This window comes from Mesoplodon bidens, assembly GCF_964165515.1.
Source record: "Mesoplodon bidens genome assembly, chromosome: 11".
NCBI classification, from domain to species: domain Eukaryota; kingdom Metazoa; phylum Chordata; class Mammalia; order Artiodactyla; family Ziphiidae; genus Mesoplodon; species Mesoplodon bidens.
This window is the reverse complement of record NC_138167.1, coordinates 58,804,689-58,948,867: the sequence shown is the minus strand read 5'-3', so window position 1 is coordinate 58,948,867 and position 144,179 is coordinate 58,804,689.

The window sequence follows — 144,179 nt, the reverse complement described above, 5'->3', positions numbered from 1 at the left end:
CTGTTTCAGCACCTCCTCAAAGGGCATGTTGCTGCCTGTCACAGGGTTACACGGCTCTGAGACCTTCCCACAGAGGAAGGTCATACATATGCACACACGCACGCACACACACACACACGCACACAAAGGCTATGTGCGGTTTGGGGGACACTTCTGGTGCCTCTTCTGGTCTCGGCCATCCCCATCCCACCCAGCTCTGTTTGTCTGTTTCTGCGCTTCCCACTCTGCTCCTCTGTCTGTGTGTCTGTCTGTCCCCTCACTCCAGGGCCACGCTTATTGCGGTGGAGGCTTCATGTTTCCTTTCATGCCACCAGAGCTAGCCAACCCTCCTTCCCAGGTGCTTCTGCTTGTATATTCCCATATGATGTTTAAACATCCCTGGCTAATCCCTGAGAAAGCAACCCATTAGTATTCTTTGTGTGTGTGATTGTACTGAATTTATAAAGGAACTTTGTGATACTAAATTTATTTCCATTTGCGCAGATTTACTTTGTTTTTTCCATGAATGTCTTAAAGTTGTTCTCACACAGGTCTCGCATATTTCCTGTTACATTTAATGATGGGCATTTCATCTCTTTTGCCTCCTTATAAATGAGCCTCGGCCACCACTCTGCCCCCAGCTGGCTGCTGGGCTTTATCACGCCATCTATCCCACTGGGCTTCAAGACTAGGTTTCTTCAAGAGGTTCCTCCCTCCCGTATCCTCCTGGTGTCTGGCTGCAGCCCCTCTTAACAGGGGAAATGCTTCTGGACGTGGTCCAGGACTTTGATACAGCAGACTCGCACCCCCCTGCTCCTGGCTTCATGCTCTGTGAGCTGAGGTCACAGAACTGCGCTCTCCACACGCGCTTTCTGCCTGCCACCTGGTACCCACGTGGGGCTCATGGTGCATCAGGCTTGACATGGGTCCAGTGAGGGGGGACCAGCCAAGAAGCACAGTCACTGAGGTGCTGCAGGAGGCTGGTGTCCTGTGGTCAGCGTTGGCACCAGCGTCACCCACCACTGGAAAGACAAGGGGAGAGGGGCTGGTGCCCTGAGGGCTGAAGGAGCCTTGGCGGCTCCCCACGGTGATGTCCCAGGGCCCCCGGCACATGTGTGACCCTTCTCAAGCAAACTCCTCGCACCTCCAGACCAGGGGGCCTCCGTCTTCACCCTCTGATGACAAAGGTTCCGCCTAGGAGCAGCTGCAGACACACAGGCTTCTGCTTCTCCCTCCCCTGTCACAGCCAGTGCTCCCCTGGCCCCTGAGTAGCCCAAGAGGTGGGTCTGGTTTTCCCAGGGGAGGTGAGTGGTTGCCAAGGTCACACGGCCTCTGCTGCAGGTGCCCAGTGACTGGGGCCTGGTGCCTTGGCTCTGTCTCCAGGGACCGAGCCCCCTAGGGGACAGGGGTCTTGATGGTCAGCGAGGGGAAGGCCGCTGCCTGCCACCCCCCTGGGTGGAGGAGGGTGTGCCATGGGCGGATTTGAATCCCTGTCTGATTCCCCTCAGGTGGTGATAGGGTGACTGGGAGAAAGTGGTTATTATTTCACTGAACCGGTGGTGTGATGTGTGTGATTCACCCGCTTCCTCGCTGGTACATCCTGTCGTATATTCTCAACAGTTTGCATCCTTCTCAGAAGTCAACACAACCACAGAATCCAATTCCAGCCCATTTCCCTTGCAGCCCTCCCCTCGGCAGCCCCCTCCTTCCTGGGGGACTGATGGTTCTGGGGGTCCCATCTGTCACCACCCCATATTTGTTCCTGCCAGGTGGTGGCTGCACTTTTCCATTCCTTTGGGGCTTTGGAGAGGCCTGAGCGTTTGGCTCCCTTTCCACTGGATCCTGCTCTGAGCCGTCTTCCCTCCCCTCCAGCCCCCATTCTTCCCCTGTCCCCGCTGTCCCAGCCACCCAGCTCACCCGCCATTTCTGAAGGTGCCCGGAGCAGAGCCCTGGGGAACATCCGTCCACTCCCCAAGGGCACATCACTCAGGTCACTTCCGCTGGAAGGTCAGGTCTGAGCAGGGGTGGGGGAAAGGGCTGGACAGGCTGGGAGCAGATCACGGGTGTCCTAACAGCTGGGGCTGCTCCTTCCTTCTCTTTCACCAGCAAAGCCTCTCTGGGGGATGTCACCTCCCTGGTGGTAGAGACACTAAATAGTGCAATGTCTCATTTGAAGCCATCTGGTTTGGGCAATGCAAACTCTCTGGGGCAAATTCTTAGGCTTTGAGATGTGTTTCCCTCTGCTCTCCTCATGAGGTGATGACTGGGTGTTTGGGGACACCCCACGGTACAATGTGACTTGTGTGGGCTTGTGGCTTCTGGCCACTGAACTCCAAAGGACTGGCCTGGTGCGTGTCCTGCTGGCTGTTTGGCAGGTAGTGGCATCGGTGGACCCTCTCTCACCCACCATCCATGTCACTGTCCTCGCTGACCCCTGTCCCCAGCCCTGGATTCTGGCCTGCACCCTCCCAAGGAGGACAGTACCTGGGCTCTCATAAGACTGGGGGCTTATAAACAACAGAAACTTATTTCCCACAGCTCTGGAGGCTGGAAACCCCAGATCAAGGTGCCAGAATGGTGGGTTTCTGGGAAGAACCCACCTCCTGGTTCACAGCCAGCGTCTTCCCGCTGTGTCCTCAGGTGGTGGGCAGGGAGAGAGCTCTCTGGGTCTCTGTAATAAGGACGCTAATCCCTTCCACGGGGGCCCCACTCTCCTGACCTCATCACCTTCCAATAGCATAGCACTGGGGTTAGGATTTCAACATATACATTTGGGAGGAACCCAAGCATTCAGACCACAGCTCGGCAGTCGACCAAATGTGAATGAATGAACAAAGGCAAGAGTGGAAAAGGGGGTGGGTTCTGAAGGGACAAACTCAAATCCCATAGAGACTGAACCTCCGTCCCTCCCTGGAGGCTGCGAGGGGGCGGCTGCCGAGTGTCCCTGCAGAGGGGGGCCTGGCATACGCACACCCAGATTCACCTGTCCAGGTCTCAGTGGCTCCGGGCCAGTTCTTGCCCCTCCAGGATGAGACAGGAGCACTTGCCCTCCACGAGCCACCTTCCCGCTGAGCTGCAGTGCCACTGAATCAGGGCACTTAGCGCTGCAGGTGACACCAGCCCTACAGATGCTGCTCTCGGCCTCCAGGCCTTTCACTCCCCTGAACAGAGCCCAGAATCCCTGCCAGCTATACTGCTTCTGTGCACACCAGTTAATTATGCAAAATTAAGGGTTTTTTTCCTTAAATAAAAGTAGATAATCTCTAAATCCATTTTCTCTACACTTTCTGCATCCTGTCTGTGCAGGAAAGGCTCTAAAAGAAAACGTCTTCTGAATGCTGCCCCGAGCTGAGCTTTCTCCGCCCCCGACCCCAGGAAGGTGGTCCCTCCACAGAGCTGTCACCAGGGCTGGGGTGGCCCTGCCTGACACAGCCTGGTCCCGCTGCAGGGATGCTCTGAGTCACATGCCTCCATCTCCAGTGGGGCTTCCACAGGGGAGCCCCATCCAGGGTTGAAGGAACTGGGAGTTTAAAGCTGCTTTTAAGACGTGAAGGATGTGAAATTGTAGATTAGAACTACACAAAGTATCAGCATTGGCAGTGACGGTGCTCGAGGGTCTGACTGATCCTTGGTGGTTTTCTCCCTGCTCACACGTGCTGGTTCTCATCAAACAGTGGTGATGACAGCTGCAGACACGAGTCGCGGGGGCAGCCTTGCCTGCTCTCCCAGGAGGCGGAGGTGAGCCCCCGCCTTACCCCACCGGCAGGTAAGGAAGCTGCTGCCTGGTCCTGGGCCCCGTGTCCTCACCTGCCACCTGGCCCAGGCCCCAAGTCACTGCTGGCTCACATTTAAAATAGGACTTAGGAGTCACTCCTGGGGACACTCAGGGGTTTGTCTAGAAACAATTTGGGGGCGGATCGTGGTGCATGTAAGGACGGGGACTGAGGGTGGCCTGGCTCAGTGGTGCCTGCCTGGGTCACTGTGCTCCCGGACAGCAGTCACAGTGGTTGGCTGTTGGGCCCAAGCTCATATGGTGGCCCGTCCGCATTTCCCCACAAATGGTCCTAGGTTCTTGGGAATCCTGTTCTCGGGGCGGGCGGATTTTAGCTGAGACAATAGAATTAAAGAGAAGGTGTGATAGCTAACTAGACCTGGTTGTTGCATTTCTGCAATAAAGTGTGAGTGACACACAACAAACACACAGTAAACACAATAGACACAAGCTTGACGCATCAGAACGTCTGCCTTTTGGAAAAAAACGGAAGTGCTGGGGAAAGCACCCTGTTCTTATGGTGCTGAGGGACCCCTGAGCATCCGAGGGCCCAGGCTGGGGCTCAGCCCTCCGCCAGTAGGGGCCTGCATCTGCTGTCCCGAGGGCATCTTGGGCCTGCAGGGCAGGCTCTGGGCGCGACGGGGTTTTGCTGGGGGCAGGCACCACCCCACCGGTACCTGAAAGAGGAGGAAAGGACAGCAGAGGATGCAAGGGCCCAGGCAGGCAGGCCTCCCCACCCCTGCTGTGTCTTCAGGGCTGGGCGGTCATCTTGTGGGACCCACAGAGGGGCTGCCCCGGGGCTCGGGCCAACAGGACTGGCCCCTCCTAGCTCTGAGTGTGGATCAGTCCATGCTTTTCTAAAATGCAGAGAACCCAACCCCCTGCCTTCTCTTCTACCACGGGCCCTCAGCAGCTCGTGCTGTCTTCAGTCCGGCCCGGCTATAGCATCCTCCAGCCCAGAGGCCCCTAGCTGTCTGTTCTGCTCAGGTCTGTGCAGTGGCACCTGCGGGCGGCCCTTGGGCAGAGCAGGTGCAGCCCAAGGGGGCCCCCGAGCCTTGGCTGCTGCGGAGAAGGGCACCCCAGGGATGCTTCCTGCCCCGTGGCCATCACACCAGGATGGGCAGGCTCCAGGAGGGACCAGCAGTTTCCCCGCGGGCTGAGAGTTGCCCAGGGCATTTAGCTGTCCACCGTGCACCGTCTTCCTGCCCTCTTGTGGGAGGGTCTTGTGGCCTGGCATCCCTGGGCCGGCACGAGTGAGCATTTCCAGGAGATCCTGACTCAGAAAGCCCGTGGCAGGGCCCAGAACTGCATTTGAAGCCAGCACAGCAGGTGCTGTAGGCCCCAGCATTTAGCAGACGTCCACCTGCAGACTCGGAGCCCCAGGGTGCCTGGGAGGACTCAGCCATCAGAGGCCAGAGGTGCCCAAGAACCCACGGAGCCCCTCACTTGCTCACTCATTTGGCATGTCGTCCTGGCACCTCTCTGCCGAGCTGGGCAGCCCCCTCCTGGGCTCCCAGGGTCCAGCGGGGCAGACACAAGTGACTCCAGAGGGGAGCAGGCAGGGAAGCCTGGGGTTCCCACCCTCCCCTAACCCTGTCCACCTCCCACCCTCATTTTGGGGCCACCATCTCAGGGAGCTGCTCAGTGAGGAGATGCCTCTGGAGGGCCCCCTCCCATGACTGTTTCTGATTTGGGGCTGTGAAATAGCCCTGGGAGGAGGCCCCCAGGTGGGAGAGTCCGCCCCTCCCTGGGAGCCTCGTCTGATTAGAGCAGGTCCCTGATGGACTGGGTCCTGGTCTCGTGACTAAACGTCTCTGGGCATGGGGTCGGGGGACTTCTGGACTCACAACGCTTAGTGTCCCCCGATCCCTGAGGGTCACTTGGGCTGGACGCCAGGAGTGGTCCTGGTCTGCATCCCTGGGGACTTAGCATAGAGGGGTGGGAACTCGCTTCCCTGGCCCTCGACCCCTCGTGTCCCTATGGGCAAAGCAGCAATCAGCTGGGCTTTCTCCAGTAGGAATGAGAAAGCAGGGCCCCTGCCCACTGCGGGCCTTCGTTCTAGTGGAGGGCAGGGATGGGAAACTGGAAATTCAGGTTCCAGGGAACAGGGGCCTGGAGCAGACCTGCCTCTGGGTGGGGACAGAGGAGGCCCCTCTCACTCAGCACCCCTCCTCCAGGCCAGGTCTGCCTCTCACGGTCTCCCCCATGTCACTGCGGAAGCCACAGCCTCTGCCAGCCTCGGCCAGCCTGCTGGGTGCCAACTCCTAAGGAATTCACAGCAGCCCCAGGAAAACCGGCCTCTACCCAGGATGGGGCTTGAGACCCTGGGGCCAGAACTTCTGCAAACAGGCTAGTGGAGCACAGATTCTGTCTCTTCCGCCTAAACCCGAGTCCCCCACAGAAGGACGGGTCCCCTGCCCTGAGGAGGCGGGACGCGAAGAGGGCCACCAGGACCGTCGAGCCACACCGGCCCTCGCAGGGTGGGAGGCTGACCCTCTGGCCCCGCACAGCTCATGAGCATCTGAAACGCCCACAGTGAGATATGCGGGAGGTGAAACACACACCAGACTTCAGACCGAGTATGAAAAAAGTGAGCTGTCCCAACGCTTTCCCCTCCTGATGACATGTTGAAATGATAAAGTGTACACTATATTAGCTTAAAATGATATCAGTAAAGTCTGTTTCACCTGTTTCTGTTTTAATTTTGCTTAACTTGGCGCCTAGAACATTGAGAATCACAGGAGTGTCTGAACGTGTGGCCCTCACTACAGCTCTGGGGGATAGGGCGGCTCTGAGGGGCCCATGGGGGGTGCAGCAGGGCTTGGGGGATACGGGAGATCCCCCACTCCCTCCCTTCCTCCAGAGCTGGGGGCCAGGCACACACCTGGGCACACTCACTGGGGCAACAGACCATCAGACAGAGATACAGAGGAAGTGACCTTGTGGGAATTCTGGGGGGAGGCTGTCCTCCACACCCACAAGCAGTGTCAGGGTTTGGATTTGAAGGACGACTGGGCAGGTGGATATCAGGGGACATCCAGGGAGGGTCCCCAGTAGGAACAAGAGAAAAGCAAAACAAAGTCGAGGCAAAGCATGGAGACGCAGGGTTGCCAAGGTGGGACCGAGTGGGGAGCATCCCCTTAGAATCGGGGACCCTCACCTGCTGTCGGCCAAATCCATGCCCGCCGACCCTCCCCTTACAAGTTTCTGCTGAGCCTGGCTTCCCCCTGCAGGGAAAGCCTCTTCCTGTTGGTGCTGGTATGCATGGAGGTGGCCTCTCTCCTGTAACAGACTTTTGCATAAAGTCTCCCCCCATTCACGTCCGGATTTGTTCTTTTTTTTTAAATTTAATTAATTATTCTTTTTTTTGAATTTTATTTTATTTTATTTTTATACAGCAGGGTCTTATTAGTTATCTGTTTCACACATATTAGTGTGTATATGTCAATCCCAATCTCCCACTCTCTCTCCATCCACGGGGAGGAGAGATGGGGCTGAGGGATGCAGGGTGGGAGTGGCCTGGGGGGCTCCCGCCCCAGGGGAGGGGGAACAGGAGTGGGTATGAAGCCCCAGGGGCCTCGTTAGCAAACGAGGTGATCTCACAGCCTTCCGGCCCGCCGGCTATTTGTATGTTTATTATTATTTTATCAAGCTTTATAACGAGATAATTGACGAATAAAACTGCAATAGATTTAGCGCCTGCAAAGTGATGCTCTGATGTACCTGCACGTTGTCGTGAAGGGACCCCCACGATCGAGTTCATGACCCTCTCGTGGTTGCTCCTGTGTGTGTGGGGAGAACATTTAAGATCCATGCTGTCAGCAGCTGTCAAGTCTGTGCACAGAAATGTGAACCATCGTCCCCAGGCTGCACTAGGGCCCAGAACTCGCCCTATAACTGGGAGCTGGTGCCCTGACCCCTCCCAGACGCCCTGCCCCCCACCCCTGCTGACCGAGGCTCCTCTCTGCTCCTCTGAGTCGGCAGGTAGTTTTTCTCAGTGCAGCGGGGACGAGGGGGACGGGGCGGCAGCTGGGCTGTGGGCCCTTGACCCGCCCCTGGGCGCAAGCCTTCCTGGGGGGCGATCAGCCGGTGCTGCCCATCCCCCTGTCTCAGGGACACAGGCTCCCTCGGCCTGGTGGCGGCGGGGCGGGAGTCGGGACTGGCCCTGAGCCTCTGTGCTCCTGGACTCGCCCTCCCCGTCTCCGAGTCACTAGGGGAGGGAGTTTAACAGAGTATTCATTTACTGAAAAGCAGTGGCTGATAAATATTAAATTGCAGTTTTTCACAAATATACCAATTTTCTCCCAGAAAGCGGAATCAGTGTGCAGAGCCGTGCGTGACAGAATGTCACTCCGCTGATTGAATTTCCTGATGACTCAAATATTCCCAGTTTCGAAATTTAGTCAGAAGATGGAGAGGTTACCATGACTACAGCTCTTCCCCTGAGGTCGGGGTGGGAGGAGCTGGCCCTGGGAGACCCCGAGGGGTTCAGCTGTGTGCCTCCCGGTGGACAGGCCGGGCAGGGGCCACACTGCGTCCAGGTTCACCCTTCCTGGCCCGTCCTCCATATGGACGCCGGGTGGCCACTCCCCGCCAGTCTCCAGCCACACTGCCCATCCTGGACACGACCCGGGAGGGAGAGGTCGTTTCAGTGACCCCAGGCCTGTGGACCAGCTGTCCTGCAGCCTCGGTGTCCTGAGCCTTCCTTGACGTTTGTGACCCCCACTCACCTCTCCATACAAAGTGTGTCTGATTCCCCAAGAGGTGTTTGCAAGTTGCTGAAGCAGAAGTAGCCCCTTCCTTCCCTCAAAGCCAGGGCACATTGAACAAAGCTCCCTTTACCAAGGGTCTCCTTCCCCCTCCCCCTCTCCCCCTCTCCCCCTTCCCCTCCCTCTCTCCCCCCTCTCCCTCCCCCTACTATCCCTAAGCATCTGCGGGCCTTGCTGCTCCAGGCCTGTGGCTCGCATGCCTGGTTTCCCACCCACCAACTGCCAGAGCTGGATTACACGCTGTCCAGGCGCCCAGGGCCTACCCATGCGTGGAGGCTGCCCTCCCAGGAAGGACGAGTCCAGGGCACAGGCTCGGCCCCTCCCCTGTCCTGTCTCCTAGGGTCGTTCCTCAGTCTTCTAACCTACGTCTTCAAACCGACCCCTCTGGTGCCTCGTGCCTCCAAGCCATTGAGCCGACGTGTGTCTCTTCCACCTTCAAGACCAAACCTACAAACGAGCACCTTCCTCTATGTACACCCCGTCCGCACACCAGCCCCTCCGCTTTCCATACGGCCGAGCCCCTTGCTGTCTCTGTCTCTCCCACCCCAACACCAGCCCAGTTGCTCCTGGGACCTGCTGGGCCACCATCGCCCGTCACTCTCATCTCCAGCCCCCGTGACGCTGGCTTCTCACATGCCTACCGGGGCCAGGCAGCCCCCTCCCCAGTGCCCCCAACCAGGCTGGGCGCCGGGAAGGGCAGGACACACAGTGAGCACATGGGTCAGAAACTGTAGAGCAGAGGCAGGTAGAAATGGTGGGTTGGGTCAAAATAGCGCGTTTGATGCGTAAGGATGTGTATCTGTTCTGTGAATCCTCATAGCTCTGCTCTCGGCCAAGGTGAGCCTGTCTCTGCAAGGATTTTGCTCATCCGTGTTTATGGAGCACCTGCAGCATCCCATCCCCCCATGTCCTGGGGCCGGGCACCCTCAGCAACCCTGCAGCCTTGCCTGCCTGGCCTCCTGGGCTGGGTTCTCATCCACTGTTACTAAGGCCTGAGACGTGCTGTGAGCTGCCACCAGGCCACAGGGAGAGCGCAGTTATTATCGTGCCACGGGGACATCTTCCTTCCCTCCATGCCCTGGTCCATCTGTCATCCAGATGGCTCTGTGGAGAACACCGCAGTGAAATGCAGCTCATCTGGGGAACACAGTCTCTGGGCACATTAATACACTCTGAGGGTGTGTGTGGTCACTGTACCCCAGATGCGCCCGTCTGAGACCCGGGGACATGGCAGGGTGCTCAGGGCTGACCTCTGCTCCCAACCGGTCAAGCGCTGTCTAACCGGAGGGGTGGCAGGGGGACGGCAGGGGGACGGCAGGGGGACGGCGTGGCTCTCCGTGGGCCACCCGTGCTCCTTGCACTAGTCCTTCACCTGGGCTTGTTGCCCCGGGGAGAGTCCGAGACAAGCGCGGAGGCGGCGGAAGACCTGGGGTCAGAGGACCACAGTCTTTCAATCTGGACCCCCATGTCTGCTTTCCAGGAGGGAGCTCATGGGATGAAAGGGCCCCTCCGTTTCTACCTGGGAATCGGCACGGCCCCTGTGCAAACCCCACCCTGGGGTGGCTGAGCCTCGGTCTCATCTGAAGTTTCACCTGGAGGGCCGACCTGGTTCCAAACTCCCTGCCAGCTCTAGGCCTGGGGCTCCCTCTGGCCCTGGACACCCAGCAGAAGCCCCTGTCCTGTTGTGACCTTAGCTCGGGGGTGACGTCCACATCTTCTTCTGGTTCCTTAGGTGAGAAGAGGTCCTGGGGTCCCTTCCACCCTCCAGGGCAGGTTACAGGTGGGTGTGGGTATTGGGAGGTGGGGCTCACTGGGGGCGCAGCCAACCATAAAGACCCTGATCAACCACCAGTCCCCGGAAGGACGTGGGTGCCTGCATCCAAACCTCCCCAAAGTCCGTGGGAGGGAGGATGCAGCCCATGCTCCCGGGGAGGGGTCGCGGAGGGGGCAGCCCAGGCCAGCGCTGAGAAGGAGGGCCGGGGCCGGGACCTGGATGTGCCTCGTGCCCGTGGGGGCCCCGTAAGAGGCGGCTCACACTTTCTGGGAGGGCAGTGGTGATAGACGTGGACAGCAGCACCACCAGGCAGGAGGGGCCCCCGTGCTGGGGGGAGGGTGGCCAAGGGGCCCCAGGCGGGGAGCCTGGGGGCCGCTCGGGCGGGGACAGCAGGGTCTGTAGGAGGCACAGGGCAGAGCTGGGGCAGGAGGCTCCGTGTGACGGGGGCCCTGGGCGTGACGTGCCGGAGGGCTGACAGGGGATGTGGACCGGGTGGGGGGAACGTGGACGGGGGGAGAATTACAGGCAGACGAGCAAAGAGAAGGGACTCTAATGTGCAGGTCCTGAAGCTGGGCAGAAGCCGAACCAGGCGGGGGTGGAGAGACCCAGATGCCCCGCCCTGCGCCCAAAGGCAGCCCTGTGCCCACCTGGCCTCACCGGCTCCCTGGTCCCCAGGGCTCGGCCCCAAGCAGCCGCGGCCAGCAGGGTTTTCTGTGCAATCTGGCCCGTTTGTTCTGGCAAGCAGCGCCCACCCCAGGGTCGGGCCAGCTAACCCATTAAGCCCCTTCTAACTGACTCACTGGGCTAGAGGGAGTGCCCACAGGTGCAGCACCAGAGGCTCTGACCCCACCACACGCTCTGGAGCCGGTCCCGGGAAGGCGCTTGGGCATCCACTTCTTCCCAGGGAGTTTTGCGCACAGGCCGCGGAGGAAGGCTGGATCGCGTTAGCGGCAGAGCTGAGCGAGCAGGCAGCCACGCCAGGTACTAGTTCACGGCCAGGAGGGCACACTGGCCTCCCTGGGCCCCAGGGCCATCGTGCTGCGAGTCTGTGCTGCCCAGGGAGGCCCGAGGCACGGGTGAGGGCACGTCCCCGCCAGCCGGCTGAAGAGTTGAGTTCTGTGCCCAGTGCAGCAAGGTGACCCTGAGCGGCCTCTCCAGGAAGGTGCCCAGGACTTCAGGAGGGCTACAGGGCGCTGGCCTTCACAAGTATCGGGCAGCAAAGAACATGGGGACCCCAAAGAAAGGAAGAGGGACGAATAGTTAGGGGTCTGAGAAAGCGACTGGGATGTGGCAGGGGGAAGCCATTGAGAGACACAGAGAGAGAAGCAGGGAGGGAGGGGAAGAGACAGAGAGGGAGACAGAGACAGAGACAGAGAGAGACATAGAAGGGAGAACAGCAGCCCGTGGTGGAGCCAGAGGAGAAGGCGGAAGGCAGCTCCTGGGTCGGTGGCTAAACAGGCGTGTGGGTGGAAGGGTGTTAACTGTGACGGGAAAGACAGAAGCAGAGCAGGTTAGGGGCAGAGGTGGAGAGAGAATCTATAGACACGGGACGCTGGAGGTGCGGGTGACACTTCCAAAGCGGACACCCGTGCCGGATGCTGGGCTCGGGGAGAGAGGTGGGCTGGGTGAAAAGCCACAGGAGACAGTGAGTGGGGGCAGGGATGCGGGACCCCGCTGTGTGAGTCAGGGGGAGGGGGCCCAAGAGCCCCAGGGCGAGGGGAGCAGGGCAGAGGGGCCCCCTGGTCTTGGGGGGTGTCCAGCGAGACCCGCGGCAGGCCGCCTGGTCCCCACACTCGCTCCCAGTCTCCTCGTAGGCCCAGCCTCCGGCGCACGCTGGAGGGAGGGGGCTACTCTTCCCTTGGGGTCTCTTGCTCCCAGAAGGAGAAAGGGAGGAGGAGAGGACGATTCTGAGGCCCCGCTGCCACGCATCTACTGCCACGTCCCCGCCTCCTCTCATTTCACACTCAAGCATCCCAAGGGGTCCCGCGGGGGTGATGGGAGTGGCGGAAGGAGGTGACGGCCATGTCTCCTCGACTGGGGTAGAAGGGCCCTGTGCCGGCCTAAGGGGGGCACGTGGGCATGAAGTCAGCCGTCGGAGTCAGCTGTGGCCACAGGGCCTGCTCAGCTGGTGGGCAGTGAGCGTAGGGCAACGGGGTAGGGACGTCTGGCTCACCAAAGGGGTTTCTTTGAGTTGAAGATGAAACATCAGCCGGGCCCAGGACAGCTGTGTCTGCCTTGGGCTGACCACGGGCACCAGGGCCAACGTGGCCTGTGTTCTTGGCTCTCGTGGCCATGGCTGTGACTGTTTTGTTTTCTCACTGATGCCTCCCCACCCCAGCCTTGTTCATTGGATTAACCTTGAGAATGGACAGTGGTGACAGCCTGAAAAGAGCAGATATTGACCCCAATCTCAGGCGAGGGGCTGATTTACCTCCTGGCAGGGGGAGGCCCACCCGACCTTGCTTCCCAGTGAATCAATGGAAACCTCTCCGTCAATAGATCTTAATGTTCTTCCAGCAGAAATCAATGTCTCCTTGCCATTGTTATGGCGGCCGGGACACCGGAGGGAGAGGGAATCAAGGGCCTCCGTGGTGTGGGCTTCCCCTCAAAGCTTCACAGGCCCCTGAGAGAGATGACCGAAGACCCCTCAGGTGGACCTGGCAGTCCCTGACCACTCATGGCCCCCCAGACCCCCCACCTCCCTTCCCTTGGGGGACAGCACCAGGAGAGACCCCACCCTGCATCACCCAAGCCAGGCAGCGCCCTCCTGCCAGTCGGGCAGGTGTCCTGTGGCTTCTTTGAAACACAGAGAGGAGAGGAGCTCAGGAATTAGACAAAGTGCGCAAGGTGCGTGGGGAGGAAAGCAGGATGTGGTCTCCCCCCCGGGACTCGTGCCCGGCTGGGCCCACAGACAGCAAAGGGGAGATGGCAGGGTCAGATCATTTGAGGCCTCAGCAGTCTTGCTGGGGAGGTTGGACTTGATCCCATGGTGAGGTGGAGCCCGCCAGGGGCTGCATGGGGTGTGAGACGAGCACATCTTTATGAAAGACCCGTGTGGTGAGGGGAGACTCTGCCAGGCCAGGACTGGGGGGACACACTAGGGGGAAGTTGCAGGGGTTCAGGTGAGATGAGGCCACGGAGGGAGGGAGATGGACACCCATCCTGTTCCAGGGCAGCAGGCCGGCACGTGGGCCACTGACCTGACCAGGGAAGGGAGGTCGTGGGAAGGTCGGCACGGTGCTGGGCACGCAATTGGGCTCTTGGTAGGGCCGTTCCCTGAAATGCAGAGCAGATCACGGCTGCCAGGGGGAAGGGGGGCTGTGGACGCTCGGGGCCTGTAGAGTGTGAGACGCGGAAGGGGCTGTGACCGCCCCTCCAGGTGACTGTATGTGGAGATGGGGCTGCAGGGAAGCAGCTCAGGTAGGAGAAGGTCCTAAGGATGGGGCTGCATCCAACAGGACGCGGGGGAGCCTTTATAAGGAGAGATGCCAGAGCCCTCTCCCTGCGAGGTGAGGACACAGAGGGAAGGCTCTCCCGGAAACTGGCCATTGGGCACCCTGACCTCGGACCCCCAGCCTCCAGGACTATTACAGAATGAGTGTCTGTTGGGTCAGCCGCCAGCCTGTGGCAGCCGGAAGTGACCCAGACAGACACTGTGTGGGGGGGTGGCCACCGATGTGCACACGGGACCCCAGCCCCGGGGCCATTACAGCAGAGGGCGTGTGTGGGCGGGATGGTCCCGCTGACGGCAGGACACCCCCCTGGAAAGGGAAGCAGGCAGGATGGCCTCCTGAGCCACAGCTCAGCCTGGCGTCTCTGAGTCCGCCCCGTGCTTTCTCCCCTAGGAGCCTGTGTTGACCCTCAGGGATGGGTCTGGTTTGTGCCAAGACCCTCATGGCATTGGGCGAGGCTTCAGCAGCTCCACGTGGGCATGGCAGGCCCCGACAGCCTGGTCCTGAGACCCCCGGGGCCCCGTGGTTCTCCCCATCACTACCCTGCAGCCCCCGGCTTCTGTCCCCCAATCTGAGCCTCCCCTGATCCTATCCTGGACCCTCTGCAGCGGGAGGAGGGAGCCTCATGGAAAGACCGAAGCCCCCTTCTCGCGGCAGTGACCATAGCCCCGTCAGCCTCTGCAAGTGACTTAGAAACCGCGCTGGGTATATTAGGCAGGCACTTCTGACTGGGCTAAGTTCTATAAAATTACAGGGTTTTAATACCATAACACCCAAATTATAGGCTTGGTGGCCACTGAGCGTATGCACTCCCATGGCAGAGCCCACGGAAGGCACAGAGCCATCTGGCCGTGACCTCCTTGTAGCCAGCGTCGCTGGGCTGGCGTCTTCCCATCCCCCTCCCCCCCGTGGCCGGTCCCAACCCCACACCAGCCCCGCCACAGCTTCCCCTCCGCTGATGCCCACCTGGGAGGGGTCCCTTCCAGCTCAGACCCTCAGAAGGAAAAGGCTGTTCTGGCTGAATTGGGGCAAAATTTCTCTCCTTGGACACCGCTGGCGGTAGAGACGGGCGAGGCGCAGATTCGACCCAGAAGCAGAAAGGGGGCAGCAGGTGCACTTTGTGCTGGGGTGGCAGGGATGGGCAGGGGCGTGGTGCCGGCCCAGGGCACTCAGCCTCCTCGGAGCCTTGCAGAGTGTGCCCCCCTGGAGCTCCGGCCCAGATGGGAACCGTGGGCCCAGCATGGCCGGGTGGGCTTTGTGGGCTTGGGGAGGAAGAGGGCATGAGGCCCAGGCTCACCACTGGGCGTGGCGGGCATCTGTCTGGTGGCCCTGCAGGCGCTGGACAGACCCGAGTCCCGGAGCGCGTCATCTGTAGGGACCGTGACAGTCACAGAGGCTGCCGTGATCAGGGGGCCATCCATCTCCATATAACAACAGTTACCTGTGTGATTGCCATGATCATTGTAAGTTCGTGATTTATGGAGGTTATAATGATTATTTTTGTAATAGTAAGTTAGGGGATTTTTTGGCAATGGATCAATTTGAAAGAAATTGAAATACAGTTTTTAAGTGGGTGACTTGGCTGAAGGAAGAAACGCAGCACGTGTGCGCAGGTGTGTGTGAACGGGACCCCCCATCCAAAGCCTTGACCAAGAGCCTATGAGTAACTGTGGACACGAGACTCTGTATGGCACCAGGTGCGTTTGTCACCAGGGGATGCATGGAACCAGGGAACCATGGGGAGAACAAAGCCAAACAATGAAATGTTGATATAATTATATTAAAATATAGCCACTGCATTAGAAAAAGGGGCACACAAAGGCATGGTATGAGTTTTTAAAATCCTCAGCACCCCCAAAAGAAAAGAAACAGATTCCAATGTGTCTCCTAATCCTTTCCCACCCTGCCCCAGCCAGCAGACGTAGTCCTGGGAAAAAGAGTGTCCGTGGCATCCCAAGAATGGAGAGAAGCAGCCAAGAAGTGCAGAGACTTCTGGAGAAAAGTTAAGACAAAAACTATTGAGAATAGAACTGCTTACCCATCAGTGTAGGATCCCAGTGGAGGCAGAAGGGCCACTGAGGACTCACTATTCTCCAAGTGTAGGTGCTGAACTAAAGGAGGGACTTCCTTACAGAGACAGAATAAATACCAAGTTGCTGGAGGAGTGAGACCTGGGAGTTTAGTTAGAAATCTCGTAGAAGGAAGGCTGCATCTAGGACTCCCATAGATGAGTAGGTTCCCATCTGAGGACCACCCTCCACCTGCCCCTGGTCTACTCATGTGGGACAAAGAAATATCAACACAAACCCACAGGGACCCAGTGGCCCATCTCCCAGAAGGAAAAACAAACAGGCTTCAGGTAAGCTGGGGTCAAGGAAAGTCATCCCACACTATATGAGAACAAAATTGTCAGAGAGACCTGCCCTTTCAGGAAGACCAAGATGTGAAAGAAATGGTCTGGCAACTGCACAAATTTATCGGCAAAGAGGAAGAAGGAGGAGAAAGAGAAAGAAGTTGGCAACATGAGAAAAGAAATAAAATAGAAACACTTATAAAAACCAACTGGAAGAAAGAATAACGTGCACAAGGAAACTTTCTGTGAATTAGTTAAAGGCTTAATTAGGTAGAACAGTTTCCACAGGACAAGAGCTCGAGATGAGATGATTAAAAAATTATAAAACAATAATGAAGATTTCCGAGCTCCAGAGAAAAATTGAGGCAGAAGTGCCACAATTACCGAACCAGAATATTCATTAGAACCACAATGAATATTAGAGATTTGAATGAAAATTAAGCTGTTGACACAGGAAGTCATTGAGCTCTATTTGGAGAGAATGAAAAGGCACAGGTCGGGGATTAAGAGACTGGGGAGAAGATAACCATTCCTGGAACAGACAAAGGCAATCCGAAATAACTGATATGACAAAAATGCCTTTGAAGATGTAACAGAAGAAAAATCTTCCCCTGAAGTGCAGGACTGGCTCATCCATCAGAAATGAACACAGGCTACAGTGTGTTGACCCAGAATGACTGACAGCAGGACGCACCCTGGTGGCCTCATTGCCCCTCGGGGATGAGAGAGAACATTCAGGCATCTCGGGGGAAGAACATTAGCTCCAAGGAGAGGGCGAGGCTGCTCTGTCCTTCTCAAGGCACCTTCCAGGCAAAGGGCAGTGCATGCACGTCCACAAGATCTTGGCAGGAAAAGTAAAACTTCCCTAAACTGTAAAGCTTATGGCAGATGTTCTAAAATACACATTGGCCCCTGCATCCTGCTTGAAAGAGCTGCTTTGTGCTGAAATCTCACCAGTAAGAGGTGGTAGCTGAAGACCCCATAAGGGATGGATGAGCTGAGAGATTGCAGCTCAGGCTCTGGGGTCTCACCCTCTGCAGGGCTGGGCATGTCCCTGGGCCCCTCATGTGCTCCCAAGAGTCTCGTGAGGGTCAGGACAGGGTGCACACATGTTGGGTGTATTTAGGTCGTGGCAACATCGCAAGACATGAGAGGGACACGGGTGGGGGTCGGTGGGAAACAGGACGCCATCAGTTTAAAGCCAGGTTTCTTTACATCTGAAGGCAAATAGATGAAAAAAATTTTTGTGTACTCAAGAGGAATGAAATCCTACATGACCAAAAGTTCAGGAAATTATGAGCCGCTCTGGGGGAAGCATTTGTTTGCACGATCCAGCCAATTGCCTGTTGGGCCACAAGCAAATGACAAGAACAAGTCAATGGAGGAAGACTTGGTAAAAAGGCCAGTTGTATTGGTTGTGCACTGATTAAAACACGTTTGTGTAGAGTGAAGAGGAAACAACCTTGGCAATGACGGACCTTAAAAAAGTAATGCAAGTAAAAGTAATATAACTACATAAACCAGGGGAGGTGCTGGGAGTGAGGGGAAGGGGTGTGTGTGTGCTGATTTCCTCATCATTCATGGCAGATCAGTTCAGCAGGGAGCATCTGAAACCCAGATACACACTCACACACTCACGCACACTCAGATAAAAAATCTCTCAAGTCTGTCATTGTTTCATGTATTTTTTTTCTGAAAAAGATCTTTAGAAACTAACATTTCTGTGGTTAGTTCCATAGATCAGCAATTCCCTCTGTTTTCACTTCGAATTATTTTTTCATGTTAAATATAATTAAAATTAAATTACCTAATTAAAAAAATATGTACAGAACAACTCCCCCCCTTCCTCCCTCCTGTTTGTCTCCCACCCAACTGCCTCTATCTGCCTGGGGGACGTTTCCCTCATGTGAAGACAGGCTCTTTCCAGTTGATGAGATTTGGGGGAATATTTTGCTCTCCATATTAAAATATTTTTTTCAAGGCATGTACATCATTTTCACAAAAATAAACAAAGCTCGACCACACAGACTTCCCTGGTGGCGCGTGCAGTGGTTAAGAATCCGCCTGCCAATGCAGGGGACACGGGTTCAAACCCTGGTCCGGGAAGATCCCACATGCCGCAGAGCAACTAAGCCCGTGAGCCACAACTACTGAGCCTGTGCTCTAGAGCCCGCGAGTCACAACTACTGAGCCTGTGTGCCACAACTACCGAAGCCCGCGTGCCTAGAGCCCGTGCTCTGCAACAAGAGAAGCCACCGCAATGAGAAGCCCGCTCACTGAAACCAAGAGTAGCCCCCGCTCGCTGCAACTAGAGAAAGCCCACATGCAGCAACAAAGACCCAATGCAGCCAAAAACAAAACAAAACAAAACAAAACAAAGCTCGACCCCAGAGAACAAACAGATGGTTTTTCATAGCTTCATGGACGCCCCAAACTTGGCCTAGTCTACGTCCCAAGACAAACAGGGCTGCAGGGTGGGACATGGTCCCTGGATGCTGCCCAAGGCCCAGCTTCCTGGAGAAACGGCTGGTACAGGCGAGCAAGTCTGGAGATTCTGGAAGGAGGGGATGGTGAGCAGAAGGGCCTGTCTTCTCTCTCCATCAGTTGCCCTGCCAGGTTCTTGGCAGCAGTCTGGCCATGGACCACTCAGAGCCGAGACCCCGGGACAGGAGTCTTCGCTGCTCCTGGAGGGGAGACGGGCGCCAGCGGGTCCAGGCACTTCTCTGCACAGGGGACCCCAGGGCTCTCTGGAAGCAGCAGGAATGCTCCCGGGCTTGGCCAAGGGTGGTGTGATGGCCTGTTCTGGCCCACAGAATCCCGAAGAGACTGCCTCGGGGGTTAAGGCAGAGGCACCCGAGGCCAGGCTGGCTGCACTGTGGATTTTGTGAAAGTCCATGAGTGATCTGAGCCATGATGGGCTGCACTGCCCCTGGCTGAAGCCTCCCTGACGGCCCTGGGGGACCCTGGGGGATGGAGGCATCAGTAGGGCCTGCAGCTCCTCCAGCTCTGGGGTTCCCTGACTTTGGACTGTCTTTCCTGAAAGTAACTGTCTGGCCCGTGTTTCTGTGTGTGTGTGAGTGTGTGCACGTGTCTGTCTACACTCTTGTGTTTGTGTGTATTTGACACTGGGGTGTGTGTATCTGGGGTTTATTGAAACTGGCTTTTACTGAGTCACGCTAACTGATCGTTCTCTCTCTCTCTCCACACACACCTGCTCCAGGCTCAGCTTTACCTCTGTCTGACTTGTCAATCTACCATTTACCAATCAAGGCTAGAAAGGCCTCGATGACCAGCCAGCCGGCTATGAGGTGGTGACTTTGCTGGCTGTGTTTCTTCCTGCAGGAACTGATGGTTGTGTGATGTTGATTGGATCTGGTATGATTTCCTCTTGTGTCTGTGTCCTGTCCTCTAAGGATGGGGGCATGGGGTCTGCACTCCTCTCCCCCCAGCACTGAGACCACAGCCTTCTCGCCCACGTGCATAAGGGGTGGTTGGACCCCTCCTCATGGGACAAGACCAGCATCAGGGCAGGGACGTGCTGGAGCATGGTGGATGGGAAGAGGGAACAGTTCTAACACCTCCAGAGGAAGACACTGCCACCTGCTTTACAAATGGCTCCAACAATATTAAGATTAGAATCATGAAAAAAACAAAGTTATAAATCACGAAATAAGATAATAAAACGCAATCAATATTGAAATAGTGGCAGTAAATGGGCACTTTTGATGCAGTCTGTGTTTTAAGATACAGGGGGAAAATGCCCTCATAAAATTCTAATAAATCACTTTGGCTTCATCACTAGAATATAAGTGAAATTTATAGTGTCGTCTGTGAGGCATCCTTGGTTCCTCATCTCCGACAGTTCAGGAAAAAATGGCATTCTTTCAAGCTTGTTTAATTAATTTATTTTAAAATTAATAGTTTATTAATTTTCTATTTTTAAACATTTCCTTAAAGCATTAATCTCCTTTCTCTATTTCTTTTCTCCTAACTTCAGTGGTGATTTTTTGTCTCTATTTTCTTTCATGGGCTCAGATAAAGTCTTTTTTCTGGAAGGATCTGCAGATGGCCCTCTCCCCCTTTGCCAAGGTCATTCCTGGCGTCAGGACTGGAAGGCCTGGCCACTCTATCTGTCTGTCTCTCTGCACCCGGGCTTGTGGGCACCCCGTGGCTGAGTCCTCCCAGCCTTTTGAGGGAGATGCTGCTAGGAGGCCATTTTATAGACAGTAAGAGGGGGTCCCAAGACAAGAGCTTCCTTAGTGATTGGAGCCAGCCCCAAACCCAGCAGGTCCAACTTCACAACTGGAGCCACCAGGAGTTTCTACGTTACCAGGCACCAAGTGTCCACTTTACAGAGATGGACACAGGAACTCAGACACCCACCACGGCTATTTTCTAGAAGCCACTGGAGAAATAACTGTCATGCAAAGGTCATCAGAACACGACCTGGACTCTCACTGCAGCTAAATTAAACCCAAACTGTGAGCCTGGCATGGTCCAGCCCCACTGCCTCCCCGGCTGAAGGGTCTGGGCGACAATGAAGGGACACTTCCTGCTCCCTGAGCCCCGCAGTGTTCTCCCACTCATCCCAGGCCACTTGGCTTGTTCTGGCCAACAGGCTATGAGGGGTAGAGGATGAGGTCCTTTCTGGGCCAGAGCGTTTCAGAGCTGCTTTGCAGAGAAGCGATGGGGAGACCTTGTCTCAGGCTGGGAATGCGGGGCCCAGGTGTGCAGGCAGGAACCTGGGAGGACTGAGCCTGTGAAAGTGTGGGAGGCGGCACCTGGACCCCTAACCTGTGGCTCAGCAGGGGCAGGCCATGGCGGCAGTCACAGACAATGCCAGGGTCTCTGCAGGGCAAGTGTCCTCTAGCTCCTTCCATCCTGCTGTGGAATCGAACCCATGAGCTTTGATACCGGTGTCACGAGGTTAAAGCACAAAGCTTCTGCGTCACGGTCGAGCAGACAGCTGTCCTGGAGACACTCGTGTGGGCAAGAAATCCCTCTGATGACAGACAGACTCAGAGCTGACTCCAGCGAGGGAGGCCCTCCCCTAGATGGGGCACCTGTGACCTGTGGCTGCCCAATAGGATGTGGCCAAGTGCTGAACCTTGTGTGATGAGGGATTGGCTGGCTCCTGGGGGAGTTTCCCAGGTGATGGGTGGGAGTGTCTTTGTCACTTGTGAGCCTCGTGGATGACACCTGGTTTCAGTGAACAAGGTACTGATGGAGTCCCCGGGACATTGTCAGGATGGGGGCTGGTCACCAGGGAGACCATCCAGGCAATGAGAAGATTGGAGCTTTAACTCAACCTCCAGGGAGGGGAGGGGAAGGGAGATGGGGTTCAGGGTCAGGCATCTGAGTGAGGGTGGTCTCGCTGGGGTCTGCAGACTGGTGGTAGCTCTGGTTGTTGGCCTCAGAAGCGTGTGCCGAATGTTGGTTGGAGCTGGAACACAAAGGTGCCCAGATGCCACCTCTATAGTCACATTACATTATTTAAGGCTCCATCTTTCTGGCAGCCTTGCCCCAGCTTACCTGCTGGCCTGAAGAATCAGGGTGATGTGCTGTGACCCGTGCATGGAGAGGACCACTTGGCTGGGTACTGCAGGGGCCGTTAGGTGCCAAGGGGTGCGCCCAGCCCACACCCAGCGAAGCCCCTGAAGGTCCCCCAACCGCAGGAAATGAATTCTACTCACAATGCAGGTGACCTTGGAGGCAGACTCTTCTCCATTTGAGCTGTTGGATGAGACCATGGTCTGGATAACCCCTGGACAGAAGCCTTGTGAGACCTTGAAACAGAGACCCCATCTCAGCTGTACCCAAACTCCTGACCTATAGGATCTGTGAGTGTGTGTGTGTGTGTGTGTGTGTTTTCAAGTATTAAGTTTGTGGTGATTTGTTTTGTAGCAGAAGAAAGCTAATATGACACTTGAGTGTATCAGCCGCCGAGGCTCTACGTGGATCTGTGTCTAGAATTGGCAGATCCCATCCTGATGAACAGAACGACATGACCCTACTCTGCCTGGACTCAGATCTCAGCTCCACCATTTTCTGGCTGTGTGATTGGAAACTACTTCGTCACCCTCTCTGGGCTGCAGTGTTGTCATCCATGCAACGGGGTGTATTAGTCAGGGGAACACCAGCTGCTGTGGCAGACAGACCCCCACACCCAGGGGCAGAGCTCAGTGGAGGAGAGTTTCCTGTTTATGAGAAGTCCAACATTGATGCTCCTGATCGTGGGCTTGTCTGTTCCAAGGGGACAGAGACAAGCTCATGCTGCCGGAAGGCTCCGCCACATCCAGCACGTGGTTTCCAGGATGAAGGCTTTGTAGCAGGAGGGGGCACGGGAGGTTTGGGTGGCCCAGCGCCTCTGCCCACATCCCATCGTCAGGCCGCCCCCAAGGCTAGAGCTCAGGGCGTCCACTGTGAACTCAGCTCACGGAGCAGCTGCAGGCGCTGGAAGCGAAGGCATTTTCCTCCCAGGGTTGTGGCAAGGATCCTGTAGCCTGGAATATGGGAAGCCCCAGGATCAGCTGTCCTCTCCCCGCCCCTCCGCCCTGCGTCTCCAGACGTGTGTGCCCTCTGGGCCCGGGGGGCCCACCTGAAGCCCATGCCATCCGGTGGCAGAGTCAGCAGGGGCCCCGGTGAATTGATAAACTCACCCTAACATGCGTACGGGAGAACAAAGACCTAAAAATAGTGAGACAGTTTGGAAAAGAAGAGGAAAGAGTGGGAAGCTTATCCCATAGGATCACACGGTCGAGCTCAATTAATCACCGCAAAGAGCAGGGCAGCGTTTCCAAGGTTCCTAGAGGCGCCCCACGGGGTCGGCCAGCTGTCATGAACTCACTGTTCCCCTGTGCCTGAGGATGGGCCATTCCCGATGGGATGAACGGTCATTGGAACCGAGTTCTATCATGTTCTGTGAGAGACGGCTAGGGAGGGGAGGGATGGACGTGTCACTTCTGAACTAATTTTTACAAACAAAATCAGGCCCAGAATGCGGTGGGGGAAGGGAGCCTCGTGGGTCCCTAGGGTAGGAAACCGGCTCCTTTCGGGAGAGCAGAACAAAGCCCGGCCCCTTCTTAGACCTGAGACAGATGGACACCAGTGACAGGCGTAATTATAAAGCCAACAAGAAGGCCATGTACGTGGATGGCTGGGGTGGGGGAGGGGGCTGGGCCTGGTGAGGGATTTCTTCAACTTATTCCCCCAAAATGTACTCATCAGTGGAGAATGTGAGAAACCATTGACTCATGTGAACTGACTCAAATACATCAAAATTAAGGGTTTCTATTTAGGAAAGGATAGCATAGACCAAGCTAACAGACAGACAAGCAGGAGAAGCTTCTGCAAAGTCTAAAAATGACCAGGGGCCTCCCTGGTGGCACAGTGGTTGAGAGTCCGCCTGCCAATGCAGGGGACACGGGTTCGTGACCCGGTCTGGGAAGATCCCACATGCCGCAGAGCGGCTGGGCCTGTGAGCCATGGCCGCTGAGCCTGCGCTTCCAGAGCCTGTGCTCCGCAATGGGAGAGGCCACAACAGTGAGAGGGCCGTGTACCGCAAAAAAAAAAAAAAAAAAAAGGACCAGGGATTATATCTCACTTACACTAGAAGCTTCTGCAGATTAACAGGAAAAATTACAGAAAACCCAACGGGAAGTGATCCAAAAATGACAAGGAGCCAGTCCACAGGCAGGAGGCCGGGTGGCTGCAGGCGGACACCAGGAGGCTCGTCTCTCCACTGACAGAGGACTGGTGGCACCGGGTGCCACTGGGAGTGCCGAAGGCGGGACAGCAGCACATGGAGGCAAGAACGGGGAGGCTGGGGCCCCGGCTCAGCTGCCCCACTGCCCCCTGTCCCGGGCACCTGGGAGAAACTACCCCGCTCAGCATCCCCTCACTCCGGCCCGCAGAAGGCTCGCGCAGGACCACAGCCAACGCTGCTGGTGCTGAGAGTGGATTGGACACTCCATGGTCTGTCCCCGGGGAGCAGGGGTCATGGAGGAACCCAGTGCATCCCTGAGAAGTGGCCATAGACATGGAGGCCCAGAGGCATCGCCCTGGACAAGAGGAGAAAGAAGCAGAAACCACCACGTGTGCGGACCCAGCCGTCCAGGAAACTGCACTTGGCACCTCCCGTGTCCTGGACATCTACGCTAGGGGAGTGAAAAATAACACGCGAGGATCTCCCCAGGGTGGCCCCTGGAGACCCGGCCACAAGATGAACGAAGAGGGGCTGGAATCAGAGAAAACACAGTAGATGCAAAAGGGAAGGAGGACAGAGGGCGGGGGGGGGCGCGTGGTGCAGAGACACAGACAGGCCTCCCGTGAAGGGGGCGCGCCCAGGACACCGGGTGTGGGGCTGCTTCCACGCTGGTCCCTCATCCGGGCTCAGCCTTCTCAGGAAACACACCTGCCCAGCCTGCTGGACCTACAGGGACCCCGGTCCCTTCTCACCAGGCAGGATGCTCTCCCTCTGCCATCCTTTCCCTCCAAAGCACCTGCCTCTTGGTTGGCAGCAGGCCTGCTTCTCCCGTCTCTTCCCAGCCTACTGGACCGTCCACCCCAAGGACGGGGGAGGTGAGCCTCGGCTGCCCCGCTCCCCTCTTTAGGCTGCTACTGGGCATGGCCGACTTTCAGAGGCCTGGAATGAAGGGATGAGTGGGCTGGCAGTGTGGGCCTGGCTGCTGGGGCCGGGGGCAGAGCCCACGCTGGGCCAAGGCGGGAGGGTCCGGGGGCAGGCGGGACGCTTATCCCAGGCTGTTTGTGCCCCGAGGTTGGATGGGACTTGGAAGCAGTCTGAACTGGGTTTGTGGTTCTCTGGGGCCCTTTCTCCTGGCTCAGACCCCCTCCCTTGACATTCCTGGGGCTCAGAAGAGCTGCTCGCAGGACCGGCTTGCAGACCCCCCAGGGTCCCTGCTCCTCTGTGGCCAAGGACATTAAAGGCGCTCCTTCCGTGTCTTTCCCCAGAGATGGGAGGTGGTCGGGACAGTGCACCCGGTCCCTTTGTCACCTTAGCGCGAGGGTGCTGGTCCGTCAGAAGGTGTGAGGCCCGAGCTGGGAGAGCCGAGTCCCACCGTGAATCTGACACCACAGGCCCTGTTTCGCCAGTGAAACTCCAGACCCACACCCTCCAAGGGGAACTGGATACCAGCCAACTGTATAATTTAAAATTTTCTGCTGGTCACACTCAACGAGGAAAAACAGGTGAAATATTTATATTTTAATCATCTCTTTCATTTAATCCAATTATCCAGTTATTATCATTTCAACTCCAGTTATCCAATTATTATCATTTCAACATGTATCCAATTTAAAAACTGATGCACGAGCTAGTCCAGCTTTTTTGCAGTGTCTTTGAAATCCAGGCTGCATTTCACACTTGGAGCACATGCCTCTATTTGGACTGTCCTGGGCTCCGCAGCTGTAGACCCACATGCTGCTCCCCCTGCAGAGGTGTGGGCTCAGGTGCCCTGGCCAGGATGCTCTGGGGGTCTCCAGAGAGAGCGGAGCCAGCCAGCGTCCCTGGCAGCCAGCACCGCCACCACCCCCCCCGCCGCCACCAGTTGCCAGCACTGGGCTCTGTTTCTGAGCTTAGGGGTAACTGTCCCCGGAAGACACCTGTGAGGTGTGGGTGCCCCATTAGGAAGCAGGTGGGTTTGTCCTGACACCCAGGAGACCAGCCCCACCCCTAAGAAGCCCCGTGCAGGACAGAGAAAGCAGAGCTGGGGTGTGTGGGCTGTCCTGGAAAGGAGGGAAGACTTGTTGAGAACCAATTCACATAAAACATCAACTGCATTTCATTCTGCTGACATCAAAGCCAGATCTTCCCTTGCATTTAAGGAAAGGCTTAATTAAACATTAGAAGACATTAATGTGTTAATTCACCTGATGCCAGACTATACCCACTGTGTGCCCCACGTGGGGTATACAGACCCAGATGAGATAGGTGCCTGCCTACCCTTGGGAAGGTCACATTCTAGTCGGACTGTGTGTGCAGGGGAATAATTAAAGACTATGTGAGGTGGGTGTTGAGGATAAAGTAGGAGTTTACAAAGGGAATTTTGGGGCATAAGTCTTTCCAGGAAGCAGGATCAACCTGCGACTTCAAGGGCATTGAAAGGACGGAGCATTTTGGATAAGTTGACATGGAGCATACCTGGGGGAGGGGGGGCGTGCAGGAAGGGCTGGAGGGAGAAGGCGGGGCCCAGGGCTGCAGACCTCCGGGGAGCGCCAGACACACGGGCTGTGGCCGGGATGCTGGCCAGTCCCCTGCACTGAGCTTCCCTGAAGCGCGCAGGAGCCGGCTGTGCACGTTTTATGCTCTTGGCACCGGAACGCCGGAGAAAGCTCTTCTGCCTCAGCCAGGCTCATCAAAATGCAGATTTTCCCTGTGACCTCTTTATTGCTTTTAAGAACCTGTTGTCTAAAAATAATCTCAGCCCTCCGCTCCCTGCAGGCTGATTGCCTCGGGTTTGTCTGTTCCGCCTGTACGAACAAGTGAGGGAATCGGCACCCATCCAAGTGTCCAAGCACCAGCACGTGAAGATGTGTCGCTGTGCCAGAGTCCTCGGGCTGTTAGAGTCCCAGTTCTGTGTCTCACGTGTCACAGAAGCAAATGGAGTTTTCCTCTCACTCCAGGACCAGCGGGGAAGCCACAGGCTTGGTTTGGCAGGCAGCTGGGGGCCCAGTGTCCCCTCACAAGTGCCGGGGTCAGGGGCCTCGGGACCTCTGTGCCTGGCTCAGCCCCAGCCTGATGTGAATTAGCAACAGGGCCGGAGGGGAGCCCGGCGGCTTTCTGCCTACAGCTGAGGAGGGGGCTCAGGTGTCGCCTCCCGAGAGGTCCCTCCTGGAAGGTTCCAGAGACAGATGGACCTCTGCTCAGGGCACGTGGTCTGTGCCATCGCTGGCACATTCCTTGGCCCGTGGAAGTGGATAGTGGGCGGAGGGTGGGGGAAGGTCACCAGTGGCTCCTCCTGGAAATCAGACCTTCTCTCTCAGTTCCAAACCAAATAAGGCCGAGGAGAGAGCGAATACATGCAGTAAGTCCCCTACATACGAACCTTCAAGTTGCAAACTTTCAAAGATGTGAACGTGCTTACCTTCAGCGTCAGGGGTGAGTGACATTGCAGCTTGCCCTCCGTCTCCTATTGCTGACGATCCCTCAGCTCTACCATCTCCCACCTCCTCTCCCTCCTCCAGTCAGTAACTCTTCTTGCCTGTTCACTCGATGCCAGCCCCTGGATGCCACCTGTTGTACTGTGCTGCTGTACTTTTCAAGGGACTGTATGGTAAGATTAAAAATGTGTTTGTTTGCTTTTTATGTATTGTTTGTGTGAAAAGTATTACAAACCTATTATGGTACAGTGCCATGCAGCCAACTGTGTTAGTTGGGTACCTAGGCTAACGTTCTTGGACTTACGAACACATTGGACTTATGAAGGCTCTCTCAGGATGGAACTCGTTCGTATGTAGGGGACTTACTGTGTCATTTTTGGAAACACTCTCTGTGCTGGCTGCTTTTAGGTGTCACCTTGCCTGGATGAAGAGGATGCCCAGATAGCTGACAAACAGGATCCTGGGTGTGTCTGTACGGGTGTAGACTGAGTAAACAGATTGCTGTCCCCAGCGTAGGGGGCCTGATCCATCAGCTGAGGGCCTGCCTAGAAGAAAAGGCGGGGGCAGGAAGGATCCCCCTTTCCCGCTGCCCTGCTGAGCTGGGGCCTCTCGCCTCTTCCTCCCCTGCCCTGACCTGGAACTTACCCCACTGGCTGCCCTGGTTCTCAGGCCTTCAGACTCGGCCTCTGATTCCACACGGGCTGTTCTGGCCTCCAGCTTCCAGACAGCAGACTGTGGGCCTTCTCAGCCTCCATAATCACGGAAGCCGATTCCTATAACAGGAAATCTCTTTCCGTTTCTCTGGAGAACACTGACCCCTACAACACCCAAATCCAGGGTGATAGATTTAGCAAATAAAATTACAGGAGGCTCAGGGAAATTTGAATTTCAGGTATATAGTGGGTGTATTTTTAGTATCAGTATGTTCCATGTAATATTTGGGACCTACTTGTACTAAAATGTACTTTTTTGTTTACTTAGAATTCAAATATGGCTGGATGTACTGTATTTTATCCAATAGTCTATCCCCAGTACAGCTAGGATTGCAGTGGGGTGGCATGAGGGAGGTTTCTGGGGGGAAGGAGCTGCTCTGTGTCCTGACCGTGGGTAACTACATACATGTGTTCTCACACATACAGCCGAGGCCCAGTCAAGGGGCGAGTGCGGTTCTCTGTGCCCTCAGGACTGCGTGGGGTGTGGGTACACAGAGAGGCAGATGGAGCGCTGGGGGAGGGCCGTCAGAATTTGGAGTGTTTGGACGTGGTTGGGAGTGGAGTTTGGAAGAGCCAGGTGGGAAGGGGACACGCTTTGGTGAGGATTTATTATGTCTGATTGTTTGGACCAGCACGGCCCTTGGCATCTAAGTGCTCAACGATCTGTATTGAAATAGTCACGATTTGAACCCTCAGGTGTATTCCACATTTAGCCTCGCAGGAGCCCTTTGTCTAAAGCCTGATCTGATCATATCAGCTTCATGCTCAAAAGTCTTTGCTACCTGATCCCTAGTAACCTTGAAATTGGCTTGACGTCTTCACCAGTCTTTTATCACTACCATGATTTGGCCTCTTCTGAGAGGACGCTACTCTGCTTCCCAGACATCTATTCCTTCCTTCCTTCCATAGGGAGTTGTGGTTTTACATAGAATGGCCATGCACTCCTCTAAAGGGCTACATTCCCAGCCTACTTTGCAGTTAGGCATAGCCAGGTGACTGGGTTCTGGCCAATGAGGTGGCAGCAGAAATGTAGTATGGGATTCTGGAAAGTCCCTTTCTTCCAGGAAAGCAGATATGATGGTTGGAGCACCAGCAGCCATATTGGACCTTGAGGCAAATATGATAAGGATCCAAAGGCAGGAAGACCAAGGCGCCTGAGGCGTTGATGATTCCACATCCACCAGACCTACCCAGGGCCACTTATTCATGTTCATATGAGAGGGAAATAACCTTCCATATTGTATAAGCCCCCGTTCCTTTTTTCCTTCTCCTTTCCTGGCACATATGGTCAACCCTAAACCTAAATAGTACTGTCACTTTGTCACTTTTCATTCTCATCTGTTACATTTCTTGCCCATCGCTCCTGGGAAAGGCCCTGCACTGTTGCCTTGTGGTCCTTTGCTTTCTTCTGGGCTCACCCTCTCAGGAAACCCTTCTTTCTTTCTCCATCTCACCAGGCTCAGCTCAATCCTACCCCACCCCCACCCCCAATAACCCCCCTGCATGAAAGCAATCCTGCGTTCCTTTGTGCTTCTCGAGGCCACATCCGTGGGCATCGTATGCTGCTGCTCCCACCCGGCTAAGTTTCTGCCCTGTTTGTCCCCCATTCTCTCATTCACTCAAAAAAATGTAGTCTTTCCTGGGCTGGAGAGATGCCATCAAATGTAACACCACTGTTATTTGTACCACTAACCTCACAGGGCTTGAAGCTCCTTGAGGAGACAGGGAAAGCCTGTGCCTGGGGGCACCCTCGCCCCAGGGGTAGCTAAGAATGAAAAGGATCAGACACACCTTGGGCCTGATGCTGGGTCGGGGAGAAAGGTCAGGGCTAAGGGCCTGCGAAGGGGCCGGGACTCCCCTGAAGGTCGTCTCCTCAGCACACCATCCAGCCATGGGCTACACGTGCCTCTCAGCCCGGTTGCCAGTGCGTTTTGAGTGACCTTCCAGAAACCAATCGGCTGCCATAATGGAAATGCCCCTTTGTTGGAAGTCATTTCCCTGCAGGTTGCATATAACATTGGATGTGTGTTTGAGATGGAAAAAGAGAGTGTTGTTTATCTGCTTCTAATATCCGAGAGGGGTCTGCTACCACCGGATCCAGAATTTCAGGCAAAATTTCCATTACTGGACCATGCCCCCGAGATAATGGGGCCAGGGCACACTTACGTCACACATGTGTCTGGACTTCCTTCCCAGTAGCAGGAGGGAGTCAGTACCCCCGGGGCCCTGGCTTCTGGTTGCCACAAATTAAACTGCTCCCATGGCCAGAAACTGGCATTTTCTTCGGTCCAGATGTGGCCTTTTATTTGTAAATGAGCGTCCCCACCTGGTTCCTCAGCGCACCCATGTCCCAGAGCTGACCCCGGACTGCAGCTGCGAGCTGGCACCCCATCTGTCCATGTCTCTCCACAGACTAAGGGTCAGTTTGAGGGTAAGTGAGGGCGGGATCAGGGGTTCAGAAGTTTGAGCCCTGCTCTGGGGCCCAGGGAGCAGATTCCCACACCCACTCTTCATTTAGTCACTTGACAAACAATCATCCGGCCTCCACAGTGGCTGACTCCTACCTTCCGGACGGCGACCTTCCCCACTCCGGAGGAAAGGGTCCTGCTCTGTGTTCTCATCCAAACACCCAGCTTCCTGTCCTCTTGGTGTCCTTGTCCCCGTCTGGCTTCCACAAAGCGGCTGCCCTCCTGTCCCCCGTCTCCATCCCCTCCTGGATCTCACCTGGGGGGGTCCCTGGGGAGGCTCTGGGCGTCACGCCCTCCCTCCTCCACTGGACCCCAGGTGGCCTCCTCCCCCGTGGTCCTCAGTCCGGGGCTCCGGCTGGGCGGCCTTTCAGATCCAGGTGGCCTTGCGACTTCTCCCGAGCTGTCCAATGGGCGCTCACCCTGGACCTTGCCCCCGCCCCTTAACCTTCCACCTCACGTGGGATTTAGAAGCGCCCACCCAGGCCCAGTGACCTCCACCCCTCTTGTTAGAATTGACACAGCGCATGTCTACACGTGCTGAAAACCCCACAGACGACGCTGTGGTTTTTCTTTCAACCCTTGTACCTACTTTGTAAACAGTTTCCTGCGTTTCCTAGATAGTCACTACCTCCCTCCTGCCCACCTCCATTCTCATGTCTCAGGTCTCCTTTGGGAATCAAGTCCCTTCCATCTGAAGAATTTCCTTTAGCTTTTCTTTTAGAGCACATGCCAGCAGTGAGTTTTTATTTCCCTTTCAACTGAGAATGCCCTTGTTTCATCTCCATTCCAGAGAGAGAGAGAGAAAGAGAGAGAGAGATTGGATTCCTGCCCCTGGGATGAGAGCTCCTCTGATCAGTGAGAATTTCCACCCCCTGCACCCGAGGTCTGCCTCCCAAGGGCACGGAGGGGCCCCCAGTGCCACCACAGAGGTCCCACACGGGGTGGGGGTCTGAGGGAATGGAAGGGAGAAAACAGGAAAGAGGTAGTTCCGCTGCCCTCCTCTCCTCGGGCAGGAAGGAGAGGGTTTGTCTTGGCCTCACAATTGTCTATCCGGGGCTCACTTCTGTACTGGACGGCCTTGGAGTCCAGACCGGGTGATGTGGAGAGAAAAGGATTGAGAGCCTCACCGCCGAATTGGTGGGCTTCACATCTGAGTCTCTTTCCCGATGCGCCTGTGACCACGTGCCTTCCTGAGTCATCAGGCAGCTTCCCCTGCCTCTCTCCATTCAGCTGGGTGACGGGGTAGAGCGTGCTGGCTTCAGATCCCCCAAACAAGGACATCCCAAATGCTTAATTCGGATGCACTCAAATCCAACATTTTCCCCTTCTTGTGACTTATGCTCCTAAGACCTTTAAAGGAAGCAGAATTTCCTGTCCCTACATCACACACATTGGTCTGTATCTTCTTCCATCAGCTTTCCAGCCTCACCTTATGTGCTCCAACATTCCTCTCCCTGGATTTAACCTCCATGCAGGAAAATGGGAGTTAGCGGCTCTTTCCTCCAAGCCGGGAGCTGTTCTCCCACCAGCACGTGCTCTGAGTGACCCCCCGTTTTGCTGGATCCATCCTTGTGGTTCACTCATTCTCAAGCTCCTTACAATTCGACTGGGAGGTTAGACCACAGCTTAGGACCATTGGGTACATGGTGGGCATTTGGGGGGTTTCCTGTTTCTGGTGACTGTGGACATCCTTACAAATGTGAATACTCGCATTTCTGTTGAACAGATCTCTAGGTGTGGAATCTTGAGTCGCCGGGTGGCCCTAACTTCAGCCTTAGTAGGCTTAACCTTTTTCTAAGGTCTTTGTCCCGGTTTGTAATCTCATCAGCCCTGTAGGAAAGGTCTGTTTGCTACTCAGACTTACTCAGCATTTTCTCTCTTCCTCATTCAGCACCTGCTGGATGTGTCCTGTGGTTGAGAACTTTCCACGTGGTCATCAGCCATTAAGCCCCACTTCTGCCTTATGCCAGGTGCCTATCCACGTCCAGAGCTAACTGACCCCTCCTCTGTTCCTGGCCTCAGCTGCCCACTCCTCTCTCCAGCCTCTGTGCCTTTGTTACTTTAATTATTTACATGACTTTATCATAGGTCATAACACCTGTTAGGTGAGTTGCCAGTGCTGGTAGTTCTTTTATTAGAATTGACTCAGCTATCTGTGCAGATTTCATGTACATTTTGGAATTATTTTGAATGATTTTGTTGAATTTCATCCCCAGTTAATCCACATGACATTTTGAACAGGACCCTGTTGAATGTATTTTATACCCTTTAATAAAATGTTTAAAAATCTTCAGAAAGATCTTGTGTGTTCTTTGTTAGACTAGTTTACCTAAAATTTATGGTTGTTGTTTTGGTAAATTATACTTCTGTTTTGGATCAACATTTTAGTTGGGTGTTGCTGGCATTGAGGTCCACAGCTGAGTGATGCTATGTTGACCTTGCATCTGAGAAACAAACCTGCCAAATCTTTTGAACAGTTTTATGATTTCACCTCTGTTTCTGCTGGGATTTCTGTGTGTATGCTAATCATCTCTCGATAGTGATCACTTTATTTCACACACGTGTATGTCTGTGGCCAGAGTTCCTGATGCCACAAGTTGTGGTGATATTAATGAGCAAACTCCATCTTTAGTATGATTTTAATGGAAATCCATTTAAAATTTCTTTTAAGTATGGTATTCACTGTAGGTTTTTATTATATGGTCTTAATCAAGAGAATTCCCTTTAGTTACTAATATTCTGATAGCTTTTTAAAAACCTAAACAGTGTTTTGGGTTTTGTTTTGTTTTTTTTTTACTCTAAACATTTTTCCTGGTAGTCATGTACATTTTATCTTTCAGTCCATTGGATTGGGAAATCTCATGGTTGGATTTTCTAGTCTTGAAACACAATTACATTCAAGGAAAAATCATACTTAATCGTATTGGATAAATTTTTCCAACACGCATGTGAGTTTGAATAACAATTTGTTTAGGACTTTTGCATCTATGGCCCAAAAGAAAACAAGCCTAAAATTGTATTATGTCACAATGCAATTGTCCAGTTTTGGAACCAAGTTTATACTAAGTGCCAAAGTTAGTTCATCAGCTTATTTTCCTGGAAAGGATGAAGATGACCTTGACTGTGAAGTTAACACTGACTGACACTCCAGGCCTGGAGCTTCCCATTGGGGGAAATTTAATGGTCCCCATCCTAGTCAAGGCTTCCTTCTTCCTTGGTTAAAGTTTTATGAATACACATATACCATTTACCTGGATTCACCAATGGCTGCGTTAGTACTGTCTCTGTTGTAACTAACTCTGCTGTAGTTACTGTTTTTATTATTAATATGGCTTTAAAGGCCAATAGCAGAACCATGAATTTTTTTACCTTAAATGCTCCAGCCACATCACTGAAGAAGGCCCTTTGTCATCACCACAATCCTATCACACCACGGGTAGTCCACAGTCAGCTTGCACTGACTGGTGGCACCTGCAGCCTCTGACTTACAGAGCCTGGCAAGGGACTCGCACTTACCGGTGACTGACCACTGGACGACAGAGCTAAAAATCGTGTGTCACCAGGGGTGCAATCAGGCTTACTAGGGCCAGTTCCCGGAACACACACACCTGCACACAGGTACATGCACTCACCTATACACAGGTTCACACACACCTGAAAACAGGTACACACACCTGTACACAGATACACACACACACCTGCGCACAGATTCATGCTCACCTGCACACAGATTCACACACTCACTTGCACACATATTCTCACACACACACCTGCACAAGGCATCTCTCTTACACACACACACACACACACATACACACTAATGTCCTGTGTCCACAGAAGCTGTCCAGGGAGACATGGGAATAGGCCTGGGCCCCTCGTGTCCCACAGAGAGCCCCTGACCCCCTGACGCAGAGTGTCCCCAGCCAGCCCGGCCCGACCTTGCAGGTCTCTCTGACTCTGCACTACTCCCAAGCCTCCCCCTGTGGAAGGGGGAGGAGGATACAGAATTGTAAATAGCCCATCATTTATTCTTCCTTTTTCCTGTCAAGACCCTTCAGCCCAGCTGGGGTGCTCCATGCCTCTGCTGAGAGGTGACACTTCAGCTCCCTCCCCCCAAGGACCCTGCCCACCAGGATCATTGTTGAGGAGCCGGCTGTGCTGCCTGTCACCTGCCTACCCCTCAGCCAAGCAAGCCGGGCTGGGGGTGACATGACCCCAGAGAGCAGCCTCCGCCCTCCTGTCCCCACTCCTGTTCATCCACCAGCTGTCACAGGGGAAGGGCGGGCGGAGGAGATGCTCAGCCCAGACCCACTTCCCGAGATCCAGCCTTGGGACCCTAGAGCTGCTTTGCTTGTTTTAAACATTTCATTTGAAAATAACTCAGCATTTAATTATGTCAGATTAAAGATACACATTTTGCAAATTTATGGAGTCGTTATCAACGCTACAGTAACCACACTCAGAATCAAACCCGCATTGGCATTCTCCGCCTGGAGATTTATGTACAGACACTGAGAGATTATTTGAACAGCTCAGCCTGGAAATGGAGCTGGTGGTCTCAGGCACCAGCTGGTGTGGCTGGGCGTGTGTGCCAGGAGCCCAGCATGTGTCCCCTCCTAGCTCCCTGGGCTGGGTCCCCACTGCCGCACCTCCCCTGCTGCTACCTGTGACTCATTCTTGCTGCCTCCCGGGGCGGAGAGGGGCTCGGGGGTGGGGGGAGTCCATGCGCCTTCCCTGCCCATCCCCCTTCCTCCTCCTCCCCTTCATCCTCTTTTTCTAAATTCAGATTTTATTGTTTAGAGCAGTTTTAGGTTCAAGGCAAACTTGGGTGGAAAGTTCAGATTCCTCGTGTACCCCTCCCCTACTGTCAACCCCCCTCCAGATGGGACAGTTTTCACAACTGGTGATCCTGCACTGACACTTCCTCATCACCCAGAGCTGGTGGTTTACATCAAGGTTCACTCTTGGTGTTGTCATTCTGTGGGTTTGGACTAACACATAATGACATGTGTCCACCACTAAAATATCCTACAGGGTAGTTTCCCTGCCCTAAACTCTCCCCTTACTCTTAGGTGCTGGTCCAGGAGTGAGCTGGGGGTCCTGGGAGGAGAGGGAGTGTGTGTCCCTACCCTTTCCATGCGTGTCCCAAGAAGGTGTCCCCGGGTGATTGCAGAATGGGGAGTTAGTGTCGTCTCTGCTTTACAGACGAGGAGACTGAGGGTCAGAGTGGAGGCTGGGCTTCGTCTCCCAACCCTTCTACCTGCTCCCCTCCTGGGTGAACCTTCCTTTCCTGCTCCCACAAATCCTGAAGCCTGGTGAATACAAGCTCACCACATTCACCCACATTTGGACATATTCGACAAATCTTTACAGGTCCATTATGTTATTGTTCTCTGCACGGAGGAAACAGTCGTGAGCAAAGCAGATAAAGCCCGGCCCCTTGGAGCTGGTCTTCAGATTGAGGTCACAAGAGACAGACCACAGACAAATACGATGTGTGATACATCAATGAAGTCCATCAGCTGAGGGAATGCCAGACAGAACCTGGAGGACTGAGGGGCAGGGAAGGTGGAGCAGGGTCCAGGGAAAGCCTTATGCACGGGGTCTCTTCACTCCCAAGCAGAAGTCTGCACAGGGAGCCTGGACCACGTGGTGGACATTGGCAGGAAGAGTGCTCCAGGCAGAAATCCTGGTCATTCATCATTCGTTCATTCAAGGACCATCTCCCAGGTCCTGGAGGCACCTCGGGGGATTAGCCAGGGAAGAGCCACCTGCAGCAGGAAGTCGGGAGAGGCGGGTCCCTTAGCCCCAGGGCCTCCACCCCCGTCACCTGGGAGGCCCCGGGAGCAGCGGCCTGGCCTCGGCCTCGTTTCTCAGGCTGTGTCATCATTTCCACCCGGCAGGGGTTTTGCCTGCCCTTCTGGGAGGCCACCTCCCCTAGTGTGTGCAGGGCCCGGAAGGAGGTCCTCTTTTCTCTGAATCCTCCTCACGCCTACCAGGCCCTGGGCCCTCGCCCTCTGTGTTGAGGATGCTGGTCCCACATCCAGGCACGGATGGGTTTGGGTCCAGCCCCGCCATCTCCTGCTGCACAAGCTCAAGCCAGTAGCTGACCGTCTCTGAGTTCAGGGTCTTCATCTGGAAAGTGGGGCAGGGATGGGAACTGTGGTCCAGATGAGGGGAGATGGGATGGGGTGACTCCTGTGGGATGGTCCAGGCCCAGGGCCAGGAACACAGCACCCGCTCAGTGCTGTTCACCGCATCTCCCTAACCGTCCCCAAACCGACCGCTGAGTCATGTGCTGCTTCAGTAAACCACTGCTTTTATAAGTTCCTAAAAGGTAAGATTTTATAAGGTATTGTAAGGGAAGGGATTCTACCTTACGTTTATGCGCAGTCCTCTAGTAAAACGTGTCTGTCATTTATTTCCCATCTTCCGTCATCCACCCAGCCATCCATCCACCACCCATCCATCATAAGTCCGTCCTTCCTTCCATCAGCTCACCGCTCACTCCTCAAGTGCTGGCTATATTGAAGAGAAGCCTGCCTGTCTGGGCAGCCCTTGTACAGATCAGAGGAATCTTCCGTGTATGCAAGGCCTTTCCTTCCCTGTCCAGGCACGTGTTCTGATGAGTAAGGGACTCTCCAGCCTCCACTAAGACCGAGCTAGGACTCTGTTCAGGACGGCGGTCCTCAGCAGTGGCTGCTCCTGGCAGGTATGTGAAGGATGCTGACACCCAGGCCACCAGGACATCCTGATTTAGTTGGTCACGATGTGGCTGATGTCTGGACTGCCAGAGCCCTCAGTGGATTCAGTCACGTAGCCAGCGGGGAGGGCCACTGACTCAGGGAGTACGATGGGGACTTGGCCCTGGGAACACCCAGCAGCAGGTCCAGCAGGCACCTGAGGGTCCACTCAACACAGCAAATTCGGCCCCCAGAAATTTGCTTCTTGTTCACAGCCTGCCTAGATTTAAGGTCCCGTGTTGGGGAAGCACAGAGGGAAGTGAGCCAATAATTGCTGGGTGAACGAATATATAAGATAGACATGCTTTCTACCCCCTTTGCCCTGCCTGAGCCCCGGGGGCTGTTGTCAATGGCACAGTTAATGGTGCTGTCAGTCTGCATAAACAGTGTGGCGCTGGCCTGACGCAAGCCAGGCCTGCCGGCCGCTAGACTCAGAGAACCGTGCCAGCCTGCCAGCCCCGAGGCCTCATGTCCATGCACCGATCCCATAGGCAAATAGTTTGATTGTATTCGTTGAGGGTAATTTTTCACACTTCACGGTAGCTGCTCAGTTTACCTCCAGATTCTGGTGACTCTACGAGGAATTTGCACAATAAAACAAAGGGAAAACTACAATAACCAGTGAAGTCAAACCAAAAATCTCATTCAGTCAAACTCTCTGAGCAGAGCGGGCTAATGGGCCCTGGTCAGGTTCTCCCCTCCGACGCTCCCATCTGCAATTTGCTCCCCATCGAGGCCATGGACTGTCAACATCTCAACTTTCTTTTACAGACTGCACCATATTGGATTGGCCGTCCATTCCGCTCATCTGGGGCCTGGTTTCGATGCCATGCATATTTCTGAGCCTCGAGGCTGCATGCCTGGTGTCGTGGGGGCTCTGATCCGGGTTAGGAGGCTGCAGACCCAGGAGGGAGGCCGTGGGGTGATGCCACAAACCCTGAGTTGTCAGGCTGGCAATGCAACCGTGGGCATGGCCGTGGGGAGTTTTGAGACAGGAGAAAAGGCTGTGGGGGTCCGGCAGTCTTCTTGGGTGAGGGGTGGCCTCCGTTGATGGGATGCAGAGAGAAGGAGAGAAAGAAAAGTGCATCTTTTGCTCTCAAAAGCAGAGGCTGAGGGTGTACCTGCTTGTAGAGGCCCCCACTTGCTTGGTATGGTGGGCTCAATGGCGGCCCCCAAAGATAGACCCACGTCCTAACCTTCGAGAACGTTGAATGGGATGTCTTTTGGAAAAAGAGTCTTTGCAAGTATAATTAAGCATCTCAGGTTGAGATCACCCTGGATTTAAGGTGGGCCCTAAATCAGATGAGATGTGTCTTTGCAAGAGAGGAAAAAGGAAGATCTTGAGTCTCAGACACGTGGACGCCAGGGGGCCACGTGAAGACAGAGGCAGAGACTGGGGTGATGCAGCCACAAGGTAGGGACCCCTAGAGCCACTAGCAGCCATGAGAGAAGCAAGGAAGGGTCCTCGCCCAGAGCCAGGAGGGAGCACGGCCCTGCTGGCATCTTGATTTCAGACTCCAGACCCCTGACCATGAGACAGTGAACCCCTGAGAGTCCCCAGTTCACAGTCATTTGTGTGGCATCCAGAGGAGCTCAGACACTAAGCTTGCTTGTTCCCAGGCACTGGCTCTGTCATCCCAGCTCAGCCTGAGCTGTCCCCATGTCCCTGAGGTAAGCTGGGACTTCGGATCGTCAAAGCCCAAGGCCACGTAGGAAGGAAGGAAATGGGTCCTTAGGCTCTCGTTTATAGGGAATTCCATTCCACTTATCAAGCCTGGAGAGCTGGGTGGGTCCCGTTTTATCGAGGGGATGATGTGTCCCAGGTCACAGGCACCTGAAAGGTGTGGAGCCAGCAGTGAGGTGGAGCTGAGCAGGGCTGGAGCTCCCATGAGCACAGGAGCAGCAAAGAGGACACGGAAGCAAAGGAGGCCTTTGTTGGGGGGCAGGCCTGAGCTGTGACTGTCAGGGAAGGACAGTGACAGGAGGGAGAGACAAGGCAGCTTTGGGGTGGGAGCAGACTTCTATCCCGGTGGGGACACTCTGAAGGGTGTCCCCATGAAACAGTGGGTCAGGATGGGGGAGGGTGTGGATTGTGGACCTGTACGTTCAAGTTCATCACCAGGGCAGAGCCAGACTGAGGGTATCATGGGAAACCTTCAAATAGCTTTTTAAATATGTGCTCAACATTTATAAATTGGGTGTGGGAACAACAGATAATCTAATAATTACCATTATATAATTTTCTCTTTTGTTGAAAGTCAAGGACTTTTTTTTTTAATTTCACATGGCCAAAAGGGCCAATATTTTCCCATTTTTGTGGTTCTTTGATTCCATCGTTTCCATGACTCCACATGGGCGGTCACCATCCATCACAGGCGCACAGACTCACGTACGCCCTGAAAACCAACTCATTTGTATTTAAAAGTTCTCTCTTCTTGTCCAGTTCTCATATCGGCAAACTTTTTCGTCATTTTAGGGGAATTTTATGATCCTTCATTTTCACTTCTGATTTTCTATGTCAAACGGCTACTTAGAAGGCAAATTGATGGTTCTTATATGGACATAGAGAAGACCTCTTTCTCCTGGTAAAACCATGAAGCCATTAAAGTTCCTCAAGTGCCCATGGGCTCCCACACTCCCCAGGGCACAGGGCATGGGGTCAGTTCCTACCAAATGAAGGGAATCAAAAGGACAGGGCATTTTGGTCCAAGCTCGTTGTGCTCTGATGTCCTTTTGCAGTCTCTCCTGTGCAGTTGCCTTGAGCTGAGCTGGAATGGAAGGGCTCTGAGACCCTGGGTTGTGAAAGAGAAGCAGCCGGGTCCCTGCATCACCAACCAGAGAAGCCCTGCACAGGAGTGTAAGCTGGCTTTCCTTGGGGCTGGAGGGCTGGGGTGTGGCCAGTCACCAAATTTCTTGAGAGGAAAGAACAGGTAGTGGTGACAGTGGTTTTGCACTCCCACCTTAGGGCACTGTCTGCATCCTGCCCCTTGTAAACGTCAGAGTGGAAACCTGAGTGAACTGCCAACTTCTTCAGAATCAATGCTCGTTGGACCTATATGACTTATGGTACCATCTAATCAGGAGTAACAAACAATCCTCACAAAGCAGTGCAAATGTAGGAAGTGCTGGACTGGTGGGGTGACTCTACAATCTCAGCATGTAGCTTCCAACTCTGGGCCCAGAGTGGCTGCTCCAGCTCCTGCCATCACATCTGCATTTCAGTTGACTGGAAGGAGGAACAGGGCAAGGAAGTGCACGCGCATTATTTTGAATATCCTTGCCCCAAAGTGGTGCATATCAGGTTTTGTCCTGGACCATGAAGACCCATCAATCAGTGATGGAGGAAATGCCTGCCATGAGCCTGGGAATGAGGGGGGATGAGGAGACCCCTCTTGGCCTCACCCACACAGGTCCCAGAAAGGCCAAGAGGGACAGGGTTCTGGACAGGACCAGAGGAGAGCAGGGGCTTCTGGACATTTCAGGACCTGGGAGGGGCCTGGTGGCACATGACATGGGAGGTGTTGAGGTCAGGACAGGAAGGGGACAGGAGGGCCATGTAGGATGCCACATGTGACCTGGGTGCAGGGTTCATCAGGGGCTCAGAAACCTCCCACGGGAGTGACTCTCCAGATGGACTTCCTCCTGTGGAGCCCCCAAGGGCTGTTGTGGACGCCACCAATCAGGTTCTCCTTCTAGAAGTAGCTGTAGAACCTAACTTCTAAGTTGCCTCTGTGCCAACAAGCGAATGGGGTCTAATGATCTGGGAAGCACACAGATATACAACCTGGGCCCTAAACCCCACGGGAGGGCAGAATGCCATTGGGAGCCACAGTCCAGACCAATGAGCTGGTTGGTTTCCATTAATTCCACTGATTCCAAAGTCTGCATGGAGCCCCAGCCAGGGGCAGAGTCACCAGTGCACCCGGGTCCCCCACCCCCGAGAAGGGGGCAGGGGAGGGACAGGCTTGAGGGTGAGCACAGGGCAATGGGTCCAAGGTGGATAAGGAGGGGTGATGTTTCGGGGTGAGGGTGGGGAGCAGTCCAGGCGCCGTGGACCTGGCATGAGGGAGAGAGGACCAGAGCAACAGGAGTGGGAGATGTGGGGACACATCACCGGCACACACAAGGGCGGAGCGGGACGTGGTGGCGGACGTGATCTTGGGAGAGATGGAGCTCAAGGAATGAGCAGCCATCGTGGTGGGAGGGATGTCCAGGCAGACACTGAAATGACTGCTTAGGACAAGAAATGTGTGAAGATTAAGAGCCAGGAACCAGAATGGCAGGGATTGGGCTCAGTGAGAATCGGGAAGAGCTCACAGGGAAATAAGTCCTCTAGTGCCCTAAAGGGCGTCAACTTAACTTCAAGCCGTCTCCTGTTTGTGGGGCAGCCGGGGAACCTCTGTCACCCCCTCCATCCAGGGAAGATGTGGAGGCTGGCGGAGGACAGAGGTTTCCCCACGGGGGAGACAGACGTGCTCCGTGTTCTCCTCAGTAGTGGAATGTAAAATGGGAAATTGTCATTTTCGCACTCTTTCCAAGATGAATGTCCCTACCTAAGACTGCCTGGGCTACAGCGAGTGTGGCCGTCTGCCCAGCAATCAGTGACATCTTGAAAGGTCCTCATAACAGAGACATCGAAACTGCAGCACATGTGGTCCTGCATCCCGGGCAGCAGCACCTAAAAGCAAGCAAACGGCCAGCTGTGGCAATGCTTTCCCACCATGTCTGGGCCAGCGTGGCCAGCGGTCACTGTTCCTGGGAGAAAAAGAGACTCCATGGCTGCAGGCGTCACACAGAGGGGAGAGGGTCCTCCAGCTAAATGCGGGGGTTTGTAAATCCCAAAGTACCCGCTGCCAGACTCACTCCCCGGACGCCTCCTGATAGAGCCTGTGAGGCGGGCCCATGTGTGTGCACCTGCTCAAGTCAGACAATAAATGGCGTTTGAAAAATTAGTCCCACGGGTCAAGCAAGAGTCTCCTTCAAATGCCCATCACTTCACACTGACTACTTTCAATTTCCTCTCGAGTTATTATATTCATAGACCTGTGGACGCACCTCAGCCAGAACAAATGTGTGGCATCTTCCCCAGCATGAAAGGCAGGAGGGTAAAATCCATCATGGTTTTTGCAGGTGTCCAGCAGCCTGGTCTCCCGAACCCCTGAGGCTGATGGCTGCCTTTGCATCCATTTAAATGCAGACAGCTGAGCTGGTCCAGGACCGGGCTGGGAGTAAGAAATACACATCACCTCTCCAGCCAGGCTCGAGACAGGCAGAGGGGCTGAATGGGGTCTGGAAGATGCTGTGGGCTTCCTGCCATGTGCTTGGCAGGGCCGGGGCTCCCGAGGGCTCTTCCAGAGCCAACCTGAATGCAGTTGCTGCAGGCAGCTGCCGGGAACCGCTCTGGCCTTCCCAGGACCCTTCATCTGGTCCCTCATTCAAACAGGAGTGAGCACCCCTCCTGGACAGGTGACTGTGCCCAGGAGGTGCCTGACTACCACGCAGGGCACAACATCCTTGTACAATGGGGTTTGTAGGACAGCATTCAGATCTGGGGCCAAGGTAGCAGGTGAAGGCAGATCCCCTTGCTGTGACGGGCTCATTTAAAGCCTCTGTCTCTCCACCGGCTCTGCAAACCAGCGGGCGCTTCCCTTCTCAAGGGCCCTAGGGGAGCCAGGCTGGGAAGGGTTGCAGCCACATGGCCGCCCACTGTGACTCGGCAGCAGGTAGACGAGCAGGGACTGGGTGGCAGCCGGAGGTCCAGGGACCAAGAGTCCGGTGGGCGAAGGGACCCCTGTGAGCCTGAGGGAAATTTGAATCCTTCCCTCTCCATACACGTGGCCAGAAGAGGGGCTTCATCCCTCATGTGTGAATTCAGCCCTGGATACCCCCTCACAGGCACCTTCTCTGAAGCAGGCACCCTGCCCTGCCAGCTGTCTCCCTCTCCCTGGGTGTCCCAAACCTGCTGCTTCTGCCAGGCTCTGGGGGTGGGGGCCAGATCCCTGCCGGTGGGGGACGTGAGAGCTAACCCCATGTGCCTCGTAGCTCTCTCTCTCTGTGTCTTTCCCTCTCTCTGTCTCTCTGTCTCTGTATCTCTCTGTCTCAGTCTGTCTTGGTCTCTGTCTGTCTGTCTCTCTCCCCCTCATACTATTAGCACAGGGTTGACCAATTCTCCCTCCATGACCAAACTTGACCCTCCATGACCCTCCATCATTCTGTCTGCCCCACTTCCCAGGGCTCAGCAGCATCCAAAACGGTGACTTGCAACCCATCCTGAGAATGAGAATGAAAAGGAATTCAATTTGTGTCCTTTCCTATTAATGTCTCAGGCGTCTCAAATTGTGAGATGTGATCTTCTCATTGGAGGCTTGTGATCTTTTTTTCCCCAGGCAGTGTTAGAATTCTAATCCTTCATATTCTGAGAAGCATGGTAAGATGAAACACAAATCAGTTCGCCTTTAGCAGTGCTCAGTCTTTGTTCCGGTGAACCTGGCTCTTTTTGAGGCAGGTCCGTCCACAGGTGACAAAGGGCACCACTTTCGGTGGGATGGGGACTTCTGGTGACACTGTTTCAGCCCCTGTCCAGCCACGTGGGCCAGGGCCAATGTCCACAGCCTCGTGGACCCAGCTCTGGGGACAAGAGCCATCGATGAGCACCCGCTCTGGGTGTGGGAGGAGCCACAGGGTCCCTCCTCCCCCGGTGGCCCTGGGGCCAGGAGCCCACCCCTGCGTATGCCCCCTGCAGCCTCTCAACATAGTGATGGCCACCCTCTGGGACACCCAGACTCAGGGATGGGCCACCTGGGGACACAGGCTATGAAGTGCCCTGGGCTTTCTCTCCCAAGTCCCACACCGCTGCCTGGGGCCATTTCCCCCACCATGCACAGCACAGCTGCTTTCCTGCCCTGCACAGCTGCTTTCCTGCCCTGCACACCTGCCTTCAGAGCCCACAGAGCTGGGTGAGCAGGCGCCGGCCCGGGTGCCCCCCGCTGGGCAGTCGGAGCCTGGTCTTCCTGAATCCTCACCAGTTGCTGCAGCGGGCGCTGCACCACCATCCGTGCCTGACGGGGCTGGGGGCACAGAGTGACTTGTCCACAGTCACCATGCTGGTGAGAGGCAGCACGGGTCAGGGCTGCCTGCAGCTGGACGCCACGCATGGGCCCCACGGAGGCACCAGTGCAGCATCTTGCTGGGAAACGCCCATATCCAGGTCCCTGGAGACAGCACAGCTTGGGGCCTGGGACATCTGGGCGACACCACACTGGAGGCTGGAATCTTGTCCTCACTCGGCGTCTGTGTCACTGTAGGGGAGTGGCTTAGCCCTTCTGCGCCTCTATTTCCTTAAAAGAGAAAGAAAACCCTTTCTCCCTACCCTCCACCCACCCTGGGTGGCCATGGCGTAAAGGACTGAGTGGATCTGAAAAGTCTCGGGAGGCCGGGGGGGGGACAGTCCAGGAAGCAGTGATGCCCCCTCCTACCCGGAAGGGGAACCGAGGCCCGCGCCGCCCTTGCTCTTGGCCACAGGTGAGGGGCCAGCAGACCCCAAGGCACAGCTCGGGCCTCCGGCTTCTGCACTCTCTCCCATCTACGGCCTGGCCTACAGACATCAGAAATGGAAAAGCTTTGTGAAAAATATCCCCTTAGGAGATTCCACCCCGCCCCCGCCCCGCCAGGTTCCCTCCGTGGCCCACCGGCCACATCAGCCCAGTTTGTCCTACTGGGACCTCTCCGTGGTCGCCTGAGCCATTGCTGTCCTGCCCTGGTGACCCCTGAGGCCTTCTGGAAAGGGAGCTGCGTCTACGTGCCCTTGGGGCCTGGAAACGTACACGCCCTAATGAGGTCCTTAGCATCATGTCTGACGCCAGAGCCACCGAGTGGACCCATCCTCGTGGCCGTGCTTCGTGCTGCCGTCTCGCCCTGGGCTCCGACCCTGGTCCTCCCGCCCCATCCTTAACGTGGATGACGATGTCCTTCCTGACGATTTGGCTCTGCTTCTGCGAAGAGCTCCTGGCATGGCTGAGCCCACGTCCGGGTTAATTAACAGCCCGTGGGAGCCAGTCCCTCAGCGAGTTTTCTGGCCCCTGAAGGGTCCTTTCTGTCCCTTCTCGGAGAACCGTGGGGTCGCAGCTCAGGGAGGGTCAGGGATCGGGCCCCAGACCCCCGGGGCTGTCCCACCCACACCCCTGGGAAGTGGCTCCTTCTCACACTCTCATCACTCGTCACCGGCGCCAGGCCAGGGAGTTTGTCACACGCGGGACGCCATGCTGGATCTGGCCGTGGGCTCACGTGATGTCCCACCTTCAACCAGAGCTGAGTTTGGGGCCCGTCGCTGCCACTGATCAGCTGTAGGGCCTGGTGGGTAGGGTTAGGGTTGGGTGGGGACACCGGCTTCCTTGTCAGTTTACTTGCATTAAGTGGGGACATCGGTGCCCAAGCCACATGAGTGGTGAGGGTTACACAGCGTCCTAAACATCGCTATTTTTCTTCCTGTCTCCACTCAGAGACTGAATATACAAACAAAAACACACAAAAACCCCACAACCTCCCTGAATTAATAATAATCGACTTTACCTTTTTCCCACTAACCAGCATGGGTAACTCTCAGACTACCTGTGACCTCACTGAGCTGATAAAACCCCACCTCAAGGGCTGCCTGAGTGGTTGACCTGTGGGCAAATCTTCCATCTCCTGTAGGGTCTCCTTCTCCATGTGAGAGGAAGGCATTTTCCTGATGAACAGGGCTCAGCATCAGACACCCAATTACATGCCCTTGATGTCTCAGGATGCACAAGGGTTTCCGGAGTGCCCAGCTTCTGGGAGGATGAGCACAGAAAGCTTATTTGCTGGGCACTGGCTGAGCAAGGCCCCGGCACCACCATGTGTATTTCTGATGCTGCCAGTGGCCCAGGAACATTGGTAAAATGATGCACGGTTTGGGAAGGAAAACTGAGGCTGGGGAGACCAGGGGTGGCTGCAGCCCAGCCCCCCGTGCGACGCTGCCTCCCTTGGGGAGGGGCCTTGGGCTCTGGGGAACGTGGACGGCTCTTTGTGAAGTGATGTCACCTCCGTAACAGTGGGACTCCACGTCTTCAACCAAGAAAGGGAACCAAATGCACTGACAAGGCGACAGTCAAGGGGGGCGGCCTCTCTGCCCCAGCTGGGCCGGAGGGGCTGGAGGGGGCGTGGGGAGGGAGGGGCTGGGAGGGGCTGGGAGGGGAGAGGCAGCGGGGGCATTGTGCATCTGATTCCAGGATTCTGTCCTGCTGGGATCACAGAGCATCCACCACCTCGAGGCAGAGCCTCTGAGGACCCGCCATGGTCATAGGGGCCCCTGGGGGTGGCCCAGTGCCCTGGTGGGAGGTACAGTTACCATGGTGATGCTGTTGCTGAGCAGCCAGCCCGGGTGGGCCTGGGCTAGGGCCTCACTGCCTGTCACAGACCGACCCACGCCCTCGGCTCTGCGTGGGCTCCAAGGCCAGGGTCCTCCCCGCCCTCCTCCTGTTCACTTGTCCGGAACCCATGGGCAGCATGTGTCCTGCACAGACTGTTCTGGGGCACGCATTGCTGGGACTTTCGGGGCCCTGGGTCTGGGCTGACCGGTGACCACTGCCTTTGGGAACCTGCCCCATGGAAAATCTGAAGGAACCTGTCTCTCATCTAGACACGTGAGCTGAACGGCCAGGTCTTCATGCTGCCCCTGGAGTCTGGGACAGACACTGACCGGGGAGCACGTGTGTGTGGAGGGGCAGAACGGGCGGCCAGGCCCCCAGGCCAGTGCAGACTGAGGCACTAGCAGAAGAAAGGGCAGTGAGGGCAGGGCTAACTTCTGAGGGAAGCAGCTGTGGGTCTTCGCTGCCCTCCCTGTCCTGCAGAGCAGCAGGGATGGAGTCTCTTTCTCAGAAGGTCGACGAAACGAGGTTATAATGTCAGCAGCGGGGTCATTCCCACAGGCTGGGGCCAGTGGGCAGGAAAGGCGTAAAGCTGAGCTGCTTCTGTAACGAAGGTCTTGGGGCAGAAAGAGCTGGATGGAGTTGAGCTCACGTGTCTCATGGCCCTGCCACGTGGAGGCACCTGGGCCCCTGCCCTGGGTTGTGAAGTGTCCCCTTGCTCCATCTCCCTCTCTGGACCCTCAGCCCGAGGGGCTTGGACGGTGTCTTTGTGGTGCCTGCACCAGGCCCAGAATGCTCTGGCCACACCAAATACGGTGTGAAGGGGTGGATTATAACCAATCCTTCCCCAGGCTCTGCTGAAGTGGCCCCGCGGGGCTGATTCCTCGGGCCAGCCCTCTGCTGGGATCTTCTTGTGCTGCTCAGTGAGTGCAGATTTATTTGGAAAGAAGGTTTCTGAAAAAATCAAGTTAGACGGAAGCTGTTAGGGTGTACACTAGCCCAATATGACTGGTGTCCCTATAAAAAGGGGAAAATTAGACCCAGAGACAGACACAAAGGGAGAACGATGTGAAGTCGGGAAGAAGGCCTTCCAAGTGTCAAGAAACCCCTGGTGCTGAAGTGGGAGGGGGCGCTGGACGGAACCTCCCCGCAGCCCGAGGGAGCCAGCTCTGCCGGCAGTGGGGTTCTGGACATCCAGCCTCCAGGCGGCGAGGGAACTCTTTTCTGTGGTTAAAGCCCCTCAGTCTGTGGTCCTTTGTTACGACAGCCCTAGAACACCAATGTGGATATATTGGGGAGGAAACTAGCATGTATAAATATTGTCTTCCAGTATGAACAAGATAATTCTGTCCTTTCATTTATGTCTTTATTGTTAATCACGTTTTCCAGTTTTTATTATAGAGATCTGCACATCTCTCCTTAGATTTATTCCTAAGCATGCTATGTTTTTAACAACATTTTAAATAGAAATTTTTACATTTTCATTTTCCTTTCGTTTGCTTCTAATGTATGGAACTGTAATTGAAATTTGTAATAAATATATCCTATGAAGTTGTTAAATTCACTTATTTTTCTTCTTAAAACTATGAGTACTCTGACAGATTTTTAAATTCTTCGTGATGATGTTTTACTCTCAGATATATTGAAGGATTTGATTTGCTAGTATTTTGTTAAGGGTTTTCTACTCCACATTCATTAGGAATATCAGTCTCTAATTCTATTTTCTTGTAAAATCTGCGTCAGGTTTTAGTATCAGATTGATGCTGAACTTGTGGACAAGAGCTTCCGTCTTCTTTATTCTTTGAAAGAGTTTCTGTACAACCGGTATTATTTCTTAAACATATGTTAAAATGCCCTAATAAAACATGAGTTTCTGGAAATTCTTTTGGTTGGAAGTTTTTTTTTTCAGATTTTTAATTTCTTCTTTTCTTAGTTTTGATAAGTTGTGCTTTTCACATATTTTTTTCCACCTTAGCTAAGTTGTAAAATTCGTTGGCAGAAGTTGTTCATGGCATTTCTTTAATATCCTTTTATTGTGTAGCCAAGGGCTTTCATCCTTGATAGGTAATTTGTGTTTTCTAACATTTTAATTCATTAATCTAGCTAGAAGTTTATCAGTTATACTAATCTTTTCAAATAACCTACTGACTTTGTTCATTTCCTCTATTGTCTGTTTTTTATTTCATCAATTGCTACTGACATTTTGATTATTTTCTTCCTTCTAATTCTTTAGGTTTAATTTGCTTTACCCCATAACTCCTTAAGACAGAATTATATACAATTTAATTCAATATTTCTTCTTTTTAAATCAAGAATTTTTTCCTGTTAATCTGTCATTTTTTTTCACTTCACAGTTTTTATTTTTTAATACAATTTTTAAAGGTTACACTTTAAATCTATGAAATTCCCTCTAAGTACTGAGTTAACATCCCCGCAATTTTTATATGTTTGTGTTCATTACTATTCAGTTTAATTTTCTAATATTCCTTGTAATTTCCCTCTCTGACCCATGAATTATTTAGAAGTGAGTTATTCAATTTCTACATATATGGGTGTTTATAAATAACAATCTTGTAATTGATTTTAAGTTTAATTCTCTTGTGCTTAGAAAATATAATTTGTATGATTTCAGTTCTTTGCACTTCACTGAGATTTATTTTAAGGCTTAATTTACTGTGTGTTTTGATGACGATTCTGTGAACACTTGTAAACAATGTGGACTCTACTTTTGGTTGGTAGTATTCCAGAAATGCTCATCAGTTTGAATGGGTGGTACTGTGGTCACATCTTTTATACCTCACTAATTTTATTGTTATTGTTTTTACCTACATGATCTATTAATTACTGAGAGAGGAACCGTAAAACCTCCCACTCCATTGTGCATCTATTTTCTCTTTTAATTCTGTAGATTTTTGCTCAAGTATTTGAACCTCATTTTGTGTGTGTGCACACACGTGAAAGATTGTTATTTTTTGAATGAATTCATCTTCCTTGCATTACATAATGCTCCTCCTTTTACCTGCTACCTGCTACTCTTCCTTGTCTCAGCCCTCTGTGTCTGATATTAGTAGAGTCAATAGTGTTTCCATTGTATACCTCCTTTACTTTTTTAAATATTTATTTTTATTGAAATATAGTTAATTTACAATATAATATTAGTTTCAGGTGTACAACATAGTGGTTCCATATTTTTATAGATGATATTCCATTTAAAGTTGTTACAAAATAATGGCTACATTTCCCTGTGCTGTACAATATAGCCTTGTAGCTTATTTACTTGTCTTTACTTGTAACTCACCTGCTTATTTGCATTTAAATTGCAACTGTTATAAACAGCATATAACTTAGTGGTGCTTTTCATCCACTCCAATTGTCCCTGACTTTTAACGGAAGCATTTAGTTCATTTATAGTTAAAGGAATAGTTGACTGATTTGTTTTAATTCGACTATCTATCTGTTTTCTATTTGTCCCATCTATTCTTTGTTCCTCCTTCCTGCCTTATTTTGGATTGAATATATTTTACTATTCTTTTACCTCATTAAGTATGCTTTATATATGATAAGATGCACCAATTTACCGTGTATAATCTCGTGAATTTTGTCATTACCACCACCACCACAATCAAGATATATAACGTTTCTGTCAACCCCAAAGTCTCCCGTGCCCTTGGCCGTCAAGTCACTCTCCCACCCCAGCCCCCCATGAAGGCTGATCTGCTTTCTACCAATACAGTTCTGATGTCTCTAGAATGTTATATCAATTGAGTCATACAGTATTGGTGTTTCACATCTGGCTTCCTTCATTTAACGTAATCATCCATGAAGATATGCAGCATCGGTAAATATCATTATTTTATTCTGTTTTATTGCTGACTGGTATTCCATAATATAGATACACCACAATGTTTTCATTTATGCACCACTTGATGGGCATTTGGGTCCTTTGCAGTTTCTAGCTATTCAGATAAAGCTGAGCTGCATGAATATTGGTGTACAACTCTTTGAGTGGGCATATGTTTTCACTTTTCTTTAAAAATACCTAGGATTGGAATTACTGAACTATTTTCCAAATGCCTGTCCTGCTTTGCATCCCCACCAGAAGCACATGAAAATTCCACCTGCTCTGTATCCTCAGCAACACTTGGTATTTTCAGTCTTTTAAATTTTCACCGTCCTACTGGGTGTGAAGAGGTATATCATTATGGTTTTAATTTGCATTCTTCTAAAGGCTAATGATGTTGAGCATCTTTTCATATGCTTATTAACCACATGTTTATCCTCTCTGGTAAAGCATCTGTTCAAATATTTCCCCATTTCTTAAATGTTTTACTTATCATCTTATTATTGAGTTGTGAGAGTTCTGTATATATTCATGATAGAAGCCTTTTATATATGTTTTGCCACTTTTTTCTCCCAGTCCATGGTTTGCCTTTTCATTTTCTTGCTTTAATTTTGATGAAGTCTCATTTACAATTTTAAAAAATTTACAGTTCAGGTGTTTACTACCTTATTAAGAAATCTTTACTTAACAAAAGGCCGGTAAGTGTTTATATTAAGTATTTTTCCAGAAGATCCATAGTTTTATCACTTCAGTTTAGCTCTATTATCTATTTCAAGTTACTTTTTCTATATGGAGTAAAAGGTTGAGCTTCATTATTTTTTCATATGGATATGTATTCTTGGCGATTCTTTGTTGAAAATATCAACCTTTCCCAGTGAATTATCTCAGTGCCTCTGTCAAAAAATCAATTAATCATATTTCTGTAGGTCAGTTTCTGGACTTTCTATTCAGTTTCATTGATCGATGTGTCTATATTTGCCACATTGACTCTGTTTGCTGCTTTGTAATAAGTCTTGAGAGCAGGTGGTGTAAGTTCTTAAACTTTGTTCTTCTTTTTCAAAATTATTTTAACTCACATAGCTCCTTTGCATGTCTATATAAACTTTAGAATAAGCTTATTAATTTCTACAGGAAAAAGGTCATTGGGATATTGATGGAGATTTCATTAAATAAGTGAATTTATTGAGAACTCATAATTTAACTATAATTTTTATTCCAACTCATGGTCATGATTTATTTCTTCATTTATGTAGTTGTTTATGGTAGGCAGAATTACACCCACCCCCACCCACCCAGATATCCATGACTTAATCTCTAGAAACTTTCAGAATGTTAGCTTACATAGCAAAAGGGACTCTGAGATCCTTGAGAAGAGGAGATTATCCTGAATTATCCAGAGGGGTGCTGTCTAATCAGATAAATCTTTAAATTTGGAGAATCTTTCCCAGCTGTGGTCAGAGGGAGATGTGGTCAGTGGAAGAACAGTCAGGGAGACATAGCTTTGCTGGTTTTGAAGAAGGAGGAAGTGGTCATGAGCCAATGAAAGCAGAGAGCCTGTGGACACTGGAAAAGAAAGAAAACAGATTCTCCTCTAGAGCCTCCAGAAAGGAATACAGCCCTGGTGACACCTTGATTTTAAATAATGTAAGCATATTTTAAATATTGTAAATAGCTATTATAAATACATTTTTTTATATTTCAGCTTTCAATTATTTGTTTCTAGCATTTAGAAATACAATGGTTTTTGTAAATTGACCTTAAATCCAGTAACCTCACTAAACTCACTTTCTAGTTAGAATAGTTTTCTTTTGTAGGTTCCTTGGAGTTTTCTACAAAGATGATTGTGTTGCCTGCAAGTAAAGACCATTTTACTTCTTTCACCCCAATCTGTAAGAATTTTATTTCTTTTTCTTGCCTTATTGGATTGGCTAGGACCTGCAGGACAAGTTGTTGAGAGAATGGACATCTTTATCTTATTCCCAGGATTAGGGGGACATTATTCATTCCTTTGTATTATGTTAGCTGTAGAATTTTTGTGTATGTCCTTTATCAGATTGAGGAAGATTCCTATTATTCATAGTTTGCTGAGTTTTTATTTATTTGTTTGTTTTATAAATGTCTTTAAAATTTTGGCAAATGTCTCTTCTGTATCCCATTTGTTTGTTCATTTGTTCTCTGATAATACAGTAAATTACATTAATTGAATTTCTAATATTAAACCAACTTTGAATTACAGGAGTTAATCTCATTTGGTAATGATGTATTATCCTTTTAATATATTGATGGATTTATTTTGCTAAATATTTTTTAAGATTTTAACATCTTTATAATGGATGTTGGTCTGTAGTTTTCTTTTAATGTCTTTGTCTGATTTTGATATCTGAGTCATGTGCCTTAATTCACTTTTCTTCATGTTTCTTAGACTTAGGTTTCTTGGATTTCTTGGATTTGTGAGTTTATAGTTTTTATCAATTTGGAATAATTACTTAAAATATTTGTTTTGTCCCCCAAGCCTCCTTAATATTATCTCAGAAAAGTTATTATTTACTTGTTTTATTTTTTTCAGGATTTTATCCTCTTTTTGCTTCATTTTGGTTTGTTTCTATTAGATCACTAATACTATTTTTGTACAGTGTCTAATCTGCTTTTAATCCCATTTATTAAACTTTTCTTTTGAGACACTGTGTTTTCCATCTCTAGAAGTTTTGTTATTTTTGTATATATACGTATACATCTTCCATTTCTCTCCTAATGTGCTCATGTTTTTCTCCATCTTCTCAGATGTAAGGAGCATATTCGTAACAGCTATTTTAACACCCTTGTCTGTTATTCTACTATTTGCATTATTTCTGTGCCTATATTTATTGTTCAACATTTGGTTAAAAATACAAGGTATGCAAAGAAGCAGAAAAAGTGTTAAATGTTCAACATTGTGAATTTTAGGTTGTCTTTTGCTGTATTTTGTTGTGTTTCTTAAATGTTGTTGGAATATGTCCTGAGATGCAGTAAAATTATTTAGGATCAGTTGTACCATTTCTTGACATCTTTTAACTCCTTTGGCGTGTGTCCAGAGCAATCTCTGGGGTTCTGGGGATGACTTAACCTCACTGCTGAGTGAGGCTTCTGTGCAACATCCTCTGTATTATGAGATCGTTCAGCTCCCATGGTGGGAATGTAAACTCTGTCCAGACTCAGGGAACCCCAGGATCTGCCTGCCCTTCCCGTGAGTCCCTTCTTCATATTGTGTGCAGGTCACTGCTCAGCCAAAGACTCAAGGGGACCCCTCCATAGATTTATCATATTCTTTCTTTCTGCAGATACCTCTTCTCTGGCATTTCATCTCACAGATTCTATCCACCTTGCTATCCCTAAATGCTAAATTCTATCTCCTAAACTAAGCGTGCCCATCAGTCTCTACATGGAAATTCCAAGTGGTAAACTGGGGCAATCGTAGGACCTGCTTTATTTGTTTTGTTTTGTTTTTTCCTCTCAGGGAATCACTGTCCTGTGTTGTCACTATCCATGTCTGGAAAATTGTTCTTTCACCTGTTTTGCTGGTTTTCTAGTTGTTTAAGATAGGAAATGAAACCAGTCCCTATTATCCCATCATGGTAGAAAGAAAAAGTAAACCTCTTGGCTTTTAATTATAACTGTTTTTTTTTTAAATTAATACTTGCTCTAAGGATGACATCCTGAGCTTAGCACAATTTACCTTGAATATGATTACACCACTTCATGTACAATGTGAGTCTTACAGGAAGATGCTTCTACATACTTCAAATACTTTGTGCTATAGTCGCCATGTATTTCCATTCTGTACTTGTAAGTCCCATATATTTTCATGAAATCTGCTTAAAAACATCAAAACTGGGCTTCCCTGGTGGCGCAGTGGTTGAGAGTCCGCCTGCCGATGCAGGGGACACGGGTTCGTGCCCCTATCCCGGAAGATCCCACATGCCGCGCAGCGGCTGGGCCCGCGAGCCATGGCCGCGGAGCCTGTGTGTCCGGAGCCTGTGCTCCGCAACGGGAGAGGCCACAGCAGTGAGAGGCCCGCGTACAGCAAAAAAAAAAAAAAAAAAAAAAAAAAAACATCAAAACTACACTTTAGTGTTTCCCTACAAGTCCTCACGCTCTGCGTATCCTCCTGTGGGTTGGAATTCTCATCTCGCAGTATTTTTCTGTACAAAGAACTTTTTGTATTATTGTTCTTCTGAAAACAAGCTCTCTCCCCTTGTTTACCTGAAAATGCCTTTATTTAATCTTCATCTTTGGGAGATATTTTCACTAGACAGAGACTTCTAGGTTGACATATATTGTTGGTGACATTGTTGTTGAGAAGTCAGTCTCCAGTCCTGTAACTGCTCCTCTGGACACACTGGGTCTTTATTCTCTGAGTTTTTTTAATGTTTTTCATTAGTTTTGATTTTCAGCAATTTTTCTATGATTTGCCTGGGTGTAATTTTCTTTATATTAATCCTGCTTGGAGTTCTTTGAGTTTTTGGGCCTCTGAGTTGATTTTTTTTTAAACTTGGAATATTTTTCACTATTTTTTCTTTAATAACCTCTTATGCTCCAAATTCTCGCAGCCTCTCTCTAGAATCCAAGAACAGAAAAGTGAGATCACCTGACATCATCACACAGATCACTTTGGGCATCCTTTTTCTCTCTCCAATTTGCGTGATTTCTATTAATCTAACACTGATCCTTTCTTTTGCAGAAAGAATAAATTAATCATGATTTCAGATATTATTTTTATAACTATACAACTTACATTTTGTTTTATTTTAGTTTTCATTAATTTCCTTAAGTACCCTGTTCTTTCACCTATTATAGTCATCTTTGCCTCTAAATTCTTTACCATTTTGCAACAATTTTTAAAAGTGTGCTTTTGCTAATTTCAATAAATTTGTAATCTCTCAATCTGCTTCTATTATCTGTTTCTCTTTATTAAGGGCTATAAATTCAGACTTTCATTTTTGTAGTTTCTATTGTACTACTGTTACATTGTGTAAAAGAAGAGTGGAGAAGCTGTGTGGGGTTTTTTGGGGGGGCTGCTTGTTGCTATTGTTTCATTTTCTAGAGAATACGAGAATATAAAACCATCCCTCTTTCTGGTGGTTAAGCAAGTTACGAATTATGTTGCTTTCTTGTGACCGCTGTAACAAATCACCAGAAGTGGAGTGGCTAAAAACAGCACAAGTTTATTTTCTGTCAGAAGTGGGTGAAATGGGTCTCAAGGAGTTAAAATCAAGGTGTGGGCAGGGCTGCCTCCCTCGGGGGCTCCAGGGGGGAACCTGTTTCCTGGCCTCCCCAGCTTCCAGAGGTGCCGCATCCTTGGTTGTGGCCCCTTCCTCCTTCCTCAGAGCCAGCACTGGCTGATCGTCTCATGATGCCGTCCCTCTGGGTCTGACTTCTGCTGCCTCCTTCCAGTTTAAGTGCTCCTGTGACCAGACTGGGCCCACCCAGATAAGGTCCTTAACTTAATCACATCTGTTGGGACTAACATATACACACTACTATATGTAAAATAGATAACCAACCAGGACCTACTCTATAGCACAGGGAACTCTGCTCAATATTTTGTAATAACCTGTAAGGGAAAATAATCTGAAAAAGCATATAGATATTCATATCTACATTTATATATTATATCTATATCTATATGTACATTGGTGACACGGACAGCTCTGAGTCCAGTTGAGCTGAGTCTCTCATTCGATTCAGTCCTGCTGTGGTTTTGCCAAGTCACACCTTCCCTTCTTTGTCAGGATGATGCTGCAGGAGGTTGAGCTGAAGTTCAGAATCCTTGTTTTACCCACGGATTCAATTCTAACAGGGCCAGAAAGTCAACCAACCCAAGAATAAACAGCTCTACGTACTTTTTACCTGCTTCCCTGCCCCTCTTCCACTTTCAATTTCTCTGTGAAACTTGGAAGTAGGTGGGGAAAATCATTTTCAGATTAAAAGGCTTTTTTTTTTTTTGCGGTACGCCGGCCTCTCAGTGTTGTGGCCTCTCCCGTTATGGAGCACAGGCTCCGGACGCGCAGGCTCAGCGGCCATGGCTCACGGGCCCAGCCACTCCGCAGCATGTGGGATCCTCCTGGACCGGGGCACGAACCCGTGTCCCCTGCATCGGCAGGCGGACTCTCAACCACTGCGCCACCAGGGAAGCCCCAAAAGACTTTTTTTTTAAAGTCAAACCTTTATTTATTTTTTGACTGCATTGGGTCTTCGTTGCTGCGAGCGGGTTTTCTCTAGTTGCAGCTGGCAGGGGCTACTCTTTGTTGCGGTGCACGGGCTCTAGGCACACAGGCTTCAGTAGTTGCAGCACATGGGCTCAGTAGTTGTGGTGCATGGGCTTAGCTGCTCCACGGCCTGTGGGATCTTCCCATAGCAGGGATCGAACCCGTGTCCCCTGTATTGGCAGGTGGATTCTTAACCGCCATGCTACGAGGGAAGTTCCAAAATACTTATTTTTGAATACGGTGTTTTCCAGATCCGATTCCTTTCCCACTCCCCTTGGATGTCTAACGCTCAGCTCAGTTTCACCTTCTTGTTGAAAACTCTCTCCATCTGAGCAAGACTGGTCCTCTGTCCACATGAAGCCAGACCCGGCCCCTCTTCCCTGGGATGGAAGCTGACATAGACATCTCCTCATCTATGGAGATACATTTTTCTTTGGAATTCAGATTTTCAAGTCCTATGGCCATTATGTTTTGCTGCCACCTTTGAAAGTTATTATTCCTTTTGTGTCCCTTTTTCCTTCTTGCTGCAGGCAGAGGCAGGAGTCAACACCGAGAGTGTTCTTTGCTAAATGGCTGCTGTACTTTCCTCTCTGACCCACTGGCCTGGGCATCTGTGGATCAACAGAGACATGTATTCAATTGAATCAACATTCCCCTAGAACTACTGGTCGACCAGGCACCACTAGACTGCACAGTTGCATCCACTTCTTCACGTTGGAGCTTAAGTCCTTTCTCTTTCCTCATTACCGTCCTCAGAAGATGGACTCATTGGTGATCTCCTGGGTACAAATGCAGCAGAATAACCATTGTAACACATCCCCCATGAGCTTCTGTCACTTACTTAGGTCCAAACAGCCTGAGACTTGGGTTCTATCATTTAAACTTGCATTTTTCCTGGTGCCTGACAAAAATTTAATAAAGTTCTAAGGCCCATGCCAGATAAAGAAAACTGGGACCTCTTCACTGATGGAGTTTATGTGCACAGTAGGTACCTAGTAACACCACACTGAGCCCAGGGGAAATGACAGACATGAGTCAACGCTACTTCTAGAAATGGGTACGAAGGTCTCTTTCCCATCTGCCCTTGACCTGCAACAGGGGCGCTTGGACGCCAACCCCACCCCCTTCCAACATGGGGACCCAAGGTGGATGGCTTTTTATATTGAGGTTTTCTTGTTGTTGTTTTCTGCCTAAAATTATTTTTATCTCATGTGCTCATTTTAAAACAAATTAATGATGATAAAATTCACACATCATCAGTCCCCCCAGAAAAGAATCACCTGCTCATTTCAGCATGCTTTCTTGCAGCTCCTCCTGTCTTCCCTTTGTGTGTGATGGGTGCATCCACAGAAGTGGGCTGGTGCCCTGCCTACAACTTCCATCCTGCCTTCCCTCTTGAGGTGTCACTGTGAGGATGACACTGGGCTTTTGAGGATGTTCTGGTGCCCCTGTTGTTCAGCATGTCTGTTGATGGGTTGTAGCCTTGAGCCAGCAGCTGGCTACCCTGCTAGATGTTTGTCCTGGGCAAATTGCTACCTCTTTAAACAATGGTGTCCTCATTTCTAAAATGGGGCTAAATAACAAGACCTCATTTATAATGCTGAGGGGAAGTTTAAATGACAGTGTGTGTGTATAGTTTCCATAGAATAAATATTCAGTAAATGCTCACTGGTTCACTTAGTAAATGCCACTGGACGCTTTATGTGCCTGGAACTGAGGGGACACATTGAACAAAGCCGAGTCCTTATTCACAGGACACTTTCCTTCTGATGAGGGAAAACTCAGGAAACAGGCAATGGCTTTTATCCTTGATGACAAGTGATGTAAAGAAAATGAAACCTCGCTCTGGGGAGATGGCAGTGGCAGGTAGCGGCATAGATTTTACATTTTCCCCAGTTCACCTAAAAACGAGTAATGAGATAGCAAAATTGGGAGAGTATAGAGAACATTGCAGAAGGCACTTCTGCCAACTGAGACCCACGGGGACCAGCCCCCAGCCCGGATGGCACTGCAGGGAGAATTCTGAGCCTTAAGTTGGGTAGCCTACAAGATGAGCCTGGTTTACCCAGCCTGAGGCTAACCCGGGGCCTTTTGACGATCAGACAGCAAAGAGTCCACGTCTGCAGGATTCAGGGGCTGCCTGGACTGGACAAGGCCACCGCTGACCCCAGACGATACAGCCTGTGCCTCCACAGAGTAAAAACTGCAATTGATCAAGGCCCCTTCCAGTAATGGTACGAAAAGAAAACTCAGTGGACAACAGAGAGAAAGCTCTTTTCTTGAAAATTAGGTAAATCACATGGAAGAGTCCAATCTCAATCCCTAGAGAATAATCACTTACCAGACCACATCATCACACATGGTGGATGTGAGAACGCATCTCCTTACAAAGTGTGTTCAGCTAATAAAGGAAAACAAAACGACAGGGTGCAAATATCACCATTATCTCCCAGTGAATCCATGCATCTAAGTGGTGAGCGTCAGTAATGCTAATGGCAAAAAGAGGACAACCAGATACCAGGTGCCTCCTTGTGAGAGAAGCAACTGTGGTCCTGCCCAGGTGGTGGTCCCTGAGCCCAAGGATGCTTCAGACTCCCCGGAGATGCGTAGGACAGGGGAACACACAGCTCTGCACCACAAGGGCACAATCAGCAAAATCCTGATGGCAGCAAACCCTACCGATTGAATGATGTGGCTTGTACAGCTGACAAATTAAGGAAAAACAGAGATGGGCAGGGGTGGGGGGGTGAGCTGTTGATTAAAAGAGAAATGAAAGTATCAAGTAAAAGGAAAGACGGGGCTTTCACATCTAGGGCTGCGCAACTAGTGATAAAACCATAGAGCAAGATGAGGAGGTGATTATTCCAAAAGTCAGGATGCCTGGGTGAACTGGGGTATTTCTCAGAATGGAAACAGTGGAGAAACCCAAGTTTGAGGTAAGATACGACTTTCAGCTTGTATGTGTTAACTTTGAGGGTCTGGATATTCACATGAGGATGCCGGACAGGAACCTGGGTACACATGTGTCCAAGTGTAGCTTGCTGGCCTCAGCCTGACCCTACTGTGCCTGACTGTGCCTCGAAAAGCCCCTGGTATCAACGGTCCTGGAGGTGGGCGTGGGGCATCACCCCCAGGCATCTCCAGTCTCCAGTCAGGGAAGGGCCCTCTGCCTGTGGTGGCTGGGTGGGTGCACTGGCCGGTCAGGGGGAGCCGCATGGACAAAAGCTGTGATCATGCTCCCAGAGAAGCCCGCCTGCTTGGGGACCCACTCCTGGGGTCCCGGCAGGATGTTAGAACTTTGTTTTGATTTCCTGTGTAGTTTATGAGAGAAATCTGTTTTTTAACCCTAATGGAATTTAAGCAACCATAAACTCCTTTTCAGGATGGATATGGCTTCAGAACAGCACTGTGTCCCAGAGCCAACCCTTATGGCCTCCTTGGAAAGGTTTTGGGAAGACCCGCAAGTGGAGAGCTTCTGCACGCAGCCCTCGAGGCTCCAGCGGTTCCGCTCTGCACAGAGATACCCCTCATCACACACGTCGGCATTCTCTGTGGGTGCCGTGGTTCCCGCAGAGCTGGCTGAAGCTCCGCAGCCCGGCTATGCCGCCTACCCCCGAGGATGTGCTGTGCTGGCCACCACGAGCTCCAGCCAGAGCCTGGCCTCCCGGGCCCGCTGTGCAGCCTCAACCCTCAGGGCTTCTGTCCCCTGGGGAAGCGCCGCTCCCAGCACCCTGGGGAGAAAGACTTAGGCCCAAGGGCACCTGGGACCCGTCTCAGGGAAGAGGCTCTGAGGCTGGGGAGTTTTATAAGAGAACTGGGTTATTTGTGTGTGTGTGCTGGGGGGAGAGACAGACGGACAGACACACACACACACACACACACACACACAGAGGGTCTCTGCTAGCAATCTCATCTCTGAAGGGCTGCCCTGTGGAAGAGGAAATACTGTGGAGCCGGGGTCGGGTGGGTAGCAGAGTTCAGGAGGAGAACTTGGGCGGGGCTCCCAAGGAAGTGGGCTTCCTGGGAAAGAAGGAATAGCCGTCAGCCCACGGGGATGGGGAGAGGGGGAGGCTTCCTCTCGCTGGCTGGTTGAAGAGGCAGGAGAGAAAAGGTCTGTCCCCAGAAGGAGGTACAGTGGGTGGCGGCTCTGGACCCCGTGACATGTAGATTCTGGGGCTACAGAGGCCCTGGAGCCGTGTGCTTTGCCTGAATGATGCCCAGCTGAAAGGGTTCACTGACCTGCCTGCTGCTTTACAGGACATCAGGCAACTGTCTGAAAGGCACCTCGCCCCAAATTGGCTGGATTTGCACTTGTTCGGATGTTGAACAGATGCAGGCTTGGGCACATGTCCTGCACCCAGGCCTGGAAGGGTCTCTTGCACTCAGGCCCTCCTCCAAAGTCCTGATGCTGGGGGAAGGCATGCTGACCACCCAGGCTGTGCTATAGAATGGGGGGACTCTGGAGCCCAGGTAGGCGTCTCCTTCAGGGCAGAGAACCTCCCCTGGTGGGAACTGTGAGTGCATTTGTGGAGTCAGAGTCCCCGGGAGTACAGCATGGAAGCCCCTAGAGGCCTCCCTTCGAACCGATGGCATTTTATTTTGCAACCAATTCCCCATCACTTTGCTCTCCCAAAGTTCTGGGTCCTACAGAAATAAAAGAACAAAAGCCCATTGAATATTGTTCATCACAGTCCTTGTGACTCAGAAAACGAAACACATTCATTCCCTCTCAATCCTCCTTCCCCAGGTCAGGTTTCACAAAGGAGTTGTTGATGGATTCCGTGAATGGGGTCTGGCGTGCTGGCTTGGCTTTCCTCGCGATAAATATTCATGTGAAGAGGAGAGACAAAGAAAGTGAGGTTCAAATACAGGCCACGCTTGTGCGCAGCCTGGGCACCCCAGAGTCTGCGGAAGTGCCACAAAGGATGCTCGGCGCACTGGCCGCCTTCTGCGCACCAGTCAGAGCCAGCTTCTCCTGAGATGTGAGCTCTGTGACCACAAAGAGCTGGGATGAGCTCTGAGATGTTGGGGAAGAGGAGACTCTGAGCTGATGCATTTTGCTTGTGGGGTGTTGGGCAGGCATGTAGGAAAGTCTGCAGAATGCCAAGCCCATCAGAGGACCTGTGCGCATGAAGCATCTCAGGTGAGCAGGTCCCCTCCTGGAGCCAAGACCACGCATTGAAGTCAGAGAGGAACAGACAAGGACCTCCTGGTTGAGCTGCGCCATATAAATAGCTTGGAAGCCCTCACTCCCATCCTTGCAAGAACAGTGCTGGACAAACTGAAAATCAATGACTTCTTGGACCCTCTGAGAACTGAGCTGGCAGGGAAATCACCACCTGACATTGGAGAGACAGGTGAATCCAGAGCTCTGCTCACTTGGACGCTGGCTGCCAGAGCTGCACACTGGTGTGAACACATCCATGGTCACTTGGACAAAATCTTGGAGGTGACTTGAGAGCAGCCTATTCATAATCACCCAGAACTGGGAGCAACCAAGGTGTCCTGCAGTAGCTGATGCATAAATAAATGGTGGTCCATGAAGAGAATAGAATATTATTCAGCCCTGAAAAAAATGAGCTATGAAGCCATGAAAAGACATGGAGGGAACTGAAATGCACATCAGTAAGTGAAAGAACCCAAACTGAAAAGGCTACAGACCTTTGTGATTCTAACTCTATGACATTCTGGAAAAGGCAAAACGAGAGAGACAGTAAAAGGGTCAGTGGTTATGGGAGGTTTGAGGCAAGCAGGGAGCAGAGAATATGGGGATCACAGAGGATACTTAGGGCAGTGAAGCTACTCTGTAGGGTACCATACCGGTGAATTCACATAATCATATATTTGCCTAAACCCATACCCCCTGGATGAATACTGTGGACTTCAGTTAATAATGCTGTATCAATCCCGATTCATTAATTGTAACAAATGTACTGCACAAGTACAGTCAATAATAAGGAACACTATTTCCAGGAAGAGGTGGTGGAGTGGGGGTATGGTACCCTCTGTACTATCTGCTGAGTTTTTCTGTAAATCTATGATGCCCTAAAAAAGTAAAATCTGTATAAAATAATACATGAAAGATCCTAGATAAGATCAAAGTGCCTTGGGCTCCCCTGGTGGCGCAGTGGTTGAGAATCTGCCTGCCAATGAAGGGGACACAGGTTCGAGACCTGATCTGGGAAGATCCCACATGCCATGGGGCAACTGGGCCCGTGAGCCACAACTACTGAGCTTGTGCATCTGGAGCCTGTGCTCTGCAACAAGAGAGGCCGCGACAGTGAGAGGCCCGCGCACCACGATGAAGAGTGGCCCCCGCTCGCCACAACTAGAGAAAGCCCTCGCACAGAAACGAAGACCCAACACAGCCAAAAATAAATAATTAAAAAAAAAAGAAAGATCAAAGTGCCTTGAACTGTCCTCCTCTCTTCTCCGTACACCCCCAGAATCTTCCTTAAAATGAAACTTGGGGGCTTCCCTGGTGGCGCAGTGGTTGAGAGTCCGCCTGCCGATGCAGAAGACATGGGTTCGTGCCCCGGTCCGGGAAGATCCCACATGCCGTGGAGCGGCCAGGCCCGTGAGCCATGGCTGCTGAGCCTGCGCATCTGGAACCTGTGCTCCACTACGGGAGAGGCCACAACAGTGAGAGGCCCGCGTACCGCAAAAAAAAAAAAAAAAAAAAAGAAACTTGGGTTTTTCCCACCCCATTTTTTCTGTAGTTTAAACAATGTAACATACACAGCTTTTGTTTTACCCTTTATGCCAAAGGTAACACACTATACTTACTATTTTGCAGTTTGCTTTTTCAGTTCCCACTATATTGTGAGATCTCTTCTCCTTGAGGCATAGTTTATTCATTTAAACAACAATAAATGTTTTCATTTTGTTATGTTCCAGCTTACTTATCCATTTTGCCATTGATGGGCATGTTGGTTGTTTCCACATATTTGCTGTAACTAATGATGCTGCCTGAATTGTTCTTGATTGTTTCACCCCAGCACGTGGGTGAGTTGCTTTAGAGGTGGCACGTGGAGGTGGCACACGCAGCTGCAGTGTCACTCATCAATTTCACTCAGCTGCATCGTGACCCTCCTCCCATGAGCACATCCTCACCAATATCTGTGTCTGTTTGTTATTAATCTGAAGTGTCCAAGGTTATCTCATCATTTTAAATATGAATGAGATTAAATTGTCCCATATGTTTGTTTGGCACTGGAGTTCCCTCTTGTCTGAATTGTATATTTATATCACTCCTTTTATTTCCTATTACTTTTTTCTCTTTTTCCTGATGCTTCGTAGGAGTTGTTTGTGTATTCCAGATAAAAATCTTTATCGATTTTATTGGCTAAAAAATCCCCTCCTACTTTATTATTAATGGTGGCTTTGCTGTATAAAGTTTTAATTTTGATGTCATGAAATACATTATTCATTTCCTCTAGGTTTTGTGCTTTTGTGTCTTATTTAAGAAAAAAGAATATGAATAAGAATAAGAAAACACATTTTCTTCTAGGATTTTAAAGTTTAGATCTGTATGCCATCTGGAATTCATTTTCGTGTGTGGCTTGGGAGAGAGAGAAAATTTTATCTTCCCATATGGCTACCCAGTTATTCCTGCCTGGTTTATTGAATGGCCCGCCCATTCTTCACTTATTTGTAGGAACATCTTAGTCATAAGCCGAGTGTGCATGTAAGTGTGCAAATGTTCACAGACCCTGTCTCTATGTCACTGATGTACTTATTACACCTGTCCCGAGGCACGAGGTTGTTCAATGCTTTCTGTAGTATTTATATCCCTGAAGTGGGCAGACCTAATCTGGCCATGAACATGTCTTTGTTTTGTTTATTTTCTTAGATTCTTCTTTCCTTTCTCTCTTTCTAGAAATATAAGGCTTGTTAACAAAAATAATCAATAAACACTCTATAATAAAAATAGGAAAGAGTTTTATTTGAGCCAAACTGAAGACGATAGATTGGAAGCCTGCTTCCCAGATGACTCTGAGAAACTGCTTCAGAGAAGCACCGTCTCCAGCACCGTTTTATATCTTGTCAGAACAAAGAACATTAAACATGTCAGGGATACATTTCAAAACACACACACACACACACACATACGGAACAGCATGTACACAAGCGAGTCAGCATGGCCCTGCACCTGGGAAGGGAGTCATCATCAAAGGAAGACCAGCCCTGGCATCTTAGGAAGGGAGGCATTTAATCTTTATTTTTAACTTGGGCATTCTTTACTGTTGGTCAATGTGTCCTCTTATGTAATGATGAAAGCAGATGTACAGTGTCTTTTTGATGGGCCACAAACAGACTATTTTAGTTGGCACCAGATTCAAGTGAACTCATGTATAAGCTGGGAGGACTTCCTATATCTCAATATGTGAACATTTTTTAGGAGGCTTTCCTAGTTCCTTCAGGCCGGGTCACGAGCTCCCCCATCTCTGCAGTTCCACCGTGACAGCACTTTGTGGACAAAGCATGTGTGTCTGTCTCCGGCCGTACATTCGGGACTCGGGACACGGCGCCCAAAAGCAGGACGTGGCAGAGGATACTGATAATGATAGCAAATGATGCTCAGAGCAGCGGCCCCTGAAACACTCCTACAAGCCAGACATTGTCTGAAGCGCTTGGTGTGTATTAACTCCATCCTCACAAGAGCCCTCCGAGATGGGTGCTGTGTGTTGTCCTCACTCCTGAGATGAGAAACTCAAGCAAAGGGCTGGCAAGGTGGCCCCACTGGGATCACACCTGGGCTGGACGCCCTGCTCCCAGTTGCTGAACCATGTTCCTGGAGACCCATACCTACGCAGGTGTGAGTACTGCATGCACATGCATGTATATGAATGTGTACATGAATACGCATATATACTTTATGCATATGTATGCATATGTTTTGTTGGAAAAAGTAACACTTCAGCATGGTTAATATATCAAACAATTCAAAGGTTATGCAAATAAAAGCCAGTCGTTTTGCGCCTGAGTTGCCCTTCCCCTTCCCAGAGGTCATGCCCGTTAACAGAGTTTTGTGGATTCTCCCAGACATCTCCTTACCTGTCCTGGGCTGTAGGATGTTTCTGTATTACTGTGAGTATGTTTATCCATAAATCACCCTCTTTAAAAACACTAATAGGAGCATTATGTGCAGCCTGTTTTGCATTTTGCTTTTCTCATTTAACAATACAGTTTGGAGACATTCTAATCCAGTGTTTAAAAGAGTTCTGTGATATTCCATAAATTATTTACTCATTCCCATAATGAGAGCTACTTAGATTGGTTCCCGGCACTTGTAATTACTTAAAAAAATGGAAATCTTTGTAATATATCTTTGCTCTTATGTGCATGCACTCATGTGGAGTTGCATTCTAAATGTGGAGGTGCTAGGACAGACAGAAGGTACATTTTACCATTTTTGAGATGCACTAGAATTATGCCCCAAAGAGACTGCAGAGGTCACCTGGCCACTGAGATGATGTGAGCTTGTCCTGCACTTACCTGTCAACCTACTGCACCTCACACCTTGGTGGGGCTGACCCTATAAGGAGAATATCATTGGCCTAGCAACTGGCTTTTAACTTCACGTGACTTGGACATTTTGTATTATTTTATTGGTTACTTCTTTTTTCTTACTGGAAATGACATTCCCATCCATGTTCTTCATCTTTTTATTTGAGAGGAAGAGTTGCTGATCTTTTAAATATCTTAAACTGTTTTCTCACGAATGTATTTTAAATCATTAACCATTTCTATTTGATAGTTTATGGACTTAATCTGTAATTAAATCCCAAATATTGAATCATTTCTGGTTCCTGGAAAGAACCACATTAGTCATAGTGCATTTTTCTTTTTCTGAATTGTTTGATTCTACTTGTTAATACAGAATGTAGAATTTTTGCATCTATATTCACAAACTAGATACATTTCTAGCCTTGTGTGTGTAGGTAATGTTTTGGGTTCTGCTTGGTTACAAACCTAAAGAGAGAGGTCTCCAAAAAGTTAAATAACTTCTGCATTATTTATTCCCTGAAGTTTTGATAGAATTCAATAAAGAATTTTGAAATATCTCGATGATTTAAGGGGAAGTAGCTAGTAGGCAACTTTCTCAATTTTGTAGATGGTAACTGATCAATTTACCAGTCTCATCCACAGGTAAATTTTGGATTCTCTCTCTATATATATAGATAAATAGAGGGATAGATGGTTGGATAGATAGAAAGATAGATAGAGATTATCTTTCTAGATCTATGTATCTATCATAACCATTTATTTCTTCTAGTCTTTTCTAATTACTTATATACAGCAGTGAAAAAATTATATATATATATATATATATATATATATATATATATATAAGCTGCCTCCATTTTTGGTTGCTTCCTACCCTAATTTCTTATTCTGTTTCCTCCTTTTCATCCCCCTTTTGCAATTAAGTTTGATATTTTATATTTTGTAGGGTTTTTGTAAAGGAGCTACTTTGGAAATTATTATTATTATTATTATTTTTTCGGCTCAAAGATAATTTTTTTTATTAGTTTCTGCTTTATAACAAATTGAATCAGTTATACATATACATCTGTTCCCACATCCCTTCCCTCATGCATCTCCCTCCCTCCCACCCTCCCCATCCCACCCCTCCAGGCGGAAATTATTTACTAATTCTACTTTTGTCTTTTTAATGCATCATTCATTTCTATTTTACCTTTATAAAATCATTCTGCTTTCCCTTTCATTATTTTTCTATTTTTAGTTGAGTGGGTAATTTATTTAATCATCTTTTTAATTCAGAATTTAAAATATTCATGATGAATCACTTTGTTCTGGGAGTGATGTAATGGTATCATGTAGTTTGAAGTGCTTCATATTTCATTTTTGTTTTCCTCCAGGTATTCAGCAGTTTCAGGTGCTTTCTGCGAAGGCCTTGAGCATTTTTTGCGTCCAAGTACACCATCATTTTCTATAAACAATTCACAGGATCTGATAAGCTGTGCTCCCTGTTCGCTGCATAGAGTTGGGGGTGCATAATCATACAGGCTCCTCATCACCTCCCAAGTCTCACGTACATTTTGTCTACTTGACCTTGGGGATGAGCAAAGTCAGGTGAATGTCCTATTTGAGACAGGTGCCCCTGGAGTCCCAGGCCATGCTCCCTCCTCCACGCGTGGTCACCCAGGCTGCTGTGCTGAGATGGCCCTGAACCCCGACCCCTGCTGTCTCGCCTCGGTGTTCCCCAGGACTGTGGGGCTTTGCAAACCTCCAGTTGTGGGGATGGGGAGGATAACGCCTCACCCTCTGGCTTTGAAGGAACAGCTCGGAGGTGCATTAAGTGGTACCTGGGGATGCTGGAGGGAGGGCCCGCCCATGCCCACAGGTGGCCTCTGCTCAGACACTCACTTGTAACTGGTTCCCTTGCCCCACTCCCCACTTCCTGGGCTCACCCCCCAAACTCCCATCATTCAAAACCTTGTTTCAGGCCCTGCAATCTGGGGACCCAAAGTGAGACACTCTGACTCCTGTGCACCTGGCTGTTCATCCCCCTTGTTGTGGGTGTTACTTTGTGTTAGTTACAGACGCACGAGACAGACTTCGGTTGTCCTGTGTTCATCGTCTCTGCCAGCGCTCCCGTGGCCTTCTTCAGTGTCTCTGTATTGATCACAAGCCTGTCGGACGCTCACGTGGTCATTCCGCATCACTCTTTGCTTGCATTTGTCTGTGCATCTTTGCCCACGAATTTCTCGATTGCTTTATGCTGGATATATTGATGCGTTGTAAATGATGCCTATACTGGATTTCAATCTTTAATTTAATCTGAGAATCTTCTTTTAGTAAGTGAATATATCTCATTTACATTTGCTGCTGTGATACACGTTTGATTATTGAGTTCTTCTTCTGTTGTATTTCTATTTTCATGCTTCCATCATTTTCCATCTTTTACTGCTTCGTTTGCAGTTTCTCTGTGTGTGTTTTCCTTCTGATAATGTAGAAAGTTAATTCGTTTGCTTGCTTATTTTTTTCTGGTAGTTGTCTTTGTAACTTTTAATAGCATTGAAAAAAAAACCCTTACTTCTAGATTTGTTAACTTTTGATAGCCTACTAACTCCCCACTTTGTAAAAAGAGAAAATTAATTCATGGATATGTTTTCCAGATATTGTCACCATCTTCTGATTTTTCTACTTATTTATTTGCATAGGTCTACGAATGGCTACATTTGCACCTGTAGAAATCTAAAATTCAGTTCTATTATCTTAAGGACTACTTAAAAGTGCTTATAAGGGAAATAAATCAGGGCAGCGACTTCTTTTTACCCACTTTCCCTCTATTTTGTCAAAGACAGACACATACACATACGTACACATATATATATATATAAAACCTTTACGTGCTGCTTAAGCTCTTTTTATATTTGTGTGGCCTTCCTTTCCATTTGGGTGGGCTCCTCGGTCACCAGCAGGTCCTACTGTCCAACTGCAGGTTCTGCATCTCTGTATGTCGAGGCATCACGGTTGGCTCTGTAATCAACACCTATCAGCTGTTTTCCCACCCTCCAGTACCCCATTCCCTTCCCTTCCAAGCAGTCCCTTGATTTTTAAAAAATGCTTTACTGGGATGAAATTCACAGACCATATATTTCACCCCATTAAAGCATACAATGAAGTGTTATTTAGTGCATTCCCAGATTTGCAATGATCACCATTCTCTAATTTTTGAAGATTTCCATCATCCCCAAAAGAAATCCCACTAGCAGTCATTTTCCATCTTCCCTTGCCTCAGCCTCTGTCAACCACTGATCTATTTTCTGTCTCCATGAAGTTGTCTATTTTGAACATTTAATATAAATGGAATCATACAATATGTGGTCCTTTGTGACTGGCTACTTTCACTTAGAATACTGTTTTCAAGAGTCATCTATAGTGTAGTAAATATCAGTATTACATTTTTTATTGCTAAATAATAGTCAGTGGTATAGATATGACACATCTTATTTATCCAATCATCACTTGACCACCCTGTGGCTTGTATTCCCTTTTCAGCTATTATGAATAATGCTTCAATGAACATTCAAGAAGAAGTTTGGGTGTAGACATAAGTCTCATCTCTCTTGGGTGTATATCAAGGGGTGGAATTACTGGACTACATGTCTTGTGAAACTGCCAAACTTCTTTCCAAAGTGGCTGCACCATTTTACATTCTCATCAGCCATTGGTGAGGTTCTAATTTCTCCACATTCTTGTCAACACTTGTTATTGTCTATCCTTTTATTTTAATCATCTTCCTGGGTCTAAAATACTGTCTGATTATGGTTTTGTTTTACATTTCACTAATGACTAAAGATTTGGGTATCATTTCATGTGCTTATTGACCATTTGTCTATCTTCTTTGGAGAAATGTCTATTCAAATTCATGCTTATGTCTAGATTTCATCTGGGGTTATTTTTATGGTTTGAGATAGCAGTTCAACTTTATTATTTTGTGTATGAATACCCGAGTGACCAGCACTATTTGTTGAAAAGACTACTCATTCTCCATTGAATATTCTTGGCAACCTTGTCAAAATCTATTGACCAAAAAAGTAAGGATTTATTCTTTCACTCTCAACTCTATTTAGTGGTCCTATATTTCTGTCCTTATGCCAACATCTCACTGTCTTGGTTACTGTAGTAAGTTTTAAAATAAGAGAATGTGAGTCCTTCTCAAGAATATTTTGGCTATCCTGAGTCTCTTGCATTTCAATACGAAATTTAAGATCAACTTCTCATACAACATCCCTTTCACTAGTCATTTTTTCCTTTGAATTATTGTGCTTTTCAACTCCAGCATCTTATTTGGTTCTTTTTAAAAAATAATTTATTTCCCTTTATTGATATTCACTATTTGGAGAGATATTGTTCTCATACTTTCCTTAAATTATTTAGATGTGGTTCTTTGAAGATATCTGAACTATCTTAAAATCTTTGTCTAGTAAGTCCAACATCTGGGTTCCTCAGGGACAGTTTTTATTTACTGCTTTTTTTTTTCTTCTTGTGTATGGCCATACTTGCCTGTTTCTTTGCAAATCTAGTGATTTTTTGTTGAAAGATGGGCATTTTAAGTAATATGATTTGACAACTCTGGAAATCATATTCCACCTCCTCCCTAGAGTTTATTGTATTGTTGTTACATTGCTTTGTACATTTGTATTGTATTGTTGTTGTTTATTGCTATTTTTGTTGGTGCTCTTTGCTTACTGATTATCTGGGCCAGTTCTCTAAAGTCTGTGTTCTCTTTGATGTGTGGTCACTGACGTCTCTGCCCAGTGAGTGTCCTGGTCAGCTGGCCAGCTGATGATTGGACAGAGCTGCCTTTAAATACAATGGATGAGTCAGGCTCCCAGCCTTTGCTGAGGGTATCCACTCATTGTTGGGGTTTCCTTTCAATGCTCAGCCCAGTTCAGCTCTGCCTTAGCCTTCTCCTCCTGTTTGTGCTGAGCCTCAAATTCCAGAGGTGAGAGGTGAGGACCTGTTTATGTTTTGCCCAGGCAGGTTCATAATCTTGCACTGGTGCATGTTTCTGCAGATCCACAGTAATAGGGCAGAGCTTCTCTCTTTCTCCAGATCACATTTTTAAGTTTTTCATCAGCCTTTTCCCTGCCCAAACTGGCATTGTTGCCTCAGGCAGCTGTGATGGTGTAAGGTTGGGGGCATAACTGACACTATCCTGGGCCTGTACAGCTCCTCCTGTCCTGCCACTGACCCTGCTCAGGACTGTACTGTGTAGTGAATCACTTGTTTGTCATCAAGAGATTGGCAGTTAATAGATATCACTGAATAATCATTAGGACCAGTTGGCTTCTATGCTCAGTCCGTCCCCAAACAGTGATGAAAACCTTCCCTGACATATTCCCGGCACCCATGAGACTAGTTACCCATTCATAACTCTTGACTTAGAAATGCATGTCCTGTTTCCAAGCACCCAATCCCATACCCTAGGTTAACTATAAACTTGCTCCAGTGGCCCCTTGGGGGTGCAGAGAGCAACTGAGAAAGCTCCCAGATCATTTTCTGCCTGATCCCAATCCCACCCAGTGAGGAAGTTACCTGGTAATAAACTGATCCTTTGATTAGATGGAGCTGCTGCTTCATTTTCAGTCTCAAGATGATTCTCAGTTCGGCGTGCACTTTTTGTTCCCTCTGTCCTCCAACAGCTGCTAAACAGTTTACACAGATGGTCTTCAACAAGTAACACTGAGTCAGGTCAAATCATGAAAGCCCTGTGGAAGGGGTGTTCTGGGGAGCTGGAGATGTGATACATCTCCAGGGACTGGAGGAACTTCAGTTCTTCAGTTCAGCTTCTAGGGAACTACCAGCCTGGCCCACTCTCTTCAGTGGCCGCAAGGCTGCTGGTGCTCAAGGTAACCATGGGGCTGGGAGAAGGGAAATAGGGACACACCAAAGGGCTTTCTGCTCTTACCAGGACTCATTCCTTTATCTTGAGTGAACATTTCTTGTGTTATTGCAAGCCTTTTGTTAAAATATAGATTTCTGAATAAGCTGATTTTGACAAGTCCTGTCAGTGTTCTGATCACTTTGATGGAGGAATAGATTTGGGGGGCTTTTACTCTGCCATTTCAGTTGCCCCACCCCAGTGCATTGATTTGGGGGGGGATCTACCCACCCAATCTCCCTTGCTCTTGACAAGAATCTGACCCCACCTCCAGCTTCAGCAAGGCCCTGATTAGATCGAGCTTCTCAGCACATTCATCCTCTTGGGAAAAGTGATTGCTGTGCAGGTGGGCAGGTGGCCTGAGAAGGGGCCTCACCTCAGATGCAGCCACCAGGGGACACAGGCAGGTGAGCATGCAGGTGGCAGTGCCACCTTCCCAGAAAGGAGTGTGGTACAGGACTTGGAGGGGATGCAGCTGTAGGTCTGGCTCCTACAGGTCTCTCCTCGGCTCCACTGTGATGGAGCTGGGCGGCCCCTATGCCCCCTCCTGCCCACCCCCTCCCCCATAGACTGCACATCTGGCCCACTTCAACCCTCCATCACCGTGGTGTGCTCTGCGGTTTGGAACATGGCCCAGGAACACCCTCCCAGCACATCCACCTCCAAGGACCAGCCATCTGCGCTCCCCTCTCTGCTCTGGAGAAATCAATCGTTTGCTGAGATCTGCAACATTTTGTAGCTGTTTCCAGGGTTTGCCCCCATTTTGCCAAATATCATGCGTTGGACACTTTGCCACATAATCCAAGGTTGATGGTTGCGGTTTTTCTGGTTCACTGAAGATAGTTCTTTTCCTTTATGTTTATTCTTTTTGCTCTTTGTAGCTGGCTTTCATTGGCAATTGAATAGAAATTCTCTGTCCCATTGTGTTACAGCACAAGTATACTCTCATCAGTCTTTAAAAAGATGAAGAGGAATTTTTCAAGGAAATAGTGTTCTGGTTTGAGTCGAGGAGGGGGCAGGGTGCAGGAGACAAGGCCTGGGTCTGGAGGCAGGAGGCTGGGCCCCGCCTTCCTGCCCGGCACTGCCTCCCCGGCTCTCGTGGACTTGGCTTTCAAGTCCGAGAAAGTAAGGATAAAGAAGTTTCCATTTTAAATGAGAAAACAGAATTGAGCCCCCAGCAGAATGCTTGGCATGTGGGTCCCTTGTTAAGTACGCTCATTACTTTTGGCAGCAATAAATAAACGTAGTGAGGCACCATACACGTTATGACAGAACAAAGCACACAGGAAATGGTACAGCTGATTGGAGGGGGGCACACAGTGGTCAGTGGCCCGAAGCAGCTCCAGAACCTGCTGGATGGATCACGAAGGCCTGGGGTTGAGGATTCTGAGATCAGGAGGGACCCTCTTGGTGGACGATCTCGGGGTCCAACCTCGCCCTCGGTGGGTCCCTCCTTGCCTGCCACCATGCACACCCGTGGGCTGGGTGGCCATCACCCACTCTTCTGTGCAAGTTTGGGAGCCCAGGCTGTTTGCAATCTCCAATTTAAACAAGAGGTTTTGATCAGGACTGTGGAGGCTTCGGCCCTGGACACCCCTTAGAAGCATGGTAGCATCCATGCACCTGCTTCTCTTCAGCCCCAGGGACCAGGATGACCTCAGCTCCTTCCCAGACTTGCTCTCAAAGCTATGCCTTCGCCCCAGGCCTTCCTCATCCTTGTCTCCTGAGGCCGTAGGAACCCTAGGAAGCTCCCCTAGCTGCAGCCTGAGTCATTCCATCATGGGGGACATTTGCTGGATTTTTTCCAACCTAACCTTTTCCCTCTCTTCTTCCTCTGAGCCTAGAGCCAGTCGGCTTTCCCAGCCTTTGGCGTCCACTGTGCCCTTTCATTTCTGGGCCGACTGGCCCTTCCTTCCTTCGATCCTTCACATCGTATGGCTTGTAAGACCGACCAGGACCCACAATGCCCACGACCCATTCCAGCCGCTCCAGCTCCCCCCTCGCCCATTTCGGGCAGCTAATCCCCTCGCATGACGCCTACCCAGCCGGGCCCAGCACAGAAAGGAAATGTGGGCCTTATTCAAAACTGGGACAGAAGTGCTGGTAGAGATGCTGACACATAAAAGTGGCCCTTCCTCCTGCCGTGTTCCCTTCTGCTCTTCTAGCTGTGCCTTCGGGCTGGGTTCTCCCTCTGGGCAGCCATGGAACCTAACTGCCACGGCCCAGCCAGGGTTCGGGACGTCACCCTACCCTTCCCACCGGCTGCTGCCCCACCCACGGTGATGGGCGACCCCAGGGGATTGAGATGAGCTCACCTGCAGGATGCTCCCTGGCACGGCCTCAGGTGTCCAGGGTGGATCTGCTCAGCTCCATGCAACCCACCAGAAGGGAGGGAGATGGTGGTGAGGCAGGAGATATATGGGCCCCAGGCTGAGCAGCTGGAGTTTCTCCCCTGTGGACGGATACTCCAAAATAGCAGGAGGGAGGAGAAGCTGAGCCCCGCCCAGATAAGAGATAAAAGACCACATAGTCTTCATTCTCAAAGTCAAGGAAACCTTCCTATACATGTACAGAAAGGCTCCTTGGAGGTCAAAAAGGGAGTGACGTCAACGTACCCATAGGCCTCTTCACTAGAATCCATCTTGGCTAAGAGATGCGCGCACATACGTGGGAGGATCCTGAGATAAACCAAATACGGACTCAGAACCAGACAAAGCAAGGTGACTGTCCAAAGGCAACCTGGGAGAAATGCCCCACGTATGTGATTCAAACCACCACAGGGGCGTGACTCTCCTCTGAGCCCCGCCCACGTGTCTGTCCACACAGGCTCTTTTCCCTCCTAACAAACACTTTACTTGTTTCACTACTTTCCGCCTTTGTGGGAATTCGTTTCTGCAAAGCTGAAGGGCCAGGGCCTTGTCACTGGCCACTGGTCCCTGGTGGTCTAGTGGCTAGGATACAGCGCCCTCACTGCCGCGGCCTGACTTCAATCTCTGGCTGGGGAAACAAGATCCTGCTTCAAGCCACTGCAGGCCAAGGCCACCCGAGATCAGTGGGGGAGGACCTTGTCCCCCTAACAGGACCTCCCATTAGTGGGAGGCTAAGGGGGCAGTGGGCATGGGGCAGGGGGCAGGGGTGGGACCTGGGTGCACGGAGGCTCTGAGCTCCCAGGGTGTCCTCCAGCATCTCATGAAGCTTCACTTAGAAGACACAAACTCTGAGATAAATGATTAAGAATTTCAAGATGGCAACAGCAGAGCACTGAGACCAAACACCCAGAACTCAAGTCCTGGAACCTGTGGGTGTTTCCTTACATGCTAAGAGGGCTCTGCAGGTGTGACCAAGTGAAGGGTCTGGATGGTCCTGGATCACCCGGTGTGGCCTAAATGCAGCCACACGTGACCTTCTGAGAGGGAGGCAGGGGGAAATGCGACCTCAGAAGACGAGACCAGGGGTGACAAAGGCAGAGCCGGAGGACACAGCCACATGCCCAGGCCTCCCGGGAGCTTCCAGAAGGGACCAGCAGAGCTGACACCTTGACTTTAGCCCCATAAAACTGATTTTGGATTTTCCTTCTCCAGAACTGTAGGGTAATCAGTTTCTATTGTTTTAAGTCACCAAGTTTGGGGTAATTTGTTAGAGCAGCAAATAGAAACTGATGCAATCAGTAGCGTGCCTTAATCAGGGCCCCCGGGTGTCTCCCAGCCCTGTGTTCCTTTCCCTTCCCTCCCTCCATCCCTCCCTCCCTCCCTCCCTCCCTATTTTTTCTTTGTTTATGCTTCATTTCCTACCCAGACACTAGGTCAATGTCCTGCGTTTGTTTTCTTGTTGCTGTTGTTCCTTTTCCTCTAATCTTTGAACAGCAGCTCCAGATCTCAGGCGAGCATTTTGAGCCATTGGGGCAGGCGGCAGATTCACCAAACAACCCCACGTTTTCAGGGCTTAACACACCAAGCAGGTATTTCTTGCTCCCTGTTCGTCTGGCCATTCAGAGAGCCAGGCCCCGTCCACCATGCTGCCCACCCTCTCGGGGGCTTGAGAGCTCCCTGCACTCCGCCAAGGGAAGGAAAGAGGCTAGAGCTGCCCACTCAGGGCCGGGCCTGGGGCGGTATCCACGCTTTGTCCACACTCACTGGTTAAGAACCGAAGAGGAGCTGGGACTTGCAGCCCAGCCAGGGTCCAGGGGAAGGAGAGGGGCTGAGGACTTGGCGCCTTGGAGGGATTTGGCCCTGAGTGACCAGAGCCTGCAGTGGAGCCGCTGTGCTCATACCCCTGCAGGGGCACCTGTTTTTGTTATTATTGTGGATATTTATAGCTAACTCTGAAATTAAGCACTTCATTTACAAATGTCTTATTTCAGGATCTTATATATTAATACAAGTAATAAAAATTAAATACCAGTGAGGGATTTCCAGTTTACGGGGCCATTTCAGCCTGGGACCTCATTCAAGACTTCCTTTACTGGGCCTTGTTAATGCAGCACTTAGGAGACCTGGGGACCCTGGTGAATCACTCTGCATCTCTGAACAGCATTTTCTATTAGCCAATTGGGATCAATACCCACCTGGCCTCTCCCAGGGTGGTGACAAGGTTTACAGCCCAGGACCGACCAGACACCTGCAAGGGGTTAGGACCCAGCCCTCTCTTCGGTCCCTGCCCCACCTGAGAAAGGAAGTCCCAGCCCAGGTTAGGTCAGGGCCCAGGCTCCCAGCGGAGGCAGGGGCTGGCTTTGTCCACGAGGCAGAAGTGGTGCAGCCCCCGTGGCCCTGGTCCCCAGGTGTCCAGCCAAAGGGCCACCTGCCCTGTGAGCCTCAGGTGCCCAAATGGAGCTGACCAGTGCTGAGTGACCCATAGATCCCTAGCAACCAGCAGGCAGCTCTGATTCAGATTCAGGGGAGATGGTGATCAATTGTCCCTAAAATGCAAATCGCATTAAAAAAAATCCATACCTCTGGGAGGGCTCTGTAATAAGGCCATATATCACGCCAGGATGCAGCATTCCAGATGGAGAACAAATGCCTTATTTGTTGGGCAGAGAGAGGAAGGCAGTGCCCAGCTTGGAGACGGCCGGGCCCACCCCATCTCCCAGCCCTCGGCCCAGGCAGAGCCCCCATCCCTGGGAAGGGACCTTAGCCCCCATCCCCAGAGCCCAGACGGCCTCCCTGGACGCCACCTGATTCCGGCATCTCCCCGCCGCCCCCCCAGCCCCTGTGCTATCTCTCCTGGTAGCCGTTCATTCACTCTCTCACTTACTCACTCTCTCACTCACTCATTCACCCCGGATTCTCCAGTGCCTCCTACATATCAGATGCCCTGCTCACTGCTGGGCACACACTGATCAGGCAAACCTGGTTGGTGGGGCATTGACTCAGTGAAAGAAGCACAGCCCATGGGAGGCAGGTCAGGGAAGCCTGCCTGGAGGAGGTGGCAGCTTAGCTGGAGACGAATCCCTCCAGGGAAAGCACGGAGGCAGCAGCCAGGCCAGCAGAGACCAGAGCGGGGCCTGCAATGGCCAAGGCCTGGGCATTGATTGGAGGAGGCCACTGGACTGGTGAGTTTCCAATGCTTCCTTCAAGCAGCAGGACCTTTTAGTCGAATCAAATCTCCCAGGAAGCCGGCACACAAAACTGAACAGGGAGGAGATGCTGGGGTGAGGCCACCTTCCCTGCCTGGGCCTCTGGTGCCCTGGGGTCCCAGAACACAGGATTCCCTGCAAGGGGAGTCTCGGTGCCCCCTGCAGGGCCCTCCTGCTGGGCTGCCAGCCTGGAGCGGTGAGTGGTGCCATCTGCTGCCCTGAGGTTAGGGGTGTGTTCTGCAGGTCTGCATCCCACACCTTCCTGGGAGAGAGGGACCAGTTCCTCCTCGGTCTCCCTACCATCCAGAGAGTCCCGGGCAGGGCAGGGGAGGTTCCTAGCTGGCCAGCCACAATTGCACGCGTGCACATACACACACACACGCACACCAGGCTTCCCTTCCTCCCTGAGTTCACCGGCCAAGCCAGGCCTGGCCGCAGACAGGAGGCTCAGGATGCCGGAAATTCTGGAAGTGCAGAATCGGGTCATGGTCACCATGGCCCACCCCGCGGCTGTGAGCACGCCTCCCTGTTCTCTCGCTGGGGCTCCCACTCCTGGGCTTCCCCTGAAGTCTCCGCACGCCTCCCCTGACCGTGCGGGCTGAGCACAGGGCCCACCTCAACCTCCCTGTGGCCTGTGTGGGCGGGATCGTGGCCCAGGTTTGGGAAGAAGGAACAAGCTGTGCCGGCCTTGAGCAGGGTTCAGTCCTGCCGCGTGGGGGCCGCCCGCAGAGCTCTGAGCCCTCCGGTCCTGGCGCCCCCATCACAGGGACGTGTCCTCAGCCCTTATGATTCCATCTCTTGTCTCTTCTGCTCTCTCCGGTTAATTAATTAATTGCCTGCCTTCTACTTCTCAGGACCCTCCAAGTGCTTGGTGATGAGTGCTGAGAAGCAGAGAGGGTGACCTGAAGAGAAAAACCCAGTACACACCCCGTCCAGCCCCGTGTGTCCAGGGATCCTGGAGGAGATGGCGGCACGGAAGTGGCCTTGCTGGTCCCAGGGCACTGGGCTCTGGCCAAGAAGACACCCGTCGTGGCCTGGGCCTTTGAAGGCGGTCGGTCTCATCCCAGGGCAGACCTGGGGGCCCCCAGAGATGGACACTGCACCATGAAGGTGGTTCCTGCTGGCTCCAGAGCTCCAGCTCGCCAGACCCCGACTCCCACCAACCCCTCCCTTGCAGCCAGGGGAGGTGCCTGCGTGGGTGGAATTGTGCCCCCAAGTATATGCTGAGGTCCTAACTCCCAGATCAGACTGTGACCTTGTTTGGAAACAGGGTCTTTGCAGGTGTAACAGTGAAGACAGTTTCCACTGGGGCAGGGTGGACCTTAATCCAGTGTGACTGGGGTCCTTATAAGAAAGGGGATGGGACACAGACCCACAAGAAAGGAAGACCATGCGACGATGGAGGGAGGAATTGGAGGGACGCCCTCCACCAGCCGGGAGCTCCGAGGATGGCCAGCAAACAGGGAGTTTGGCCTGCAGCAGAGTCCCCTCAGAGCCTAAAGGGACCAGTCCTGCCGGCAACCTACGTCTTGGACCTCCGGCCTCCAGACTGGGAAAGAATGGACGTCTGTGATGTAGCCATTACATTTGTTGGAACGTTTGAGGGCAGCCGTGGGCAGCCCACCCCAGGCCGTTCCCTCTCCCTGCATCTCACAGTTCTCCCGGAATTGTCCAATTTCACCCCCCGCAGGGCCCAGCTTCCTCCCCGCCCCACGACCCCGCTTCCACCGCCCCCCCCACCCCAGGCTGCTCAGAGGGCCTCCGCTGTGTCATCGCTCTGGGAACTTTGCCGGCACCCTCGCCAGAGGGCAGTGAGGGGCTTGGTGCTGATGGAAACTTCCTTCTCACTTTCAGACGTGGCTCCCTTGTGGGCGGCCTCCTCCGTTTCCCACTTCCCTCCTCCGGCCCCATTTTAAATAGAATCCCAAACCATCAGAGCGTGAGGCCGTCAGCCCAACTTGGAAGCAAAGCTCTGTGGAGGGGGTGGGATGCGGATGGAGGCTGTCTCCCAACGGGGAGTGGCCGCCCGGCTGCCCAGCAGCTCCACTTACCGCTCCATCCCCTTCTTAATGGGCACTGGTGTCCCCAGAGCTGAGAAACTGGGCCAAGGAAGTGCCACGTAGCTGGAAGATGAGCTGCCTGGGCTCCGAGGGAACAGAACCCGTTTCTGCTTCTCCATCGGCTCCATCGCGGGGCCAGGGCGATGCCTGCCATCACCTCGGAGGGAGGTTGAGTCTTCAGTCGGCACAGGTCTGGGAGAAAGGGGGACCCAGCTGGCCAACTGCCCACCCAGGAGCCTGGTCCTCCAGACTGGGCAGGAGGGGTGGGACAGGAGGGCTGAGGGCTGCTTCAGAATCCCCGGCTCATGGGTGGGGGCTTTCCCCTGATTCTGCTTCTTCTGTGGATCTGGACGGACAAGCCTGGAGATCACATCCTTTTAACTGATAACCAGCTTTCTGGCCAGAGGCTCCAAGCAGGTGTCTGGCAGGTCAGCCTGCCCTTTAAGCGGGATGGTCTCGCCTGGATCACTGTGGCCACACACGTGACAGGCACCTGCTCTGTGCGCCTGGTGTTGTCCTGAGCGCCTCCCACCCACGAGGCAGGTACAGCTGGGAACACTGAGGCGGGTATCCAGCACGTCCCAGCCAGAGGGGGATGGAGCAGGGTCTCCACCCCTAAGCCCATCTGGCCCAACGCTGAGCGGTTCTGCCCTCGGCACCTTGCCCCACACCCAGGGCCCCCCACCCCTGACCTCCTCCTCCAACCAGAGCTGTGCTTGGCTCTAAGCTCTGGGCCGCACCAGCTGCCCCTGCCGGCCGGGCCTGGATGAGATTTGGTGTCGCAGCTCTGCGTCCCTGGGTTGTCTCAGGATGGAATCCTCAGCCCCTTCTCTGTGCAGCCAGAGGGCTGCCCCAGACCAGACCTGCCGCCCCGGGGAGAGGGAGGGATGGAGACTTGGAACAGATGGGCTCAGAGATGACAGTGGGAAATGGGTCCTGCCCCCTCCCCGCATTCCAGGCATTCAGCTGGCTGGGGAAGCGGGGCCACAGAGGACTGTCCTCCCGCACTGCAAACCTGCCCCTTGGACACGCAGTCTGGCTTCGTAAGCGGAGCCTGTGCTGTGCTCAGGAGGGCCCCCCCATTCAGTTCAAAGCTGTGCTATCATCCTGAAATTCCTAATAATTTTATCTTTGAACTTGTGTTTTGTCAGTGAGACCCAGTGGGACATCGGGGCCTGCGTGGGAGACATGGAGACCCGAGCCGGGTACACGCTCACTGCTCAGTGATGCTTTATTCCTGGAGGGCGTTTGTGATGCCGTGAGCTCAGGCTTCCCGGGACCCACGTGCTGGGTCTCAGTGGGACTAAATGTGTGCGCTGCTCGGGTGAGTTAGGGCCGCACCTGGGTGAGCGGGAGGGGGAGGGAACTACAGGACCCAAAAGGCTACACTTTCCACTCAAGGCAGAACTCACTTCAGACACAGAAAGAAAGCCGAGGACCCCTATCAACGGCCACGGGCCCCTGTCATATCCTTTTTTTTCTCCTTGTATTGTGCACAGATCAAGAAGTAAAGTGAAGATGGTTGAGTGCGCTTTGTGCATCGTTTCCCGTCTGATGGAACAAGGGCCCCATGCGTATATGAGTAGTGAAATCCAAAATGTGTTCCTGCAGTGATTTTGCCTGCACAAGGTACAGATGGACAGTGAAACTCATGATAAGATTAAGATTTTAGCCCTTCTTTACCTAGAATGCCATTAAATAGCAAGTAGAAACAGCATGCGAGTGGGGAGAGAGGCCATGAAAGAAAGAAAAAGCTTTATATCTTGATATCTTTAAAGGGACTTTCTTTGTGCTTTTGAACAAGATTCCTGTGTTCTCACCTTGCACAGGGCCCTGCCAATTTTCCCTCCCATTGAATTGGAGTCCCCCTAGACTAAATTCCCCTGCTGAGATTATGATTAATCTCTCTATCCAAAACGTTATCCCTTTTCTTGTCCTGCTCCTGTTCCCCTCAGGATGGAAGAGTATCAAAGGAAAGGGGGGATTGAAACCAAGCAGGACCCTGCAGGGCCTTCCTGGGTGTAAAAGTCCCTTTGTGTCCCCTCTTTCTTTTGTTTTTTTAAATTTATTTATTAATTTATTTATTTTTGCTGTGTTGGGTCTTCAGTTCTGTGAGAGGGCTTTCTCTAGTTGTGGCGAGCGGGGGCCACTCTTCATCGCGGTGCGTGGGCCTCTCACTTTCGCGGCCTCTCTTGTTGCGGAGCACAGGCTCCAGACGCGCAGGCTCAGTAGTTGTGGCTCATGGGCCTAGTTGCTCTGCGGCATGTGGGATCTTCCCAGACCAGGGCTCAAACCCCTGTCCCCTGCATTGGCAGGCAGATTCTCAACCACTGCGCCACCAGGGAAGCCCCCCCCACCTCTTTCTTGTTTGTAGAAAAAAAAGGCTTTAGTCTCCTGGGCCGTTCCTGAGCTCCAAAGAACAAGCTCAAGCGGTTCATAATTAGAACAAGAGCCAGAGTCCTCCTCGTTCTTCCTGAAGGGATGTAGATAACAATATGATGCATGTCTTCGAGTTGTTCTATAGAAACTAAGACCCCCACCCGGTGGAGGATGGTGGCTACATGCTGACCGCAAGCACGTAGACCCCAGACTGATTGGAATCAGAAGGTTGGTGACTGAGATTCCCGACACATCACTCCGTCACCTCACCAATCAGAAGAAGGTCCACAAGCATCCTATGACCCTCTCGCAGTTCAGGCCCTTTAGGCATGGAGCTGCCCATTCTCCTTGCTTGGCACCTGCAAATACACCCTTACGTTGCTGCAAACCCCTGCTGTCAGAGTTTGGCTTTCTGCACGGCGGGCACACGCACCCTTGCTGCATTACGCCACAGCCATGCTTTCCATCCCTGGTGAGCGGCTTGGGGCTGAGGTGAGGAGGGGGTGAACTACTTAGTGTATGGGAGGCAACCTACAGCAAAACCTTTCAGATGGCATTTTAGCCGGTGAAGAGGAAGAGGCAAGAGGGGGACGTGTCCTGGGAAAGGTAGGAGCTGGGTGGCGAGGGCAGAGGGTTCTTACTCCTCCAGACCCTCCTGTCCTAAGGAAAGGGTCTGGGCCAGGCATCTTGCTCCTTGTGATTCCATCGCGGGGCTCCCCACCAAGGGGGCAAGGATGGAGGCAGGTAGACCAGTTGGACAGGTGTGGGGACTGTCCCGGGCATAGCTGGAGCCTCCAGACAAGGGCTGTGGTCCTGAGGATGGAGATGAGCTCGTGCAAGGGCTGCTCCGAGTGACTGCTAGAAAGTGTCCCTAACTCCCCTGTCTCCGGAGAGAGGTCGCTAGGTTATGTGTACACTTTATTGCTAAAGACTTTGTCTTCCTCGTTGTGTGAAAAGGAAGAGAAGCGCAAGGTTTCCAGCAGCAGAGAAAGCAGAAGGATACCAATATTCCAGCAATGCTGAGCTCCTGCTTCTCAAACCATAGACAGGCTAATGGGCAGAGATGAGGCACATTGTCGGCCATCTCCGGCAGGCACTTTGGTGTGTGGAGCATCAATCCTACGTGCCCTCGGATGTCCCCTCGCTGGCAAATTAAATAACGCTGAGTGACAGCTGCCAGGCTCATCGCCTTGGAGGGGGCCCACCTTCTGAAGGCAGGAATCTAAAGTCTCCAACTGGGGTGGAAGAGCCAATTTATAACCCATCCGTCAGGGTTTTGACACAGAGCTCTATGCTTGCTGTTTTGTTAATGAGGAATCACTCTCAAATCCTAAGAGGATGTTTCCCTCAAGAGAAACTTACATGTCTTGGTGAAACTAAGACAACTTTGATAGGGACACAGAGCGAATACTTAACTGTTTCACCTTTTATGACTTCAGTGGGTGCAACTGTAGGACAGTTCATCATTGCATCCTCTTAACTGGCACAGGAGGCGGTCAGCAGAGAAGAGACATACGTTCGGCACCCCCAGAGCTCAAAACGATGCCTGGAGCCTCAGGATGGAGACCAAGGAGGGGCCCCGGATCTGGCGTGCTGGACCCCAGGACCCTGAGCCCCCAGGACACCACAACGTGGGCCCCGCAGGGGGCCTTGGACCTCAGTAAAGGGGATGCACGTCCACCCACCACTCCACGTCCCAGCTCGCCGGCTGGCCCCCCTCCGGCCTCACCTGCCGCTGGTCCTGAGCCACCAGCTGGGCTGTGCTCTTGCTTCCTTCGGGCAGGTGTGTCCATGATTTCTCCCCTGGCCGAGCGTGAGTCCTGGTGTGTGTGAGTGAAGGAGGGAGGGAGTGAGGGATTGGGATGAATGAACTTAGAGCAGCAAGGAGGGCTCATGCCCATCGCTAGCCTCACAGGAAACAGGAAAACACAGGTCAGCGTACTGGGGGGAGTTCCCGGGTCTAAGGCCGACTCGCCCTGTGACCCCGGCCTTGCTCACTAGTCTGTTTCCAGCTAACTTTTTCATGAACAAAGCACTTGTTACCAGCACAGGGACTTCCCTGGGGCCTCCAGGATCTTGAGGAAAAGAGAAAATCTGGGGAAACCTGTGGGATTCATGAAGCATGGGATGGAGTGCGGAGCAACAGGAGCACGGCCAGGGTCCCCAGGCCACACCCTGTCCACTGAGCCCCGCTGGCCTCACGCGAGTGCCCCTGCTCCCCCTCAGCACCATCACCCCATCTCCTCATGGGTAGGGAAGGCTATAGGAACCGCCCAGGCCGTGCCAGCGTCCTGGGGCTGCTGGCACAGAGCACACACAGGCCCTGAACAACAACGTGGAGGCTGGAATCCGACATCCCGGTGTGGGCAGGGCTTCACCTCCTGAGACTCCGAGGGGAGGATCTGCTCCAGCCTCTCTCTAGCTCCTGGGCCTCAGCGGGTCCTTGGCGGGTCCATGGCCACCCTTTCCTTGTGGCTTTGCCTGTCTTCCTTCTGTAGGTGTCTGTCTCTTGGTTGAATTTTCCCTTCTCATCAAGACACTAGTCTTATTGGATTAGGACCCACCCCACTGACTTCCTCAAAACTTGACCATATGCAAAGACCTTCCTTCCAAATGAGTCACGTTCAAGGTGAGGGGGTTAGGACAGCAGCATCTCTGGGGGTGGGGAGAGCCACACATTTAAACCATAGCAAAGGACACCTGTGCGTCTTTGGGGGTCTTCCTCTTGTGGGCTTTTGGCTTCTTGCATGTGAAAGCTTTTCCCAGCCCTGAAATGATTTCAGTGCCCTAACTTTGTATGTTTTATTCCCAACATCCAGCATTTGCAAATTGCAGATGAGACCAACATGGAAAGTAGAGACATCTTACAGAGTGCAAATAGGGAAAGGTAGAGGACCCAGATCCAACTCTAACTAACTGGTAAAACATGGACAGGGCTTCATGGGGACCACCCACAGGACATGCAGGATGGTGGAAGTCTGAGTTCTTATTTCCATCACCTGGTCCAGGACCTGTGCGTGCCCCTGCCACTGAAATAAGTCCCTCCTGGGGTCTCATGAACTTCCAGGTACTTGGCTCCTGGGACCTTGGCTCCCTCTGTTACCAGAAGACCCAGGCACCCTGGTGCTCCAGTCTCTCTAGCTAAAGCCTTGGCTGCTTCTTGGAATCTGTCCTTGCCTTTCTCCCAGTCCTCAGGGAGCTCCCACTGCATGAGGAGCTTGGGGAGCACAGTTCCCAGACAGACTCCCGATTGGGACCCCTCCCGAGGGGAAGCTTTGCAGGAGTTTGGGGTGTCCCTGGGAGATGCCACAGGGCCAGCACTGCGAGAGCAGTGATTGAGGGTCAGGGGACAAGAGTGGTCTGTGAAGGAGTCTCAACCAGGACCGCAGACAAATTCCAGGGCTGCAGATCTTTGCCGAGTAGGGGCCACTGCTGGCTCAGGCCCCTCTCCCAAGCCCCTGAGGATGCAGCAGGGAACAGTGGGGAGGGGCTTGAGCCCATCTTTGCGCCTGAAAGTAGCATCCACTCGACCAGAGGGTCAGACAATCATGGAGAGGTTTGTTCTCCATAAAGAGAACCTCCCTGTCCATTTGTCATGGTGGCCATCAGCCAGCGATTTCAAATCTGAAACTTAAGTCACAGGCAGTTGTCACAGTGGTTGTTGCCAAGGCATTAGAGCTGCATGATGGGACTGTTTTAGGAAATGGCTCATTGGGAAATATATTTTCTGCTCAGCTGAGAGTTTTGCTGCAGGGAATTCAGCGCATGAATTTGAAACACAAATTCTGGGCATTAGCGTGTAAAGTCTGACCTTTCCCTGCAACGCAGTTCACAGGTGCATCCTGTAGCTTGGCTTCCCGTGAACTCTCTGGAGCTCGTCCTCCCGGTGACATTGCTAACTCCAGTGGCAGTGCTCCGTGCCAGCCTCCCACGTCAGCACCTGTCACCTGGATATTTGCTGGAAAATAGAATTACATGCTGCGGTGGACACAACAGTGTTCCCCCCAAAATGCACGTCCACTGGAGGCTGTGATGTGGTAGAGTCTGGAATGGGGGTCTTTGCAGATGAAACTAGTTGTGGATCTTGAGGCGAGACCATCCTGGGGGACCCAGGTGAGCTGTAAATTCAACAAGCATCCTGATTAGAGACAGAAGAGAAGACAGGCAGGGGAGGCAGCCGTGTGAGGACGGAGGCAGAGACTGGGGGGATACGGCCACAAGCCAAGGGACCCTGGAGCCCCGAAAGCAGGAAGAGGCACAAAGGATCCTCCCTGGGAGACAGGAACCTCTCTGATCAACTGATGACAAACAGGTGTGTGATAGTAACAAATTCTACTAAAAGCGCCTCCCAACGTGACCCCATCCCCTCCTTGTGTGGGTCAGAGCATTTCCAGTGATGCAGACAGAACTGGGGACCCCGAGAGGAAAACCTCAAGCAGACAATTGGATAAAATATCAGGCACCACATCCAAAAAGAAACTGCTGGGTTTCAAACAAGCCTACAAGAGCCAGAATAGCAAAGCACCAAATGCCACAGGTGCCGAGGAGCTTTCCCAGCCCTGGTCCCGTCGTGGGTGGCAATGTGATGTTACTGGCCAATAGCTGCTCCCTGGACCCCTGGGTGGCCACAGAGCCAGCCTCAAGGACAGAGTCTGTGGCCTGCCCGCCCCTTCTGCCAGAGCTCTGACCCCATGGCCATCCTGCCCCTGACCTCTGGGGAGCCTCGGAGCCCTCTGGAGTGTGGGGTGTGGAGCCGGGTTGCTCAGTGTGGGGAAGGGATTCAGTGCCCGTGTGGCAGGACACTCACCAACCCGGGCAGCGAAGGACGTGCACTGACTCTTTGTCCCTGCCCCCCCAGCCCCGGATGGACGTGCTCACCTGTGAACTGGTTGTAACTAATAATGGTGCATCCACCCCAAGCCATCTTAGTCTGGGTGCTGGAACAAAATAGCACTGACAGGGGAGGGGGGCTTAAAGAGTTCTGAAGGCTGGAAGTCCAAGATGAGGGTCCAGCGTGGCTGGTTCTGGTGAGGACCCTCTTCCAGGTGCAGACTTGACTTCTTGTATCTTCGAGTGGCAGGAGAACAGCTGAGCTCCTTGGAGGCTCCTTTATAAGGACACTGATCCCCTTCATGGGGGCCCCACCCTCATGACCCAGTCACCCCCCAAAGGCCCCGCCTCCTAAGGCCATCACACTGGGCAGTAGAGTTTCCACATATGGATTCTGGAGGGACACAGGCGTTCGGTTCACCCCCCCCCACACACACACACACAGTGTCAATGTGTTTGGGGGAAGCACAGGGAACTTTGTAAGCTCTTGACTTGTGGACAAAGGATGGCCCAGCCTCCTTCTTTCTCCCTCTCCAGCCTGGCCCATCCCACAGAGCAGCATTTCCAGTCCATAAGAACCTAATGGGGGCCGAACATGTGAGGACACAGCACTGACTGAGCTCACATGAAGTCAGACGCGTCTGTATTCAGTCTTGTGTAATCTACACCAGAACCCCAGAAGGAAAGTGTATGATTCTCCATTTTACAGATGAGGAAACTGAGGTCCAGGGAGTTAAATCAACTCCTCTGAGGCAGGGGGTGTGGAGCAGCTTGACACCAAACCTGAACAAGGAAACCCCTCCCAGGAGGCGCAGGTGGCGGGTGGGTGTTGGGAGCTGACCAGGGTCTGAAGCCTTCTACTGCTTTACTTGTCTTCTCTGCAGCATCCCCCAGCCTCCATGAGTTTCCAGAAGCTTGTGAGCTGTGGAGAAGTGCATTTGGCTGACTATGATCAGAGATCGTTTTGGATAAAACTGACTGCGTCAGCTGGGAAGCTCAAATCGAATTAGACATTTCCGATTGGGCCCGAACCTCTGCAAATACAAAGTGTCCCCTTGAAGAAGGAAGTGGCTCACCAGGACCTTGAGGGTCCCCAGCGTGAGGAGAAGCCAGGCTTTCCTGGGGTGCGGGGTGAACCCGTCCCCATTAAAGGGTGCCGTGTTCTGAGCAAGGCCCAGAGTTTCCGGTTACTGACAGACACCTTCTCCCATGTTTGCATCTAAGTGATTATCTAACCAGAGGGATGGCCCCAATGCCCAGGGCACCTCCAGGGAGGCTCGGCTTTACCTCTGTAATCAATTAAAAATAGGTAGCAGCTGGCCAGAGCACAGAGCACGGGCTGCATTTTAAGAAAACACGGTTCCAACCCTCTCTCTGCCACCTCGTTCCCTAAGGGGACTTCGGTACGACTGTAGCTTCCAAAAACGGGGTAATTTCTGGCACATCCCGGAGCTGTGCAGAGCTGACCTATTAACCAGGAGCCAGTTTGGGGTCCACGTGAGGCATGTCTCTTTCCGTCTTGGCAGACGTGGCTTGGAGACTTGAGCCCAGGACATGCGGCAGGAGTGTCCTTCCCTCCGTCAAACCCTGCAAGGCTCAGCCTCCCAACCCCCCTCCCCAAACTGACTCTGCCTTCCCACACCGGCCTGGTCAGATCTGTCCCTGGACTTTGTGCTGAGGCCCCGTCCTCACCTCCCCAGGCCAGGCCCTGGCCCTGGCTTTGGGGAGAAAGAGAATATTTTGATTCACAAGGTCTGTTCTTTGCTTTTTGGAAAAATGAGAACACAAGATCTGTATGAGAATCTGTAACAATGTGTCCCTGGGAAGCAGAGGCTTCCTGTTTCCTCAGTGATCTCAGTGACCCTGAGAGCCAACTGGGGTCTGCCTGCCGATGAATGAGAGTGAGCTCTCTGGCATCCTTCTCTTGACTGACTTTAGGCTGGCCAGGTAGGAGGTGGCATTTCTTAAGTCACAACCTGCAAAACTCAGTACTTCATCACTGCCTCTACTGCCCGGTGTTTGTCCTTTTCTTTTCTTGGGTTAAGTTTTCTGATGATCGCAAGGCTTGGGGATGAAGTGTGAATGATATTCCCAATTAATCTGGCAGCGATGGGAGGGCCCCAGGCACTAGGTTGGTCCCCTGGGACCATTTAAAAGGATTAAGTATGGAGAAACCCTATACACACTGCTCATAAAGACACACGGCCTCTGTAGGAGGGAAATGACCTGCTTAGCAAAGCAGCTGCACTCATTCGCTCACATGTCTGTGAAAGATGCCGCGCATTTCCAGGAGTTTCTCCTGCATGGCTGCTGAAGTTTTGAACAAAGTATGTTGCACATGTGATGCTAACATTTATAAAAATGAACCGAGCCAGGCAGACTTCCCCTCTGTCCTTGGCCGGGAAAGCATCATTAGAAGCATGTGTAGGTGGCGCATGCAAACATCAGGGTGGAACTCTCCAGGCAGCGGCTCCATCGCCAGCCCAATGGGGAGGGCAAAGGCGCCATGACAGTCTGCCCATCTGTGACACATGACAGCACCCACTGGTGGGACGTTTGGGGACATCAGCAGTAGGCACACGGAAGCAAGTGCTGGCCAGTCTGTGGTCATGTTGCTGGGGAACTTCTCACCCTGGGTGACACTGCAGAGACACTGGGCCACTCGTGGACATGGCAGAAGGAAACCCACAGATGAGGTTACTGGTCTACCTGCTGACCCCGTAAGGGCGTCTGTGTGGCCTCAATCACGCGGTGCCCTCACCTGCCTGGGAGGCCCCCCTGAGTGGCCTCCTGCCTCACTTCCCCATGACTCCTTCTTGACCCCGAGCGCTCCTGCATCCTGGGCCTCCCTCTCACCTCCCTGTAACTATGGGCCCTGGATACAGGATATAAGGGGAACAAACCTCCCTGGGAACCAAGACTGGGGGATGCACATGAGGCATCTAACTATCATATGTTCTTCAGGTGAGTGGGGTTAGTGATTTCCTGTACTAGTGCCATGAGTACTGGACAGACGAAGGACACCTCCCCGCCACACACACTCCTCTGAGTGCCCATCTACACATCTCCAGATACCTGGGCACGCAGATCCAGATTCCAGAAATGCCAGTCCTGCGGGGTGGGACCGCTGTGAGGGGTGGGCAGTGAGGTAGGTCATCACCTGGCTGCTCACATCTTGTCCAAAGAAGGCTTTTGGGGCTTCCCTGGTGGCACAGTGGTTGGGAGTCCGCCTGCCGATGCAGGGGACGCGGGTTCGTGCCCTGGTCCGGGAGGATCCTACATGCCGCGGAGCGGCTGGGCCCGTGAGCCATGGCCACTGAGCCTGTGCGTCCAGAGCCTGTGCTCCGTAATGGGAGAGGCCACAACAGTGAGGCCCGTGTACCACAAAACAAACAAACAAACAAACAAAAAAAAACAAAGAAGGCTTTTGGGTGGAAAACCCTCTTGCTGGAGACCAGTGTGGTTTTGGTTTTGGTTTTGTCGTCTTGTTTTTGTCGTATCCCTAACAATTTGTGTTGTGTCCATCTGGGAAGATATGTTGTCTGACCTCATCAGGAAAGTCCTAGGCTTCCACGGGTGGGGACCCGCCTCTCCTGCTGGGCCCCTGTCCAAGGATGCATCTCCGTCAAATTCTGCTTGATCTCCTCTCAAGGGTGGGGGGATTCCACACCTGGACCCCATCATGGATGCCCAGGAAGTGGGAGTCATGCCCTGTAGACCAGCTCAGTATCCTCCCGAATCCTCAGCCAGATGTGGTTCCTTCATCCTTTCATCCTAGCAGACCTTGCCCATGGCTGTTTAATCATTCTGGCCCCAGACACCCTTCAGACACACTGGCTCAGCTGTCACGTTGTGCGTAACGATGACACCTCTCCTCACAGCGAACGTGCTTGTTTCTTTCTCAAATCCCAGCATACAGACCCGCCCTTGTGCACGCCATGCTCCTGTGCATTGACACCTCTCTGTCCCTCAGGTGTCCCACAGGGCCCTCGGAGAACCTGCAGCCCCAGCAGAGCCAACACAGGTGAGGTGCTTGGGGGGCATCTGCTGGATTTGGTTCGGCACCACGTTCTGGCTTGTAGGATAACACCTGGGTCCACGCCTCAGATCCTCTGCCAGAAAGAAAAAGACATCAAGGGCAAAAAGTCAGCCCCTTGGTCAGAGGCCGGCCTGGGAGCTGGGAGACACAGGCTCTGGGGGCCGGGTGGGTGGCCCTTCACTCTTCTTCGGATGGAACCTGCAGCCTGGCCCACCCCTGCCGGTTCCCATGGCTTTACACTATCACTCCCACATCACATCTCACAGTTCTGTTATTTTTTATGACACTTGTTGTAATGTGAGAGATTGTTTCTGTTTACTCTGTACCTTTTCACAACTTTGTCTATTGCACGAAAATGCTGTCCAGGGACCGGGGTTAGGATGCTTTCTGCAGCGCGCCTGTCAGCAGGTCAAAGTCGCACCAGATACCAAGGGGCGCATACGTGACACGTGGGCTTTCACCATTTGGCACTGAAAACCTCAGTGGTCCATAGTTGGTGTGTGATTCCAGCTACAGACAGTAGCCGCACGACCCCATCGTTTTAACCCTGCTGGGATGCTGGCAACAGTTGACATCCAAAGAGAAAAAGCCTACTCCTGCTGCTGCTGCTGCAGGGTGGGTGGTCTGAGTGCTGGAAGTTCATTTCCAGTGAAGAATCCCAGGGCTCAGAAGCATCCAGAACTGGCCTCCCCTCTGTAGCTGCTGGGCAGGGTGCCTGATACCGGCTGATTCACCCAAGATTTGGCAAAGATTAGGGTTCTCAGCTGGCTTCTGGTCTTTGCAGTGACAACCCAGCACACAGTCTTTGCAGGAGGTACGATGTCTGAGCAGAGCCACACCGTCCCCAGGAAGATGCAGTGATGCGTCCCTCGGTCAAGGTCCTTACAGACAGTCTGACGTGCAGGCCTCCACCAATCCCCCCAGTGAAGGCAGACCTTCAAGTCTCTTGAAAATTCGAAATAAATAAATAAATAAATAAATAAATAAATAAATTTTTTAAAAAAGAAAATTAATACTTGTTTTCCTGGGAATTATAAGAAAACAACTCAAAGATATCAGTAGATTCATTTAATGTCTCAAAGCACAGAAAAGACGTTGAATCCCATAGATGCAGGTGTGGGAAATTCAGGTCAGCCAAGTCACCAGGAGAGAGAGGACGTGAGAACTCTAAGAGGGGGAACAAAAATCCCATCCAGCCGCCAGCACCGTCATTCCCTCTTTCAGTGAGAGAAATATGCTTTCTTCATGGGATATTGTGTTTTCAGGGAGTCTAGTAACGAAAATTTAAAAAACCCAGTGACGTTGATCCAAATTTTAGCTAGGAAGCCTATTATTAAAATTGATAGCACCAGCCTAATGCACTCTAAGATATGGGTACCGGAGATGATAAATCTTGAAAATTTGCATGGTATAAAAATGTTTTAGTTGATGGTTTTGTAGTCAGGAAGATTAGCTGACTCTTTGATTGGCCGCTACAGTGCAGAAGAATAAAGATAAATGCTGTCGAATGCATATGGACCTCAAGGGAAGTATTTGAAATGATGAACGGCTTTCCTGTTCAGCTCACAAGCATTTACTCTAATCACTTACTACCATTTACTGTTTGGAATCTGCATTCCCCGCAGGTGCAGAGGCTGTGCCAGACGTGGAGCTGTGGGTCCCACCCCCACCCTGTCCATCTTCTCCTCCACAGGAGACCCGCAGGGGGTGGAGGTTGGTGGCTGGAGGGAGGGTTTCTATCTTGGTGATTTTCTGCTGTCCATGCCTGGGACGCTGCATCCACTCACCTGCCCCTCCGTGAGTCCCCGCAGAGGCTGGACGTCCAGCCCTTCACGGACCAGCTTGGTGTGCGTTGTGTTCTCTTCTCTGCCAGCAGTGGGTCCCTTTCCCTGGAAGGAAAACCTGAAGTTCCCACTTCCTTGGGTGCTTCTATTTTCTACTCTGGAATAGATGCTGTTTTTCCCCAATCAATGTCATCAGGCCACAAAGGTAACATTTCCTGTGATGACCGATGTCTGGAAATCAAAGGTGAAACTTCAGGATGAGGAGACAGTCTTACTTTCTCCAGACCACAGGTGGTCCTTGGGTGAGAGTGAGGCAAGGGCATATGGGCACCTCCGTGCCTTACCTCATCCTGGCCCTGGCACAGAATCACAGCCGATGCCTGTCCTTCAGAGGCCACCTGACCAGGACGCACAACGTTCCCCCATGCTGGCAGCCTCTGGTCTCTCCTCCAGGACTGGCTCAGGGAGGCCTTCAGAGGCTGCTTCAATGCCCAGCACCCTTGATACACAAGCCAGTGTGGTGCTGTTTGTTTCCACCTGGTCCCCCCTGGAGGGAGCTCCCCCAGAGGACAGGGAAATGTCTCCACAGCCCCTAGGCTTGTGTGCATGTGTGTGTGTGTGTCACAGCAGCACAGCCGGACCCAGACTACACACCCCCACCCTAGAGAACCTGCCCCTTGCCCAGCCCTGTCAGTATGTCCTCCCCCGGCTGCTGCTGTCTTTTTGTTTTCTTTGACCTCATTTACAACAATCATAATTAAGGAGTGTTTAGTGCTAACTTGTTTGCTCCCTGCATACCCATCCCTGACCTGACTCTGGATTCCTGAAGGTGAGCTCGGCCCTCTCCTGAGCCATAGTCCCGGCACCCAGCTTAGGGAGGGGCCTAGAGGTGGGGTGACTGCTAATGAGCATGGGGATTATTTTTCAGGGTGAAAATAGCCTGGAATTAGATGGTGGTAAAGACAGTCCAGCTCTGTGAATGTGCTAAAAACCACTGAATTGTGTACTTTAAATGGTAGATTTTAACCTATACATATAATGTCAATTTAAAAAGTGTGTGGACTGTGGTTCAGAAAAGATGGTGCGGCCCAGATTCTTCCTGTTCTTTTCTGCTAAACAGGAATATAAACTCTGGAAATGGTGCAAGAGGTAAGCAAGCAAGGACTCTGTTAGCAGGTAAGCTGCAGGCGGGGACCCCAGGGCTCGGAGAACAGCACAGCGAGTGACTGGGTGTCTCATGCTCCCCAAACAAGAGAAGAAGGAAACCAAGCCCCAGAGATTCCTGACCCCTCCTGCTGCAGCGGAAGACTCCTCCCCCAATCCAGGGGAAGCGTCTCTCCGAGAAGACCAGGCAACCCTGCACACTGGTGAGGGGATTAATCGTGGTTCCTGCACAAGCAGCCCGAGACCTTCTCCTTGCTAAGCCTGAGATTCCCTTTTCTGCTGAAAAATCCAGAGACCAGTCAGCAAAGCTGGCAGAGGAGACCCAGCTAGAGGAAAAGGCTGTCTTTTGTTCCTTTGTGCCCGAGACCCCTCCCCTGCCCTGAGCCTGGGGGTCAGGGGGTCAGGTAGGGCGGCATCACCACATCCATCCCCTATGAGAAACACGAGCCTGCCTGGGGAGACTCCTTCCTCCTTCTGGAACAGGACCAACAAGACCCCGCGGGAGCCCCACTGGTTCTAGACAAACCAGGAAAACCCAACTAACATGACAAGTCTCGGAAAATTAAACTTTTATTAGAACCACAGTGCACAAAGGTCTGTTAGGACCCACATACTAAACACAAACTGGTACTGTCTGCTGAAATAAAAGATGTAAATGAGACTCAGAGTCTCCTAGTATTATAATCAAAATGCCTAGGATACAATTGAAATCACCCATCATACCCAAAACTAGGAAAATTGCAACTCGAATGAGAAAAGACCATCATGGGACACACCAAGAGCAGGATGAACCGGATGCTGGAATCATCTGACAAGGAGTTTAAAGTAGGCGTCATAAAAAATGCTTCAACCATCAGTTACCAATGGTCTTGAAACAAATGAAAGAAGAGAAAACCGATGACTCACAAAAGGACTCCCCTCAGCTATGTTGGCTGTAGTCCCCGCAGAGCAGCAGCTGAAGTGCTGAGCCTGTTGGGGGCCTGTCCCAGCCGGTCTGGATGCCACCCCTGTCCCCTGCACTCCAGGGCAGGAACGCAGGCCCGGGTCCCACCCCGGGGCCCCGCAGCAGCGTCCTGCTTGGCCGCCGAGAGTCAGCAGCCTTACTGCCCACACCCACTCCTTGGAGCCCTGCAGGCCAGTCGGCCGGCTTCTGACCCGGAGCCCCGTGTGTCCCCAGCGTGCCCGGATCTGTATGTCCCGCTGCCCCATCTGCTCTCCACCCTCCACCCACACCCGTAACGCCCACACCAAAATGCTCGTTCTCGGCCTGGAACATTTAGAAGATTTTTGCAAATGCAAATGCACTGCAGGGAAAAACATATCTCATTACAGACTAGCTGAACAACTGGGCTTCTCCCCCACAAAATGTAAATTAAGACTTGACAGCAAATATTTCTTATCTGAAGGAAAAAAACTCATCAGAGAGGATCATATCCATGAGCTGCATGTGGCCAGGCCTGAGAAGACAACTCAGTTCTGGAAGGTGAGGACAGGTGAGGGAGGGGGAGGGGAGGACAGGTGAGGGAGGGGAGCTCGATGTCTTTGCCCCAGCCCTCCCTGTTGTCCTGGCCACCATAGGGCTCCCCCCAGGGCTGCCCTCCACCTGGGATGCTCTTCCTTGGCCTCAATACATCCGGACTACAACACTCACTCCACCGGCTCTCGACCAGGAATGTCTTCCTCTGGCCCGCTCAGATCATCTGTCTCCTCTTCTAGCTAACTTCAGAACCTGCCCTGAATCGACTAGGAGCCAGCCAAGCGCCCAGACCCTGCCCTCCTGGTTTGCACACTCTGGCTGTAGCCCCCAAAGTGCTTCTGCTGGAGATGCCTCCCCTGTGACGAGCGGCTGCCCTGGGCCCTTGGTTGGTCTTCCTCTCAGGTAGCTCAGGAAATAGAACGGCACAGAATTTACCCCTAATATCCTACAAGCTAAACCTCCTGAGCTCTTTACCAGGTCCAGTCTGTGCGTGTAGATAGCCACGCCCGCTACATCTCAGCCTTCGGACTGAGTATCTGAAACATTTTTTTTGAGTAAAATTGCTTATTTTATTGAGCTAATTGGAAGAAGTCAGATCCTTTTATGAGCCACGATGCTGAGGGCTTCAGCCAAACCTCCCTCTCATCCCCAGATGACCCACGTTCACAAAATTGCCTGGTTGTCAACATTTGTGACATTTCTTCAGAAAATTCAGATTTCATTTTCCTCAGTAAGTCAATTTTCTGTGATTAGAAAAGAGCGAGGCCTATCATTTTAAGCACTTTTCCCTGTTTTTCCCTGGGAATAGTAGAAAGAACATTTGCTCAGAGCACGTGGACCTTTTTTCTCCATAAACATAATAAAGGTGGGGGGACTGGACAGGAAAAGATGAAAAGACCACGTTTCCTGCCATTTCAGCGGGGATTTCAGTTTTGTTCTGAATCCCACTGAGAATTAGCCTGGGAGCCACGGACCCCATGTGCCCCAGCCAGGGGTGACCGGGTGCACCTGCGATTCCCCTGGGAGCATCCAAATGCCACCCAGCGAAGGCAGGTTCTTCTAATTAGCAAAATAACTCAGACCATCGTGGGGAAAAGTCTGCAACGTGACAAATTAGAAGCAAAGGCAGGAGGGCCTGCTGGGCATGCTTGCTGGTGAGGAGATGGAAGCTACTGGAAAGACTGAGTGGAGACATGTTCTGTTTCCTTGCTCACCCTACCCCCCACTCCCAGCTTCTTGGGAAAATTCCAAGCCAGAATCAGAGGGCAGAAGTTTAGCTGGAAGTTCTGGAGCAAATACCTCGGTCGAGGCTCCCTGCCAGGCAGGTCCCAGGGCGTCAGCCCCGGCCCTGCTGTCCTTAGGTGGGAGGGGCGTCTGTGGGCAACACCCAGGGAAGGGGTGGAATTCTGAGCCCAAGGGCAGAATGACACGACAACCTCCAGCCTCAGGATCTGGGGAGAGCTTGGAGGTCCTGACTTGGGTGCAGTGGCATGGCTCCCAAGGGCTGAGAGTTTCCTCAGGCCAGGACGGCAGCTTCTGGTGTCTCCGGATGGCTGCTTCCCTCTGGGCATGAGCTCTACCCTCCCATCTTGGAGATGCTGCCCTGGAGCCCCAGGGCTGGGTGGCCTTGCCAGCACCAAACAACCAGGGAGAGAGAGAACGGGGTGCTCTGGCCTTTGGCGAAGTTCCCTTGCACTTGGCAGGGTTGGTGTACCCACCAGTCTCTTTAACCAGGAAGCCGGCCTGTGTGTGTGTTTCAGCAACACCAGTGGGCTGGACCTTCTCCCGCATCCGTCCCTGGCTGGACCTCAGTCCTGTGCTTGATGAAGCATCTCTCATCTTGTGCTAAATCACATTGAGGAGTGTGCCACAGACACTCAGGAGCACCGGGGAGGCCCCCAGGGACCTCGGAGGCAGGCGGGGGTCACATCCTCCTGTACAGATTTCTGTACACGTTCAAGACCAGAATGTGCTGTGTGCCTGCCTGACCCTATGATACTGACACACAGAGAGCAGGACGCAGAGACGCAGCCCCTCCACCACCCATCCATTTGCAAAGGGCAATGCCCGGCATGCACCCGCGTGGCCGTGTGCTGGGCTACAGGGACGTGAGGCCAGCCGTCAGTGTGACCCCTGCCCCTGGAAGTAGGTACATGTGAGGAGCTCAGTGCATGTTTGTCCCTGGAATGAATGCATCCATTCAGCCAGCAGCCAGTCCACAGCATCTACTGATTTCTACTCGTACCGCTCTGCTCAGGACCCTCTCCACCACCCAAACTTAGCGTGAGAAGATGGACCGTGATCAGCTGATCAGCTGTCAAAGGACCCAGAGGTTGCAGTGTCAACCTGCCATGGTTTGGGTGATGGGAAAAGTCAGTCCCCACCCGGGATCACCCCTGTACAGTGGGACATCGGCCTCGGGAGATACCTTAGGGAACTGGTCCCCTGGAGCCCGGCAGAGGTAGGGGGTCTCCCTGGGGAGTGGCCATGGCACTCTGTCAGCCCAAGGAGGGTCTCAGCATCTCTTAGCATTTGGCCCTTTATCCAGGGGCTTTCCTCGAAGGCCGACATGCCGCCCCACGCCCAAAGGGACAGAAAGGAGCTCATTCCTCGTGAATGTTTGTTGGTTGTTTGCTTTTAGGGCTCAAACTGTTGACGGCTGTTAAGTCCAAGGTCTAGTTTTCTCTGTTAGTTCCCTGTGCAAAGACGTAAAAGAAGATTTGTAAGACTCTTTTGGTGGAAATACAAATATATATATAAATCACTGAAGGACATAGAAAGCCCCTAAGGGCAGGAAAGAGAGCACAAAGAGAGATGCAGGCCACATGGAGTGAACGTGGGACAGGGTGACACCACAGACCCAAGGGAAGGATGGGCAGGTGACGATGTGCTGGATGATGGGTTCCTCAAATAGAAAAAATAAAATTGATCTTTAAGTTCCATCAAAAGTGAAATGAGGGCTTCCTTGGTGGCACAGTGGTTGAGAGTCCACCTCCCGATGCAGGGGACATGGGTTCATGCCCCGGTCTGGGAAGATCCCACGTGCCGTGGAGCGGCTGGGCCCGTGAGCCATGGCCGCTGAGCCTGCGCATCCGGAGCCTGTGCTCCGCAACGGGAGAGGCCACAACAGTGAGATGCCCGCGTACCACAAAAAAAAAAGAAATGAAATCCCAAATGGGTTACAGACCTAATTTTTTAAACTACTATTTTAAGACATTTAAAAGAAAATATGGAATTAGATCTTCATGATCAGAAGATGTGTCAAGACCAAAGGAGCCCAAGTGATAGAGGAAGGGGCTGATTCATTCAATTACACTAAACTATGTCTCTGGGAAATGAGAGGCAGCATAAAGCTGAAAAGACAAGCCACAGACCTGCAGGACATACTGCAGTACATGTGGCTGCTACAGTGATGCTCAGAGCACCGAAAACCTTACAAGGAATTAAGATGAAGACAAACAACTGAAAAAAACACCCGGCAAAGGAGATGAACAGACATTTCACAGGAAGGGAAAAAATAAAGGCCAATGACATTTTAAAAATTCTGAACTTAATGGTAATCAGGAAAATAAAAATTCGGGCAATCTAATATGAAATCACACCCTTCGGATTGTCCAAAGTGTAAACAGCAGGGCTGTGAGAACGGGTGAGTGAGGATATCCACAGAGGCGGGAAGTTCACAAGAGCTTCTGCAAGCGGGTGACCCAGAAATCCTCTTCCAAACTTCTACCCGGGGGGTTGTGACCACGTGCAAAAGGAAAAAACCAGCAAAGATGCCAATGCAGTGCTGCTTTTAGTGACAAAATCTTTCTTGAATTAATCTAAATATTCATTAGTATGAAGTGGGAATACTATTCGGCAGTAAAGTGAACAAACTATCAATACGGATGAGCTTCCAAAACCATGTTGAGTGAGCAGGTACAGAACGATTTGTACTACAAAATACCATTGTATAAAGTGTAAGAAAGCAGGATGATGTTACATATTGTTTAGGGATACGTGCCCACCTAGTGAGTGAAAGGATGGGAACACTGATGGACACCTGACTCAGGAGAGTGGCTGCTTTGGTTAGAAATAAATTCAGCAGCACAACACAGAAACCAGTTCATGTAAAAGCAGATTAAATAAAACAAGAAACTATTTTCTCTTATATAATTATTAAGTCAAAAGGCCAAAAATCCAGGGCTTGTGTGTGGCTTCATGGTGACATGAGAATTATGGGCTTCCATTATTTTTCTGCTCCACCATCTTTTTTGAATAGCTTCTGGTCTCAATGTTGCCTCACATTCCAAGATGGCTGCTGGTGTTCCAGCAATCCCATCTCTATTCCAGGCCAATAGCAGGAGGAGGTGGAAGAAGGTGAAAGAATGCAATCCCTGCCTCAAGCTTACCTCTGGGGAGGGAAGGGACTGGAATGGTAGAGGTGCAGAAGGAATTTCACTTACAGCTATAATAATTTGTTTTCAAAAACCATAATCAGAAACGAATATGGACGATTTAAAAATTTTGTTAAAGACAATGATTGGCGAAGCATGTTTTTATACTATTTATTCTCTATGGTTTTATTTATGTTTGGTTGAAAGAGTTCATAGGAAGACACATGAAGAAAACAGGAAATGAATTTAATACATTGATTTCTATTAATGATATGAAACGATTCATTGATTTATAACAATAATGAATAGCAACTGATCTATTAGCATCTCCTTCCTTCTGGAAGGAAGTCAGAGCCGCAAGGAAGCATGCAGTCTCCCCAGTGGAAGCCTGCCCAGCTCCGTGATTTGTGTGATGATTTGTGCAGCCGCCTTCAGAGCCCACTGTGTCTCCCTTCTTCCTTGTGCTTTCTCAAGGGCCTTTTCCTGTGCTTTCCCCCATCAAGAACGGTTTCTCCTGTCCAGTCCATCTGACCGAACATGACCTCCAGTTACAGCCTGTGCACACACCCCCGGGCAGCCGCACAGATCTTTGATGCTCCACCTGCTTGGAGCCCACTAACCACAGATATAAATAACCTGACCTTTAAGTATTTGCTTCTGGGTGGCCCTCCCAAGCACCTGGGCCAGGCAGCCTTGATTCCAGTGCTCCTGTGGGCTCTGGTCACCTGCTTGGTCTGTTATCCTCTCAACCCAGAGTCTGTCCCAGCCTAATTCTGGAGCAGGTGCTCATCAGGGTGTGGCTTACACCTGAGCTGATAGCTGGCACATACCTCCACCTGGCACACACATCCAGAGAGCTGGACGCAGGGTAGAAGAAACCACCAGGAAAGTGGGTACCAGGTCCCCACGGAGACTGTCAATTGAGGAAGAAACAGATTAACCCTGTTCCATTTAAATTTCATTTCCTGAACATTTTAATGTGAAGGATGGTTTACAAAGTATCTAGTGGCACCAAAACATAAGCACACCTCCCCACCTCGTCCAGAGGTACCTACTGGTTCCAGCATCTATTTCATCTCTTGCTGTTAGTCCATTATTTGTCTCTTTATTGACCATATTTTCTCCAGATCTGCTGACTGGCCATTCATTATGCATTTCTGCCAAAAAGGCTCTTGATTTCTGACTTCTCAGATCATTTCCAAACATGTTACTTAAAAAGGGCTGCTGGATTCCTGAGCGGCCATGGGGAGAGCTCTGTTTCAGGGAAGAGAGGGGATCGGGTGGGCCCTGATGCTCCAGACTCGGTGCCACCAGGTCGTGGCCACACAGCCTCTGACCTGCCCATCTCCCCACGATGCACCTGCTGCCTCTTGCCTCTCAGGGGCCCAGTGCCCAGAGGAGTCAAGGCTGATGGAGGAGGGGATGTGGCATTTCCGGGCCCAGGAATCTTGAGGGAAGGACTGTCCACGTGGATTGGTCCTATTCCCATGCACAGCAGACGTCCCATGGGGGACGCAGAGTGACTTCAGCCAGATGTGCCGTGTCCTGTTGGACTGGTTGACCAACCATTCTTGAGGTTCCTACCTCACACACAGGGAAGGTTCGGGAGGGGACAGAAAAACTGTGAGCTGACTTACTGTGGCCCATACCTCGTGGGACCAGCCCCGCCGTACGTGAGGGATCCCAAAGCCAAGAAGTGAGGAAATTGTCAGCTGGCTAGAAATAAGCTGACGGTAAATAAGGCAACCTGCTGAATTAAGATGCATAGAGTTTCTTCCAGTTCCCTGATAACCACTGAACGGTAAAATCACTAGTCCTTCCATGGAAGAAATTAGCATTAATAAGATAAAACCGTATTTGGAATAACTGACATTTTGATGAATGTGCCAGCGGGATTGGATGTGAGGCTTTTGATGGATCTTATTTGGGGTTGCCTTGGGTTGCATTTAATTGTTCCTTCTCCGTTTTCAGCTTTAGTGAAGTGAAATAGAAACCTCGGGAATGCTGGAATTTATCTTTCAGGAGGCAGATGCACTGCTTCATGATCAATCGGGCTGACAGCTGCTCTGCCTGTGGGAAGCCGGGGAGCCCAGAGCTGGTGGACGGGACCCCTCTGCCCTCTGGACTCCACGCCACCTGCAGGCAGGGGGGCCGCCTCCCGATCGGCTCCTCCTCCCCTGGGGCTCAGCCAGGCACGCCTCCTGAAGACGAGGCTAGGCGTTCACACCAAGGTGAACACTCAGCTAGACCTCCTAGTGTCCCACTATTAAAGCCCATAGGGGAGCTGAGGAGGGCGCGTGAGTTACCAGGACAGGACAGAGCAGCGTCCCTGCCCTCAGGTCCCCCTTAGGCTCAAGCTGGTGGCCTGAGCCGCTTTCCGAGCTTCTTCTCGGGCTGGTTTCCTCTCTTCCTGTGGATGCAGATGCCCCTCGGGGTGGATTTCTGCTGGCCCATAGCCTGGATCCGGGGCTCTGCCCTCCCACAGATGAACTTCAACATCCTCTGCCCCCGACCCTCTCTCTGGCTCTGTCCTGTCCTGCTTCCCAGGCTGCCATCGTGTGATCACGTGACCACGCCCCGGGCCAGTTCCTCCTGCTCAGTGGGACAGTGTCTGCTCCTTCCCTGTGTCCCCAGCTGCCAGCACAGAGGTCTGTAGAAGTCACTTCCTCCGTGCGTGTCGCATGCAGTCGGATCGTCCCTTGTCAGTCTCTTGTCTTCTGTCTTTGCCTAAACGTTGAACTCTTGCAAGGAAAAAACCATGTGTACACACCTGTGTGTCCCCAGCTCTGAGCACAGTGGATGCTTGAAGGAGAGGGTGAGGGAGGCTCCGGCTTGCCGGCTCTGCCAGGAGCGAAGTTCCCCTAAGGGAAGGCTGCCTGCCCTGGAGGGGGAGCGGGGTGCCAGCCCCCCGAGCATCTCAGCTCCTCCCCGATCCCAGGAATGAGTGTCCACAGAGAGGAGGTCAGGGAGCAGCAACGGGGACCTGGGGACCCGAGTCTGCCGGGACCCTAGTGAAGGATCATTAAAGGTTCGTGGAGGAAAGAAAGGAAGACACGACTATTTACAGAGGAATCTTTGGTTATTGGTTGGAAAGACATAATAAAACAGAAAATATCAATTCTCCACAGATTAATATAAAACTCTAATGTAATTCCAAATAGAATTCCAGTGTCTCTGTGTGTGAGTGTGTAGCTTGCATAAAATAACCTTAAATTCCTATAACAAGATACATGTCTAAAAGTAACCAAGAAAACTGTGGAAAAGAAGATTGAGGGGACTCTTGCCTGAGAAATAGTAAAGCTTTTGGAATGAAAGCCATGGCAGATGAATGCATGGGATGGGACAGGAACGGAGTCCAGGCCGGGGGTAAAAGGCCAGTGCATTTACACACCGGGAAAGAGGCTTTCATAATTAAGCAAATCAGCTGGGCTTCTAATTCATCTCACATTCAGAAATAAACAACAAATACAGCAAATATTAACATATGAAAGAATAAAATCTTAGAAGAAAGTGAATATATGTGTAACCTCTGGTTTAGGCAAATATTTTAATGAATATTGGTAACTAAGAAGCTATTAAAGAAAAAATCATAAAGAAACGTGTGACTATGTTTTAACAAATATGCAGCATGAGGAGATGGTGACGCCAAAGAGGAATGATAGGAAAGCAGTGGGAGGGTTCATAGCTGTAATACACAAAGAGCTTTTACAATTGATTTTTAAAAAGACAAATAAGAGACAATTAGGCAAAGTATATGAACAAGCACTTACTAGAAAGTTCCCAAATGGCCAAAAATAGTAGGAAAAGTTACACAAAGTCACAAGTAGCTGGAAAATTCAAATTATTTTAATAAGGAGATATCAATTTTCACCTCTCAGATAGGCCAAAATTGAAAAGGTAACACCTTCTGGTGAGGATGTGAAGGAAAGAACCTTTGCATATTATTGCAGGAGATGTGAATTGTAACTGCTCTTTTGGAAAGCCATCTGGAAAAATGTATTTAAATTAAAAATACACAAAACCATGGAGCCAGCCTTCCCATCCTGAATACTCATCCCCAAGAGCAGCCCTGAGTGACGCCAGGGGGCGATGTGGACAGTGAGCTGTGTGCACAGAGTGAGAATCAGAAACATACCTGTAGGACCCCAGATTTGTTACACAGTTAGAGCATCTCCCAAACCATGGGTACGTGATTACAACAAAAGTACCATAAATTGTACACAATAAAGCCTAGGATGTGTGATGCAATTTCATTTAGTAAAATGGTGTGTGCATGTGTGTGTCTGTGTATGGTGTGTGGTTTGTGTGTGTACGTGTGTGTCTGTGTGTGTGTGTCTCTGTGTGTGTGGTATGTGGTGTGTGTGTGTGCATGTGTGTCTCTGTGTGTGGGGTGTTTGTGTGTGTGGTGTATATATGGTGTGTGTGTGTTTGTGTGTCTGTGTGTCTGTGTGTTTGTGTGTCTGTGTGTGTGTCTGTGTGTGTGTTTGTGTGTATGTTTGTGTGTGTGTCTCTCTGTGTGTCTGTGTGTGAGAGTGTGTGTGGTATGCGGTGTGTGTGTGTGCATGTGCATCTCTATGTGTGGGGTGTCTGTGTGTGTGTGGTGTGTGTGTGTCTGTGTGTGTTTGTGTGTCTGTGTGTCTGTGGTGTGTGTGTGGTATGTGGTGTTTGTGTGCATGTGCGTCTCTGTGTGTGGGGTGTCTATGTGTGTGGTGTGTATATGGTGTGTGTGATGTGTGTGTGTGTGTGTGTGCAATGAGAGGTGCCATACACCTCCCGGGGCACCCGGGACACCATCTCAGTGGTGCCTTATTCCCAGTAACGTCCCTCTCCCTCCCCTTCTGCAGGGTGCCTCCCAGGCTGAGCCCCATCTCTCTGGCTTTGCTCCCACTCTGTCCCTGAGCCCACAGGACATGTGGCCCTGCTCTGGGTCAGGCCCTGCGCTCGATGGGGATGCAGAGCTCACCTCAGAGACACCCTGGAAGGAGCCACCGTCTGTACGGAATCAGAAGAGGGTGGGGGGGCTTCCCTGGTGGCGCAGTGGTTGAGAGTCCGCCTGCCGATGCAGGGGACACGGGATCGTGCCCCGGTCCGGGAAGATCCCACATGCCGCGGAGCGGCTGGGCCCGTGAGCCATGGCCGCTGAGCCTGCGCGTCCGGAGCCTGTGCTCCGCAGCAGTGAGAGGCCCGCGTACCGCAAAAAAAAAAAAGAAGAGGGTGGGGGCTTGGAGGTCGGGGTGGAGGGACCTGAGAGGGACCCCACCCCGTGCCCAGTGCCCACAGCAACGAGGGCCCTGGTCTGGGTGTGAAAAGGGAGGCGGGCCGGGTGGTCCCAGGGCTCTGCCCTCTCTGTGCTCCAGGCTCCAGAACAAGCACTTCCTTAGCACTCGTCCCTCCCACCCCTCCGCCCCTTGACGCCCGTTGCCTGACAGCTGCTGCACAGAGCTTCACAACCAGTTGTGCAGGTGGTCAATCTGAGGCTCCTGGAAGTCTGCACAGGCTCCTGGGGTCCGAGAGAGGAGCTGACTCTCCTCCCCAAAGCCCAGATCACAGTCAGGCCGTCTCACTGGGCCAGGCCCTGGGGGTGCAGGTGACTGACAGGCTGGCTGGTCTGGGATCCAGACCCACACAGAGGAGGAGGCACTGGCCTCGCCCCCAAGAGCACCAATAGGAGTGCCTTCATCCAGCCCACCGCAGAGCTCCCCTTGGAGGTGGGGCAGGCGCTGGAGAGCAGATGGGGGGATGGCAGGCTGACGCGAATCCCAGCCCCCCCCCACACCATCTGGGACACTTGGGTCTCAGCCTGCAGGGCATTTGGGAGGCAGAGGAACTGTGGCCAAGTCGAAGGATCCCAGTGCAGATCCAGGACAGACGCCGCAGGGGCCGTGCTGTGACACTGCTGTCTCCAGCCTCACTGCGTGAGCCTCAGGCCCCCTCCCGCCAGGACCCCGGGGTGGCATGCGGTTATGGGACTAACGGCGCCCCAAGGAAATGCCGGCATGTTCTGTCCTTCACCTTCCATGGCATCATTTCTCTTTCCCAATATCTCTGTGCAGTTTTATTTTAATGATCTTATTTTTTAAATGAGGAAAAGGAGGCTCAGTTGAGTGGACAGGGGTCTGGCATTAATCTCACCCACCCTCCCCAAAGGGGCTTCCAGGCGGCACCTCAGTTGATGCCGCTGGCTCCCTGCAGAGACCTGTGGGGCTAAAGCGAGGGGACTCGGGCTCTGACAGGGCCTGGACATGGCCAACTGGGCCAGGGCAGTGGGGTGACATGGCCAGGGCAATGGTGGCTGAGAGTGCCAGGGCAGTACAGGAGTGTAGATGGCATCCAGAGGACAGCCGAGAGCAGGATGTTACATGACTTGGATGGTCCTCCTGACCATTTGTCTGTGATTAGCTGCTGGGTCCGAGCCCAGGAAGCAAACCCCCTCCCTGGTCCAAGACCGGCTGCATCTGTTCCATCATCAGGGAGGCGACCAGGCTCTGAGGTCTGTGCACAGCCTGGGCCCTGCTTCCCCAGCAGTCAGTTCTGTGGCCCCAGCTCATTTGGGATCTCCACCACAGAATGTCCCCTGGATGCTTGGGGTGGGTCACAGGCATCACCTGGGGTGGGGCAGGGGGATAGCAGAGTGACAGGCCAGGGTGTGCATGGCATGCAGGGATTCCTGGGCTTGGTCCCGCGCATCCACGTGACTTTCTGCACCCGCTGCTCCTGGCTGGCTTTCACTCTGCAAACACAGCCCCAAGCCCCCGGCACCCTGAGAGGAAGCAGCAGATCATCCAACATGCCTGAGGAGGCGGGGGTGAATGTTCTCAGTAGAGAGCACGCTGATGCTGTTTGTGGGGTACTCTTACTGTTCTGCCCTGCAGGTGTCAAGAAGGAAGTTGTGAGAGTTAGAGAAGCTGGTGGGGGTAAAGCACAGGATGACTTCTCAGGAAATATAACTTCATCATCACCGTCATCATCACCATCATCATCATCACCATCACCATCATCATCATCACCATCATCATCATCATCACTATCATTACCATCACCATCACCATCATCATCATCATCACTATCATTACCATCACCATCACCATCATCATCATCACTATCATCACCATCACCATCATCACCATAATCATCATCACTATCATCACCATCACCATCACCATCATCATCATCATCATCTTCATCACCATCATCACCATCACCACCACCATCATCATCATCATTGTCACCATCGTCACCATCACCATCATCACTATTATCATCACCATCATCACCAGCACCATCATCATCACCAACATCATCATCATCACCATCATCATCACTATCATCACCATCACCATCATCACCATCATCATCATCACCATCACCATCACCATCATCACCATCACCATCACCATCATCAACATCATCACCATCATCACCATCAACATCATCACCATCATCACCATCACCATCATCACCATCATCACCATCATCACCATCATCATCACCATCATCACCATCACCATCACCATCATCACCATCACCATCATCAACATCATCACCATCATCACCATCACCATCACCATCATCACCATCATCACCATCACCATCAGCATCATCAGCATCATCACCATCGTCATCATCATTGTCATCGTCTTTGTCTTCATCATCACCATGATCATTGTTACCCTTATTTCCTGATGATGCTTACCTGTGCACAGCCTAGGGTCTCTCCATGAGTTAGTCACCCAATGAGAACTCAGCCACAGTCTCCCACACCTAACCCTTCATCTGATGTTTCCTCAGACCAGCCCACCTTCCAGGCCCCTTCCCTTTCAGTGGGCAGACTAACTCCGTACTCACACCTTCACTGAAGACTTACCCTCTGAGGGCTACTGTGGCCCAGACTCACACAGAGTCCCAGATAAAGGTGTGTGTTATCTCAGGCCCCGAGCAAGGGACTGGCTCTCCCACTGCATCCAGACAGCCCCAAGATTAGCATCGTCCCGGAGACAAGCATATGTGAGGGCGGCTACACATAAGGAATCTCAAGGTAGCACACGTTTTTCAACACTCACTGCAGGTAGCCCTTCTAGTTATTCAGACATTTCTCTTACAAATATAGAAAATCTGTTAACTTGGTGGAATACTTAATTTTGTTTTCCATGTGTAGAAGCAATGTATGCAAGAGAAATAAGAAACAGACGGGCGTCCCTCGTAAACCTGAGGCCCACAGATAACCCCACGTGGCGTAAGAAGGACACGTTCGCGGGGAAGGACTGGGCGGCTGCTGTGTGTTGCCCCGTGTTCCACACGTGAAGCCACAGAGGAGCAGGAGAGAGCCAGCCTCTGTCCTGCAGGAGCTTCCCTGCCTGTGGGGTGACTGTCACGGTCCCCAGTAAATCGGCTTCGTACTGGGGGTTAGAGAGGCTTATACAAAGCACGGGGGCGAGCAGGGGAAACTCACAGGCCACCAGGGAGGCAGGGAGGTCGTTCCAAGGCCTGCATGGGCCGGGGGAGGGGTGGCTGTGATGCCCGCCCCCAGGAGAGATGCCGACAGCAGGGGGAGAGGGCGTGGTGGACTGACCACAGGTGCCTCTGCTTCCATCCCCGGCACCTGCCCACACCCAGCAGCCACTGTTCATGGTCAGTGTCTTGTCACCCCAATGGCAAGTTCCCCAGTGTCCCCCACAGAATCGGCCAGGACTGGCCAAGCTCTTTGAAGCCGAGGAGGTAATTGATGTGCTTCTGTGGCCTCACACCCAGCCCACATCACCCGCACCCAGTGGGGGATTTGGGGATTTGGGGATGGACCGCGTGGCCATGCCCCACTTTGTGCTACGAGATTTCAGCCTCTGACAATGAGCCCCTTCTGCTTGGACTTTCAGCTTCAGAGAGGGCGTCTCCGCAGGCAGTAACTGTCCCAATAGTGCGGTCATTGTCTCTTGGTCGCCTCTGCCCCTTGGCCCAGGGACTCCCACCCTCTGGGTCTCAGGGAACTTCTTTCACCAGAAATGCTGAAGTGAAGAAAAAGGTGTGAAGGGAAAGGGGTGTTAAAGGCAGAGTGACAGGAAGGGGGTCTTCCGTGGGAGGGATGCTGAGAAAGTCGCCAGAGAAGGGGAAGGCTGAGCGGGGCTGGGTCCTGGCAGGGCGGGAGGGCAGAGACCCCATCCTGGGGAGAGAGCCCACACTCCAGCCTGGACACTGCCCCTTCCCTGTGCCCAGCAGCGGGCCAGGTCTCCCCAACAGCCCCCCCCCAAGTCTCAGCCAGCCATGCCCCCACTGCTGGCCGGCCAGTCCAGCTGTGCCAAAGCCTGTCCTGTGACCAGATGTGAGTCCCTCGGGGCCTCTGCATGGGGCTCCAGCCCCTCTGAGTTCTGTTCTCCCCACACGGGGTCATCCTTTGTAGCCGAACCCCGGGGGATGACATGCTGTGAGTGCTCTAAGGGCCTTTTCATTTTACAGCCTCTTCTGAAAGGCGTCCCCAGCTCTGAGTGGGGAGGCAGCTGTGCTGGGGGTTAATGGACTGCAGCAGTTTGCTCTGAAACCCTTGATGTTGACCCTCTTCTGCAAATGAGTGTCAGAGGAAGACTTTAAGAACTTGCTCTGTAACTTAGAAGTGTTCCAGATAACACCATTAATCCCTGTTTTCCATGGTTGGCAGAAAGCTCTAAGTACCTCTAATACTTTCTAAATCTGACAGTTTTAATTATTTCCCTGCACCATTATCGATTGGGCAAGTCAACCTGTGACTTTGAAGGCCTTTGTCCATACCCATGGCCAGTACCAGAACCAAGCACGCCTTGGCCATGGTCTGGGGCCAGGGAGCTGGGTGCTGGGAGGCTGTGGGCCCTTGGAGCAGGACGAACCCCTGTTCTCCGACGGTATCACCTGTGTTGGCCCTGGCAAGCAGCTCTCTGGATGTGGGATGTGCTTGTGCGGCTTGCCGGCTGGGACCCGTATTCCTAGTGCAAGCATGGGGGCCCTCCCCTGAGGGACGTCACTGCCTGCAGCGAGCTCCTCCAACCAAAGCAGGCCGTGACCTTGACGCTCTACTTCTCATGTTGGAACAGAAGAGCACCCAAGGGACCAGACAGGACACTCACCAGGGACACAGGCAAGATGGGGAGCAATGCCACGAACGTTGGTAAACACATAAGCAGCTGTGCACACGCTCAGACACGCACACACACACAGCAAATTACAACATATGCCCCCTGCCATTTCAGTAAACAAAGGATGTTGTGGCCATCAAGCCCTCCGACACTGAAGCTGCCCCCATGGTGCACCCTGAGGGGATTCAGGGTGGAGAAAAACAAAGTGCTGGCTCTGGGTAGTTACGATGCATATCAAAGGAATGATTTCAATAAGCCCAGACTTTTGCATCTTCCCATACGTAGAAAAGCGCTAAGACCATGAACCTGAGATGTCTGTGTTTTGTGATTAGAAGTAATCGTTTGATGTTTGACCACATTTTTTTCCCCATGGAAACTCCTGTGTGTCCTGGTTCACCCCTTACCTCTTTGGCACTGTCTTTCAGGGCTATGGAGAGGCTGTCTCCCGGGATATGGTCCCCAGTAATGTCCTGAATAAAACATAATTCAAATTTTAGGTTGCGCCTTTTTTTTTTTTTTCCAGTTCACAGTGGCTACAGGTAAACACGCCTGCGTTCCTTGGCAGGTATTCACGATGCATCAAACCTTAGACGAGACCAACGGTAAAGAGTGACACCCTCCCATCCTGACACCAGCAGGCATGGACGCTGACTGTGCCCTTGCAGCCCCACAGACACGCAGGTGAAGACAGGAACGCACACAGATGGACGGACCCATCTCCTGGAAAGTACGTGACTTCAGCCAGCTTGTCTTGTTCTGCTGTCCCCGTTTTACACTTTCGTGCCGTATTTTAGGATCTTTCCTTGTGCGCAGAGATCTGCCCTTTGGTTTGTGTGGTTTGCAACGGTAGCATCGCGCTCCGTGAGCAACAGCTTCCCTGCTGATGGAAGCGGACGTGCTCGTGTGGTTTTCCTTGTAAACACGCTGTCACGGTGACATTTTGGTCTGTGTCTTGGCTCACGGGGTGAATCTTCCCTGGAGCAAGGAGAGCGCACATTTAAATCGGATGGATGCCGTCAGGCTGCCTCTGGGAAGGCTTGGCCTGTGAGCTTTCTCACCAAAAGCGTGGTTCCTAGACCTCGCCACCAGGGAGGGCTGGGCTCTACCTCCTGCGGGCTCCCCTCACCCCAGGTTCCAGCCCCGGCCCAACGTTTCACCTGCTTAACGAAGTCCATCTTTCTCCCGTGAATTGCTTACCCATATTCTTGCCCATTTCCCACTACTGCCCTCTTCTGTGTATCTCCTGATATATTGGGAATATTAATCTTTGATTTTGCATATATTGCAAATATTCTGTCTATCGTTTCTCTTCACATTGCTTAACGATGTCATTCCTATAAGATATTTTAATTTTCACATTGACAAATCTGTCTTGGATTGCAACATCTGAGTTCTATATGTGATTGTGTGTTATTTATTGCTTGTGGTAGTTACCTGTCTTTACTCTTCCCCTGATAGACTGTAATGGTCTCAGAATAATTTATTAAAACTGTGATTTCAGTGCTATTTGTCAGTGCAACCTTTGTCACATGCCAAATTATCACATATGCTTGGGTCTTTCTCTGGATTTTATTATTCTTTTTTCTATTACATTTCTATTTTTACCCTTGTGCTAATACATTATCTTTTGAATTCACTATTGTGTAGTTTTGCCTGATCTCTGATTGGAAACTTCACTGCATTGTCCTTTACCTATACTGTCATGGTAAGATTTGCCAACTTTCTACTTCATATATATTTTAAGATTGAATTTCACAAGATGTGAAATTGGGACTTTGATTGGAATTGCATTAAGTTTATACAGTCATTTGGGAAGAATTTGTATCCTGACAGTAGCAAGTCTCCCCAACCAAAGCATAGTTTATCTCCCCTTTTAGACAGGCCTTCTTTTATGACTTTTCAACAATGCTTATAACTTTCTTAAATCTATACATTGCATTTCATGTACATATATTCTTTCTGGATAGTCTGAGTTTTCCATTGTTAACATGCATGTGGTAGATATATAACATTTTCTACTTAGTTCTTGTAGGCATATAATAAAGCTATTGGTTGGGGTATTTTGGTCTGATACCTGGCCACCTTCAGTACTCTTGAAATAATTCTGGTAGTTTCCATTTCATTCTATCAGGCTTTCCATTTACTCTCATTCCATCTGCAAATAGTTATACATCTTAAAGACTTCTTTTTTAATACCTCCAGCTTGTTTTCTTGCATTGAAGACTCCCTCCCTGAAGCGTGTAAGTAGCCGTGATTGCCTTGTTTCTTGTTCATCCCCTACACAGTTTCTTAAGGCGCGTGTATTTGATGTCAGTCTGTATTCGAGGTCCTGCAGACACTGAGTGCAGCAAGTCCCTCGGTGCTTAGATTCTGGGGCATAGAAGAGCATAAAGAGATGCACATTGTGGGGATAACTGCTCTGAATTTAAAAGCAGCAGCAGTATAAAGAGCAACATTAGATGTGGAAACACTACTAATTTTCAGTGTTAATGAGAGTGTTTGCTGCTGGTTTATGGTAGATTCATATAAACAAGTTAAAGAAGATTCTTTGCATTATTAATCTGTTAAACCATTTAAAAAGTAGATGGGTATTCAATCTATGGAATGCATTTTGTGTTTATCAAGAGGGTAACAGACTTTATTTTCTCCATGATCAGTTAATGCACATGAATCAATTTCCTAAACCTGAGATATCCTTGTATTTCAGATTTAAGCCTTTTGGGTTGTAATGTATGATCATCTTAGTACCTTGTTGAAACAGCTTTCCATCTCTTTTGGAAGTTCTAGAAGTCTTGGTCTGTTAAATGTGAGGTTTAGTAGAACATACATAGGTGCCATCTGGACCTGATGCCCATGAAGGGTGATTCATGGATGGTTTTAATTTTATTTTTGATAATTTACCTTTGACAGTTACTTTTACTCTCCTTAAGATAATTTTCCTCATGTACATTTTTCTAAGTACATGCATTTTCTATTTTGCTTTAAAATTTTTGACCTACTATATAGCACAGGCAACTATACTCAATATTTTGTAATAAGCTACAAGGGAAAAAAATCTGAAAAAGAGTATATATATTCAGTTATATATATATAACTGAATTGCTGTGCTGTACACCTGAAACTAACACAACATTGTAAATCAACTATACTTCAATTTAAAAACATGAATGTGAAAAAATATCATTTAGATTTACCAGGTTTATGTTACTAACATTTCAAAAAAGGAGCTTGTGGTTTTCCTGATCAAGACTCCTCTTAATTTATTTTTATTTTTACAGCTTTATTGAGATACAGTTGACATATAATAAAGAGCCCTGTTTAAACTGTGTGATTTGAGGAGCTGTAACACATGCCTAAGCCTGTGAGACCATCACTACCGTCAAGAAGCCAGCTGCCCCCACTACTCCTCAATGTTCTTTGGAATCCACCATCCCACCATCCCCAGCACCCCTCCTATTTCTCCTCCTCTGGGACTCTAATGTCATACATTTCTTTTCTTTTTGGTCTTTTCAGAGTATCCCACAAGTCCCTGAGCTGTGCTTATATTTTTTTTCAACACTTTTTTTCCCTTTCTGTTTTTCAAAATAATTCTCATTATCCCATTTTCAAGCCAGTTTCACTTTCTATTCTCACCTCTACTTTGGTATGGAGTCCATGAAGTGAATGCTTTGTTTTGCATATTGAAAATTTTAGTTCTAAAATGGACATTTGATTCTTCTTCAGATCTTCTCATTCTTTGCTGATACTCCATCCCCCATTTTTTTCTAGAGTGTTCACCTTTACTTCTTAGAGCAGGCTGATACTGGCTGCTCTGACGTCTCTGACAATCCCAATAGCTGTGTCTTCTTGGGTTTAACTTCTGCTTCTTGTTTTTCCCTTGTTAGCTGAGTTTTTCTGGTACTTTGTATGCTGAGTGATTTTAAATTGTATTCTGGAAAATTTCAGCACTATCCTATGAGACTCTGGGCCTTTTAGAGCCTAAGGTAAATGCTGGTTTCTGTTTGTGTTGTATTAACAGAAAATTCAGATTGCCTTTGAGCCTTGAGTTCCAACCTGCCTTCTGTGGGCTATGGTTCCCATAACCAGTCCCATTTTCAAGCCTTTGCAGAGCTATTCAGATTGGTCCCACATGCGCACCATCCAGTGACTGGCTCAAGAGCTCAAAATCTGGGGTTTACTGCTTTGGGTCAGATCCGCACATGCCCAAGTTTTATTCACAACTCTATGGGTTCACTTCCTTGATCTCCTTCCCCTCCACCATCTGTCCAACACTTCCAAGCTCCAGACTCCCCTTCCTGGTCTGGCCAGAGGTCCAGGCTATGTTTCCCAGCTCTGCCACACACCTGCCGTGACTACATCCTCATCTGGGCCCAGGTGCCAGGAGGACAGAAGAGGAACAAAGCAGTGGGGATTCATCCACTGCGTACTCTGGTCAGAGAGAAGGGCTGCCCTCCCTCAGTGTATCAGGTGCCCAGATGGCTGCCCATCTGTCACTGTGCTGCCATGATCACTTCTGTTGTGTTGCCTCTGGCTGAGAAGTGAGAACAGGGAACACTTTGAAAATAGAGCTTTCCTCTGACTCTGTCTGCTCCTTATAAGTCCCCCCCTCACTCCTCACAGCAGCTTCTCTTGGGGTCTTTCTCTTTGTACTTGGCATGCATTTCTAGGTTTTGTACTTTTTGCATCCAGGCCAGGTGATACTGGAGGGAAATAATGGTGAACTTGCGGGTTTGGTAGAACTTTGATTTCTGGTCTTCTTCCCCAATCCATCTGCTACCGTCTACTTTTCAGAGTCCTCTGGGAGCTGCTCCAGGCGTTCTGTCCAGGATTCACAGTGGGATAGGCAGTGTACAGTGTGCTTACCCCATCTTTCCTGGAACCCTGTCCATATAGGTGCAATGTTCATCTTTATTTCTGTTCTTATGAGAATGGTTGATAACCTTTCGCCATGATGAATGGCAATTTGCATTTATTTTCTGTGTTCATGGCCCCAGCATCTTCCTCACTGGGTTTGATCTTCTTATTTCATTGCTTTAAAAAGCTGTCTGTATATTCAGGATACCTACTCTCTCTCTAAGATAAGCCATGTATATTTTCCCAGTTGGTTCTACATCATTTTACTCTGCTTGTGGTACTTTCACCATGCAAAAGTGTCTTTATTTTTTATATACTCAAGGTAATCCTCCATGTTATAGCCAAACTCATCATATTTTCTTCTATACTAGTTGGGTTTTTTTTTTCTATTTCTCAAGAGTTGGAATTTATCCTCATATACAGTTGTGAGAAATGGATCCAACTTTTCATGTGGTTACCCAGTTACTCAATGCTACTCATCAAGTCCATCCTTATTCTGGTATTGGAGATGGTGTCCTTACAGCATACTAACCTTTCAAGTGCAATTGTGTCTACTTCTGGATTTTCTATTCTCTCCCATTAGCCTGTCTATTCCTGCACTGACACTTTACTCTTACAATTACAGAGGACCCATGTGTGTTTTCATATCTGACAGACTAGCCCTCCACCCCCGGTGCCTTTATTTTAGGGTTTTCTTGGTTACTATTTTTTTCCTGATGAACTTTGTAATCAACTTGCCTACCCCTAGAAACAAAATTCCCAAACAAAGACAGAATTTTATGGGACCCTAAGGAAAAACTGACATTCCGGGTAATTGAGATTTTCTATCCTAAAATATTATAGCTTTCCTATTTTTTGAGTTTACTTTTGTGGGATTGTTTTACACCTTCCTTCATAAAAAATCATGTTAAATTAATTTATTTAGTTTGCAGTGAGTAACAGGAGAAACAAGACGGCGTGGACGCAGGTGGGATATTTCTTGCTCTCATCAGAGATGTGGAATAAAGCAAGGATGTTCTCCTCCTGTACGCCTCCCTTTGAATCTCCAGTTTGCCACCCACCAGCTGTTCCACTTTGGGCGAGTTACTTGACCTCTCTGTGCCTCCAGGCCCTCATCTATAGAGTGGAATAATGTTTCCTCGTTGTGTTTCAGTCTGTTTCTTCTCACTGAGTCATTAACAGGATCTAATCTGTCAAGTTCACATCCCCATCCTCAGCCTTTGAAAGTCATATTTTCAAAGCAGATACTCTTTGGAAAGAACATAGTCAAGAATTTGGTCTTCTTTTCCTTCACAGCATAAAATGTATTCAACCTCCACACCGAAAGTTAAAAATAATAGACAAAATTTTATGTTGGCATTTGATATTCTATTATTTTGAACCTTAGTTCTGGCGGAGAAAGTACATACATTTACATAATTGGATTCTTATCTGAAGAAAACGGAACTTGCTCAAACTTTTGAGGTTTATTTGCCATTAATAAACACTTTCCTGTTTCAGTATTTCAAGCAATGGCTTCACCTAAATATGGCCAAGAAAGGTATTTCAACACGTCTCCCCCTGTCATTTCCCTTTTTTTCTAGATGGTATTCTTACACGGGGTCAGGAAAGGAGAAGTAAAAACTAATGGTCGGTTTTATTTAGAATTATTTAGAACTATTAAAATACTTTAACTATAACTTAATGGAAAACCTTTCACGTTTTCATTCAACAAATACTTATCTAGAGCCAGCTTTGCACCTATTCCCCGGCTGCATGCTGGCGGTGGTGGGTTCTCACATAATAAAAGTGAAACACTTGCTCCTAGACGCCTGCATTCCGTTGGTATTTCATAACCACGCTGCCCCATTCTCTGGCCTGTCCGTCGCCCTCGATCATTATTTCCTTATCCTTCATCTGTCGTGTGCTGCCTGAGCGACATCTGGGCCTGGGTCTGGCCTTCAGGACCAGCCATGGGCAGGACAGTCACCCTCTGCTCAGCGCTAACAGCAAACCCACAGGCAAGAAATGAGACAGTCTCGCAGAGGGCTCGGTGGGACAAAAGAGGAGCTGACGCGTCGGGGAGAGTCGAGCTGGATGGGGAACAGGGAGGAGCAGCCTCGGGGGCAGAGGGACCAGCCCCAGCAAAGGTTCTGACTCCCGCATGGACTGGAGGGTTGCCCTCCTGGTGGGCTCCTTGAAGGTGGGGAAGTGGGACCCAGACCCAGGCTGGATATGGGAGGGCAAGAAAGTCACATGAAACAGCCAGTTCAGGGCTTCCCTGGTGGCGCAGTGGTTGAGAGTCCGCCTGCCGATGCAGGGGACACGGGTTCGTGCCCCAGTCAGGGAAGATCCCACATGCCGCGGAGCAGCTGGGCCCGTGAGCCATGGCCGCTGAGCCTGCGCGTCCGGAGCCTGTGCTCCGCAACAGGAGAGGCCACAACAGTGAGAGGCCCGCATACCGAAAAAAAACCCCAAAAAACCAGCCAGTTCACCACATAGACAGCAAGCCTCACTGCTCAGACCAAGGTGACTCCTGGCCGGGCCAATCTGGGGATGCTCCTGGCTCTTCCTGTTCACGTGTGAACTCAGCACCCACAGACGTGCTGAGGCCGGCACAACCTGGCCCCCATGCTATGGCTAAGAGGACCAGGACCCCAGCACCGCATGGAACTGCTTACCGAGGGACCAGGCCACGCCTTCGGGTGTCCGGGCTGCCGGGCCCAGCAGAGGCAGGACACTCAGGCTGACAGGTGCGCAGGGGGCAGGGGGTCATCTCAGTCCCCTGCTTTACCCCTCTTGGCCTTCGCGCTCTGGCAGAACATGCGGCCAAGATAGACTCCCAGCTCCTCTGCATGGAGGTTTTCTACACCGTTGTGTAAATATTTATGGGTTGCACAAATGTCACCAGTATGATGGGTGCCTTTGAATAGGGGCGCTTCGTCCAAGTTTCCCCCAAATACTGACAGGTGCATCCAGGCTGCTTCGTGGCATCTGAGTGTGGACGCAGCCACCAGCAGCCCCGGTGCCCTGTAGCTTCTCTCCAACCCAGAGGCAACGTGGCAGGGGGCGATGCGGGTGCTGCAGCAGAGGCTGGGTCTGGTGGCCAGCTGTGTCCCTTCCCTGGGCATGACCAGACCACAGCCCCAGTGTTCTAGCCGTGGAAATGGACAGCGACAGCCCCGGCCCCTTGGGCTGCGGTGAGAATGAACTACTCTGATACAAGGAGAGCACAGTACCTGCCTAAAAGATCCTGAAAGATGGCAGCCGCTTCAGGAAGCGCCTGTGTTCTGCTCAGGGACCCCGTGGGTCGGCTGAGTGTCTGCCATGGCCCTTAGTAGGCACTTTACCTGTTGGCAAAACTCAGAAATGCCACTTCTCTTTGTTAGAAAATGGAAATGAGGTCAGAAGGAACTCTCTGGCCTGTGGAATAGTCTGGGGGGATGAGCCTACCGTAATGGACGTAATGGAATCTGGAACTCTCTGGGAAAAGAAGGGAAGAGATGAGACTGTTTGCTGAGTGTGGCTAATTCTCCTCGCCCCGGAGTTTCCCGGCCAAGGCAACCAGGGCCAGAACAGATCTGCTCCGCGAAGAGGCTGACCACAGAGCACAAGTGCGGGCAGCGCCCCAGGGGAGCAGTTTCAGCAAATCAGATCGCTGTTTCCACCCTAGAAGCAACCGTGCCTCTGTGTGTGCATGTGTGCGTGTGTGTGTGCGTGTGTGTGTGTGTGTGTGACAGAGAGAGAGAGAGAGAGAGAGAGAGAGAGGAAGAGAGAGAGAGAGAGGAAGAGAGAGAGGGAGGAGGCATGCTGAGGTTTCCTTTTATATTTAAGAGGCTCAGATCCCGGCATATAAAATCCAGCGCCGATCGGCCCGATGGATTTGAAGTTCACACGGGGCAGTCGGGGCCTGGCCTCACCTCTGCGGGAGTTGGGAGGCCAGTGTGCCCCGCAGGTCCCTGTGCCCAAGCACACCCGGCCCCAGGCTAGGGCAGGGGAGACACCTGGGCACTTGTCCTCACAGACATTTCCTGGGAAGGAAGGTGGTGATGGTTCTCTAAGCATCCAGGGACCAAAGCCAGACCCAGCAGGGCGCAGCCTCCAGGCGGTCTGCTGGCCTCTGTTCTATTACCGGCTGTGCTGGAGAGAAGGAACCCCGCTTCTGTGAAGGTGGCCGATGGCTTTGCCTTCTCTCTAGGACCTGGGTCCCTCCAGTCTCAGGCTGAGGGACAGGGTTTCAGGCACAGCCTGGGGAGAACCCAGCAGTGTCAGCCCTGTGGTGGACAAGCCAGGCAGGTGGACTTCCAGGATCTCAGGGGCCTTGGATGTCCAGGTCGGGTCAAGCCCAGCCCGGCTCCTGGACAGGCCCTTCTCTGGCCACCTTCTGTAATGTGTGAAGTGGGGAAAGAGAGGGATAGGGATGACCCCTGCAGGCTAACTCCTGGGGACACTGTGAGTGTGGGCAGATATGTCCCCGAGTCCCAGAGCCCAGGAAGAGCAAATGACCTCATGTGGGTGGCATGCTTCTCTTCTCTTGGGGAAGCCACTGGGGACCTCGGTCAGTGTGTCCCTCTGACTGTCCCCCCCTGGTGAGGAGGGCCGGACCTCGGGACAGAGGGTCCCCTCCGGTGTCCTCCGATGGCCCGGGCAACTGTGCTGGGGTCCGGATTCAGGAGAGCTTCAGCATTTATGGAAGTGAGAAGTCCCCGGGGAATGGGACAGACAGCTGGCAGTGGCCGCCTGCTTCGGTAAATGCCGCCTGTGACCTAGACACTTCCTCTGAGGGCGTGGCTTCCTCCAGCGGGTTCACACATGGAGGAGAGGAGAGGCCTGCAGGGAGAGCCGCCCTTCCTTCTGCCTCCGCAGAGGACCTAGGCCCAGGGCCAGGGGCAGGGACAGCCTGTGAGGCACTGAGGGGCCAGGCCCCGTGGGGAGTGCAACACACCTGGCAGAGGTGGTGGGCAAGCCTCGCAGGAGGTCAGGTTCTGCTCCGTGTAGCAGTGTCCTGGGGCTGCTGTAGGAAAGCATCATAAACTGGGGGTCTTCACAGAAGTTCATTCTCCCACAGTCTGGAGGCCAGAGTCCAAGGTCAAGGTGTAGGCAGGGCCGAGCTCTCTTTGACCCTCTAGGAGAGGATCCTTCCGGTCTCTTCCAGCCTTTCTGGGCCTCAGGCATCCTCCGGTCTCCACCTCCCTATTCCCAGGCCCCTCCCTCTCCTCCCCCTTACAAGGACTCTGGGCATTGGATTTAGGGCTCACCCTGATCCAGGATGACCTCACTTTGAGAGCCTTAACTGGATTACATCTGCAAAAACCCAAACAAAGCCATCTTTACAGGTTCAGGGGGATGTATCTGTGGGGACCACCACTCAGCCCCCATGCGGCAAATGAGCCGTGTGCCTTGACAGAGCCAGTCCTGCATCCCCTCTGCTTCCTGCTCTGGGAATGGCCATAAACAGTGTCCCAGGCCAGCTCGTGTGGGGACGGTCCCCAGCAAGGGGCTGGTGAGATTCTTTGACTGCGGGTTGTTCCCAGAGGGTTGTGGATGTGCCTGGGATTTCCTCTGTCAGGAAGAGGATTCCAGCTGGTCCTGGGGGCTGTGCTGCTGCTTCCTGTCCTTGGGATGGCCCCCTCACTGCACTGCCACTGAGGGATGAGGGACCAGTGGGGCCTGGCGTCTGGGGGAGGGGCTTCCAACGAGTGTGTGTGTCCCCCAGATGCTGTTTGTCACAGCTCCTGACACGCTAAGGATAGGCCTCCTGCCCAGCGCTGGACAGAGGCCTATTCCGGACACTCCTCGGAGAACAGTCTCCCCGGTCTGGGTGCCACCTGCCGGTCCACACTGCAGGTTAGATAGGAAAGAATTAAGAAAGACATTAAACCCTCAAACTCAGCATCCAGCGTTAGACTCTTTGCATATTTTACATCTTGTTTTCAAAGAATGATGTCAGGAGCGTCAGCGGTTGACTGTCCGGCGTCTCCCAGGACAGCGGGCTGGGCTGCTGTGGCCATTTGTCACCATTGACACCACACAGATAGGGAGTTTTATGTAAGAGGCAAACTCTCCACAGGGCTTGTCACACCAGCTCAGCTGGGTCCCGGGCTGGGGTCAGGGCAGGCATGGGTCCCGGCTCCTGGGGCCGCCACACACAACTCTCCTGCATCCCTGCGGATGACTGTCCCCTGCCCCATATGGCGAGCTGGGGTGGGGTCCAAAGATGGGTGGCCACTGCGTCTTCCCCTTGAACCCAGAGGTGGCAGGTCTGGAGCTCTTGACCTTCTGCATGTTTCGCCTCTGCCCTTTCTCAGGGCTTCCTAAAGTACGAGGAGGGCATGTATGTCGAAAGCCGGTGGGGTGGGCCTCCCTGGGGGGCTGTCCCCTCTACACGGCCCAGGGGTTACTGTGACCCCTCTGGAAGCCAGGGCTGTTCTCACTGCCTGACTGCACGTCACAGAAAGGCTCTTTGCTATTTAACCACCGGTGCATTAGCCACGCACACCGCATGGGTGGGCTTGTGTGGGTGTGTGCATGCACATGTTCACACACAGGCACATATACGCACGTGCACATGTGCAAACTCAAGCATACAAACATGTACACATGCACACACACATAAACACAGGCATGTGCACACAGGTGCACACAGGGGTCAGGAAGGCCAGCCAAAGGAGCAGGGCATAACAGGGCACAGGCGGCCCGCACTTGCTGTGATCCCAGGTGCTGTAAAGCAGAGGCCCGGCGCCGGCGCCCAGGGGAGCCTGTAGGGGCGGGGTGGGGTGTGAGGAGGAGTCGAGGGTCGAGGGTGGGAGGGAGAGGGTGAGCCCGCACACAGGCCACCGCTGGTTCTCAAGAGCCTGCCCCGGGACCACCTGGTCGGCCGGCGTCCACGCTTCTTCCTGGGTCCCCAGCTGCCAAGTGACCCTGGGAAATGTGATGAAGGGGACGTCTCTTGTTGTCCAGGCCTGGCGACCTCACTCCTAGGAAACGCCAAATCCCTACAAGGCCTCTCTGGATGCCTGTTCTGCTCCAGGAGTCTCTCCCCCTCCCTCCTCCCCCCAGGCCACCTCAGATCCGGATGTGCCTCGGGACCTTTGCGCTGCTGTTCTCTCCCCAGGGGTGTCTTTTCCTCCAGTTGTTTGCCAGTCCACTCCGTCCTTCGTCCACCAGCATTTACTCTCTGGGAAGCCCCTGCCCACCGGCGCTGCACCCCTCCTGTCTCCCCTCCTGTCTCCCCTCCCTCCTGCCTTCACTCTCTCTTGGCCCTGACCACCGTCTACAGAGCTGCCAGCTCGTCCGTCCATGGTCTGTTTCTCCTCTCAAAGGGAACCCTCCAGTGTGCTGGGTTCGTCCCTTTATGCTCACTGCTGGGCCCCCTGCCCCAGAACAGGGCTGGTGCACGGTAAGAAGTCTAGGATGTGGTGAAGGCAGGAGCGGGGAGGGGAAGGGGGAGGGAGGAGGTCAGGAGTGGGTGGGCACATGGGGACCAGGACTCCCAGGCTCAGACTCCAGGCCCCGACACTGCTGCTGACAGCGCTGGTACCGGAGCCAACACGCCTCGGGCTTCAGTGCCAACACAGACCCAGAGCCCAACCCAGGACCCAGAGCCCTGGTGCGCCCACCGCCTCTGCCAGCCGGCCGGCTGGGATGAGAGGGGTGGGAAGACTCCCCGGGGGCAAAGGATAACTTCGTAAAGCCGAATCTTATTAAAGAGAAGACGACATTTAAAGCCAATTTGAATTCGATGAATGCCCCCAGCACCCCCATCCCGTACTATGAGTTTTAACAGCCATGACGCTGTACCTTCCAAATCCATTTTATCCCGGTTTGAACAGCTCCCCTCCACGGAAATGGCTTAATACAATTCCTCGGTCCTTCCCAGCCCGGCGGATCGGGGTGGTGTGCTTATTTTCCAGACTCGCCAGACTGTATGAAAACAGACAGCTGTACCTGCACCAACGGGGCATCTGTATTTTGGGCCAAGATTGAACATAAATATCCTATTTTAGGGTGCCTGGCTAGACTTCTCTCCCCAAATTCCAAGTGCCAAATCTCTCTGCGTGCAGTTGATTCTAAAGTTAGCAGTTGCCTCTCTCCTGTTATGCTGTGATTTAAAGCCTGAGTTCTTTGCAGAGAGAGAGGCCTGAAAGCGCTGCCTTTCTGGGCGGCAGATTTGCCCCCACGTCTTCCATCACACTGGTTCCTCCCAGGCGGGGTTGCTTGCTGGGACTCGTGACCCGCTAATAAGAGCTCTCATTTCCGGGGGACCCAGAAAGAGCATTTCACACCTGTGTCCCATCGAATCCCTGCAGGGATCTTGAGGTGCAGCTCTAGAAACATATGTAAAAACCGCAGTTTCAGAGAACTTAGGTAAATGGCGGAGTGCAAGCAACTGCTCTGTGGGATTCAGATCTTCCTGGCCTTAACCATCCTGGTCCACTGCCTCCCGGAAGGGACAGGAGCTTTGTATCAGGTGTTTGGCTTGAAGTAGCTTGTTTCCTTATTTCTGAATAAGATAATAAATCAATTGACGCCACATACACGATATGCTGTGGAATGGAGACAATCGTTCTAGGGAGAGGTCCCCTGTGGAGTCGCCGCTGTGGAGGTCACGGCCCAGCTTGCTCATTGCCACGGGGCCTGTGTGCAGGTAACTGCGGGCTGTGGGCTCCCAGGCAAAGCGCTCACAGCCCAGCGATCTGCTGGCGATGCGACCAGATGACACACGAGGTTACCAAGCCGATCTGCCCAAAGAGGAGGTGGATTTCACCAGTTGGCCCTAGTTGGTTACCCTCTCTTGTTTTTCAGGGACCACCTCAAGTTCCAAGGCCACAGATGTGTTACAGGGATGGAGACCCGCTCTATTCATTAAACCTCTATTCATAAAACACCCCGTGGAATCAGATTTCCACCAACATTCAGGACAGAGCTTTAGACACCGTCTGCTGGTTGGTTAATTACTTTTGTTTGATTTTATTCACAAAATAATTAGCCTACCAAGCATCTAATTATCGCTAAGGCATGCATCACCCAGATCAGCCCGCCGCACCTCCCGGAGATTAGCAAACATTGTTGCCTAGGTCTCCGGATGCAATAACAGTTTGAAATGAGTTATTTTCTTTTGATAAGGAGGCTCCGGATTTACCTGGGCTCTCCGCGTGGACCACGCATTGTTTGTGCCTGGTTACACTTTTGGTAGCCGGTTTCCTTTGAAAGACAACAATGTTTCCAATTGAAAGTGACTCAGAAAACAATAATAACTCTCAACTCAAGGTCAAAGCGCCCCTCTAATCCCGAGTAAACAGGGTGAATCTTTTATCTCCGGCTTCTGGGAGATTAGGGCAGCCTCATTCCCTTCCGTTTATTAAAGTTGCGGATCCGAGTGTCTGCAGCAGATACCGGTCAGGAAGGCTAATTACAGAGATGGGTAGATAAATTGAATGGCTTATAATTTATCTCATCGTGCAGTCAACTTTGCCCCGGGCCTGCCATGTGCGCTGGGAGTGATTTCTATCTGCAGTGTGCTCTGGTGATCCGGGAAAGGGAACCTCTGTGGGGCTGCTTTCCTGGCTGATGGCTCCAGAAAGCTTCTGTCTGCGGCTGAGAGGACGTGGCTTTTGTATCCGGCTGACTTCAGAGAGGATGTTTCCTAATGCAGCCACATCCTGGGGTCTGACCTTGGTCCAATGACCCGGCCTCCACTTTTAAACACGTTGTGGGGATTTCATGGGAAAATACATCTAAAATATTTTGCAGCCTTCCTGACTGCTATCCCAGCCCCCCGGCTGCCCGGGGCGGGGTGGGGAGGGGTATGCCCTGCCCCCTGGGAGATGCCCCTGCCCCGCAGGACATGGGGCCTCCTCGTCCTCTGCTGGGAGTGTGGGCTGGGGTCCAGCCCAACCCCGAGAAGATGGTTTCACCCAGGGGCTGGAAGGTGAGGTCCCTGGGACCGGCAGGCTGGAGCCATGCCCCCCAGGTGCCCTGAGAGAAGTGATGACAGTTTGAGTTCACAGATCTGGAGACTTCGGTGCTTCTCTTTCTCCCGCCAGACACAAAATGCACCCCCCACCCCAGCCCCCCTGCAAGGTGAGCACGCCGGTTGCTTGCACGTTGGGGTGGAGGGAGCCTTTCCCTTGAGAAGATAAATCACTTTGATAGACCTGTCTTTATAATCTGTCAATTGTGTAAAACCCTTTTCAATCTGGGGGGAAAAAGCCAGAGCTGCTGAAAAATCAATCAGGAGATGAGGTCCCTTTGGAGGGAGGAATTATCAAGGGGACCAGATGTTGGCCTTTAGAGACACGGTGGCCTGGACGTGGGGTGGGGGCCGAGGGCAGGGAGGGGGACCCTAGTGTCCCCGGCAGCCAGGAAGGGGAGAGCAGGGAGGGGCAGGCTCGGCTCGGATGGCTCCCACCTGAGGCCAGAAGCACCAGCCCCTCGGCGTGAGGTTGACGGGGGAACAGAGGCTCAGTGGGGAGTCTCATCAGGACCCCAGAAAGGCTGGGGCCTCAGCCACCCCGGGGACGTGCTGGGGGGTGGTGAACTGGCCACAGAGGAGCTCTGCACCCCTGCCTCCGTGGGGCCTGGCTTCCCCGTTGCACCTCGGGGCAGGTGGATCTGGGGTAAAGGAGTAGTGACGAGAGGCATAAGGATGGTGGTGGGCACACACCTGCGTCTCTCCCTCCTCAGGTGCCCATGGGTGCCGGGTGCCTGGAGCCTGCCTTTCCCCTCCTGACTGTCTGGGAGATGCTTGTGCTACAGTGTCTGGTCTGTGACAGGCTCTCTCCCCCCAGGCCGGCAGGGAGCAGGACTGAGGTGCCCAGCCTGTGCCAGGGCAGGGGCTGTTGTCTGATGCTGGGCTGGGAACCACGACAGGACAGTCTGACAGCTGGGTCAGGGCTCTGGAGAAGTCTGGGGAGAATCTGCCAGAATCCTTCAACCCAGAGAGAAGTTGGGAGTCCAAACCTCAGGGCGCAGAGAAGCAGGGACCCTCCAAGCCCACCTTGCCGGGGTGGGGGGGGCAACGCTCTGCTGAGCAGGGCAGCAGCGGGGGCTGCCAGCAGAGGGGGTGCTGGAGGCCAAGTAGATCCACACAGCTGGGCTGGAACTGGAGGTCCTGGTGAGGCCCAGGTCCCAAAAGAGGTGTCTGAGCCCTGAGTAGAATCAGTGTCAAAGCTCAGTGATGTGTGCAGTGGGTGCCATCCGGGAACCCAGGGAAGGCCTGGCATGAGGTTTGGACACACAGTGCTGGTCTTGGGGGTGGACAAGGATCAACCCAGGCACTGGTATTGGGCACTGGCTACTGGGTACTGTGTATTGAGCACTGGGTACCGGTACCAGGTATTGAGTACTGGGTACTGAGTACTAGGTACTGGGTTTGGGGCACTGGGTACTGAGTACTGGGTACTGGGTACCGGTGCTGAGCACTGGGTACTGGCACTGAGCACTGGGTACTGGGCACTGGGTATTGGGTACTGGCACTGAGCACTGGGTCCTGGACACTGGGTATTGGGTACTGGCACTGAGCACTGGGTACTGGGCACTGGGTATTGGGTACTGGGTTTGGGGCACTTGGTACTGGGTACTGGCACTGAGCACTGGGCACTGAGAACCGGGTATTGAGTACTGGGTACTGAGTACTGAGCACTGGGTGTTGGCACTGGGTATCACATACCTGGTGCAGGGCAGCAAGACCACCCCTGGGCCCCAGCCACCCCTGCCCTCTCTGCCCTGATGGAGGAGGGGCGGGGGGGGACATGAGGTGGGCTTGGCCCTCAGTGGCCTGTGGTCCACTGGGCAGAGCACAGCTCATTAGCCTCACAGTGGGGGCAGGGGGGGTGCCAGGCACGTGTGCTCAGGGCTGGGCACCACCTTCATTCCCGGGAGGCGGAAAGAGTGGAAAGTCACCCAGACCACCAGCTGTGATGGAGGGTTCTCTTCACTGGGAGCCTTGAGTGGGTCCCCACCCAGACCCTGCCTTGGTGGGCACGTCCCCTTCCCAGGCTGACCTTCTCCTGTCCTGGGTGGAGAAGCAGATGGAAATGCAGCTGTGCCCCATCCCTGCCCTCTGCCTCCTAACCTCTGCGACCGGCAGGGGCGCCCTCCACCCTGAGGGAAGGCCTCTGCTGCCCCGCAGGTCCGCCTCTGCCCCTCACTGCTGTGTGACACTGAGCAGGATGCTTGGCCTCTCTGTGCCTCAGTTTCCCCACCTGTAAACAAGCGTAAAGCGTAGCTCCCTGTGAGGGGGGAAGATGACACAGGCAAACACATATCAAAATAAGGGGCCCAGCACATAAGTGTTTTACATGATTACAAAACAAAAGTAAATTACAGTGAAAAATAATTCTAAAAAGTGAAAGATGAAACAAATGAACCCAACTATGTGTTAACTTAGAAGTTAAACCACATGGAAAGGAACTCTTAAATGACTTCCAGACAGTAATCTGATGGACCATCCTTAGTGGGAAAGAGCCTCGAAATGAAAGTAATTTAAACCTGTCTTCAGTAAAGAGATTGTTAGCAAAAACCTCTGCATTGGCATTCTGGCGTATCAGACAAAATAACAACACTTAGTTAAGACACATTAAACGTGAAATATAGGACTTCACAGTGACCACGCCCCCCCCCAAAAAAAGTTGGTCAGTTTAAGGGAAAACTAGAGAATTGACTTACTACTCAGAAAACTGGTGGCAAAGGGGCAGGAATCCAGCACTTACCCTGCACAAGGTGCCCAGGAGAGTAGAGGGGGAAAATACCATTTCTAGAGGAGAAAGAGAGCTGATGGAATGAGAAGAGACGGCAGGATTAGAACAGCAGCATTTTGCAGCCCCTGGTAAAAAATAGGTCTAGGCGATGACCAAGGAGCTCCCAGAGGGCACTTGGAAGAATCTGGTGACACTGGCCAATCTTTTTATGTAAACTGTGTGTGTGTGTGAGTGTGAGTGTTTGTGTGTATGAGTGGATGTACATAAACTTAAAAATAATGCTGCCTACTTCACTTATCTCATCTTCCACCAGTAGCATGCTGTCCTAAGTACCACAGCTTTATCAGAAGTCTTGAAATCAGATCCACTGAACCATCTTATCATGATAACAACGGTTTTACGGGCTGCATGTTCCTGATGTGCTTTGGTAGAAGGCGGACAGCAGGACGACCTGCCAAGTATTGTCGGGGACAAAGGGAGCCCAGCATCCACCCGTGTGCCCCCCCGGCCACATTAATTTTTGGACAAGTGTGTGCAAGAATGCACCCCCTCCGTCCCTGATCCCTCCTTCCAGGCAGACCCTGAGGTTGGATGGAGGAGGGATGCCCGTCAGCACCTCCTCTGCCACATGTAATTATTCACGACTCTCCTTCCAGAGGCACCACATCCTGGTGACGTCCATTCTGAGCAGCGTGTGAAGATCAAACGCACTAAGAAAAAGTGTCTTGCGCGTTCCCTGGCAGTCCAGTGGTTAGGACTCTGCGCTTCCACTGCCGGGGGCAGGAAGCAGGCAGGGGTCCTGCTCCAGGAGCTAAGATCTCACAAGCCGTACAGCGTGGCCAATAAATAAATAAATTCTATCTTCCTGGGGAAAAAAAAAGTGTCTAACACACAGCATAAAGGGTAACACCGAAATGACAAACCATCTGGTTACTATGATTTTCAGTTGGAGGATTAAGCCACTAGCGATGTACGAATTACTGTTTTACATTTGCTTAAAATATTTCCTGAGCATGAAGTGTCATCGGTTCATTTGTTTGACGTGTAGGTTGGTTTGCAGGCGTGTAAACGTGACCGTGGTGGGCTAGCCCTTTGCTGAACCTTCACTGTCGTATGGACGTGCTGGGTCCTTTTGAAGGATCCTTACGTGGCTTTAATGCCTCTTTCTTCCTCCGTTTTTATTTTACCATGAGAACCCTTCTCTCACGTGAGTGCTTGGTCACATTTCTAACTTTAGGAAAATCTCCAAGCTCTGGTCCAACAACATGAAAACAATGAACCATCCCCACCCAAAAAAACAGGGGTGATTATTTCCATCCAAACACGCCAGTGCCGGACATTGTCTCGGTTTATTGTGTTTTGTTTTTGTGTCTGGGGTGAGAATCAGTCTCTAATGGCAGTTGCAGTTTTCCTGAAACTCCTGACCTTAGTACCAGCTAACAATTCTGGAGATCCACGCCCACTCCCAGTACTGCTCCGATGCACCGATTTAGTCCTGGAGATGATTTACTAGAAGTTACTGTGTCATCCCTTCTATAGAGGAGGAAAACGAGGCACAGACCCAGGAGAGGCAGGGCTGGACTCTGGACTAGGCTGTCTGCAGGGTCCTGCTGGGGGAGGCCCCACCGTGCTCTCCCACACTGGCCTCCTTCCCCTGAGGATGTGCCGGCCTGAGGAGCACAGCAGGACACAGCTCCCCGCAGGATGCCGTCCATGCTTCTCCCTCCTGTCCGACCCAGCCACCTGCAAGGGCCACACTAACCTGTCCTTCCGTCTGGAACTCCTGGACCAGTGACCTCCCCTCTCGCCACCTCTGCTGTGCCATCTCTCCTGTGCAAGAGTGAGGCCCCGCCGCCTGGCAGGGGACAGAGCAGGCTTATTGTGCCAGGCTCAGCACAGTGACAGGTGCTGGACCATGGGGCCATCAGGGGCTGTTTCCCTGGCCTGTTTGGAGAGTCTGCCGGGGGATGTATTCTTCTGAAACTCAGGTTAATTTCCCCTTCTCTGTTGAGGTGCGTGTGCGCAGAGCCTGCATGTCCCTCCTCATTGCCGTCCGGACAGCCTGCGTTTCTGGTTCCTTCATCCATCAGCCTGACTGTCCTTACCTCCTGCTCACCTGCCGCCACCCCCGGCACCCCGCATCATCAGGGCCGCGATGGATGGGATGCCTGGAGCCTGTGTGTCTCAGCCGCGCCGGGCAGTGACCGCTCACGTGGGCAGCTGTTGGGGGTCATTAATCAGCCCTCTAATGAGGGCAAAAGGCATGCCATCCCCAGCAACTCCTCTGCTGCTTCTCAAGGGCACAGATACCAGGAGCGGGTTTGGAGGCTTTGGGGAGGAATGGCAGGGCAGGGACACTGGGTGACACAGAGCAGAACGGCCGCCGGGCTGCTAGGACCCATCTCTCACCAGACTCTGCCCAGTAGCACAGACAGGAGGACACCAGTGTGGACAGAAGATGGGTGAGCCAGTGACGGCTGGCTGTTCAGGGATGTTGAGAAGTCCTTTGGAAGCAGGAGTCGCCTGGGTCTCATGAGGCTGCCCCCTTCCCAGCCCAGGAGGGGGTCCTGGCACATCCCCGTGTGTGTGCACAGAAGTGGCCGCTTCCTGGGGATGGGGCTTGGACCCCAGCCCTGGGGAGGGAAGGGGACAAGGCGTGGGGGAGGGGCACTGGCAGGTCAGCAGTGATGGGACAAGCAGGATCTGCCCATGCGGGGAGGCAGAGGGGAGCCCACAACCCTGGCCCCAGGTCCCAGCGACGGTGCCCGAGAAAGAGCCACACTGACCGTGAGAGATGTGAGTGAGGCCAGTCCATGCAGGAGTGACCCTCAGGGACTCTAGAAGGGAGGTCCTGTTGCTGTCCCCATTTCCACAGAAGGAAACAGAGGCACAGAGGGGTTGTGATTGGTCCAAGGGGGATACGTGGGGGGTGGCAGGAACGGGGTGGGGGTCAGGCAGTCTGATGCCACTGTGTGTGTAGCAGCTCTGAGGCCAACAGGGACCCACGTGGGGCAGGCAGAGAGCTTCCCAGAACTTCAGAGGGGGTTCAGGCCCAGTTTGAGGGACAGCATGGCCCTGGGCACCAAGCTGTCCTGGGCAATGTGGTCAAGATAGAAGGACCCCTGGGTGAGGCAAGCTAGGAGGTTGGCTGGTGAGCACCGGGGAAGCAGCAAAGTTCTGAGTGAAGATGCTGAGGGGGCTGGAGCTCCCTGGGGAGCTGGGGGCCACACTGGCCATATCCTCAGCTGCTGAAGCAGTCGTTTCTGTGCTCAGAGGCGTCACCACCGGCTGAGCAGCTGCCACACTGCCCCGGGGAGCTGGCACGGCTCTGAGTGGGACCAGAAGCCCAGGGCTAAGTCGATGGCACACGGTGCTTATTTAGTCATTTCTGCAAACTGTCTGGGGGTGAGAGGAGGCAGATGAAATTAAGATGTGAACATAATCACATCACCCGCGTGCGCTGCGGCTCCAGGGATGGTCTGTCCTCCCTCCGCACCACCCCCAAGTGCACAAACAACAGAACAGAGCTAATTCTGCCGGCTGGTGCAGCAACAGTGTCCTGGTTCTGCTTCGTGCGGCTGTTTGGTTTGATGTTAATCACCAGCTTTTCTCTGTGATTTTGCCTCCAGCTGAGAGATACGCAGACCCCAGACTTGGCTCTCAGGACCCGCAGCCGGGGACTTTCTCCTACACCTGCCCCAGGCCTATCCCCACTCTGAGTATTTCTGGGAGAATTCCCACTCCTCTCTGCCTGGGACACCCTCCGCATCCAGTCCCAGCCGGTCTACCCAGCTGGTGCTCTGGACGCAAAGCAGCCCATTGGGGCAGGAACCCTGAGCCTGCTGTGCAAGGGGATGGAGGGAACCGGGCCGGTGAGGGGGAGCACCAGACAAGGCCACGTCCTGATTCCTGCCGCTGAGCCACGGGCTGAGACGTGCGCAGAAGCCTGAAGAGAATCTTGGCAAAGAGTGTTGGCCGCCTTGGCATCTGGACCCGGCTGTTGGAAGTACAGCTGTTGCCATCGGGGAGTGCCAGGCCTCAGCCTTGCCTCTGTCCCTACCTGTGAATCTCAGGTGAGCCCTCACCTCCTGGAGATTGAGCTCTGTCACCTGTCACATGGCTCATGGGGGCACCTGCCTTGCCAGGTCCTCAGGTGAGGACCTGGGAAGGCACCCAGCACAGCACCTGCTGTGCGACAGCCACTGTGATCACCATCGTCATTGTCACCATTATCCTCGGGTGAGCAAAGTCACGTCACAGTCCTGAGAGCAAGAAATAGGACCTGAGTGAGTGGGGAGGGGTCCCACCAGATAAGCTATGATGAATCTTCCTTATTTGTGGTCTTCAGACCCCCTTTGCTCAGAAAAACCAATACTGGGGGTGGGTACCTGGGGTCCCCCTCAGGCCACTGCCTTGGGGTCTCTGGGGGAGGGTCCCTGCTCGTTCTCTGTGATGGGTAGGCATGGAGGCAGCAATCACTGGGGGGCCAGGGCCTAAGGGTTGCGTGTGCCCAGGAAGCTGCGGGACCCCTGGTACCCATGGCACATCAGACATGAGGCTGCTTCTGCCTCATTCCCTCAAGTGACACCCACGGGACACACAGCGCACAGACCCACACCAGTAAAGAGAACCGGGGGCAGGACAGTGTTGCAGGGGGAGCTAGGTCGTGGCTCACCACGCAGGCCCATGGAGACCCAAGGAAAGATCTGCAGGAAGAGATGCTACGAAGGACAGAGGCTCTGTGAGCTACAGGGCACTGGCAAGGCCCCCAGGAAGGCGGGGCCTGCAGTGCCAACAGCACAGGGTGGGGGCAGTCCTTGTGAGGGACATTCAGACCCCGTCCTCTCTGCAGCACGGCAGCCGATGGCAGAGCGACACTCTTAAAAGGATGATGTGGGTTCCCTGGGACCTGGGGCACTGTGAACAGCTGGGGTGGGGGTCACAGGGGGGCGGGCAGTGAATAAAGGGAGAGGGGGTCCCCAGCCCCTGTTCTGACCTGGCCCCCTGAGCAGAGTCAGTTGGATTCATATTCTCCCTTTGTTCCTTCTCGGGGTGGGGGGATGTTGCAGATGAGACCACAGAGACCACTGGGGTCCACCAGTGAAGTGGCCTCTTGGGTGCAGCCAAGGGGCTGATGAGGCTCACCCGCCCCACAGCTTCCTGCCAGATCGTTAAGTATTAAAGGCAGCGACTCTGAGACGGTGGGAAATTGCCAGTGTGGAGGCAGGACCGCATCATCAAATGGAAAAGGGCTCAGAGATGCTGGAGATGCCTGGGGATGAGCAGGACAGAGGGCAGCAAAGGAGACAAAAGCACATCCTGTCTCTGGACAGACGGGATCCTCAGCCATGAGGTCAGGAGATGCAGAAACAAAGACAGACAAAGAACAAGGAAGAAATGGAAAATAAAAATATGGGAGCAGACACAGAAACTATATAAAAGGGAGGAGTCGATATTGAGGAAACATCCCGTTCAGAACAGCAAACAAAAGATGTCCCGATGAAGCCTGGGGACTGAAGGTTGTGAGAAAATCAACCCACAGGTTCAATGTCAGGAAGTCAGAAATTCTAGGAGAGGGAACAGAAAGGCCAGAAGGAGAACACTGTCAAACAAATAAAAGATCTCCTAGGGTTGAAGGGCCTGAGTTTTTAGACTGAAAGTCCAGAGACAAGTTCTCAAATAAGCGAGAAAAAGACCAGTTCCAACAGCACAGCACAGTGAAATTTCAGAGCATCAGTGATGGAAAGAAAGAGTAAAAAATGGTCAGAAAGACAGGAGGACAAGTCATGTGACATTAGGAAGATCCAGAATCAGGATAGGTCAGCATTCTCGGCAGCAACCCTGCCAAGGGAGGGGCTCAGGGAGAAGCATCATCCTCCGAGCTCCAAGGGGCAGCGGTTTCCAGCCTGGATTTCTGCAGCTGGGCAAATGACCTATCACATTTCAGGGTAGATGTGCAAGCTGTAATTATTTTCAATTCCCAGGAAATGACCGGAAGTGCTACACTGTCTTCAGCGTGTGCTCTCGGAGGGCAGTGGTCCCACAGACTAAGAGCCTGGGGCAGCCTACTGAGTGGGCAGAAGGCTCTGGAAAGCCCGTCCAGGAGGGGAAACGATGTACTGGAATTACTGGCACGCTGACCACACAGAAAAGAGGTTTTTATTCCAACGTTCTGCTAAATGAGTGATAGACACAGAAAGAAAATATTAGCACGAGGGCAACGAAACATTTTACAGGAAATAAAGCCCAACGTGACAGCTCTGAGTGCTGTTTGCATACCAACAGGACTGCCAAGGGAGCGCCTGTTTCACTGGGGTGGGTGAGACAATTGAAATCCCTTTATGAGAAGGTGGTCGGGTTTGGAGGGGAAGTGATGGAGAATGAAACCATCACTCTCCATAATAGGAAATCGATACGTATATAATCTAAGAAGGAAAAACTCAAGAAAAAGCGGTGTAAGCATGTTTTTATGGAAGAGATGGAGGTGAACACAAAGAGAAGAAATGACTTGATTGAAATTACTTGCTTCTGAAGGGCAGGAAGAAGTGGAAAGGGTTGTGGGGGGTGCTGCTGATTTTCATTGAAAGCCCAGAAACGCTATTTGCCTTTTTAATATGCACATGTATTACATTGATGAAAAGATGATTTGGGTGGCGCAGTGGTTGAAAGTCCGCCTGCTGATGAAGGGGACACGGGTTTGTGCCCCAGTCCGGGAGGATCCCACATGCCGTGGAGCAGCTGGGCCCGTGAGCCATGGCCGCTGAGCCTGCGCGTCCGGAGCCTGTGCTCCACAACGGGAGGGAGAGGCCACAAGAGTGAGAGGCCCGCGTAAAAAAAAAAAAAAGATGATTCGAGGAAGGGGCAGCCTAGGACTGAGCAGCAGTGTGTGGTGGTGACAGGGTGTGGGCATGGACTCATTTATTCTGGCCACGCCACCTGCAATTTGGAAACTGGGGACCCTGAAATAAGGGATGGAGACAGATCACCAGAATTTTCTCCAATCCTTAAAGAAGATACTTTTATCTTCTCTGCAAAGGCAGGAAATCATGATACAAACCACCATCACCCCCCCAAATCTAGGACAACTGCAAGTAGGTTTGCACACATCTGAGCCCCTCTCTTTGTGGGTGAGATGCTCGGAGATTCAGGTGTGAGTAGATGCTCTCCTAGGAAGCAACCACTCATCCCAGCACCCCAGGATTTACCCAAAGCGCAGGACCTGCTACACTGCCTGGCAGAGCAAACAGGACCCCAGAGAATGGGCTCATCTTCTGAGGCATCGGGAGAATTCCGCCTGCAGCCCTGTGTGCCCCCAAGATGCTTCTCCAGAGAGGGATGTGGACATCCATGTGCACAGGGTAGGAGCTGGCAGGTGGTGGAGGACAACCTGCTTCCAGGGTCTGGAGCCCCCAGTCATGGACCACACATGGCCTGTGAGTGCCTGCCTGGGCCCCTGGCCAGGGCTATCTAAGGTCTTTTCTGAGGATGGGGATGTCCTGGGCTGCGTGAGGGTGAGCACTCTTAGAGATAAGGTTCCTGCCTGCCTCGTCGTCGGCAGGGTGGTCTGTGTCCTGCATGCCTGGGGTGGACACCCACCATCCAGGGAGCTGGTTCTGGGAGCCCTAGGGTAGGGGCGCATCTGGCCCCCTGCCAACCCACCCATCGTGGAGGCAGAAGGAGGACCAGCTGGGCTTCTGGGGCTCAGGTAGCGGACTCGTCCAGTTTGCCGGGACCTCCCCCGCATCCTGGGGGCCCTTCAGTCTCGGGCACATGGGGTGCGGTCACCTAGTGTGGAGAGCAGGGAGACTCCGCTCCCCAGAGGGCTCCTCCCTCCCTGGGGGAGACCTGGTCCTCACGTGCAGGGGATGAGGCACGGGGCCTCTTCTCACTCAGCAGAGGAGGATGCAGGCGGAGCATCATTCTCAACAGTCACAGCGATGCCATGACAGACACTCCCAGGTGCTCGGGGCATCCAGCCGTGACACAGGGAGGATATGCGTGCAGCACCAGGGTCAGCCCTGGGCACTCCGCTGGGCACCTCTGCCAATCTCGGCTGGGCTCCTTCACGCGTCTGGGGTCCCTGGTCCAAGAGGCCAGGGACCCCAGATGGAGCAAGGGGAAACCCGCTGCATGGGCACAGGGCCACGTGCCTCATTCTGTTGGCCCCAGGAAGCCACGGAAGGGAAACGGAATGCACCCAGCGGAGTTCCTGCATCGTATAGGACAGGGGCACCATTCAGGGGGTGAGAACTAGGGGGCCCACAGAGGGGAAAGGGCAGCGAGCAGGATTCGATGGCCTGGCACAGAATGAAAATGGTGATAAGTAAGTTGTACCGTAAACACACTGACTGCTTCGCCGCGTCCCATCTGTGGGTCGGGTAGGCGGATGGATGTGGAGTAGGGCAATTCCCTGGGGCTGAGGCCAGACCCTGCCTTGTTCTCTGGGGATGAAGTCTGGGGGGCCAGCTCCACCCTGATGGAGTGCAGGATTCCCACCTGGGCAGGCCCCCAGGGAGGAGAAATCTCTGGCCATCACCGGCCATCACGCTGGCCTTTGGAGCCAGCACCCAGTCTCTTCTTCGTGTTCTACCGGGCTCCCTTCTTGTTGATTCCATTGTTATTTACATATTTGGTGAAGGATGGAGACTTGATCTGTGTTGCTGAGTAAGAACAGTATTATTCTGGCACAGAAGGAAGTCTTAAATAGAAATATTACCACAGAGAAAATATAAGTTATTCCTCTAATGTATTCAGACTGTCTCCGCCTGGCGTGTAGCTCTTAATAATTTCCTGGCCTCTCTGACATCAGTACACATGTGCTATTGATTTTTTTCTCAGCAAGTGTAAGAAATATACATTGTATTTACTCTTTAAGAAATCCCAACACCCATAGGCTGCTGGTTAACAACAGGCACAGTGCTTAGCCGTCAGAAAGCTCAACAGGGTCCGGGGAAAACAAATCCCCATCGTTCTGTTAATGGAACTTCCCTGCTGTCCCAGCTGAGCTATGGGCTGGAGGGCGTTCAGGCAGCCTGTCCCGTCTCCATGGATGGAATCAACTGCAGTCTGAGTGACTGTCGGGAGTGTTCTTGGAAGGTGTCAAGGAAAGGGGCTGGTCTCCCAAAGACAGATGACTGCTTGTGATTCGGGGAGCACCCAGGACGCCCCGTCGTCATTACTGAGAAGGCCCTCACACCCTTCCTGGCGTCCCACTGGCCGCTTCCAGGAGCCCGTTGCCTTGTCTGACCCAGGAAAGCCACTACAGCGGCATCTCCAGGCCTGAATCCCAGGAGACAGGAGCTGTGTCACACGGTAAGCTTCCCCCCCGGCAGAGGTTGGCTTGGTTTTGCCGGCTCCCGGCTGAGCTCTGGAGATGACCGAGCATCCAGCTCAGGGAGACAGGCCAGGAGGCCTGCAAGGCAGTGGGCTTCAGGGCTCCGGGCTACGAAGCCCCTCTTGCCTCCTCGGGGGTCTGGAGCAAGCCCCTGGGTTCTGTTGGCCTGGACTTGGAACCTCAAAGCCCTCCTCTTTTCAGAGCCATCAGACAATGCAAGGTACAACAAACTACCTAAAACACACACACCGGAACAAAAGAAAAGAACACGTAGCCTCTCAAGGCCCTGGTCACCACTCTGCCCATCTCCTTCCCTCCCCCAGCCCCTCGAAGCCAGCCTGTCCTTGTCTTATCTCCACTGGACCTGCACCCCACCGCCTAGCGTCTGTCCCCAGCCTCCAGGAAAATCCTTCTGCTTTGTGATGGTCACGTGAGCGGCCGACCAAGAGCGGCATCCAGGGAAGCGTCCTCCGTCCCCCTGATTCCTTTGTTGACTGCTGGGCACGTCACCTCCCTCCACGTGCCCCCTCCCTCGCTGCCTCCAGGGCACCCCCCCCAAACCATCCCCCAAGACCACCCACCAACCCTCCCAGTCTCGGGGGCGTCTCCTCCTGTGCCTTTTCCCTCCCCCAGCCTCCCATGCTTTTCCAGAAGCCTAGATGCAGGCTGCACTCCTTCCCCTTCTCCTGGAGCCCCTCTCTCATCCTCCCTGTTGTATGTTGGTTGGAAGATGACGGACAGAAGGGGGAGACAGGCCCTCAAAGCCTGGGACCACGGGGCTCATGTGATGGAGCGTGATGGGCATGTGACTTCTTAATATTAATAGGTTGCCAGATTACTTCCAAAGAAGGTTGTTGCAGTTCTCATTTTCACCATCAATGTGAGGAGCACCTGACACCCTGCATCCTCACTGACAATTATCTTAAGTGTTGCTGTCAAATAGGTATAATCAGTAATATAATTATGAATATGACAAAAATGAGTCTGAGCATCTGCTAACATTTCCTCTTCCTTAAATTGCTAGTTTATTTACACCCTTTATTAATTTTGTATTTGTCTATCATGTATCCAACTCCTGTGTATGACTGCCTTGTCCATTATGGATATTAACTCTTTATGGTCAAGTATGTTACAAATAGATTTCCTGAGCAATTATTTGTACCTTGAAATTGTTTATAGAACTGTTTAACACTTTTAAAGCTTTTTCTAGTCAGATGTATCTATATTCTAAAATGTGGCTCCTTGATTTTCTATTATAAGAAAATTGCTTTGTCCACAGCTATACAAATGTAAGTCTAAATCTTCTTCTAAATTTTTTCTATATTTTACTTTTGGAGAGTTGATCTAGCTTGAATTTATTATAATTTGGTATGAGGTAGGGATGTTTTTTATTGATGATGGATGGCCTCTGATGTTACTACCAATGAAACAAACTATCCTTTCTCCATGGAACTGAGTTCCCTTAACTGGATGGACTGCATTTGGACGCTGTTTTGTTTCATCTTCTGTTTTCTGAGCCGGGCAAGCTCGGTAGGGCTGTGACTTCAGCTTCTCTGTGCTGAGCTTTGATGTCAGGTGAGGTGCATGCACCCTCACTGCTAGTCTTTTTCAGAGTATCCTCAGATAAAGAGAGTTCTCCTATGGGAATTTTACACTATTTGTGCAGTGTCAAAGACAGCTCCAGTTTGAGTCTATTTGGGATGACTTTCTATTCATATTTTAACTGAATGATAAAATACGAAGGATGAAATCCCATTTTATTCCGCGTCGAGCAAAAGTGCCTTTTTCTTTCTACATGTCTCTCTCCTAGTCTCGTCAGGACAGATTTATATTTTTCTTCACATGAGTCTGGGCCCTTTTTGTTCAGTTATCAGGAGCTCTGTGGGGCTGAGGTTACCATCTGTGAATACATTTTGTTTCATTTCCACCCTAACAGCTTGCTGCTGGGGTAGAAAATAGCTGTTCATTTTTGTTTATTTACTTTCTATCGAACCACCTAAACATTATATTTTGTTACAATAATATGTTTATGCTGTGCAGTTACAAATGGGATAAGGAGGAAAAACTTCAAAAGCCAATTGAAAGAGGCTTTTTGAGGGTGTGTCTGTATATCTGGTTCTACCTGTGGTTTTCAACGATGCCAGTTTTTTCCAGAGCCTCTGGAATCCCTGAAGTATGTGTGGGGTGTGCAAAATGAGCATACCGATATTCCCTGGCAGTAAACCAATTATCCTGTTCCAAATACCCCGTATATTCAGAAGCCATTTGCAGTGATCGGCCAGAGCTCATCTGAGTCCAGCTGCAGGAAGGGCCTGGGAACATGATCGGAAACCCCAGCATGAAATAGCCATAACATAACACGCAAGTAGGACATGCAATAACAGCAGAACACAAAATTGATAAAGGGTGTAAATAAACAGGGAATTCAAGGAAGAGGAGATGTTAATAGAGGCTCAAACTGATTTTATTCTATTCATCATTAGATGACTGTTGTCTTACTATCTCACACCTATTTGACAGCAACACTTAAAATAATTGTCAGTGAGGATGAAGGGTGTCAGGTGCTCCTAACATTAACGGTGAAAATTAGAATTTCAGTGACATTTTTGGGAGCAATCTGACAATCTATTCATATTAAGAAAACACATTTCCTTTGGCTGGGAAAACCTAGAGATGTTGACATCTGGGGGCTGAGCGGGGGTCTGCGGTGTAGCTTGTGCCCACTGGACATGAGTGCAGGGCACCCCTCACCTGAAGTCTCTCCCTCTCTCTCCAGCATCCTCTGTGCTGCCCCTCCTCTGTCTCCCACCAATGCCTTCCCCTCCGTGGGAGCCCTTGGCTGGCTTTTGCTGTCACCTGCCCTCTTGTCCAAGCCTGGCCATCCTGTGTGCTCCGCGCCGCACCAGCCCCAGGCTGGACCTCTGCCCTCCTCGGTGTGCCCCCCACCAGCGCCCGTCCAGAGCCCCATGCAGGGCTCACACAACACACTGATGGTGGATTCCGTCTGGCCACATGGCAGATTAACCCCTGGGCTTGCACTGGGGGCCGTGCCCTGTGTTCAGCCATCATTCTGTTATTCCACCCCTGCCTGTCTTGTGCTGACTCCCGGGAAGTGCCAGGATGCATGGGGCTCTGGAACAGGATGGAAGGAGACGCCACAGGGTCCGGGACGGCAGAGCAGCTCTGAAGAGGAGGAGGAAACCAGGCAGCAGCATTTGGAGGACCTCACCGACATCTGCACTGTGGACCCGAGCCGTGAAGGTGAGAGGACGCCCTTGGAGAGCAGGGGGTAGGAGGTGGTGGTCCAAGAAGGGGATGGGGGGGTCTGTGAGCAGTGGCCTGGGGGCTGCAGCAGGGCATGAGCGAGAGCTTGCAGGACCGGGCCAGGCCTGGGCTGGGCCAAGCCTGGAGCCCCCTCGGGAGGGAGGGAGGGAGCTGCGGCCCCCTGCACGGCACCCCTCATCCTTGCCCTGGAGCAGGTGCTGCATCGCAGGACATGGCTCCTTACCCCATCTCCCTTCCCAGCCGGGTTTTCTCAAGCTGAGCTGCGGAGGGCGGGGCAGAGGGGGGCATCAGTGAACGCCCTGAGACTGTCCTCATGGGTGACTTTGAAGCAGCAGTTTGGAGCCGTGAGTTTGCATTTCCGAAGGCTCAGTCCCAGCTGCCTCCTCTGACTGGCAGGAGTGACCGGAGGGTCTGCACACGGGTCACCGCCTTTGTCTTCTCCGCACACATAAAGGTCAGCGTCCGTGTGATCTTTCGCTAACATCACTAACAAAGGCCTCTCTTCCCAAACTCTCTTCCAGACCCCTGACACCCTAGTCGTTGCTACTCTGACCTACCGGGCAGGCGTGGGGACACTGGCGCGTCCCTGAGGCGAGACATGCCTGTCCTGGGGGCCCCAGAAACAGGGGCGCAAGTGCCAGTCACACCTGCGGAGGTGGAAGAAAGACCTTTGTGAGGATCAGCCGAGCCAGCTGCCCTGGAGCCAGAGGCAGGGACCCGGCCTGAGAGGGTCAGGCCAGGATGTGGGAGGGCTGCCCTCTGTGACCCGACAGATGCCACTCCCACCCCCTGGAGGCAGAGATGAGAAAGGAAGAGGGAGGGGCTGAAGGAATTGGCGGGTCAGACCCTCAGGGCCAAATCCTGGCAGGAGGTTCCAGTCCCTACCTGCCCCTCCCTCCTGGGTGGCCTTGGGCCAACTGTGGGCCTCCTTGGTCCTTCATTTTATCTTTTGGGAAATGAGGGCGCTGACAAGAAGGGATCTCAAGGTGCCTGAGACGCCTGGGATCACCCACATTTCCTCCCTTCCCCTGACAGATGGGGTGGTCTTCTGCGCCCCTCCCCCGACACCCGGGTCCTGTAGTGCAGGTGCTGGTACCTGACCCACGACCCACGGCAGCTGGTCCCGCCTCGCTGCTCCATGGCTGCCTGGAGCCTGCCCCTCGTCTGTCAATGTGGGACGGACGCCCGCTGCCCTCCCGCTGGTCTCCCAGGCTCCCCTTGTGCTAATCTGCCCTCCGTGTTCCCCTAAATGAGAGCATCCTTTACACCCAACCCCGATGGCTGGCCGCCAAGCACCTGGGACAGGACAGTCGTGTTTCCTTCCTTCTCCACCCCACCCTCCCCAAATCCCACGGGGGGCCCTGCTTAGACCCCCTCCTCCTGTGAGCCTTCCTGGATGCAGAAGCCGGGTGTCACACCTGTCTCAGCACCGTGATAGGTTTCGGGTGGAAAGGACCCGTACGTTTTAAGCCCACGCTGTACGATGTGTCCACTGCTGCTGTTATCCATTCCTACACCACTTACAAGGAAGCCAGCCTCGTAGAGTTATGCAGTTGCCTGAGCCGGTTGGGTAGAGGCAGGTGGCCCCGTACCAGGTCAGTCGGCTCGCAGGCCTGCTCGGTGCCGCGGCTTTGGCAGATCGGGGGCTCTGCAGTGGGAGGGGTGTGGGCATGTGTCTGTCTCTGGCCCTGTGGGGCTGGTCCCGGGGTCCCAGTTCCAGGACAGGGACAGAGACCCTGGCTGTACGATCTGCGCTCTGATTCTTCCAGAAGTCCAGGGCGTCTGTCCTATCTCCCTCGGTATCAGGGAGGCGGCGAGGACTTGTTTCTTTGGCCCTCCTGACAGGCAGAGAATTGTTTGGATTATGAATATCAGCTTGGGGGTGACCTTGCTCAGAAAGGTACCAAAATAGAAAGTTCAATATTCCCTATTTTAACCGACAGTTAAAAATTCAATAAATCTTCTTCTTGCCAGACACCTGTATGGAATTGCGCTGAATAAATGCCCTCGGATTCCTTGCAGACGAGCCCTGGTGTTTATGTGTAAAGCTATCAGCCCAGTGGGAAGGGACTGATTTTCCAGGCTCGAGAGAATGGCCCTTTTGAAAAGTAAAAATAGCCCTATGATCCCAGACGATTTTGACAAACCTTGGAAATGAAGCAGAGGTGGGAGATAAAGGCTCGCTCCATCTCCCCTGGACCCAAGATAGAGACCACAAGACAGTTCCATCAATAGCGAAATACTGGATCTGCGACAATTTGTCTGTCTGCACACATGAAGGCATCGGTGGTAGATTCTAAAGAGAATGGAAAATGGTTAGATCATTGTCAGGACCACATGAAACTCGAAGAGTCCAAAAGAAAGTGAATAGATAACAGAAAAACAAGAAGTAAAATTAAAAAGAAGAGGGCTTCCCTGGTGGTGCAGTGGTTGAGAGTCCGCCTGCCGATGCAGGGGACACGGGTTCGTGCCCCGGTCCGGGAGGATCCCACATGCCGCAGAGCGGCTGGGCCCGTGAGCCATGGACGCTGAGCCTGTGCATCCGGAGCCTGTGCTCCACAACGGGAGAGGCCACAACAGTGAGAGGCCTACGTACAACAAAAAAAAAATAGAAGAAATAAAACATCGACAAGACTAACATTTGAATCATCAGAACGACAGTGAAGAGTTATTTTTTCTCTTAAGGAAGAGAAATTCGGGCAGTAAGAGCGAGGCTAACATATGACAGCATAGACCAAGGAGAGGGACGAGGCTCAGGAGACGTGAATGAACACAAAGGATAAACCCAAAGTATCCAAAGACAGCCCGCAAATAAACATGAAGCCAACAAGGCCACAAAAAATCTGCTCATAGAAGCAAAAGGGAGCCTGGGAAACGCAGAAAGAGATCAGCCTCCCAGCCAATAGAGGAACTCACAGGGATGATGAGATGTCACCAGACCAGTGGCTCCTACCTTGCAGTCCCTCGTCCATGTGCGAGGCCGGAGCCGTGTTCACGGCTAGGGGCCTGGACCCCACTCCGTACAGCACACGCAACTCTGCCCCACGGCCCGTTCACACGCAGAATGACATCGTCTGTTAAAGAGAATGAATTCGAGCTGCCTGCACCGATTCTGATGGGACTCGTACCGTAACACAGGGAAAATCAAGAGGGAAAGGGCACGTTGCAAAAGGACACACGTGCTGCACTGTGAACATGAAATCCTAACACAATCCGACGTGTACTGTGGACAGAAAGATGTATTTGGGGGGAAAATGTAAAATGCACAGGGAACGTATACACCCGCTCAGGATGCCTGCTGCCAGGGGCCAGAGGTGGGGACAGGTGTCCTCCGAGGAGAGGGGGCTTCTGCTGTATGGTCACCAGGCTGAGACCCTTTCGCTCTTCTGGGGGCAGCCCTCCGCCCCACAAGGGAGCAGGCCTCATTCACACACACGCAGAGCTAACAGTCCTGGGCTGAGAGCCACTCACATTCTTGTGAATTTTTCGAAAATGAGATTCGGGGAAGTCCTGTGATTGTGGGAGGTTTACAAATTAAGTTCCATGACTTTGGACCAAAAAATAGGCCACCTGAGTAGGCCCCACTGGAGTCCCTGGTGTCCCCGGGGCATGTGACACGCCTCCACCCGACCCGTCCCCCCCAGAGCCTCTCTGCCAGGATAGGCCACCTGGGGTCAAGTGTGCAGGAGGCCACCCTGGCAGCTGTTATCTTGGTGGCTTTACTTTCTAAAACCAAAGGCTTCCTTTTTCTGATGTGTAAGTTTCATGTATGAGAAATATTATAAGACTATGAAAGTTAAATCACTTACATTTGGGAAATTACGTTTATCTAACAGACTAAAATTTCATGGGATGAAGTACAGAATAAAATACCCGCACGGCATGTAATACAGTACAGGGGTGTCTGAAGGGCAATGCTTAAGAACATGTTTACGTAACAATATGATGCAAATGAGGCTTCCCTGGTGGTGCAGTGGTTGAGAGTCCGCCTGCCGATGCAGGGGACACGGGTTCGTGCCCCGGTCCGGGAAGATCCCACATGCTGCAGAGCGACTAGGCCCATGAGCCATGGCCGCTGAGCCTGCGCATCCGGAGCCTGTGCTCCGCAATGGGAGAGGCCACAACAGTGAGAGGCCCGCGTACCGCAAATATATATATATATATATATATATATATATATATATATATATATATATATATATATATATATG